We start from the raw sequence: 104200 nt of genomic DNA on the forward strand, positions 1-104200 counted from the left end.
GTACCCGCAGACGACCGAGCATCGCCCTCAGAGCCCCGAGGTGCCGGGAGGGCCGTGAATTTGCCGCAAGGGAGCCGTATCTCGGAAGTCTGCAGTTCTGGCTCAAAATGGATGTCAGTAGAGTGCTTTTTGCCAGAGCTCCCCTAGATATATCTATATCTATATCTGTATCTGAATCTATAGATATCTCTATATCTCTATCTCTCTCTCTTTCTCTCTGTCTTGTAGGGCTCCTGTTCCTCTAGGCTGCCAGCAACTCTGCTTGTTGTTTGCTCTGTGTTTCCATCTCAGCTTTGATGTGGTCACAAGAAGGGATGAATAAAGCTTCTATCATCTACGCCATTTTGCCCAGGTCTCCTCATCCTCTCTTGTAATCTTGGGCCCCAGATGGAGGATTTATGCAGCTGATTCAAAGGTACAGTATTTCAATTAGGAAACCCTGTTCTGGAAGCGAAGCCTCACATTCAGTTCATCTTAATGATGACAAGCAGCCCACCCAAACTCAAAAAAGGAACAGCAAAGACAAACACAGGAAAAGGGCAGAGATGCATAGGTAGTTTGTAGGAAGTTGGAGACAGAGAAAGCTGGAATGAGGAGTAGAGGGAAACTCAAAAGTTTGAGGTTAACTGCTGCATCACAGCCAGTGTGGGTGTGGGCTTCTGAGAAACCACTCACTATTATACACTGACTATATTTCCTGTTCCTAGCTCTTCAATTGCTAATCTAGTTAGATACTTGCTCCACTAGGAGATGGCCCAGGAGTCTATCAGAAGAGAAATGATTCTCTGGTTTATAGCATCAGGGACTTTTTTGGATCCTCAGCAGGAAACAGGCCTTCTTAATAGGGCATAGGCTTCAAGAAGAAGAGTATAGGTCATTCAGAAAGCAAAACTACAAGTACTGCCTTGATCTGTCTTCTGCTTACGACACCAGCCCCATCTCCACACATACACTGTTCCAAAAATCCTTGACTTTGAGAATTTCACACTCAATGCTATTTCTCATCTCTAAACCTTTGCTCGTGCTGCCCCTTCCCATTGCCTGGGATGTAATCTATCTCTTTTCAATTCTCCTTTCTTAATGCTTACTTGTCATCTAAGATTTATTTAGCGGTCATCTCCAGGATGCCTCCTGACTCCCAGGCTGGTCACGTTCCACTATCTGTGCTCCTATGATGCTCATTTCACACAATTATCACTCCTTTACCACATCCAATTATATAAGCTGTTTAGAGATCCATCTTTGTCTTTGGACTGTGTACTCTTGAGTTAGGGCTACTTCTTATTTAATTCAGTTTTTCTATAGTTTATTCTAGTGCCTGACACATAGTATTGGCTCAATAAACATTTATCGAATAAGCGAGGTTTAACTACTTGGGAGCTATGCAACCTTGACAAATAACTTACCCTACTGGTGTCTAAGATTACTTTATCTGCATAGTAAGTAATGATACCTCCTCCCTAAGGCTATTATGAGAACTAAATGAAATAATGCATATAAAAACATTTAGCATAGCACCTGGCTAGTAGAAAGTGACTGAAAATTTTTTTTAATATCCAAAATAGTATTCATGAAGTTATCTGTTCCAGCCTTCTGCCTTCATCATCATCAAAAAGCATTAAGCCAGTGTCCTCATTTGGCAGGATCTAAATATTATTTTAGATTAAGGGAAGAAGACAGTAATCCTGTGCACCCTTCTGGGGATGCATATTAGGTTGGGTTTCAATCCAGAGAACAACCCTCTCAAGGACAAGGTCTCCAGAGTGTATGCTGCCTGGGCCACACGTAAGTAGGTGAGCAGAGATTGCATATAAAGTCAGTGAAAACATTCTCCTTTTACCCAGACTCTCATGAAACAGTAAACACTGAAGATTTTCACCGTTCTCCAAATTAGGAAGGTAAAATGAAACAGAATCGATGGTCCCAGATTGATTATGTTTCAAAGATAGGATGTTACTTCTAGACTCTCACCCATCAATCCTTTTCACTTTACACCTTTAAGATAATATCCACTTGCCTTTGTAATTGGAAGTGGAAAAAGAGTGAATAGTCATAGCAGAGAGAAAGAAGTTAGGTTGGATAAACTGGCTGTTTTGTCACTGTAATGACTCAAGTAAAATAAAGTCAACATATCATATTAGCACCTTTTTCACCTTAAATCTGCCGTTGAAATAAGGGTGGAAGCTATAGTATGTCTTAACATATAGTACATCTTAACATCTAGTCTTCCCAAGTCTCATTTAGGACTAAAAGTTTGCCTTTTTTAAGGCAAACTAAAGGAAACTGTCCAAACCTAGAGCATAGAAGACCCATCCACAGAGGCAAGTCTTTGGACAACTTAATTCAGTCCAGTTCAACACATATTTACCGCCTACTTTGGGCCAGGCACTGTGTGAAGAGCTGGGCAGACAGATATCAATAAGGCATGGTACCTGCCCTAAAGGAGCTCCCAGGTTGAGCCCCCTCACCCTGCAATGATATCAAGGTCTATGAGTGGGTGTGCGGAGTGGGGATGACACATATGACATCTCCCCTCCTATGCCCACAGGAGATGCTACTAAGTGACCACACTCACTACGGCCCTGATATGGTCTCAGAATTGTTCTCAACATAGCACATCTGATTGACCACCTGGCCCAGAGCTGAATTTATCCCTGCAGAGTATGGGCTTTGCAAACAGGTAATTCTAAATTCAAACCACAGCTCCAGTGGTAAGAGATTTTCCCAGGACAATACAATATAAATTGTATTGTATTGTATATAAATTGTATAGTCCTGGGAAAATCTCTTACCACTTCTTGAGCTTCAGTTTCCTCATCTGTAAAATGGGACAATCCTTATGACACTACAAGGCTGGTACTATTACCATCCCCATTTTACAGATGGGAAAAAAGAGGCACAGATAGGGCAAGTAACACACCCAAGATCACAAAGTAGAAAGAGGGAGATCCAAAATTCAAAGCCAGAAAGTTTATTTTCAGAGCACATTCTGGTAGCTTACAAGCTACTCTGCCTCTTAGACAGGCTGGTCAAATGCTCTCTGGCAGCTAACAGGCACAAACTGCCAGACTCAGATGAGATATTTAATAGAGAGTTCATTAAGAGACATATGCCATTGGCTAAGACTTTAGCTCTGTCTAGAGACAGTTTACTTTTTCTTAAAATCAGAAAGGCTGTGGTAGAAAGACCTGCTGGATTTGTGAATATAAAGATTCACATTGTATTTAAACTATTTGATAAAGAGTCTGACTCTTGAAAGCAACTCATCTGATAACAGAAATATGAGAGTCAGAGATCATTTAACGTCCAAGCCCCTCTAATTAAAAAAAAAAGTCCCATGGGTTAACATCATTAAAGTCATTATCCTTTTCCGAGATGATTTCACTGATGGAGTCATGGGTTTAAAAGTAAAAAAGAAAAGAAGGCAAATCTTAATTTAGGACTGAGCCATAACAAGTGGGCTAATATTTGTAGAACTCTTAGAATAGTGCCTGGAACCTAGTAAGTAAATACTAGTTTCATAAGTGTTTCATTAATAGATAAAATATTGACACATGGGTATGGGAGGAGACCATACTTGGGTATCATTTGAGCTTCTTTTCATACTCTGAGGCCTTAGAAAAATCATTTCATTTTTGAACCTCAGTTTTCTTGCCTGTGAAACAAAAATCATATAATAACTAACTCAAGAGAGTTGTAAGTACCAGGTGAGACCACTGAGATATTTATGATGAAAATGTGTCATTTGTAAACTATAAAGCACTATACAAATGTCATTACTTTTATTCCTTATTCTGAATTCCTACAAGCGAAAGAATTTCCTGAGACAGAGAATCAAATTTCTGGTGCTGGTAGCATTATTTGCAGGATTATCTGCCCTTCTCTCCAGCCCCATTCTTCGTATAGCCCTTCCCCTAGCTGCTAGCCCAGCCAAGTAGGGAGTAGAGGAGAGCTGTGTCCCTGGCTCCCGGATTTGGAACACAGAGTGCCCTCTCTCCCTTTCTTACAAAATCGAGGGCGTACAGAGTTATTGGGAGTGAATAATCAGCGCATCTAGTGCACCAGGTTGGCAACATTCAGGATTAGATAGACTTTTGTGGACTGCCCTGAGAATCTGATGGCCCAAGGTAACCTCATTTGTGTGGGCCCTGGCACTGTGAGTTTTAAATGACTAGCTTTGTAAATACAGTTCAGAATCCACAGCCTATTCCAGAAGTGGGGACTGCTTGTACAGAATCAAATCGAACTGCTTGAAATATGGTGGGTAGTTGAGAAAAGAATACAAAGCCATGGCATTACTATAAACTGTGGGATATTATCCTATAGGGAATTTTTTTTTTTTTCATTTTCTTTTACTGTTTGGAAGAGAGCCACAGTTACCTATCGATTTGTCTCTAGGATTGAATCGAAGGGGAAAACCAAAGTGACTCATCACAAATATGTGAAAGACAAGACTCCATGGATGCTGTGTGCAGGAATTAGCTTCCGCAAAGGGCAAAAAGCATTATAAAGCCGCCAAAGAAAGATACAAGTGAAAGATAATAAGGAGAAAGTTTTTGTAAATCACATAGGTTCAAGAGCAAAGCAGAAGCCTGGGAGCTGATGTAAATATAGCTTTTAATCAACTTTCTAGTATGCCATCGGTAGTAGAAATCATATGAATTCCATCTAGAAATACTTAGATCAGGTTTCTTCACCTGAAATAATGCGAGACGGTAACTAATATTAGATGTTATTTCATTTTCATTCTCTATACCTCCAGCAGGTAGGTATTTATAACCCACCTTTATAGATTAGAGAATTGATTCTTAGGGATGATTTGTAGTTTGCCCAAGATCATGCAATTAAAAATGAAGGAGCTAGGATTGTTTGACTTTAGTTCACGGTTCTTCGACCATACCTTATCATCACTACTATGTAACTCTGTGAAAGAGCCACACTACTGAACTTACAAAAGGTATACAGGAAGAGAATCGGTCTGCAAAGAAAAATAATATTTGGTTCTCATACATTTGGTAGGAAAGTTCAGTTTGCCTCAGAATGATACCTTTAGCTATCTGACAACTGATGGATATTTCATCTGGTTGATGCTTGTCTTTCCAGTTCACTTATATATGTTATAATATATATATTTCTTTCTATGTATTATTATCGAAAAAAGAAACCTGTGGAGCTTATTTTCCAGTGGAGCTATAGGAGACTAATTGTAAGTGCACGATAATGTTGTACTAGAAGCATGGTGGGGAGCATTGAGAGGTCAGTGCTTTGGTTAGCATCGACATTTAGCATCAACATTTATTCCTAAGGCAAATCCATACCCATATGCAGATAAGGCATCCTAGGGGAATTCATTTTCACCATGTTTGGAGATTTTCATATTTCGAAATTGTTTTGGCAGCAGGTTTATACAGTAGAGACTGCCATCATGAAATGATCCTGATTTCCCAAAGACATAGGATATTCCAGCTAAAGTCCCCAAATGTGTTCCAAGTGTCACAGAAGATCTCGCAAAGCTGAGGACCACAAATAGGCTTTATTATTGTGAGCAGGGCCATCCTTAGAAGGATTTGAGCCTGAGCTTGTACATTTTTCATGGGGCTTCTCTTCCCCCAGCCCAACGTTTTTATATATGTGAAATGGTTTAAATGATGAAGTACAGTCTAACACAAACACCAGGAACTAATAGATATAAGTATGAGAAGAATTGTGCACTTGTTCATTCATTCGTTCACTCATTCATTCATTCAATGTTTAGCATCCAACAGGGTCTATGCTTTAGTGGGGAATCCCAGATGAACATACCTCTTGGTTATCAAGAACACACCTTCTAGTGGGGCAACCAAGGAGTGAACACACACAGCTTCAGGAGAGTGTACTAACCCCCATAGGAGTTGTTGGAACAGGTGGGCTTAACTTTTCTGAGAGTAGAGAGGGACAGTGATGCTCAAGTTTGGTTTTGGAGAAGGAGGAGGAAGGTACTGAAAGCAAGAGCAGATTAAATGTAAAGTCTTGTAGTTGTGAAAGAAACTGGTGGTTTCAGAGGATGGAGACAAGTCATATGTGGCTGTAAAGCAGAGTAAAGGCATGGGAGCTGAGGCTGCAGCGGAGAATAGGGACAGATAGTGAAGGCTGTTACATAGTTTGAAGAGCTTGGACTGTGATGGACAGACAAAAAGGAAAAAAAAACAACAAGAAATCATGAAGTTGAGAAGTGCCACAATCATATTTGCATTTCAGTACATTACTGAGAAAGCTGTGAAAAGGGTTGTAAAAGACAAGGACACAGGTGGAGGCTAATTAGAAGCTGATAGCAGTGACTTGACACAAAAATTAGATAATGCAGAAGCTATTCCAGGAACAACACATTATCCTACTAATGGATATTTAGGTTGTTTCTAATTTTCTTATTATAAGCCATGAACATGCTTGTATAGGTATTCAATACATTGCTTATGTAAAAGAATTACTTCTTAAAATAATCTTTAAAAAACTAGATGACCATCTTCTTGGCATGGCTAAATAGATTTTTCTAGGAGTTAAGGGATGTATAAGATGCTAAGGTAACTCTTTAAGATTACTTCAGTGCCTTTATCTAGGACTTCTAGCCTCTAGAACTATGAGAAATAAATGTTTGTTGTTTAAGCCACCAGTCTATGGTATTTTTGTTATAGCAGCCCAAAAGGACTAAGACAGCTCTCATGAATATGCTTGGGAAGGGGTGAACATGATGGAAATGTGATATGTTTTTCCCGCAAAGGCCTGGACCTAAAGAAGAAACTGGTGACAAAGGGAAGAAATCAGGCTGAGTAGGAAAGGATCTCAGAGCAATGCAGCACATGAAGCTGATGGCCTAGGTGACATCCGGGAGGTGCTGCCTCATCAAATGACCACCATCATTGTTAGTGTTGGTCCTTGAAGGTCATTTGCATATGAGACATGTGCCTTCCATTTTCCCCTTTCTGTGGCAATTCTTTTACGAGTGGTCTGTGAATCCTTGAACAACTGGTACTCTTTTAGTTCTTGACTCAGATTTGTTTGGGATCACACCTTCCTTAGGCTCTGTGCCAATCCCATCTCTGACAGATCGGTGTTAATCCTTTGCCTAAAGCCCTGCAGGGATCAAGGATTCCCAGAATCTTCCTCGTAGTCTCATCTCAGGGTCTCTCACACTTTCATAGTCAGGAGACACCCTTATGTCGCCCACCTAGGGCTGAGCTTGGCTTTTTTATTCGGATTTTAAAGCCAAGGATGAGGGCAGGAGGTCATTTATGATATTACAGTTACGACATCACAAGAGGATGGAACTTGAGACCAGCATAGATACTTTGGGGCACTGTACTAGAGCAGAACTGCCTGCAGAGCTTCATATTTAGCGGGCTGGTATGTGCAGATTTAGTAATGTCAAGTTTCGTTAACTAGCCACATAATAAAAACATTCTCTTAATTGAGAGAACAAAAGATTCCTAAGAAGTGTCTTAAAACCATAGTGGTGGATCCATTTTTTACTTCTCTTTTCCTCTCTTCTTAGGCTATACAAGTGATATAAAAACATGACACAGGCATAGAGGGGTAGATAGACTGGAACCTCCTTGACCTGCACCCAAGTAGCACTTAGATATAAAATCTCTTCCTTGTCATAGATGCTTAAACAAATGCCTTCTTTCTTGGCCCTCACTGCTAAAGGAACATAGCTGTAGAGACTGTAATACCCATCTGGTGCAGATCTCCTGCCAGATCTGCCTTAAAGCCAGTCTATGCCAACTCTAGCAATACTTCTGGGAAGGAGATTCCACAGGGGCTGAGGAAAACAGTTTCAAATGACTAACAGCCTATACTTAAAGAAAATAACATTTTTTCCAACTCACAGGAGAGGAAAATGGGAAAGGACATGGCATGCTCAAAGCAGATTCAGCCAAATAGATTTTGATCCACTGTACTCTATTCTTAAGTTTGGATCAGGGACAAGTTACTCTAACGCCCTCCCTTCTTGTATCCCTTTTTCTCTCTCCTTGATGGAAAAGAGCTTAGTCCACTTGACTATGTTTCACTTGTATGTTTCTCAGATCTCCAAATAGACTGGGAAATTTAGGACAGCAGAGATCACACTGTTTCAGCTCAGCCACTAACTTGTTGGGTGATTCTTTAAAATTAAGACTGTTAGACCATAGGATAAGGAGATGGTATAGTCACAGCATTTCAGCCAAATCTCTTAGAACATCTTTTCAAATTAGGTGGAGAAATACAAGCTGGTTGAGAATGGAGACAATGCGCCCACCGAAGAGTTCTGATCGATTGGATCCATGTGAATCCAGAAGGTAGACCCTATCCAGGCTATATCCTAGTCAAAATTTTGCCCATGACTTGGATGAGTACAGGTAACCTGATGAATCTGCAGCCAACATGAAGCCAGAGGAGACAGTGAATGGAGAGGATGTCACAATCAGAATCAAGAGAGCTCATCGGGCTGGAGCAATGGGGAGAATCTGGCCAGTACACCAGTACTAGGTGGAGAAATGGGCTTTACATAACACACATATAAAGGACTTAAGGCTAGGTTAATGTACAAGGGCAGAGAGATATGCCAAGATGTCTGAAGACTGTATTATAAAAGCATAATGTTAAGAGTAAGAGAGGAGATTGACTTGATCCATTTTATAGTAGTCTGGCCACCTCTACACGTTTGCTTCTTCCTATTCTAGGCCCTATAAGATAACGAACATAAAGGTTTGTACAGGACAGTAAAGATAATTGAAATTATGTCTTGAAAGGAATTGAGTATTTTACCTAGAACTGAAGATTTTTACCTGTCTTGAAACAGCTGGAGCTGCAGATGTAGAATGAAGTTGGGCCATTGGGCAGGAACGTTTCACAGGGAAGGCATCCCTCAGAGTCTGATAGAACAGGTGATCCTTAAGGACCCTTCCAGTTCAGAGAGCACGTGACCGTGTCCCTCTGACATGTCGCAGGACCCCTCTGTGTCTTATTTCCTAATTTATAAAATGATTTTTAAGCGGAACTCTAATCTTCAAGCTTTTTTCTGCTCTGACAGACTGTTTCTGGATCTCTTTGAATTTTTCCACAAGGTTCAATACAGATGGGCACTACTACACACTTGTTTCCCAGGCTTCCTAGTCCCATTAAACAAGAGGAATGGGGAAAAATGTGTGCAGCTCTAGGAGAGGTTGTATGAGGGTAGAGAACCTGCTGTTGAGGTTGAATTCTGTCCCTCCAAAATTCATATGTCAAAGTCCTAACCCCTAGTACCTCAGAATGTAACTGTATTTGAATATAGGATCTTTAAAAAAGTAATTAAATTAAAACAGGTCATATGGGTGAGCATATTCCAATATGAATGGTGTCCTTATAGAAGGAGGAGATTGGGACATAGACAGGTTCATGAAGACACAGGGAGAAGATGGCCACCTGCAAACCACAGAGAGAGGCCTCAGAAGAAACCAACCCTGCCGACACTTTGATCTTAAATTTCTAAATCTCCAGAATTGCAAGAAAATAAATTTCCGTTGTTTAAGCCACCTAGCCTGTGGCACTTTGCTATGGTAGCCCTAGCAAACCAACACACTTGCTATTTTCACTTCTCCTTTGCTGCCACATATGGCTGGGAGAAGAGGAACGAGAAGGTTTTGTTTACGCAAAACTCTTACCAAAAGTGTCTAAGTACAAGGACACCACTAAGATTTATTCTTAGATTTCATCAGTCCTGCTCATGAACGTGAGACTTTTTCTCTGGTTGCAGATTCTTGCAATTAGAACGGACTCCAGACCAGAGATTCCAAAGTGGTGACCTGTGGGTTGAATCTGGTCACAAACATGTTTTGTTTTGGTCTCTACATATCAAATTTTTTTTTTTTTAATGGTGAACATTTAAAACTTGAGGAGCTAAACATTAAACATTAAAGCCCATGTTTCTGACTTTTCTTAGCATATCAGAAGATTTGGCTTCACTGGGCCTTCGTGGCAACAGTCTGTTGGAGTGATGCAGTGATCCTCTCTTTAGATGGGGCAGGTATTCTCTTATTATAGTTCCCACTTGGCCTAATGCATTCCTTTTCCTGACCCTGTTGAGTATTCCCGCCTGTGACCTTTGTCAACTAAAAAGGCCAAATATCTGTTACTCTCCACCCTGCGAGGGTCATCACAGAATTCCTCCTCAATAGCAAGATATATACAACAAAAGCGTGACATTTTCTTTGCTAGCAAAGTCTATATCACGTTTGGCTCTTTGGAGCTTGATTAAAAAGCTGAACACAAAACTGGGAGCATGCTGCCATGAGAAAGGATTATAGAAGCATAGTAAGTCCAGGCTTAAGGAAGACTGAAGACAGACAATCAGAGAACTAGCTGACCTTGGTCTCTGGCAGCCTAACCAGACATTCTAAATAATTAGTAGCTTGGCTTCCCAACAGTATTGCATTTCCAATGGATACCTTAAATTAAAAAAGAACAATGAGGAAATTGTTGTCACAAGCTTTCCAGGACTGAAAGTACATAGTCACATCTTGCATAGCTGAATGGGGACACTCTCTATCTGTTATACTGCTTTGGGATGAATTGATACTATTGGACTGTGGTGTGCACGAAATGCCTTTATCTGTTCTCTTCCTAGAACATATAAGAAATTGTTTTATCATCTGATCAGTTAAATTCTAAACATTTGGAATGGTTCAGAAGAGCTAAAATAGGTTTCATTGCAGGTGAAAGAGCTGTAAACAACTATAACTGTTATAAAAAGAACAGCTTATGACAAAGCCAAAATGGCCTCAAAAGATGGAAGGAGCAAAATGTCCCATTATATCATGTCCATTGTATTGAGCAACCTTTCGCAAGGTTGTATGGTTGCCCAATACTACTTTTAAAACTATGTAAGTAGGAGGAGGAAAAGAAAAGAACAACTAGGAGAGATTTCACATACCTCTTTATGATCAAACAACTCAGGAAACTGAGAAATGCAAACAGGATAAAGACATCACTTGACTCTTACAGTCATCAAGGGAAGAAGACTTCCTTACTGGAAGTTTCTGTGCCTATCTTATGGCTTGCAAGACCTGGCAGCAGAGGTCTTTCTACTTGAAATCCAACAATGTGAGTGGGAAAATAAGTCTTCTTAAGAACCTAATTTAGGGCAGGGAAGTACTGAGATTGAGGTAGAAGCTAGGTCTCGAAATAATGTCATTCTGCATTATACAACCTAAATCTCATCATGCAATTAATTCCTTCGCTTAGAATCATTCAATGGCACCCTCTGTGCTTAGAAAAAAATCTGAATTTCTTGGCTTGGCATTTGATCCTTGACTACATTTATAGACTCATCTTCTGCTATAGTCTGGTTGAAAGATGGCCACCACAGCCTTCTTTAAGTTCCTCTTATATCTCTTCTCTCTTAACTTTAGATACATTCTTCCCTCTACCCAGATCATGGCCTTACTCTGCCTTCAACTCATCTTTTCAATTATCAGCTTCAATATCACTTTTCTTCAAGAAGGGCTTCTCTGATTGCTACATTAGGTAAACAATCACCCAGTCACCCACCTACTCATTTCTCTGCAGGCTTCATACTACGTGTATCTTGATAGTTCTCACATTTATTTTAAATTTCTTGTCTAATATCTGGCTTCCTGTCTCTATGTGGAGACTTTGAGGGCAGAGACTGTGTTTTGTTTATGGTTCTATCTTTTGCAACTAGCAGAGTGCCTGGCATATAATCCATGTGCAATAAGTGTCTGTTCAATTAATGACTACGGTAAAGGTTTTCAGAGAAGAAATAAGAAATAACATCCATGGGCTTGAAAATCTGAGACCATTTATCTCCTTTTCCTTAGGCTGATATTGTTTCAGTTCAAGAAGGGGGTCTTTCTTTGTCCTAAACTCCTCTAGAAAAGGAGAAACCATAACACTCTGGATAGTTCATATTTGGGCTCCATATAGGCAACCTTTAGATAAATCTGACTTAAGTCCATTCTACTGTATGATCTTACCTCTTTCTTAGTGACTATGCATGTTTATTATCATTGTCAATAAATTTATTATAGGAAGTTAGTTCCCACATCATTAATCACTCGACCTTACCTCTTTGTTCCCTGCCCTAACAGACTTAGCCATCTTTCAGCTTTCACCTGGACAAAAGTGGCTTGTTTTAATTTAGACATTCTATTCTATGAGTTTAGCATTTAGAAAAATAAAGGTGAGGAGGGAGGAGTTCCTATCTGAGAGACATAATTCCTGTTCTTGTGTTATCAAGGATTGACATGAAAGACTTCATGTAAATGCAATCATAGCCCCCACGGAAGTCTTAAGTATAGAACACATAACAGTTATCCAGCATCCTGGGGACAAAGACTAAAAGGAGAGCTTAAAGCAAAACCATCAAATAGGCAATCCACCATCCATGTAGCCAACTCACTCCCAATTCTCTGTTTCTATGAGTCTGTCTTCAACGGCTGGTACCCTTGGGTCCCTTCCTGTTGCACATTTTCTCCTACTTCACCATCCCAAGTCTCCTCTCACAGATGGAAAAAGAGTGAACTAAATCCATTTGTACCAGGCTAGAGCAACAAGGGGATGGTTAGGACCCCCACAACCCTATAATACCAGGCAGAAAAGCATTTCTCCAGGAGCCAGTGCTGGATTACCCAATAAGTATTTCAGTAAAGCACCATTTCTCCTAAATATTTCAAGTTTGATACATCACATTTCAAAACAGTCTTTCATGGGAGAAATCCCAACCTTGTTGGGCATTTTTTTGTTTGTTTCACAGGTTGGTATTATCATTAAATTTTTTTGGAATTATATATAAGAAACACCATCTTTCAAAGCTTAGGGCCCCGGAGGTGTAACTTCTTCCTCCCAGGGGTTTTATGGGCACATCCAACACCTCTGTCCTAAACCACTACCCAGGGGAGTTATTCTCATGAGAGGAATTCCAAGCCTGCAGACAAAGGAGGAGGCTGGGGAGTGAAATGATGCTAAAACTTGCAAAACAATGAGAATATGATCTAGATGGGTTTCCTCATAAGAATGTACTTGCTTTCTAACGGTATTCCAATCTATAAACTTGGTGGACACTATTCCTGGGAGATGTTCTGTGTAAAAGGAGTTCTGTGGTTAAATTATTTTGAGAAATAGTGTACCTTCTATCTCTGTTATGAAGATTTATGATGAACATTAACATATTAAATCCTCCAAGGACTTCTGCAATAAAAGAACCAGTGTAACTTAAAAAGAAAATCAGTATTTTATGAATGTATCTAATCACAGCAAGAAAATTTTAAATCAAATATCATCTATTAATATCCTGAAATGTTGTATAGAGCACATTGAAAAATGTTAACCTCGTATTTGATTTATTTATTTATTTTTGGTTATGGAATGCAAGTTTTTCAAAAGAGGTATTGGCACATGTCCTGTTAAGTAAATCGGTGTTCTCCTGTCAACTGACTTATTTGATGAGAACAGTAAATTTGCACTCTGACCCCCAGAATTCACATATGATTTCATGTGATTGTGATTCCATAATAAAGCATTAGTAACTGGTTTGCTTTCTCTCCTTTCCCATAGTATTCAACACTTGATGATGGAAAGGTCATATGACTCCAGTTGAGTGCATTTTTATGGGCTTCTGTCAGTAAAACACGACCTGCACTAGCCCAATGAGTCTAAAAATGAACGAGATGAACCCATCACATTGAAGGAACATGTGTTTTCATTTTATAATACAGTTTTTCCCCCCTGAGGATTATTTACTTTTAATAGAGAACAAAATTGCTTCAGTAATACATTAATTTTCTGGAGTATAAAGTACATTTTACTCTAGTAACAACATATATCCATCACTTTGCCCTTCATTAGTGAAAGAGTGCTTGATGAGCACAAAAGACCACTACATTGTAAATTTAATACAGTTTTAAGAGATAATTTTAGTGTCTACAGGGTATTTAAACAAAAATACTTTTACATTAAATAGGAATTCAAGAGGTGCTGGGAGAAGCAAAGAATGGGAGAAAAAAATATTTTATCTAAATCTGAGCACAGCAGCTACTCCATTCTCATTTCCTCAACCTCCCTCCTCTCAAATCAAAGCTCTGAGTGTGTCTATTTCTTTTACTCCCACAACAAGCCTTAAGTTTGACTGGGGAGTGTTTCTAGTCAAAGGCTATCTCTGTGGGAATCCTTTAGCAGAATCACCCTATTGGAGTGGGAAGTTGCTGAAGAATTTTTGCTGAAGCTGGAGGCGGGTAGGAGGGGGCTCCTGGTTAATTGAAACTCATTTCACCACAGTGGTAGTAACATCTGTTGTGAATGTGAACATTTTATCTTCTCAGACTTTTTCTTCCTTTTTTTAAAAAAATAGAAATTGTGGATCCACAGCCTTATTCTCACAGTGGCTCTCATGGGATCAATGCTGCTCCCCACTCCCCTGCTCTCCTTTATCTTTGCCTCAGTTTCTCTGTGGCCTGTCCCCCTCTTCATTCTAGCTGCCATAGCTGCAGACTCATAAAGCAGGTCACTTGTGCTTCAGGGAAATAAATCACTCTTCCTTCTCCCATATATCAGACTTAGAAAGAAAAAATAAAAACAGCCAGCATTTATTTAGTGGTGACTAGATGCTAAACACTTTCTATATTTTCCTATTTTAGCCTATGTCCATTTTACAGATGAGAAAACTAAGTCTCACCAAGTTAAGTCACTTTCCAAGATCACATATACTAAGTAGCAGAGATCCGAAGGTCAAAGCCAAAGTTTATATTCTTAATCACTTTAGTAAATTCATTCACTCATTCAGCAAATATCAGGCAATGTTCAAGTACTAGGGATGCAGGAATGGGAAAAAAAAGAATTGACACTTTCCTCATGCTGTTTACATTCTATTAAGGAGACAGAAAATGCACAACAAAGCATATATTTTGTGCTTAAAGAAAACGAAAACAGGGTAAAGGGATCAAGAGTAATGGGGAAGGGCTTGCTGCTATTACAGAGTCAGGGAAGCCCTCTGTGAGGGGATGATGCCGAAGCAGAGATTACCCTATGCAATTGCATTTTCATTCTGACACCCACAGGCTGGTGATTCCAGGTAATGTTCTTAGGACTCTACATATACATACGCAGACTGGTCTCTTTTAATTGAGATAGCTTTGGAAAACTCCATTTCATTTGGAAGACAAAGCTGGCATTCTCCCACAGAAATATGTTGGATATCTTCAGTAATATACTGGTGGTGTGTCTTCAGAGCTATCCAGGGGAAGGGTGGCCTCATCAAATACAGCCCCTCATTTTAGTTGGCAAGTAATAACAATAGTCAACAGGTGCTGAGCACTTATCATGCCATGTGTCAGACATGGGTCTATATGCTTTACATTTCATTTAGTGCTGATGGCCACTCAAAGAGGCAGATTGCCTTACTCAGCTCTAGCTGCCATAACAAATACCATAGATTGGGTTGCTTAAACAACAGAAATTTATTTTCTCCTAGTTCTAGAGGCTAGAAGTCCAAGATCAAAGTGCCAGCATGGTTGATTTCTGGCGACAATTCTCTTCCTGGCTTATAGATGGCCTCCCTGTGTCCTCTCATGACAGCATGGGGGCAGGGGGTGGGGTGGGTGGGTGAAGTGGACGGAGAGATCTTGATTTCTGGCATTTCTGTATAGGGCACTAATCCCATCATGGGGGACCTAGCCTTATGACCTCATGTAAACCTAATTATTTCCCAAAGGCCCCATCTTCAAATACCATCACAATGGGGATTAGGCTTCAAGTAGAAATTTTAGGGGGGACACAATTCAATCCATATCAAAGATGTTATTATTTACTCCCATTTTACAGGTGAAGAAAGAGTTATAAAGAGTTTATGTAACTTGCTCAAAGTCACATGCAGTGGAATCAGTATGCAAATGTCGTCAGTCTGACATCAGAATTCATGTTCTTGATCACAATGCTATGCAGCTTCTTTCCATGTGGAAGGATGCACTGATCCATCATCCAGATGGACTGCTGGGGAATATATCTTAAACTGTTAACAAAGACAAGCGTATTCTTCTTTGAAGGCTTTCCAAAAAGTGTGCTTTTTAATTTTTTTTTGTTCAAATCGTATACTCTCTTCTCTCCTTAGATATTGAACAAAATAGTCAGACTCAGATCCTACTGTACGACAACAAAAAGGTTTTGTTTTTAAAAAACAAAAAACAAAATAAACATGTGTGCAACCAACACCCCTGGCTCTGATTCCATGAGTGTCATGGAACCTTCTGGAAATAATTTAGCTTATCTTGTGGAGTGTCTTGCACAGATATGCTGACACTCAAACTCGAGTACCCTGGGCTGTATTTTTCATTATTAATTAACACCTGTCTTTTCAGTTGCTACATCAATCTCTTGTGTGTTTGGTTAGCATGAGCCAGTCCCCAAGTCTCATCACCACTGGGAACAATGACAAAATACTTTCTGAGTCTCTAAAACTGAAGCCTTTTCCAGACTCCATGCTGTCCCTTGTCCTTGGGTCGGCATGTTCCTCCTTTACACCTGCCATTGATCCAATGAAGGCATCCACTCACAAGTCTTTTTTTGCTTGATTGGAGTTTGAATGATCATGGATTAGGGTGGTTTACTTCTATAGCTGGCTGACCTCCTTGATTACATAGAGATCCTCATCTCACCTATAGCTGGCTGACCTCCTTGATTACATAGAGATCCTCATCTCACCCAGTATTGGATTATATATATATATATATATATATATATATATATAAAAATGTCTAAATCCTACATCCTCTACATTTCACAGTAGGCTATTACAACAACCTCCATCCCATTTTTTCTTGGACAGAGTTGGGAAGTTCCATAAATAATGAAAGATCTTTGGAGGTTTCTGAGTTTCAAAGAAGTTACTACCCCCTTACAATTTCAATCTGTTTACTTCTCTCTATCCTCACTGCCGACATCCTAGTACAAGGCGTTATCACTTCTCACCTCATTTCCTGTAATAGCCCCTAACTAGTCTCCCTGCTTCCTCTTTTTCTCTCACTAAAATCAATTCTCTATGTGGCAGCTAGAGAACTTAATTTTTAAGAAATATCTTTATTTTAATGTAATTCATCTACCATACATTCACCTATTTAAAGTTTTCACAAGAGTAGGTTTTAGTATATTCACAAGATTGTGCAACCATCACCACTAATTTTAAAACATTTTTATTACCCCTCAAAAAGCTCCATATCCATTTACTAGTCATTTCTCATTTCTCCTTTCTCTTAGCCCCTGGCAACCATGAATCTACTTTCCTCCTCTTGTCTAGCGTATTTACCTTTTTATTAATGTTATCAGAGCTCTTTATATATTCTGGGTCTATGCCCCTTATTTGAATATACGGTTTGCAAATATTTTTCTCCCATTCTATGAGTTGGGTTTCACTTTTTTTTATGGTATTGTCTGGAGCACAAAATTTTTTAATTTTCATGAAGCCCAATCTATTTTTTTCTTTTGTCACTTATACTTTGATGTCGTATCTAAGAAAGCTTTGCCTAACCCCATGTCATGGAGATTTACCCTATGTTATTCTTTTAAGAGTTTTGTAGTTTTGGCTCTTATATTTATGTCTTTGATCCACTTTGATTTTTGTATACAGTGTCAAGTAGGGGTCTAATTTCATTCTTTTGCATGTGGAGAACCAGTTATCTCAGCACCATTTGTTGAAAAGACTAGAAAGACATTTTAAAATCATAGATTGGATCACAACTCTCCTCTGACTAAAACTTTCAGTGATTTCCTATTACATTTATAATACAATGCAAATTTCTCTGCTTGTTGCTTCCCTCTCATTTCACACCACTCTCCCTTGTTCCCCATGCTCCAGGTTCCCAAGTCTCTCATTTCCCAAAATAAGTACAGCTTGCTTTTCTCTTAGTTTTCTCATCTTTCTTCATGTCTCACTTTAAATGTCATCTCATAGATGACTTTGTGAATGTTCTTCTAAAGTAGGTTCTCCATCCCATTTACTTTTTTATACAATACCCTTTTATTTTCTTCATAGCCTTAGTTATCCATGTATTTGTATTTATTTTGCTATTTTATTTTTTGTAATACTTTTTTGCATCTACTATTCTGTTTTGCATATGGTAAGCATTCAATTCACAAGTCATGTTGTTAGAAACGAGAATTTAAAATTAGAAGGGACTTTAGAAATCACCTAGTCAACCACTCTTATTTTACAGATGGAAAAACCGAGATCTAAAGAGAGTGAAAGATTTGACTGGCGTCAGAGAGTTCTTAGCTTTCATTTGGAGAGCTCTAGTTTCCACACTAGTTTCTTTTTCATTTATAACACTTATTTGTCATATTTCAGTGTCATGCACTACTTCAAAATTACTAAACTGAAGGTGTTTTTTTGTGTGATCTCTTATAGAAATAACGTTTTTCTAAGCTTTCTTCCTAAAATGCCTGGAATAGGCCCTCAAATGGAAGGACAAGACCTGGTTAGAAAGGCTAAAAGTCGCATTCCACAAGAGCACTACCTCCAACTGCTCCTTTGTTTCTCCCTCCTCGGCGGTCCCACCTCCCCCTTCCTCCTTCTGCCGCACCCTCACTCTTCCTTTGGTCCTGGTCTGCCACCCAGCACCGCTACCCCTGGAGGCTCCGCCCGCTTCAGGGCTGCGTGCCCTGCTCCAAGATGGCGTCAGGCGCTTCTGCTCTAGGGGAAGTGAGCTCACGGTACTCCGGAAGGGAAGGTGGGGAGCGAGCAGGCGGTGGGTGACCCTCCGCGGGGCTGTGGGTGGTGCCGCGGCTGCAGCTGTGCTGTTCACATTAAGGGCTGGAGAGCGGGCGAAGGACTCGCCTGCCCCTGGGAACCCAGTCGAGGGCCCAAGGCCAGGGGCATTGCGCCCGGAGCCGCTTGCCTCTGGCGGAAGTTCGGCCCTGGAAGCCGGCGTCCCGCCCCCGGCGGCCTCCTTCCCCGACCCTCCTCCCAGGCTGCGCGCGGGGCGGCCCCAGCTCTGTCTCGGGGGCTGCGACGGGAACCGCCAAGCGGGCTGGACCGGACCCTCCCTCTGAGGACTCGCTGGAGAATAGGGAGCGCGGCGGGTCGGTCCGTCAGCCCAGAGGTCAGGCCACTGGTCCGCGTCTGTGGTCCTCTGTCCTTCGCGCCGCTCTCTTGGCGAGAGTCCACGACCTCCCTACACTGTTTGTGCTTCTCCTTTGAGTATGCCACCAAACCCTCTGGCAGGGTGATTTTCTTCCTTGCTTTAGCCGGGAAGGAGATTTCTGTTCATAGGCTCTCTGTTCCCATCGCTACCCCTGCCCTCTTGAAAGTTTTCCTTCAGTAGGAATGCTTGTATTCCTCCCCTGGACGATTTGATGGTTCCCACTCCAGCCGCCGTCAGATGTAGCTAGTGGGATAACCTTTAGATCAAATCTTTAAAATTATCACCTGTATAGCTACAAAGTTGTTCTCTTCGCCCGAGAAGGTCAAATGGACTTCGGAGTTAAGATGCAGGGGGGCGAACCAGTGTCAACCATGAAAGTCTCAGAGAGCGAAGGAAAGCTGGAGGGCCTGGCTACAGCAGTGACCCCGAACAAGAACAGCAGCAGCAGCTGTGGAGGTGGATTCAGCAGCAGTAGCAGCAGCAGTAGCCGCGGTGGCAGTGCAAAAACCTGGCAGTACAGGTATGGTCCTTTCTCCAAGGTGATTTCCGGAGGTGGGGGTGAGTATGCTGGAGTCTGCATTCCTGCAGCTGTTGAAAGGTAAAGTTTATCCACTGACTTTGAGAAGCAACCAGATTTCATTTGGACCTAGGATCACATCTTTCATTAGCAAAATTTAATTAATTTTTTCGTCCACTCAACAGGTATTTATTGAGGGGCTGTTGAATGTATCCTTGAACTTCCTCTGCAAATCTGGAGTTACTCCTTCCTCTGATTTAATTCTGTACTCACTTCTGTTTTTACTTGTGTTGTAATTTGTTTACAAAACTGTCTCCTCTGCTCGACTGTGAGGGCAGGGACTGTTTAACTGAGCTCTCTCTGGAGACTAGCAAATACTAGGTGCTCATTTGGTATTTACCCAGTGATTGAATGAAATAATGGAATCGGAAAAGATTCTTGCCCTTCTGGTGTTTGTGACTTAAAATTTTGGAGAGATGTACATAAATTATTTGAATACAAAGGCAGAGGTACAGTTACTGGTGCCTTTAATACTCTAAACCATTGAGTCTGGAGGGTTTCAGTTTGAGTTGATTAAGCCACTAACAAGCTCTCCGGACTGATGAGAAATTCTACATTTGTCAATTTTTATTAATACAAATGAAGAATTTAAGGAACAGGAAGAGTCCTAGAGAAGCATCAGTAGTTTCGTTTTGTTTTTTGGTTTGTAACGTATAGAGGGATATATCCTTCCAGAATCTTAAGAATGAATGAAATTAGAATATCCTGTGTGGTATTGGAACTCAAGGGATGCATTCCTAAATTTTGGCTGACTGCCTGTATGCCTAACTCTAGTCCTTTTTAGCCCATTTGCTACTTGTAATTGTGAAATTTGTGTGAAACTTGAGAGGGATTAAAACCAAGATTTTGTGAAGATATACATTTATCATAGATAATATTCACATGTGTGAAATATGATTAACATAAATGAAGACTAAGTTATAACTTTTTATTGGTAAATGATTGTGGAGCAAGAAAGTATATTTAGTTACTGTGAGATGTCTAGGCCCACTTTTGGAATCAGCATGATGCTTTCTTTGTGTGGTTTAATATTAACCATATAAAATTATCAATTATTTGGCAGTGATATTTTGATATGACTAAAGGAAGTAAGATAAAGTTATACTTCCTGTAGACAGGTCAATTTTCTGACATCTTCAACTCTTTGAAACCCAGTCTCAATTGAATTAAAAACTAAAACAAGTTTCTTAGAAGCACTGGGAAAGTCATCATAAAGCCACGCATTTTACGCCTGTATTTTCATTCAGAACTCTATTATCCCTTAAATTTAAGGTGTTATTTAATGGTGTTATAATTTTCAAACTAGAATCTATCGGAAGCACAAATGAAAATGATTATAGTGAAATGTAACAGGCAACTGACAATGTAGGACAGTCAAAGATTTGAAAAACTGACATGCAGACTCAGCTCTATTACTTCCTGCTACAATAATCATGGTCACAGTGACCTTAAGTCATTCAAGAAAGCACACTGTTTAAGAAGGCAGAGAACTAACTGGTACAGTGGTGAACAATTTCAAAGAAAAAAGCTAAAATTTAAAATAAAGATGCTTAAGTGTGTGGAAAATTCAATTATGTGGAATTCTTCCCCAAAGATGCAGATAAATAAGACATGACTGCCTTACATACTGATATATATTTTTATTTTCTTGAGGCTTGTCTAAGGCTGCCCTTCAAACTAGCCCTCCATCTAATTTATCCTTTTGTCCTGTAGGACATTGATTAAGCACTTTTCTCCATTGTCCTGTGTTGCTCCCTCTTCCCTGGCTTCTCCTCCATAGGCTCTATACTTTAAAGTCTTTAGACTTTAAAAACAACAACAATAATAAAAACCAACCTAACTTTTTTGTCTTAAAAGCAGTTTATACTCACTGCCTCCATTTTCGTAACCTCCATATATTATCCCCATGACAGTTGGTTCTGTTCCCACCAAAGAAATGGGTGAAAAACAATGTTTTTAGATTCTTATTCCAACTGATCTCTCAGTAAGTGTATCTGTTAAAATTCTTTCCTTGACTTTTTGATATTACCTTCTCTTGGTTTCTCCTTTATTCCTCTCACTGTTCCTTTCTCAATTTCTTTGGTTGGCTCTTTTCCTTTAAAAGTTGGTATGATACATACATCATCTCCTATGCTACATGCTTTTTGTTTATTTCATTTTCTTTCATGATCTCAGCTCTTTTTGGAACTCAGGAGCCATATATCCAACTGCTTCCTGTAATTTGCTACTATCTCATTTTTAAAATGGAAATTTCAGGTTATCTTATGGAGTGGTTGAAATTTAGTAAAGATTCTGTGGTTTGGCTTTGCAGACTTAGAAATTTAATTAGTATGTTTTCAAGCTTCATAAATGTTGTAGTATGTATCATTATGTCATTCCTTTTCATGGCTGAATAACAAACATCCCGTTATATGAATATGCCACATTTTGCTTATCCATTCATCAGTCGATGGATATTGGAGATGTTTTCATTTTGTGTTTTTTGAAAAATTTTCTGTGAACATTGTGTTCAAGTTTTGTGTAGATATGTTTTCATTTCTCTTGGGTATATTGTAGATCCTTGAATAATGTCATTTTGTTATAATGTTGATGAGATACTTTAGGAACTTTTGTGTATATCAGTTAGCCTATGGTAAAATTGGTTTCGTCATACTTTGTTTGGCTTAAAGTTGCAGCATCTGTGGATAGTGTTAAAAGTGGACAAACTATGTACCTAGGAGTGGAATTGCTGAGTCATATGATAACTCTTTAACTTTCATAAGGCTACAGGCATCTTGAAGCTCAACTAGGAAGGAGCCACTTCCTGGCTCACTCATGTGGTTCTTGGCACAATTCAGTTCTTTTTTCCTGTTGGCCAGAGACCTCATTTCTCATGAACTGACTGCTGGTGGCCTCCTTTGATTCCTGGCCACATGGGCCCACTCCACAGAGCATCTTATTACTTGACAGTTTGATTCATCAGAGCAAGAGAGTGAGATGGCAAGAGAATGCTAGCAAGACAGAAGTCACAGTCTTTTGTAACCTAAGCAAGGAGGTAAAGTCACGTCACTTTTCACTATTCAGAAGAAGTGATGAGATTTAGCCCATAGAAGGGCGTGAATACCAACAGATGGAGATCATTGGGAACCATGCAAGAAGGTGCCTATTACAGATGTTAATATAAATGTACTCTAGGTTGTCATCTACTATGGAAGTAGATTTGACAGGTAGGAAATTGGAAATTTGTTTCTAAAGCTGAGAGTTTGGGACTGAATTTGACTATTGGGGAATAAGAGTTGCTACTAGGAGATCAGTTACAGTGACCTAGACATGTTAGTAGGCCGGAAAAGAAGGAAATGGTTAAAGGAAAGGTGATATGACCAGGTAGAGAGTGGTAGTGAGGGAAGGAGGTACAGCTGACCTCAGTCATCGAAATTTGAAACTTTGGAAAGTCTACAGGAGAAACAGATTTTGGGAGTCAAAGGATGCATTTGGTTTTGTGTGTATTGAGCTTAAATTGCCAGAACAGTTAAGTGGCATATGCACCTGGACCTTAGAGATATAGGGCATCAGAATGTTTTCACTTCTGTTATCACATTTAAGCCTCACAACAGTTTTGGGCATTATTATCACCTTTTTACAGTTGAAGAAAATGAAAGTCAAAATGAGTTGGCCAAAGTTGCATAGTAAGTAGAACTTTTATTCTTAGGTAGTTATTTGCATAGAGGTATTAAAAATAGATATGCTCTGTAAAGGAACGAACAATTATTGATAAACAATTAGTTAAGGACATGGTGGTTTCATTACTTACTAGAGTTCTAACTCATGCAGCAAATATTTTTGAACCTCTGCTGTATGTGAAGTTCTGTTCATTAATTCCAAATCATCATCGTATACACTCAGAATAATAAAAGTAGAGATCCTGAGGTTTATTTTCGGTGGATCATGAAAAAGAATCAGAAAAGGGAAGAACCTCAGCTGCATTTGCTAAATATATCATGAAGACTTTTTTTAAAACCAAAGCTGAGAAGTGAATTTACTAGAGTAGCCTTAAATTTTCTTCTTTTCAGAATAATTGATATGTGATGTGTTCTTTGCTAAGCACTTAAGAGGAAAATGCATTTCTTAATTCTGGATCCTTCCTTCCTTTTTCATAGTAAATGTTCAAAGTTTATAAAATGTGCATGTTTCCATTATTTTTATATTCTGCATGTCACCTTTCAGAAAAATTTCATAAAATCTGCCACTTGTTTATCATGTGGTCAGAAGAGAGCTACCCAGAGGAACTGAAAAGCAAATTGGGGTATATGGTGGGCCAGCTTTTTCTTATTTTGGGCTCTGTGCCTGCTAACCATCATTAACAAACGGGCAGATCTCTTTTCCTCATTAGCAAATAGTTCTGTTTCAGTAAATGGGTAGAAGAACAAAAACGTATAGTATAGAAATATTTTTTTTTATGTCAGACCATGTCTTTTACTCTGAATACTCTGTTACAAGGAAAAGTATCTATTTACAAATGGGAAGAGGAGATCTGCCTCACTTCTTTTGAGGTCGATTTGAAAAAAATCATAAATATTTGCTTTTTTTCTCTGTAGGGGTTAAAGGAAAGTTGAATATATTTTTCTGTACCCTAGTTTTTGTTTTCCTTACCTGGAATCTGCTTTAGATGCTAGTAAAAACAAGGGGAAGACAACTTGTAGACATGTAACTGAATACTACAAAATGTTGTCCAAAAATCTATTGAGATTTATTTTATACCAAGCCTTGAGGAACAAAATTTGATGTGTTATGGTATACTCTGATTTCTTAATTTTCTTATTTTTCTTTACGGTTCTAAATACAGTCCATTTGAGTTCATATTTTCCATAGAAGTTATACTGTGTCTAAACTATGCCAACAAGGTAGTGTTAGAATATGCAAATTAGTCTTATTAGTTCTTTTCAAATAAATCACATAATTTAGGTCCCAGAGGGAATTGTCCATCAAACAGACTGTGGGAAATTATGTTTTTATAAACTTTTGTTTTTGCTTTTGAAAATAGTGGAAATTATTCTTGATGTAAATCATACTACCTTGAAGAGGGGGAACATTTTTTTTCTCTTTGTTTAAGAGAACATCTTTCCTAGGTAAGAATCTTCTCCTGTATTGATTTTGCTTAATAGACTGATTTGTGTCCAGACTTACTCAAGTTTAACTTAAAACTAAATTGCCTGATTAAATAGTCATATTATTGTTTTGGCATTACCATCTGGGTTTTAGAACAATTAATAGAGCATTTAGTTTGCTGGTGAAAGAGGGGATTTTCTATTTCGTTAATTAGGTGTTGGAACAAAGCATGATTCCCCACTTGGCGTCTCCCCGTACTTGGGTTTTGGCTGCCTTTGTAGTTTACTTCCATTGCTGTTCTGTAGGCTGGCTGGAGAGGATCAACTGAAGCCATAGTTGCTACTGGCTGCAGCTGGAAAACCTAGTCAGAGAGATAGAAGGTAGAGAAAAAGAAGGAACAAGAGGGAAAACAGGGAAAGAAAAAGGACATAGTGGAGAGAGAGTCAGAGATGAGGGAGAGAAGAAACAGAAGGGACAGAAGGGACTGAATGAGAATGCATTCTGCAAATCCTGCAGACACAAATTTGGGTAGAAACTCAACTGTGTTGTGAGGGGAAAAGAAAGAGACAGGAGTTTATAAAGACTGAAAAAGAGGGCTTTCAAAGGGATTACATAAATTACTTTGAAAGTTGTGATTGGTGTTGGCAAGCACTGTGAACTTACAGTATTCGATACATGATTAATTGCTTACATCTATTGCTAGGTTAAAATTTTATTTTAATATTAAAATAATATTTTAATATTTTTAAATAGAGATTTCAGTGATACAGAGCCAGTTCCAGGAACTAAATCAGTATATAGCCATTTGATTTAGCCCAGTTTAAGTTCAGCTTCCTAGAGGTCTCCTGACTATTTTAGATTGTTCTCTTGACGATATCAACTCCATTTTATGGTTTTTTTTTCACATTTCCCCATTTTGATCAAGATCTTTCCTTAGAAAGCAGCAGTGATCAACCATTATGAAATATCATTGATCTGTCTTTGAAAAAAGCAACATTGATCCCTCATTGCCAGGAAGGTTCATTTCTGGTATGTTCAGTCCCACATAGGAGGAAAAGTAGTCTCCTATGTGGGACTGAACATACCAGAAATGAGCCTTCCTGGCAAAAGTAGAGCTTATGGCCATATTTGAGCAACAAAGAGTCTTGTTGGAAGCAGGACTAAGTCACATATTCCTCAGATCTAAAGTTCCTTTGTAGAGGTGGTCTGAGTCAGATTTATTCTCTGTAACATTTCTAGGTATTGGGCTACCATTTCTTTACAGTAAATCAGGTCTCCTTTCAGCAGTGCAGGTTCATACATTCCTTGATTCCTTAATCTCATGGGTCTGCCAGTAATGATTTCAAAAGGAAACAGGCTGTTTGCCAAAGGGAGTAAATTTAGGTTGAGCAATACCAAGAGAAGAGCCTTCAGCCAAGGCAGATTAAAAGACTCTACAAGTTTAACCAATTGAATTTTGATTACTCCATTTATTGGTTCTACAAGACCAGAGGACTGGGGATGATAAACACAGTGAAATGTTATCAAGTAAGCCAGATCTTACAAATAGATTGTATAATTTGTCCTGTGAAATGAGTTTCCCAGTCATTTCCTGGTCACTATGGAGTTCTGTGTGGCTCTTCTGAAGGAGTATTTTACTTACTGCTTTGGCTGTGGCTCTAAGGCATGGGAATGCTTCCACCCAGTGAAAAAACACACAAATCATTACAAACACGTTTGTATCCTTGAGAAAGGGGCAACCAACTAAAGTCCATTTGCCAGACCTCAAAGGGTTCTAAAGGAAAGGGAAAACCCCATAGAGGTATGAATAGACTTTCAAGGGTTGTGCTTTGGCATTAATGGTATACCAAGGAAGCTATCTTTGGCGATGGCTTCCAGTAGTATTGTTTTCCCCATAAAACCATTTTGTCATTGTTGTAGTGAGTTAAGTCATGGACATATTATAATATGTGATGTTGTATGCAATCAAGTATGAGCGGTCGGTCATTTTTTTAGAGCTACCCATAAGTTGCTTTTAGAGTCAGATATACAGTCTGGTTCTGTTTCTTTTTTGTTGAACAGCTAAATGCTGTGCTCCCATAATGTTATCTTTTAAATCTCCAATTACTTAGGTGGTAGCTTAGGTGCTTCCATTAGGACAGAGATCCCCAACCTTTTTGGCACCAGTGACTGGTGCTCCTATGAGAATCTAATGCCCAGTGATCTGAGGTGGAGCTGAGGCGGTGATGCCAGTGCCAGGGGGCAGCTGCAGATACAGATGAAGCTTTGCCTTCTCGCCTGCTTCCTACCAGACCACAGACCGATTCCTAACAGACCACAGACCAGTAGCGTTCTGCAGCCCGGGGGTTGGGAACCCCTGCATTAGGAGCTGAGGCTGTTTTAATGCTGTTAACTTAGCAGCAGCAGCAGCCAAATAATTACCTCTACTTTTCTCAGTGTTTGCCATTGAATGTCCAGGGATTTTATGATTGCTAAAGATTTAGGTAACAATAACCTCTAAGAGTTCTAAAACATAACTGTTTTTTATCTTTTGTCCGGAAGAAGTCAAGAATTCTGTTTCCAGAGCGTACCAAAGTCATGGGTAACACTAGAGGCATACCTGCTGTCCGTATAAACGTTAGCTGTTTTATCTTTGGCCAGTCTGCAAGCTCAAATTAATGCATAGTGCTCTGTTGAGCAGAAGTTGCCTGAAGCATTGCACTGGCTTCAGTGGTTTTATTTAGAGAGACAATTGCATAGCCTGCTTGATAGTAGCCCATTTCATCTTGTAGGTAAGAACCATAAGTAAACCTAAGAAATTCAGCATTTTCAAGAGATGTTTCCTGTAAATCAATTCAAGAAGTTAGTAGTCAGTCTGTTAATGTCTGGCAGTCATGGGTTTTATTAGAGGGCAGAGGGAGGAGAGTAGCAGGGTTCAGAGTATTACAGCAAGCAATAGTCATATTAGATGAAGACAGTAAAAGAATTTCAGAGGTCAGTCTGCTAGCAGAGGGGTGCTAAGTATGATGAGAGTTAAGCCTTCCTCTGAATGAAGTGCATAAACGGTCAGTAGAAAGCCCATTATTATCTTTTCTACATGTTGAAGTAAATTGGCAGTGGCCACAAAGGCTCTCATGTAGGGTTTCTGTGTCATCATTGGGTCAAGACACCTAAGGCATTTCCCTTTCTTTCGTGGAGGAAAAGGAAAAAGGGCAGTTGATAATCGGGATGTCCTTTTCTTGTAAGCATATGGATCAGCTAATGGAGGTCAGAACCCTGGTTCATGTTTGGATAGTGAGCAGAAATTCTGTAGCAGACCCATGGGGTCCTCTTTGGGATTAGAGAAATCTTTAGTAATGGCATAGAGCTCACTTTTTAGTCCATGGGGTGTCATCCTGGGCCAGGCATATCCAATGGTTTAACTTTTTTTCTTTTTTTTGAAATACAGCTTCATTATGATTCTAAATGAAAAGGAATGGGAATGACAGTAACAAACAAGATTTCACCACTGAATATTGTGATGTGACTGTAGCCGTCTTATATTTGAAATTCAAACAGCTGCATTCCAAAACAGCTATGCAGGTCCAAAAAAAAAAAATGAAGGTTTTTTTTGTTTTGTTTTGTTTTGTTTTAGGCCAGGCAACTCTTGGTTGACCTCACAGATTGCAAGGGCCTTGTCAGCTTACAATCCCTTATTTATTTTTTTATGCCTACAGCACCTGGTCTTCCTAGGTGGTCTCCCATCCAAGTACTAACCAGGCCTGACCCTGCTTAGCTTCCAAGATCAGTAGGGATTGGGCTTGTTCAGGGTGACGTGGCTGTAGATGAAGGTATTTTTTTAACTGCCACATTCACTCTGAAGCCCATTCATCTCTTTCACCATTCCGAAGAGTAAGCATGTGTTCTACTTAGCTATATAATAAAGTGACACGCTGTACCACTGACATCACAGGACGGTTGCTTATAAAACTAGACTTCTGACGCTGAGCTACAGCTTCACTTTCTCACGGGTCGTCATTCCCATCTGAGAGAGTGGTTGTCCGAGCAACCTCTAGATCATGCTCATATTGTGCTGCCAGAGGTAGATCCATGACAACCTCTGATGGGGCAAAAGCAGGCATAGCAACAAATTGCAAGTTAGGGTCTCCAGTTAGTTTTCTAGCGAGCCAGAAAGTTACTTTTGGCAGAAATGTCATAGTACTGAAGATTCTTATTTCAGTGGAAGACAATTGATTTTGTTTTAACTTTTCTATCCTTAATATCCATTTTGTTGCCACACAACACGATGAGGATGTTTTCACATATTTGTACCAGATTTCTATGCCAGTTAGGCACATCCTTGTAAGTAACTCTTGAAGTTACACCAAATATTATAATGACACACTGGGGTTATATATAATAGCCATCTCTCAGTCCACCAAATTTCTCCTGACCATCTGTATCCATACATTGAACTTAATAGGGTCTTTTCTTGGTATGAAACACAAGGGGATGGACCTCAACACCCAGGATTAGTTACATACTTTTCAAATGTAGTTTTTCCAGTCCCATCATCATTAATGAATACAAGTTTAAACTGAATTTGGAGTTCTCCTTGGGTAGCCATTCTGATGTTGCTTCCAGAAGCATCTCCAGCCCAGCTGACTGAGCTAGAAAGATGGCAGAAATGCAATTCAAATGCCTGGTGACACAGCCACCTGGCTGAGGCAGGGTGAGGCAGTGGCGCCCCCACCCCCTGCCATGGTTTAACTTTAAATGAGGCAGTAATAGGGGGATCTAATAGAGCATCAGGATCATTGTTATTAAAATGGAATTCAGCAAATGAAGGACACAGGTGGGGAGGACAAGCTAGCAGCAAAGGGGCAAAAGGTGCAGATGCTGAGATGACAGAAGAACATTTAGAAGTTTCCTCAAGTTTAGTAAGCCCCTGAAGCAACTCAATTTGCTTTGGTTAACTTAGAATTTGTATTTTGGAGAGAAGGAATTTTTGAATCACTTAGATGTTTGGAGGCTCAAAATGCCAATTAAAATGATTCCCGTTCAGGTTGCTTAGTTTTTATAGTCTTTTTACATTTGGTTGCATACATAAGCTATAGATTGAGAATTTCAAAAGAGCCCCAGGTCTGCCAGTTTAATTGTAAATCATTTTCGGTAATTATAGTTCAGTGAGATAGAAAGTTGCAGGACGAGGGCCTAGAATTTTTGCGCACAAATCAAGCAGTAGTTGCAGAAGGTGGTTGTTCAGCAACCATTCCCTAAGATAATGAACTTCGTATTTTTCAAAAGAGTAATTACTTACTGTTCAGACTATTTAAGTCCTGTAGACAAATGCTGACAACAGAGGAAAACCATGTAGAGCATGAACCTTAACCAAGGCCGGAGGTTCTGGTCCAGGAGGACTTAGACCACAATGATTGGGGACCACTGGGGAGACGATAGAGTGCAATGAACTCTTGTAGGTACTGTACTTAAAATCTGCGGGAGTGCTATAGGAGGAGGCAAGTCATTTTGGATCCCACTTCTCTGACACCATGTAATGTTAGTCAGTTTTGGCCAAAAACTGCAAGGCAAACAAAAGCTTTATTTGGAGATCTTTTTTAGGAATTGCAATCCTGGAGACACAGATTTGGGTAGAAACCTCAGCTGTGTTCTGAGGGGGCAAAGAAAGGGACAGAGCTTATTAAAGCAAAAAAAGGGAGGCTACCAAAGGGATTACATAAATTGATTTGAAAGAGTTGTCGCTGATGCTGGCAAGCAGACTTACACTATACTATATATGATTAATTGCTAATATCTTTTGCTAGGTGACACATTTAGTTTTTAATAGAGAGTTCCGTAATGCAGAGCCAGTTCTAAGAACTGTATTAGGATGTAACCATTTGGTTTAGCCCAGTTCAAAAGTTCAGTTTTACATAGAATGGGATGAGTTAGCTCACCTTCCCAGAGGCCTCCCATTGCTCTCTTGACAATATCAACTCCATTTTGCTGTTTTTCTTTCACAGCTCTTACAGAAAAAAATGAAATATTACTCTGAGTATATTATGGAACTAAGTATGGTTTAAAGCCAAGAGTGGTACCCACAAAAATAAAATGAGAGAATAGACACACTATACTGATAGGGCAGGTGGCAGAGGGATTTTTATTGCCCTGCTGTTTTCTTGGTCTGTGCTGTCCTGGTCTAATTGAAAAGGCTACTGTGAAGACCTCTGGAAGTATTGGGGGAATGGGATGCATAAGTAAATACTACTATGGGAACAAGAAATCAGATTAGAAATTTTTTTTCTCTAAAAATGTTTAATGTGTAATGGTGCTCTTATTTGTAAACTTTTTTTGAAATAACAATTTTTTATTGAGAAAAATCTTTAGAATTTTGAGTGCTGATGTACACACATTATAGATTGAAAGGGTCATCTGCCACATGAGAAAACTAAGGCCCAGAGAGATTAAGTAATTCGGCCAAGGTCACTCATGGTGTTTGTCCATGGAAGAGTCAGAACTGGATCCTCTGCCCCTTTTAGGTGCTCATTCCACAGTCTAATGCTATCTCACACTTAACTCTAGAAACTTAATTTTGAACATAAAGGGTATTGAAAAACCTACTAGTAATGTCTGAAAGTCCTGGCTATAGGTAAGAGCTGCACCCTATTTTTGTTGGCAAACCATGCTGCCATAGGCTGGCGTGAGGAAACAGGCCATTTTTTTTTTTTGCACTGGATTGTAGGAGATAAATCTGTGAAGCCTCTTTGGAGAGCAGGTCGGCAGTATCTATGAAAACTAAAAATGCGTATGCCTTTTATCTAGCAGTTGTACTTTTAGCAGATGTACACAAAGATATGTACAACTCAGTCTGTCACAGCAGCATTATTTGTAATAATAAAAGCCTAGAAACAAATGTTCATTAGGGGGACTGGTTAAATATATAATAATACTGCCATACAAGGGATTACTATGTACATGTTAAGAATGAGTTAGATCCCTATGTGTCAAAGTGAAACTATCCCTAAGAAAACTGAAAAAGGCAAGGTACAGAACAGTGTTTGTAATTACAACCACTTTATATGTTTAAAATATAAAAGCACGTGTGTATGCTACTAGGTACATAGAATATCTCTGAGGAGATGCATAAGAAGTTGAGGGAAGTCTTTGTTTCTGAAGAAGGAACTGGTTGACTGGAAGACAGTTGGATAAGAGACTTCTCACTGTAATATGCATGTAATACTTATTGTGAGACAAGCCTTCTTGGGTCTCTCAGGTTTCCGCATGTCTTGTGAGCAGAGGTACCAACTGCCCCTTGTTCCATACTTTTTCAAAAATGTTTGTATAGCAAATAGTCTTGGAAGATAAGAGATGATTTTCTCCCTCCTGAGCAAACTTCAGGTTTATTTACTGTCCAGTATAATAAAGATAATGTCTCCTTGACTGAGAGGTCAGGCTGGCTTACTGTCCGTTAAAAGATTTGGGTTCTCTACGCTTGAGATTCCTCATCTGCACCACAACCACTCCATATATAAGGCATTTTCTGCCCTCTTGATGATGCACCATGTGTTTGGGGTTGATAATCTGCCTACTGATGTGACTACTGAAGTCTTTTGTCTCTGATTCAGGAGTCTCATGCCTGAAAGTTTGGCAGTCTAACACGTTAGCTTAAAACTAGGATGACATCTCAGACCCTTCATAGTTCTTGACAAAATACCTACTGGAAAAAAAATATATAGTAATTATTTTTTAAAATAAAACAAGTGGAAGTCTCAGGACTTCTAAGGTCCCCTCATTCTGACTTGAAAATGTCAAGCTAACAAGGTAAGACAGATCTAGAAAATTGATCTAGAAAATGAGCCCTTCGCCTGCAGAGGAATTGACTTTGTGGAGTGGGAGAGAACCAATATTTGTTGAACATTTATCATCTTGAAATATACTTCAGATATTAGGGTTGAAATATGTTCTCCTTTTTTCTTTTAGTCTGCAAGATAGATGTTCTTACTCCCATTTACAGATGAGGAAACTTAGGACCAGATGTGTTACTTGCCTAAGGAATGTCACATTGGGATTCAGACCTGTATCTGTCTGGTATTAAGCCCATGCTCTTTCCATTATGATAAACAGCTTCCTAAATTTCTGGAGGTTAATTAGAGGTGACTTTCTTCTTTACCATGTAGAAATTTCTTCTGTCCTGTCTTCATTGAAGCTCTGTTGTCTAATGGCCAGTTATCAGATATCCTAAAGTTAGTTGTCTATAATAATCAGATTATGTATAGGATTTTTTTTTTTTGTAAAGGCAATCATTTTATAGCTGTGCTTATAAAATTTTCTTTGTGAAATGTCTCTAACTGCATACCTTCAGTGGATGTAGTTTGTGATTTAAAGCAGCCCATGGCTGATACAACTTTTTTTTCCCCCTTCAAACTTTTCATAAACAATCATGTTTTAGATATGACATGGGCAGACAGTCATTAACAGTATAAAGCGACTTTCAAATTCCCTTCCTCAGTGGACTACAAAATAAGAAAGCCACTATAAAACCCAATGAATTCTTCATTTGATTTTCTGAACAGGAAAAGTTTAGAGTGAGGGTTGACATTTCACATTTAGCATGATGTTTAACCACTTTTTACAAGCCGACCTTGACTTTCAGGAAATGAAATGGAAATGGCAGAATTACCAATCTAAAGATCTACAGTATAAAAAAGGAACCGCTGCTCTTTTGAGAGATGCCATCTCAGTGGTGACACTGGAAAGTCCAGATTGCTGCCTATCGGTACCCAGTTTTGGAGGGTAAGGTGCCAACAGGTCTCTGGATTAAAGGAGTCAAGTCTATGCTGAAGGCAAAGACAGAGTGGCTGATGTTTGTCAAAATCAAGGGATCTTCCTGGCAACCAAGAAGAAGTCTCTCAAAACTATAAGGGAAAGGTGTTTTTCTCCCTATGTCAATCCAGCCTTGGAGACATTCTTTTAGTGACATAGGCCTTTCCCCAAAAAACAGTAATGAAGTGTTTTGTGTGGTAACACAGTAGCTTTAATAAAAGAAGTAAAACAAAATCCTACATTTTTATAAAACTTGATGAAAAATAATATTTTAGACTGTATAGTCACCAGAAGTACACAGTTATCAAAAATACATACTTCATTTGGCATCTCCAGCACATTCAGCTTTCTGTGCCAGGTCTTGGCATTTCTGTTTTGGCATTTCTGTTTTGGCATTTCTGTTTTGGCATCTGCCTTGGCATTTCTGTTTTCTACAGGATTATTCCCATCCTTGCCAGCACCAGCTTTCCCCCTTTTTTCTTTGGGTACCTTCTCTCTCTCTCTCTGTTTTTCACAGGGGCCTTTTTAGATTTGGACTCTGTCCTTAGAGGAGCAGGGTTAGCAGATAACCTTGCAGATCTTCTCTGTGGTTCATCCTTCAACTTGATTTTATCTCCTTTAGCATCCCCCTTAGACTTTATCTTGGGCATGATGGTGATGGCAATGGAGAGTAGGCATTGGACGTGAGAATGCACCTGCATGTGGGCTTTGGTCAGTCCAGGGGTGGTTCTTGCCTCTTCACACAGCTCCTGATATAACTTTCTTAGGAGTTTTCTGTATTATCTTCAAAATTTGTGAGGATTTTTATATTCTGGTTGGTAATATATCTGTTATTGGGTTTTCCAGAGGTCAATAAATAATATTCCGGTAAGAGATAGGACATAGGGATCAGACAGGATGCTATCAAATTGTCAGGGTTTTTTTTTTATTGTGGTAAAATGTACATATCATAAAATTTACCATTTTTAAGTGTACAATTCAGTGGCATTCACATTGTTGTGTGACTGTCACCACTATTCATCTCCAGAATTTTTCATCTCCCAATCTAAAACTCTACCCATTAATAATAACTCCCCATCTCCCCTCATTCCCTAGCCCCTGGCAACCACCATTCTACCTTCCATCTCTGATTTTGACAACCCTAAGTACGTTATATAAATGGGATCATACAGTGTTTGTCATTTTGTGTCTGGCTTATTTCACTTAGCGTAATGTCCTCAAGGTTCATCCATGTTGTAGCATGCGTCAGAATTCCCTTCTATTTTAAGACTGAATAATATTCCATCATATATGTATACCACATTTTATTTATCCATTCATCGGTTGATGGATATTTGGGCTGTTTCCATCTTTTGGCTATCCTGATTAATACTGCTGTGAACATTGGTTTACAAATAACTGTTCAAGTCCTTGCTTTCATTTTTTTGTGTATTATCCAGAAGTGGAATTGCTGGATTGTATAGTAATTTTACAGTTAACTTTTTGCGGAACCACCATACTGTTTTCGACAGCAGCTGCACCATTTTATATTCCCACTAGCAATGCATAAGAGTTCCAGTTTCTCCACATCCTTGCCAACATTTGTTACTTTTTGGTTTTTGTTTGTTTGTTTTGGCTGTGGTTTAATAATAGCCACCCTAATGGGAATGAGGAATTCATTTTATTACTGGAAAAGCTCACTGAAGAAAGTAGCTTTAACAAGGGTGAAGTAGGTTTGCTAATCTTTCGCCTTAGAATTGAGCACACTTGTCCACCAAATCACGGGCAGCTTGGAATACTCAGTCTTATCACTGTCAGAGTAGGTAAAACTGTCTTCTCTGTGTAGGCAGGCAGATCCAAGTAAAAGAGCTCAGAGTGGGCTGAGCCATTCGTGCCCAGCTGGGGAAGGATTGGGGGAAAGATGGAGAGGGGAGGACAGAAGCTCTCTAGAATTCTCCACGTGGAAATGTGTGAGGGGGAGCAGGTTTCTTAACATTTATGTGATTAAAAATGCTTTAATGTCTTATCAAATGAATTTGTTCTAGAAAAATAGTCTAATTTTAGCCTGTTCTCCTGCCACCCAGACCAGTTTGGGTATATGTAAATTAATTTGAGAAGCAATGCTCATATAGTCATATTGAAAAGTTTTAAAAAATTTAATCTATCTATATTAATAGGTATAAATAGCTTTGTGCCTGGACTGTCTCACCTAGTCAAAATAATTGAACATTTTTAAAATGTTTTGACTCTAAAAATAATATGATATTAAAAGTGATAATGTGAAACAGTAAGGGGAGCAAAGTAAAACCATCTGTAGTTCTTCCATCTAGTTTTAACCACAGTTACTATTTTGTGTATTTTTTGTTCTGTGCTTATATTTTGTGCACTATATAAAATTTTGTAACCTGCAGTTTTAATGATCTTAATAAGCACTTCCCCATGTTGTTAGAAACTCATAAACATTTTAACTGATGAATACCATTCCATGATACTTCTTAGTTATTTTCCTAATGTCATTTATTTAGCTTGTGTTTCTTCCTTTCTTCCACATTTATTTCTTTTTTCCTCCATTTTTAATTTTTAAAATTTTTTTAAATTTTTTTACTATTGTAAATAGTGCTAAGGTTGCCTGTTATCTTTGTCTACATTTATAATTACTTGTCTTAGCCCAGATACCTAGAAGTGAAATTCTTGGGCCAAAGAGTGTTAACATTTTTAAGGCTCTAAGCAGGAGAAGGATCTTTCCCTTGACCTTATACTTTTTGGTATAGATTAAGACACAGTTGGAATTAGAATTTCTTTTATCTTTTATTTGAATACATAGACTGTGAATTGAATGGTTTCTTTGTAGGCTACTCAGCATTGTCTTGTTGTTTTATAGAAAAAATCTGCTTCTATCTTCCCAGGTATTCTATTGAACACCTGTTATACTCCAGGCCATACATTAGGTACTGCAAGAAATACTAGGATACTAAATACTAAGAAGCTATCACTGCTATGTGGAATATCTTTTTACAGCAGGAGGTACAAGTGTTGTAGTCACTGCCATCTGTTGTTAGTTGCTTTTTCTTCAGCTAAGCAGGCTGCTTCCTCCCTTTCTCGTGCTATTTATGAGAATAAATAAACCAAAACTAAGCCTTTTTGGAGGACAGTTTTTGCTCAGTAGAAAGTAGGAATTTTGATGGAGTTTGACTAGCACCTCCTTTATACTGGCCACAGCTTGCATGAATTCCTGCCTGCAGCTAAATGCTGTAAGATGTCCACGACTATTTCTTCTACCTGCCACTCTGGAACCTACCTCACCCCCATTTCCAGGTGTCTTTTTCCTGATGAGTCTTGAGCCTTTCTCTTTACTATCTCTTTTCCATTGGGCACTTAGAATTACCCTGCCTTAAGCCTTTATTCCCTTACCCATTCCTATTTCAGTGTCTTTTCAGTTACTGCCAGCTGGCTCTGCCTTCATCATCCCATCATTCCATTCCTTACTTGTTAAGTCTAATAGAAACTTTTCAATCTTTATCAGACTTCATTCTCAGTAGCACTGAACATTCATGACCATAAACTTGAAATTCTCCTGGTTTTCTTTCTACTATTCAGCTACTTCTTATTTCCTCTTTGTACTGTTTTTGCCTTTAAAATTTCTCCTTAGGATTCTCTGTTAAACTGTCCCATCTTTTGTCATTTTATAATACTTCCTGGGTGATTTTATTTACTTTCATGGCTTCAAGTACCAATTACATGCCAATGTACTGGTCACTGCCAAATCTGTGTGTCCAACCCAAATCATGCTACCTTATTGGGTATTTCCCTGTGTGTGTCCCACAAGTCCCTTAAATTCAAAATGTTAAATTGGAACAAATCCAAAACTTCCTCTATGATCTCAATTCCACTGAGGCATTAGTATCTACACAGTTGTTCCTGCTAGAAGTCTGGGTGTTGCCCTGTCCCTTTTATCTCATCCTTACTCTAACTTTTGTTCTCTTCCTCACTTCACATCTCATAATCAAGTCCAATAATTTCAACTGCAGTCACTTTTGAATCCTGTCTTTGTTTAGTGAATCCTGTGTCTTTAATTAAATTATTTTTTTCATTTGTATGACAGCTAAAAACATAGTCCCAGTGTGCTTCTTCTCCAGTAAGAGACCTTCTTGTTGTCTTTTTTCTTCAAGGAGATATATTTCTCTTATATTAGATTATGGATTGGGGGTTGACAGGAATTAACTTTTTTTTAATTTACCCATCCTTTTCAGTGGATTTTCAGAGGGTTTTGCATTTAGAAGGTACTGAGTAAATGCATTGAAGTGAAAAGGATTTGAAATTGTTAAAAAATAGGGTAAAGATGTGTACGTGCGTGCGTGCGTGCATACGTGAGTGAGTGTGTGTGTGTGTGTGTGTGATGGAATACTACATATCCATAAAAAAGAATGAAATCTTGCCATTTGTGACAACATGGGTAGACCTAGAGGGTATAATGCTAAGTGAAATAAGTGAGCAGGAGAAAGACAAGTACTATATGATTTCACTCATGTGTGAAATCTAAAAAACAAACAAAACAAAAATAAACTCATAGATATAGAGAACAGATTGGTGGTTACCAGAAGGGAACAGGATTGGGGGTGGGTGAAAGGGGTCAGTTGTATGGTGATTAATGGTAACTAGACTTTTGGGGGTAATCACTTCGTAGTGTATACAGACTAAAATTATAATGTGATGTACCTGAGACTTATAAAAAAAAGCTTAATTTTAAAAGTTACATGTCTTCCTTAAGTCTGATAACGAAGGGTTTATTAATAAATGTTTTATAGTAATGAAGATTTAGGATTTGAAGCAACCATTACTAAGATATGTAGGAAAAGAGCCTCATATTAATAATAATAATGCCATTTGGCATAGTTCAGTTAATCAACTATTTTTATAGATCATCAGCTTCTAGAGCTAATCCCAATTAATTTTTAACAAGTTTAAAAGATCAGAATATACCCCATTTGTTAAGTGGTAGTGTTGCTCAAGTATTGAAGAAAAAAACTTTCTTATAGCCTATTTTTCAGTGTATTAATCTCTTGGATAATCATCTCTACTTCATAGAACACAAAATTGGAATATAATATAATCAGATATGGGGTGTGTTTCCACTTTAACAACTAGATTTTATTTGTATTAACAGGTATATTAAAAATCTATAAAAATCCACACATTTTAAATGGAAGCAAAGCATGAGGGTTAAAGGTGTTAGTGATAACTCAATTATAAGGAGGTAGAGAGAAGAAAGGAAGAGTGAACAAGATATTCATCCACAAAAACCTTTATGCTGGAGCTGTTTCCTTGGGGAGCAGTTCCAGTAATCTGTCTTGGAAAGATTCTGACCATCAGCCTCCGGACTCCCTGGTTTAGAAAGGAACGGGCTAGTGATTAATGGAAAGAGGAGAGGAAGATGCCTCACCTTTATCCTCCGATTCGAAAGAGACGTCTTTATTTTCTGTTTTGGAGGGAGAGGCTGCTAAAGTGTTTGCTTTTCTGCATGGTTATTCTTTAAGGCCATTTGGTAGTAGTAGGCGTCAGTTTCTGCGTTTGGGCAGTTTTTGTTTACTAGTGTGCAGCCAGCATTCCTGCATTGGTCTTTTTTAAAAGCTGGAAAGTGGTGATCTTTGCAGAAACAGTGGAAGTGAAGGAAGAATTTCGTTAAATTTTGATTTCCCTGGTTATGATCTGTAGATTTAGAAATCTCTGGGTCTGCCTTTACCTGCTAAAGTGTTTGATTTTTAGTAATAAAAATTCTTAGAAAATTTTTAAACTGTCGCTTGCATGATCAATGTTAAGGGACTTCAGTAAAAACAACTTAGATTGGTATGTTAGAAATTATTTTTCATTGCAATGTCATACAAATTACATTTTTTTCCATTATCAAGTGGTGTACACTGTTTAATTATAAAAGAAAAACTTTAATAACACCCTTTAAATGAACGTGTTATTTTGTGACAGAATGTAGATTATGATCTATTTATATAAATCAGCATTAAAAAAAAAATCAAAGCTTTAAAAAAAAAAAAAAACCTTTATGCTGGCCACCAGATGGCACAGTTGTTCCACATAACCGGTTGCACTGACTATAGTAGAAGGGGAAGGATGAGAGAGGGACAGTGCAACCAGCTGTTCCAAGAAATAGAATGTTCTTAAGTTGGTTCTTTGTAACCTGAGTTATTTGTTTTACATAGTAAAAACAGGCCAGCAGTTTTATAATTGCATATTCGAATTTCTAGTTCTTTTGAAACTGGCTTTATGCAACTATCAAATAAACCATGTCAGCATCCCTCTTATAATTTTTGTGAGAAAGTTAACTGTTTTTAGATATAAGCATCAACAAAATACTAATAACATTAAAAGATTGAACATAAAACATTACTGTGAAATATGAAGGTATACTTTGATTTTATTTACTGAATGATGCTACTGAAATTGTACTCTTAAAAAATTCATTGATAGCTATTGAATAATGGATGTTAGTAACTTAGATATGACCAAAATAAGGAATTCCTTTAGAAATATGAGAGACTGAACAAAGGTAAAGGAGATGAGGCATTATTCTCGCTTCACAATGAAAATTTTATTTTTCTCAGTTGTAAATAGTATACTTTAAGGATTTAAGAAACATTCTTCCCACAGTTCACATATGCATTTGAAGACTATATATAATCCTAGAACCAGAGAAATTAAACTATAATTGAGTTGTAATGTTTTTATTACACACTAATGTAATGAGGCTTGGTGTAGAGATTTAGGGGAAAACTGAAAATAGTGAATTATGGAATATCTTAGCATTTTGAGGAAATATTTAATTTGGGTTATATGATACCTTAGACCCTTTGTGGATTGATATAGAGCATAAACAAATAAATAAGCAAATATTCAGGTTCTGGAGCTACAGGACAGAATTGACAAAGCATACATTTTTTAAAAATTGTGATATAATTGACATATAACAATATTAGTTTTAGTTATACAACATAAGGATTTGATATTTGTATATATTGCAAAATGATCACTATGATAAGCCTAGTCAACATCTATCACCACATATTTTTTTCTTGTGATGAGAACTTTTAAGATCTACTCTCAGCAACTTTCAAATATATAATACATTATTGTTAACTATAGTCACCATGCTGTATATTACGTCCTAGGACTTATTTATTTTATAACTGGAAATTTGTATATTGTGACCACTTTCACCCCCCACCCTCAATACTTCTGGCCTTTGACAACCACCACCAATCTCATCTCTGTATCTGTGAGTTGTGTTTGTTTTGGTTTGGTTTGTTTTTAAGATTCCACATATAAGTGAAGGAGTAAGTTTTGGGAACAAGAACAGTTTGGAGAATCTGGGCTGTGTGTTAAATATTTGAAACATAGTAGGAGAAACTCTTTGGGAAATCACATTTGGGCAGAGTAAAGAACTGTTAAGCCTGAAGTCTGTGGAAGATGTGGGAGCCAGACAACAAAAGTATCTCTCTGCTTTTTCAGTACCAGTGGAACTGGAAGAAGTAGCTTTGCTGTGACCTGGAAGTAGAGGGACTCTAGCAAAAACCCAAGGGGCTGGATTTTTTCTAGAGAAAAATCCTTTTCTTTAGATATGGGCTTTTCTTTAGATATGGGCTTTAGAAAATGTTGAAATGAGAATTCAACTGGTGTTGTCAGTTTTACCTGACAGAATAGATATATAATTATCAGAACTTCAGGTTGGCATTTTAGAAGTTGACAGTCTTTGTCTTTTTGAGATTAATGACTTTATGAAACCAAAAGGACTTCAGCAGTTTCACTTATTAATAAAGAGTGTTGCTTGCTAGCCTTAGAATGGAAGAAAAATATAGAAAAAAAACCATACTCATGGGATCAATTCTTTATTTTTAGCTTTGATCTTTATTTTCAAGCACTTTGAAGAAATGAGATCAGAAAGGCACCCAACATTGAGTTTATTCCTGAGGCATCCCTCTACTTGCTCTTCCATAAGAGCTGTTAGAATTTTAACAGTCCGTTTGGTTATTTTGTTTGCTTGAGAGAGTATCTGTAACTTAAGCCCTTTTCATTTATCAATCTAAATCTTTTTTGGACTTTGCTCTATTGGTTGTGTCAGCTCTCCCTTGCTTTTGCCTTTGATGTCCATGTTTTAAAGGTTGCCGATTGCCTGACGTGTTCAATTTCCTGGATGCTGGTTACCTGAAATTTTACCAAATATGCTTTGTGATCCTGGAATAGTAGAGAAAATAAATGTTTAATATTTATTGCATTTCATAGTCTAAAGTTAAAACTTTAGTAGAGTAGATGAGTTTAAAGGAATTTTTAATGTAATTTACAAATTAAAACAAAATGAATCCCATATATCAAAAAAGTATGTCAGTGTAGATCTAGCTTTAATATTTTTTCATAAGCATAAGGAAGCTTAAAATATTAGAAAAGAAATATCAGCGAGAGATATCATTTTCTATGAACCACTGTAATAGAACGTACCTATGATAATGAAAGAAAAAGGGCAAGAAGTGAAAAAACTCAATTGTAGTAAAGTTTATAATGATAACAGATCCGAAATAAAATCACTTCCAGTGGTGAGAGCTTGTTCCCTGGTATAGATTGTCAGTTTGGCTCCAATTAACGCATATAAATTTTTTTTAAAAAGAACTTTTTAATGGCGAGATTTGTAGTAAGCACTTTGCCTTGTGCCTGTCTAGGGAGGGGGAGTGGGAGTGGGAGTGAGGTGTCACAGTCTCATCAAAAACAGAATCTTCATTTTGGGAGCCCAAGGAATCAGAGACAGAACAAATTGGCCTCTTATGTGTCCTACCAAAATGAGGAGGCACTATTTGATATAGAGACCTTTTTAAGTTTATTCCAGGACCACGAAACTAAATTTTATTTCTTTAGCACTAAATTGTTATAAAATGTTTTTATTTATAATTATATTTACAGTATATTTGTTTTATATTTATGTAATTTTATATTTACATAATGATTTTATATTTGAAATATAATTTATAGGGTATTCCACTTGTTTTGAAGAAATCTGATAAAATAAAGTCTCATGTATATGAAATTTGAGGGATTAAATACCTTTATTTGTTAACCTATAAATTGTACTTCTGAAGAAGATATGAGGCATTTGTAGAATATATGTGTCTACAGCTACAGTTATTTTTAAAACAGTTAACTTCCTGATATTTCTTGGAAATTTCACTGACTTTGGTGCTTTCTGATCTTTTTGAAACAGTGATCACATGGAAAATGTATATGGCTACTTAATGAAGTACACCAACCTAGTCACTGGCTGGCAATACAGGTAAGTTTGATTATTCTGTGTCACATCACTCTCCTAAGAGACAGAAGTGGGAATGATAATTTTATATTCTGATATTACTTCAGTATAAACATGGCTGAGAAACCTATTAGGAAAAAATTTAACATATTTTCTAGAAGTCTGATGACTTTCTTCTCTTTTTTAGGTGGTGGGAGGAGTTGACATCTTTCTAAATGGCAGCCTCCAAATGCCTCAGAAGTTACTGTTATCTTAGGATTAGAATCACTTGTTTATCCGATTTGGGCTTATTGAAATACTTGCAGTGGTTAGGCTCTTAGGTTTGGTGGCAGCAAGTAGATTTGTTTCAGGTGCCTGCTCTGTATGGGATTCTCAAAACTTCTGGGTTTAAATAACCAGCTCAAGGTCACACATGGCAGTCAGTAAGAAACAAAGCCAGCTCTCTTCAATATGTTGTAGAATTGGCAGTTGTGGAGCAGGGGCATTGAACTTTTACTTTTTTATTATGGTAAAATATACATAACGTAAAACTTACCATTTTAACTATTTATAAATATACACTTCAGTGGCGTTAAATACATTCACATTATTGTGCAACCATTACCACCGCCTATCTCCAGAACTCTTTGCATCTTCTCGAACTGAAACTCCTGTACCTATTAAATAACAACTCCCCATTTCATAACCCACCCCCAGTCCTTGGCAACCACTATTTTGTTTTCTGTGTCTATGACTTTGACTACTTTAGGTACCTCACATAAGTGGACTCATACAATATTTGTTCTTTTGTGACTAGTTTTTTTCACTTAGCATAATATTTTCAAGGTTCATCCATGTTGTAGCATGTGTCAGATGTTCCTTCCTTTTTAAGGCTCAATAATATTCCATTGTATGTACATACCACACTTTATTTACCCATTTATCTGTCAGTGGACATTTGGGTTGCTTTTGCCTTTTGACTATTGTGAATAATGCTGCTATGAATATTGCTGTACAAATATTTAAGTCCCAGTTTTCACTTTTTTTGCATATGTACTCAGAAGTGGAATTGCTGGATCATATGCTAATTCTAGTTTAACTTTTTGAGGAATCTCCATGCCATTTTCTGTACCCACTGTACCATTTTACATTTTCACTAGCAATGCACAAGAATTCCAATTTCTCCATATCCTTACCAACAATTTTTATTTCCTATTTTGGTTTTTTTATGATAGCCATCCTAATGAGTATGAAGTGGTATCTCATTATGGATTTTAAACTTTTTAAAAATGGTAATACTAGAATTTGAATCCAAATAGTTCTGACTCCAAAGTCTATGTTTACACATGAAATCATTTTGCTTCTAATTCATTTGTCACTTGGAAACTTCTGCTTTTGGTCAGAATTTGCTGAATTTGCCTTCTTACCTTAAACAACCTAGAAAATAGGATATACTATATAAAAGAACGATTTGTAGACATTTTGAAGAATAGTGGAAGCACTGATGAAAATATGATCGTTTAAAAGAGAAGGCAGTTTAGGCCATGTTTAGTTTGAAATAATATTAGGATATCCAAATAGGAGTGATATGCAGGAAGTTGGAGTTCATATGAAAGGTCAGAGCTGGATATGAAAAATTATAAGGGAATCATTCTTATTGAAGTGGAAAGGACAGCTCTCCAGGGTTCCCATCTTTTATTTTAAGAAGAAAGCTAAGTCAAGGGAGCCTTTTTATTTTGTATTTTTCCACCTCAGTTTTTTGGTAATATTTTAAAGGCTTACACATTCAAATGACATACAGAACATTAAATTTAAAAAATTGAATGTCACTTTGCTCTTAGCACTAGTCTTTGTTCTCTTTCTTAAAAGGAGACTAGGTTAAGTTTTTCCCCCAACATTCAACAACTTTCATTCATATATTATTATTGAATAGTATTGAGAAAGTCTTAGAAGTAGAATAGAGTGAGAAAGCTCCAAAACATACCAAAGCATGTAAAGTTTAGGCATTTCAGGTGACAACTCGAGAACATGGGAAGAATGCAGGTGTTTTTATCATCGTATGAGTGAGCCTATCAAAAAGATTCATTGGCCACTGGTTGCCTAGGGAGTTAGCTAGCAGATCAAAGTGAACATGATAGGATAAAGAGGGACATCGCTGCTGCCAGTGTAATTCCTCCAGTTGTGTTAGAGGCCACTTTTCATAGCTCCAGAGAGAGTGGGGATAATGACAACCTGTCCTGTTTGCTACTGAGAACACAACCTATTACCATCTTGCCCCATCAGAGAGAGAACTCCACTTGTCAACTGTCGTAGACCCACTTTAGAAAAACTTCGACCTTCCATTTTCTGTCAACCTGACTGGATGTTTAGTGGTACCGCAGAGGTGTACTGGGACCTGAGCATGAAACATGTAGATTGATTGATCAAAGGGTAACAGAAAGGTTAAGACCATGTTAAAGGACCCTAGGCTTAGTGTTCATTTTCTTTGGCATGCCTTGCCACATTTGTCCACATGCTACAGGTGAAGCTTAAGTAACAAAAGCACGTACCTGTGTCATATTCAGTACAGTTTCCCTGCAATCCGTTTGTATTTTGACTAAGGGCAACTTAGAGCAACTTAGAACTTGACTTAGAGCAGCTCGGAGAAATCTAGCATGGGCATACTCTATAAATAACTACTTGCTCTAGAATGTAGTGCCCTAGGAAAGTATACCTCAGCAAGATCCTCTCCTGAGCCCACCTTTTTATACTTTCAGCTCTAATTCCTGAAGGTGAGATCACTTCCCATTTGGCTTAGAAGTCTGTACTCACTGAACATTAAAGCCCTTGAATGGCCAGAACAAAACACATGGTTACCTTTTTTCCTAAAATCTTCACAAAAGTTGATTTTTGTCATTATAAGATTTCTTCGAAGTCAGAGTATTTTTTTTTTTATTAAAGTTGTATTTCATGGTACTTTAGTTGTGGGCTATTCCAAAGTTTAGTCATTTCCCCAAACTGGCAGTCTTTATTATTTTGAAATTGCAAAAAAATGAGCAATTATTTAATTGCCAATCTTAACAGCATTTTCTTTTAACAACTTAAGTAAATTTTCTGCATGTGAAGATTTGTAAAAATCTGTATCTTAGGTTTCTCTGTCACACTTAGCCTTTGTTTCTATGTTTTCTTAGCTTATTGGTTAGGCTAACTTGCTAAAAATGCCTTGATCAAGATTCTAGTACTCTTCTGGGCAAAATAGCTTTGTTAAATTTCCTACATAGATTGTCTTTTTATCCCCTTATAAAATATCTCTCCATAGAAGGGATGAAGGAAAAATATTTGGGTTAATTCATGTATAATAAAAGATAGCCCAAAGTGCTCTGTTATTGCTAGTGGGTCTATAGCATCATCTTAGAAAGATAATCAGTTATTGGCTTATTTTTTTATTGAGGTACAATTGACATATAACATTAGTTTCAGGTAGACAACATAACGATTTGCTATTTTATATACAGGCATACCTCATTTTATTGTGCTCTGCTTTATTGCACTTTTTATTGCAAATAATTCTGGTTGTTTTACAGATTGAAGATTTATGGCAGCTCTGTTCAGAGCAAATATATCAGTGCCATTTTTCCAACAGCATTGCTCACTTTTTGTCTCTGTCACATTTCTCAAAATTCTCATAATTCTTGCAGTATTCACACTTTGTCATTATCATATTTGGTATGATTATTAGTGATCAGTGATCTTTGATGGTTTTACTGTTGCAGTTGTTTTGGAGCACCACAAACAGCACCCATATAAGCTGGCGAAACTAATCTGTAAATGTTGTGTGTGTCCTGACTGCTCCACCAACTGGCCGTTCCCTCATTTCTTTCCCCCTCCTTGGGCCTCCCTATTCCATTCCTAATATTGAAATTATGCTAATTAATCTACAGCGGCCTCTAAATGTTCAATTGAAACGAAGAGTTGCATGTCTTTCACTTTAAATCAAAAGCTAGAAATGATTAAGTTTGGTGAGGAAGGTAGGTCAACAGCCAAGATAGGTTGAAAGCTATGCTTTGTGTGCCAGAGTTACCAAGTTGTGAATGCAAGGAAAAATTCTCGAAGGAAATTAAAAGTGCTCCTCTAAACACATGAATGATGAGAAAGCAAAACAGCCTTATTGCTGATATGGAGAAAGTTTTAGTGGTCTGGGTAGAAGAGCAAGCCAGCCACAACATTCTCTTAAGCCAAAGCCTAATCCAGAACAAGGTCCTAACTCTCTCCAATTCTATGAAGGCTGAGAGAGGTGAAGAAGCTGCAGAAGAAAAGTCTGAAGCTAGCAGAAGTTGGTTCATGAGGCTTAAAGAAAAAAGCTGTCTTCGTAACATCAAAATGAAAGGTGAAACAGCAAGTGCTAATGTAAAAGCTGCAGCAAGTTTTCCAGAAGATCTTGCTAAGATAATTAATGAAGGTGGCTACACTAAACAATTTTCAGTATAGACCAAACATCCTTCTATTGGAAGAAGATGCCATCTAGGACTTTCATAGCTAGAGAGGAGAAGTCAGTGCATGGCTTCAAACCTTCAAAGGACAGGCTGACTCTCTTGTTAGATACTAATAAAGCTGGTGACTTAAGTTGAAGCCAGTGCTCATTCACCATTCTGCAAATCCTAGGGCCCTTAAGAATCATGCTAAATCTACTCTGCCTGTGCCGAGATGACAGCACATCTGTTAACAACATGGTTTACCGAATATTTTAAGCCCACTCTTGAGACCTACTGCTCAGAAAAAAGATTCCTTTCAAAGTATTACTGCTCATTGACAAGGTACTTGGTCACTCAATAGCTCTAATGGAGATGTACAAGATAAATGTTTTCTTCACGCCTGCTAATACAACATCCATTCCGCAGTATGTAGATCAAGGAATAATTTCAACTTTCAATTCTTATTTCAGAAATACATTTTGCAAAGTTATAACTGCCGTAGATAGTGATCCCTTTGATGAGTCTGGGCAAAGTCAGTTGAATACCTTCTAGAAAGGATTCATCATTCTAGATACCATTAAGAATAATTGTGATTTGTGGGAAGAGATCAAAATGTCAACATTAATGAAAATTTGAAGAAGTTGATTACAACTCTCATGGATGACTTTGAGGGGTTCTAGTGGAAGAAGTAACTGCATGTGTGGTAGAAATAGCAAGAGAACTAGAATTAGAAGTGGAGCCTGAATATGTGGCTAAATTGCTCTACTCTTATGATAAAACTTCAACAGATGAGGAGTTGCTTCTTATGGACGAGCAAAGAAAGTGGTTTCTTGATTTGGAATCTACCCCTGGCCAAAGATGCTATGAAAATTATTAGAATGACAACAAAAGATTTAGAATATAACATAAACTTTGTTGATAAAGTAATGGCAAAGTTTGAGAGGATTGACTCCAATTTTGAAAGAAGTTCTACTGTGAGTAAAATGCTATCGCATCCTATAGAGAAATTGTGAAAGGAGGAGTCGACTCTTCATTGTCTTATTTTTAAAAATTGCCAAAAAAAAATATGTATATATATATAGAAATTGCACAGCTATCCTAGCCTTCAGCAACCATCACCCTTATCAGCCAGCAACCATTAACATCGAGGCAAAACTCTCCACCAGCAAAAAGAATATGACTCGCTGAGGCCTAAATGATGGTTAGTATTTTTTAGCAATAAAGTATTTTTTAATCAAGGTATGTACATTGTTTTTTTAGACATAATGCTATAGCACACTTCATAGACTACGGTATAGTGTAAACATAACTTTTATATGCACTGGGAAACCAAAAAAATTCATGTGACTTGCTTTATTGCGATATTTGTTTTATTGTGGTGGTCTGGAACTGAACTTGCAATATCTCTTGAGTTATGCTTGGTTTGGGAAATGATCACCACAGTAAGTCTAGTTAATGTCCATCACCATACATAGTTACAAAAATTTTTTTCTTTTGATGAGAACTTTTAAGATCTACTGTCTTGGCAACTTTCAAATATGCAATTCAGTATTAACTGTAGTTACCAACCTGTACAGTTATTGGCTCATTGCTATCATTGTACCAGTCCCTCCTCAGTATTGCTTTCTGTTTATCTAGGTGAGTGCTTCTCATGTTGTAAATTTGTGGTAATGCTTTTGGGATAATAAATATGCGTTCACAGCAAACTTGAGATTTCCAAACATATTGTACTCTAAATTTTCTTTGAATTGACTTTTTAAGAGAAGAGAGCAGTCATTTTTCTCTGCCTATTTGAAATAAATTGTACTTAATTTCCTAAAACAGTGAGAGGAAATTTCTTTCCTTCCTTTCTTTTTTTTTTGTTAGCTTTATTAAGATAAAATGCACATACCATCCCATCCAATATGCCCACTTAAATTGTGCAACTCAATGGTTTTTTAGTATATTGAAGAGTTTGCTTTCATGTCTTTGTCCATTCTGACTGCTATAACAAAATACCACAGACTGGGTAGCTTATAAACAACAAATTTATTTCTCACAGTTCTAGAGGTTGGAAGTCCAAGATCAGGGTGCCAGCATAGTCTGGTAAGGGCTCTCTTCCTATAGTAGACGTCTTGTATTTTCACATGGCAGAAAAGGGGCCAGGGATCTCTCTTGGGAGAGTTCTGCCCTCATGACCTCATCACTCCCCAAAGCCCTATCTCTTAATACCATTAACTGAAGGATTAACTTCATCATATCTTTTTGGAGGACACACTCAGACCATAGCAGATTTATATGTGCATTTTACTAAGGAGAGGTCATATATTCTAGGAATTTAAGCATCAGTGACCATCTTGCGTTAATTCAAATAATCCCTTCAAATCTTTGGGAAAATAAAGATAACCCTATTAAAAATGAGCAAAACTTGGTGGGCAGTTCACTGTAAGTAGAACAACAGGTGGTCAGTAAAACACATGAAAACATGTTTAACTCCTGTAGTAATTAATGATATGGAAATTTTAAAACTCAAGAATATTAAAACTAATTTATATTTTTAAATAAAAATACGTGAACATAATTTAAAAAAAACCAGAAGCATGCTAAAAGATGAACAAGAGAAACAATAGTCCTTTGCTTTTCCATCTCCCTTTTCAGGCACTTTTAACTACTTTGCTTCCTTCTCTTTGTTTTTTTTTTCTTTCCCTGAATAAAAGTCTGATTCCAGTCTCTCCCTGGTTGATATGGTTGATATGGTTGCCACATTACTTGAGATAGTTAATATCTTCTAGGACCTCGAACTGGATCAAATTGTCTAGTGTTATAGAACACACTACATGTAGAATGCCAAAATGCTTCAAACCCAAACATTAATTTTTAGAAATTGAAACTTTTAATATTTTTTAAAGAAAAGAGCTATTGCACTACTTAAATCAGAATCTGAATTAATATATTTCCTAAAATAGTTAATCTAGAACGAAATCAGAATATCAGATTTTTTTCCAAAGTGCATCAGTATTTCATCATTTAGTTTCACGTTTCTTAAGTTTCTTCATCTCCAGTTGCAGCTTTTTCATTTTTAAACAGGATAAGCGATCTTTAGTTGTGACCTATTTAATGATATACTCACAAAATCTTTCTACCCTGACATTATTCTCATTATTATTTCACTGATTAAATCTTAAATTAGATTCATTTCTTACGTGGCATTTAGTTAACCTCAGAGCTCCTGTTTTGATTTGTTTGCAGTGAATTTTAAATAAAAATTCTCACTATATATGTCCTTGGGAAATTTACCTTCCCTGTAATGAATTCTGGAGAGAAATATTGCTCTGAAAGGATACTATATCTTTGTTTCCTTTTTGTATTATCTGGCATGCCTCTTTCCTATTAAATGTCTCTCCTTCAGCTGGGGGTTTAATATCTTTTATTAAACTTATTCAATTTTTTATTAAACTTTACTGCTAGGAAATTCATTCTGGTGTTCCCAAGTACTTCTTGAAATACTTTTGAATTTTAATTTTTTAATGGCACAAACTCCAGAGTGTTTAAGTGATTGAACTTTGGTTGCTCTCGTTTGACTACAGGAAATGTTGAAAAATTGTTACCTTTTTAAAATTATTACAGGTTTTTTGTTTTAAACAATGAAGCTGGATTATTGGAATACTTTGTGAATGAACAATCTAGAAATCAAAAACCTAGAGGCACTTTGCAGCTTGCAGGAGCCGTAATATCACCCAGTGATGAAGACTCTCACACCTTCACTGTAAATGCTGCCAGTGGGGAACAGTATAAACTCAGAGGTATGATTGTGATATGAGAATTAATAGTGTGATGTCCTTTTTCCCTTGAGAAATCAGTGTACGTCCCTGCTTTCATTTGGGTTTTGGAAATTGAAACTACTGTCATTTGATGATGTAGACACAATATTCTAAATCTTGGAATTCCTTTAAGAATTTATGAAATCTGTTTTAATGAATAACTTTTTTTCTAGTGGGACAGTGAACAAGTCTAAGACTGATCCCTCCAAAATATTTGTGGAGATAAAACCCCGATTACTGAGAAATCTAAAAACATTGGCTTCTTTAAGTGATATTTTTTATGTCTGTCATGGATTTGTAGTTTACCCTTTTTCTTGATTTGATTTGCATATCCTCTGTGGTTTTCAAGAGCTAATATACATAATTGGAATTTATTAAAATGTTCATTAAAATAAAATATAACTTTTGTTTAGGTAAATTTAATTTGTGTAGACGTTTGTGTTTTTTTAATCTAATTAATACATATAATGTATAATGGTAATTTTAGCTGAGCATGCTGCTTAAGATCTGAAAGTATTAAGTACATGTTAAATGCTTAATAAAGGTTATTTTTTTACAAACATATTTTTATGAGAAACTTAAGACATGTCAAGTCTCATATCCCCATCTAGCTACACGTAATTAATTTGTCCTCCTTCTGAATTATCCACATCCAGCTACTGTGTTACCTAAAAAGGTTGATGTTTGGGCCTCTTTCCTACTTGTCTGCAGTCAGGGATATTTGCTCTAGGGAGAGTAAGACCAATCCCTGGTTTTCAATGATTTACTTTTCATGCCATAGACAATTGTATTCCAAAAATAAATATAAATGTGAATAACTTTTAGATTCTTTTTATCAGCCACTGATACTAAAGAGCGACAGCATTGGGTTAGCCGACTTCAGATATGTACACAACATCACACTGAAGCTATTGGAAAGGTATGTGGATTCATAAACTATATTAATGCACAAAAATGAAACAATTAAAATTTTTTTATGTTTTTAAATTGAGATACTATTTACATACCATAAAATTAACCCTTTTAAGTATAAAATTCTGAGATTTTTTAGTATATTCGCAGGATTGTGCAACCATTGCAACCATCTAATTCCAGAATATTTGCATCACTCTGCAAAAAAACCCATATCCATAAGCAGTCACTCCCTATTCTCCCCCTTCCAAGCCCCTGGCAAACACTAATATATTTTTTGTTTCTATGGATTTGTCTATTCTGGGCATTTCATATAAATGAAATCATGCAGTATGTGATTTTTTGTGTGTCTGATTTCTTGCACTTAGCGTAATGTTTTCAAGGTTCACCCATGTTGTTACATACATTTTATTCATTTTTATAGGTGAACAATATTCTATTGTATGGGTATGCCACATTTTGTTTATCTGTTCATCAGTTGATAGACATTTGGGTATCCATTTTGTGGCTATTCCGAATAATACTGCAGTGAATATTTGTGTTTAAGTTTCCATGTGAACACGTGGTTTCAGTTCTCTAGGGCAGGGGTTCTCAACCCCCAGGCCATGGACCGGTACAACCCCCAGGCCATGGACCGGTACCGTGGCTTTTTAGGAACCAGGCCGCAAAGCTGGAGGTGAGCGTTGGGCAAGTGAACAAAGCTTCATTTGTATTTGCAACTGTTCCCCATCTGTATCACTGCCTCAGCTCCACCTCAGATCTTCAGGCATGAGATTCTCCATAAGAGCACCAGTTTCTGGTGCCAAAAAGCCTCCAGGGTATATATTTAGGAGTGGAATTTCTGAGTCATATGGTAGTTCCCTGTTTAATTTTTTGAGGAACTGCTAAAAGTTTTCCAAAGCAGCTGAACCATTTTACATTCCCACCAGCAAGGCATAAAGGCTTCAGTTTTTCCACATCCTCAACAGTGCTTGTTATTGTCCCCTCCCCACTTTTTTTTTATGTTATAGCCATCCTAGTGGGGGTGAAATGGAATGTCACTGTGGTTTTGATTTTATTTCCCTAATGACTAATAATGTCGAGCATCTTTTCACGTGCTTAATGGTCGTTTGTATCTCTTCTTTGGAGTTTTATTTTTTAAGGTGAAAAGGACGGTCTCAATATTTGAAATCTAAGGTTAGAGACATCTAAAAACTAATACCTGGACAGCATAGTTAAAGGATTCCATGCTTAGGTGATAGTTTGACTTAAAATTTTTTTTTTCTTAGTGTTTTTCCCAATAAGTAAGTTTTTAAAAGTGGTTTGTGATTTAGGCCTCTTGCATAGTCTTCAGGAAACCCAACACAAAAGCTTTACCCGTACTGCAAGATTATAATCATTGGCAAAGATCAGAAAGCACTAGTTCATTTTGGAGTTACTTGCATGTTCCATTTAGAAAATTTATCATATTGAATATTTCTGAGTACAGTTTTTGCTTCAGTCATGGTGTTCAAATATCTGAAATTAGAAATTTCTTATCCTAAGATTTATAAAATGTGAAAAAATATTCTTGGCAGCACACCTGGAATTAAGTTTCTAAATAAATCACCAGTTTACTATGAGATGTCTGAAATGCGTAAACTTTGTGTCTTAAATTTTATCATTTTCAGAAACATTCTTGTAGTCACTTCCGAGGTTAATTTAATTTTTAAAACTGTTCATATGTAAGCTTCAAGTGTATGATAGGTTGAGAGTTAGCCTAAGTTATTTTAAAAAGAATGATTTTCTTTGTTTGTCTAATAGAATAATCCTCCTCTGAAATCACGGAGCTTCTCACTTGCATCTAGTGGTAATTCTCCTATTTCCCAGAGGAGACCAAGTCAAAATGCCATTTCTTTTTTTAATGTTGGACATTCCAAACTACAATCAGTGAACAAAAGAGCTCATTTACCTCCAGACCATCTTGTGGAAGTCAGAGAAGTAAGTATGAATTAAAGTCAAGTTAAAATGCACAAAATAATCTTACCTGCTTGGTTTTGTCACAAAAAAATTTTAAATTCTGTTTGCACTTTCGGGGCCCCTCAATGTTTTCCATCTAATGTGGTGATATAATTTTTTTTATTGGGCTAACATTGGTTAATACAATTATATAATTTTCAGGCATACATTATAATTTGACATCTATATATTTTATTGTGTAATTACCACCCAAAGTCCAGTTTCCTTCAGCTACCATATATTTGATTCCCTTTACCCATTTCACCCTCCCCTTACCCGACTATATTTGATCCCCTTTACCCGGTCTACCTCTGCTCTCCTGCCCCACCCCCTACCATCTGGTAACCACTAGTCCCTTGTCAATGTCCATGAGTCTGTTTGTTTGTCCTGTTCATTAGTTGCTTTTAGGTTTATGTCCCACATATAAGTGATATTAAGTGGTAAAAATTCCCTGATTATATATATGTAGTCCTAAGTTTCCTCAAGTCTGTCAACTACGTAATAGGTACACTCTCAGTTTTTACAAATCTGTATCTTTTATTTCTCAAATAAAACACAGGCTCCTTTGATATAAAATTTATGATTAAAGGGTTATTAAGCTTAGTAGAAAGACTATATGGCCAAGCAATTGACACTTCTTTAAAAAACTATGTATAAATTGCAATATACACAAAAATAAAATAGTTAAATTTTTGATGTTGCCTTATCTTACCATTTTCCTCTTTCTCTTTCATATTGAGAACCAAACAATCCCATTTAAGAAAGGATGAAGTTGTTAGGTTCCAAATATTCTAGGTTTTTGTTTGCTGTGTTAAATTTGATTGAGCTTCTAGAAAATTCTATAATGGCCTCACACAGATATGTGGTTGGAAATTAGAGGAATATTTTAGTAGCCTTTTAAGATTATTGTGGCTATTTTTCTTTGGTTCTGCATGATAACTTGACAGTGGTAGTTTCTTAAATGTTAGATATAGTATGGAATCTAATATAAATCAGTGAACTTATGTTCTGTTACATGAAAATTCATTGGTCTGTCTTGTACTTTGAATGGATCCTAACCTATGCATCATTTTCTAACACTGTGCATCAGTAATTTGGAAAACCTTAGTTCACAGAGTTATGAGGTCTTGCAAATGTTGATTTATTTTATTATATAATATCAAATTTCACTTTCATTAATATCCCCACTGATCTCATCAGAAAAGGCATTTAGTATTGGGAAGCTGTCAAACTTATAGTGACAGATATAGGTTTTCCAAATTTTTAAAGCTCAGATTTCATAATTGGTTAAAAAATACTGTCAGTTTTTCTTGAAGTGACAGGCTCATTTTGTTTAACTTTGAGAAACTGTCTCCCACAAACTCCTAAGTCTGAATATCTATAGTTTCTAGTAGTCGTTGTGTAAAGGAAAAACAGTCCTGTTGTTTCTCCTCTACTACAACACTCTACACTTCTGTACTCTGGTTACCAAATGTATGTAGGTTTTCCCCACACCGAGCAATTCTCTAATTCTCTGGGTATCCTACAATTTAATTCAATTCTGACACTATCTACCTGATAGTGTCTGATCCCACAAGACTGCCCCCACTTCAGATACCAGTTACAAGTCCAGGTTGTCACCTTTGCCTCTGATTAACCAGCAATAAATCTGAGGTTTCTACTACTCCTTCAGGTACAATCATTTGCTAGTACAACTCATAGAAATCAAGAAAACAGTTTACTGACGATGTTACCAGTGTATTATAAAAGAATGTAACTCAGGACAGCCAGCTGGAAGAGTTGCTTAGGGCAATATATGGGTAAGGGGCATGGAGCTTTCATGCCCTCTCCGGTCATACACCTTCCCAGTACCTCTGAGTATTCATCAACAAGAAGCTCTCTGAATCTCTTCCTTTAGGATTTTATGGAGACTTCATTACGTAGCCATGATTGAGTAAATCACTGGCCATTCGTGAGTAATTCAACCTCCAGCTCCTCTCTTAGACATGGGTGGGGCCTGAAACATCTCACTCTCTAATCAGGAGGTTGTAACGCAAGGATATAACTCAGAGTGAGTTTGAAAGGACCATTTCAATCAAAGTCCATGGGTAAGTCCAGCTATAGATTAAGTAACAGTTGGCAAAAGCATCTGACTATTGAGAATAGTCATATTGTGTTTGAACCTGAATTTATTACTAAAGCTTTATCTAATTAAAATGACCTATTTTAGTATTTGTTGTTTATTTTTAGTACAGTTTATGAAATCACTCCATTATTCAGTGCATGCTTTGTGCTGGTGCTATTCTGTGCCCTAGGAATCACTAAAATGACCAGGCTTGTAAGGGGGACAGACAAAATACAAGTGATAAAATACAAGTGATGATTCTCATCTGGTTTTCAGACAAACTATAGATGCTTCCTAAGTGACGTACTACAATCACCATAATTATCATAACTAGCTACAAAACACAGATTAAGAAGTTTTCAACTTTCCTAAAGTTTTCTCTTTCTTGAGGAATTGGTTTTATGGTGTTAGGAAGAGTTACTAAAATAGCTTCACAAATCAGTTTCTATTTCTTTGTAAATATATGATCAACTCATTTGTTTTCTTTGGAAAGAGCCATTACCAAAATTTAACATTTATGCTATAATTATATTTTAAAGTTAATTTTTTTCTAGCCAGAAATATCACTTTCTTAAGCCTCTTCACATCAGCACCAGCAGGTAGTTTTTCGAGGCCATCAGCATAAAGAGGCACTTTTTTTCCCTCTTAAATGTTAAGTCGCAGTAGCTCATTATTTATGTTGTGATATCCTACTTATGATTTTTTCTTTATAAACTTTTGTTGGCTTATAAGATAGAGAGTACATAAATTATAAGTGTACCTCATCTTGATGTCAATTTCCATGTAATTCCTGGATCAGAAATTAAATATATCCAGCACCTTAGAAGACCCTATCATGTCTCTTCATCACTATACCCTTCCCCACTATCTTGACATCTATCACCATAGAATTATTTTGACTATTTTTGAAATTTCTACTGGAATCATAGTATGTATTCCTTTGGTTATGGCTGCTTTTCAATGAACATTATTCGTTTGAGATTTACTTATGATGTTGAGTGTAGCAGTTTGTTTTCTTTGTTGTATAGTATTTATTGTGTGAATGTACCTTGATTTTATTTATCCATTCTAATGTTGATGGACATTTGAGTTGATGAACATGTGTATTCACATATCTTTTGTTACATATCTAAAAGTATATTTGTTCGATCTTGGATTATGTTTATTTAGCTCTGTAAAGTTAACTCTAGTAGATATTGTCAAACTGTTTTCCAAAGTGATTGTACTTATTCATAAAATTGGATTATTGGAGGTTAGTCTCAAAATTTATATACAAAAACATTTGCACACACACGAAGTATACATATTTCTGTATGTGTAAATGTGTGTATATAGTGTATACTTTCATACTGACACTTTTCATTTAAAAACTTTTTCTCTGGTAGGGGTGAATGTTTGATCCAATACTATGACAAATGTTTTCAGGGGCTATTTCATGTATGACACACTTGATTTGCTTGGTAGGATCATTTTACATCTCTTTCACTAGCCCTATGATGAACTGTGTTAAAAATTATCTGGAGCAGAGCCTCTGAAGGCCAAAAGAATCTCTCCACTGTAGAGTTTCCGTGTGAATTAAAATAGTGTCCAGAAGATGGGCAATCTGAGAACCTTCTCATAATTTGAAGTAATTCAGTTTTCATCTTTAAAAATTGGGTTGCTTATCATTGTTATTCCGTTGGCTCTGTTAGGAAAAGTTGATGGGCTCTGTCAACAAAAAGAACCTGAATTTGTGAAAATACTAGAAATAATTTTATTTGGGCCTATCTGAGGACTATAGCCTGAGAGCAGATCTTTAAGAAACCTTGAAACAGTGTTCTAACTTCTGGAAAAATAGGAGATGTAAATGAAAAGTACATCTGGTGCATCAGAAGTTTCAATTAGGGTGTGTACAGTTCATTGATTTAACAGCTTTACACCAAAGGGAAGGAATGTATAAGGAAGATAAGGTTGGGTCATCATGCCTCCTGGTTAGGGAGCCTGGTGATAGAGTCTGGAAATAATTAAACTGCTTTGAAACTCCTTGAGGTGAATTTTTAGCAGGATATTGAAAGAACAGGCACTGTTTTCTGAACTCATTGATCTTTAGTGTTAAAACTATATAGGTTGAATATATATATATATGTGACTATCTCCCATAGTTTGCCTAAGGAGGAATTTAGATAGGCCCATTATTCTCTCCTGGTTTTGATTTAGTCAAAGGAGCTTACTCACCCTTTCCTTTCCTCAGCTCCTAAGGAAAGCAGAGTGTATTAAACTCTTTTAACCTGAAAAGCTTGTATGTAGTACTTGCTCCAGAATCAGGCTAATGGGACCAGAAAGATTAGGAAAGTGGAAATAAGTAAACCGTTGGGTTCTTAATGTAGGTTCAAACTGAGCCTGACCAGAGGTGCTGAGAAGAAAGTAGTTGAGAGCCCACACTGGGAATTAATTTTACTTTAGAATGAAATATTTAATAGTACTCTTAAAGATAATCTGGAATGTTCTTTTGACAATGTATAAATTTATGCTGTTAATAAAAGGTTTATCAAGGTTTCTGAGCTTTGTTGCTTCCAAAAAAGAGTGCAGCCACTAAAGTTCACCATCTTTTACTCGGTTGTTAAGCACTGTTAAGTACTCATTAATTGAGACTAGCCAAACAAACTTAACACAGATTTCTGAGCCTAATATATCCTCCTAAAAGTGGCTCAAAAGCTGAGGTTGGTGGTTAAAATGGCAACTGTATATATATACAAAAATCATGAATGGTTACACACAGAATTGTTGTTTTCCTCAGATGATGTCTCATGCTGAAGGACAACAAAGAGACTTAATTAGACGAATAGAATGCCTTCCTGCTTCTGGCCATCTTAGTTCCTTGGACCAGGATCTCTTAATGCTCAAAGCTACTTCCATGGCAACTATGAACTGCTTAAATGACTGCTTTCATATTCTACAGTTGCAGCATGCATCACATCAGAAGGGCTCATTGCCTTCAGGTAAGTTATAGATTAAAGGTAGGACTTAATATTAAGAGCCAAAAACATGGAAAGGACTGCATTTGTTGTAATTCTAGCTCCCGAAAATCTTAATTAAAAACCAAACAAACAAATAGAAAACCAGCAAGCCTCTTTTAATGATCATACTAATGTTATAGAAATTCTTTTATTTTGCCCTTTTTTGAATCTAAAATAACTTGGGGTCTAATGTTTAATATCATTCAATATCTCTTTAGAGACCTCAAACTCAACAAAAACTGAACTCAAAACCCACAGCTCTGTATTTCTGTTAAAGTTGGTGACATCACTATTCGTTGACTTGACCGAAGTAGAAATGTTGGGATCATTTCTTGAGTTTTGGTTCAGTTCACTGAACTTCTGCATTGAGTTATTGAGATAAAAGTTTATCAGTCACCTTTCAGTTTGAAAAATGAGATATACATCTAGTATTTGAGAGCACCTGTTTGTTGAAATTAATTTACTGGGGAAAGGATGTTATTGCAGTGGGAGAACCAAAAAAATGAGTTTTTCTATTAAATGAGATTAAACTCATCACATTGGGTTTTTTATTGAGATATAATTGACATATAACATTGTGTAAGCTTAAAGTATACAAGTGTTGATTTGATACATATATTACAGCATATATGACCCATATATATATATATTATTACCACTGAAACATTACCTAACACCTCAGTCATGTCACATAATTATCATTTCTTTTTTATGATGAGGACATTCAGGATCTCCTCTCTTAGCAGCTTTGAAGTATAGGTGACTATAACTACTATTCTGTGCACTAAATCTCCAGAACTTACTCATCTTCTAGTTGCAAGTTTGCACCCGTTAACATCTCTCCAATTCCCTTACTCCCCTCACATTGTGTTAATAGTATTAACTTAGTTTTTCACAGTAATTCATTCTCTTTTTTTTCAAGTAATTGTTGTTATTACTTTTTAAAATTTTTTATTTTATTATTAGTTTTAAGTATACAGTACATTGGTTAGACATTGATATAGTTTATAAAATGATCCTGTTATTGCTCCTTCCTCTGGCTCTCCACCTAGCCATTAAATTAACGCTAACTGCATTCCCTATGCCGTGCTCCCTGTCCCTGTGTCCATCTATCAACTACTAATTTGTACTTCTTTAACCCTTCACCCCTTTCTCTTAGCCACCTCTGGCCATGATCAGATTGTCTTCTATATTTGCGAGTCTGTTTTTGATTAGTTCGTTCTCTTTGTTCAAGTGAAGTCATATGATATTTATTTTTCTCGGTCTGACTTATTTCACTCAGCATAATAACCTATAGGTCCATCTATGTTGTTGCAAATGATAGGATTTCATTTTTTTAATGGCTGAGTAATATTTCATTGTATAAATGAACCATAACTCCTTTATCCAGTCATCTTTTGATGGGCATTTAGGTTGCTTTCATATCTTGGCTATTGTAAATTGTGCTGCTGTGAACATAGGGGTGCATAGATCCTTACGAATTATTGTTTTGGTTTTCTTTGGATAAATACCCAGAAGTGTAATTGCTGGGTCAAAGGTATATCCATTTTTAATTTTTGGAGAAACCTCCAGACTGTTTTCCACAGTGGCTGTACCAATTTGCAATCCCACCAACAGTGTATGAGGGTTCCCTTTTCTCCATCTCCTTGCCAACACTTGTTGTTCTTTGATTTATTGATGATAGCCATTCTGACAGGTGTGAGGTGATATCTCATTGTGGTTTTAATTTGCGTTTCTCTGATGATTAGTGACCTCGAGCATCTTTTCATATGTATTGGCCATCTGTATTTCCATTTCGGAGAAATATCTGTTTAGGTCTTCTGCCCATTTTTTAATAGGATTGTTTGTTTTTTTGTTGTTGAGTTGTATGAGTTCTTTATATAGTTTGGATATTAACCTCATCACATGTATCATAAGTGAATATCTTCTACCAGTTAGTTGGTTGTCTTTTTGTTTTATTGATGGTTTTCTTTGCTATACAAAAACTTTTAGTTTGATGTAGTCCCATTTGTTTATTTTTTTGTTTACCTTGCCCAAGGAGATATGTCCAAAAATAGCAATACCGGAGAGATTACTACTTATATTTTCTTCTAGAGTTTTTATGGTTTGGGGTCTTACATTTAAGTCTTTAATCCATTTTGAGTCTATTATATAGTATAAGAAGGTGGTCCGATTTCTTTCTTTCTTTTCTTTTCTTTTTTTTCTTTTTGCTTGTATCCCCAATTTTCCAAGCACCATTTATCAAAGACTGTCTTTACCCCATTATATAGTCTTGCCTCCTTTGTCATATATTAAGTGAGCATATAGGCATGGATTTATTTCTGGGCTCTCTGTTCTGCTCCATTGATCAATGAATCTGTTTTTATGACAGTACCATGCTGTTTTGACTATTGTACTCAATCTCTTAAACAATTTCCTCTCTTTACTTGTGAAAGAAAGATATTTTAGAGAGATATTGAGACTCTGCTCAGGAAAACGTTTACCATAATCAGATCTTGATATGGATATAGTATGTATCTCATCCTCACATGTGCTTAAATTCAATATTTCAAGTTAACAAACTTTTTAATGTCAATTGTAGGTATAGGTCAGGGTAATATTACAGAAGCTAATAAATTAAGTATGTTCCCCTTAAGGAACTCATAGTCCAGTTGAGGAGAATATGTAAATACTTAACTATAATATGTAAAATGCCACTTAAATGGGAACAAAGTACTGTAGGAGCATATATGTATGAACTAATTCTTCTGATAGAAAAAGGTCTGGGAAAGGCACAGAAAAACTATGAAAACCAGTTAATTAGCTTGGGGGGGGTAGGTAGGGGAGAAGTTATTCCAAAGAGATAGTGTAGCCAAAATTATGAGTTGTAGACATGGATTTCTGCTTTGGAGGAATTCTAAGAAGTCCAATATAAATTTTCTCCTATTGTAGAGAAACACACACTTATAAAAAACTTAGGAACAACCATACAATTGAAAGAAACAAAAATATATTGTTCTATCAACCAGAAACTTTCACAATTAATATATTAGTACACTCCCCACCAGTTTTTTCTATATTTTCTTACTTTTTGTTTGTTTTACCCCATTGTTATTAGAAAATATGTTTGTAGCTTATACTTTTCACTTAATATCAATAATATTTTCCAATGTGTGATATGCTTTTGGTAAACATAATTTTTATTGACTGCATTATAGTCCTTTGAGGGGATAATTTTTATTGACTGCAGTATAGTCCTTTGAGGGGATAGATAGGCTTTGATTTACATAACTATTCCCCTGTGTTTAACATTGGATGAGTTACCCTGAGCTATGAAATTTGGGTTAATTCTAGTTTGGTAAGAGTTATTTTGTCTGTAAAATCAAACTATTTGTTTCCAGTTTATGCTACTTAATTTTTAAAAAGTATATTAAGTAGCACAGTGCTAGCTACTAGATGCTCAATAAATACTTGATTAATTAAATACTATATAATTTTAAAAATTCTTAGAAGTTTTGTTTGTATAGTTTAAATTAATACAAAGTTATTTTTAAATAATTGCTTTATGGTTAATGAAGTATGTACAGACTTTAAAATTAAAATGTGAAACATCGTAAACTTTACAGAGTGTTCGAAGTAAAAGTTCTCCTACATCACTTTTTTTGGAGCACAGATTTGTGGTTTTTTGAGGTAACTAATTAACTGACATTGGTATTTCTCACCTTAAATTGCCATATTTCCCAAATTAGATCTGTAGAAATTTATCCTCAAGTCATTCGAGAATGAAAATATAACTGAAAAGAAAAATTAAATTACCTTTCCACTCAAATTTTGAGATGACATAAAAAAAATGAAATCTAAATTCAAATTAGTGTTTATTAAGTCTCATAAAGTCTTAATGTGTGTTATCCGAAGACTGAAGTGATCTTGATTTAGAGGGATCCTGAGACCAAATGATTGGTTTGATAAAGACCTTTGTTTTGTTGAGTGACCTCTTAAAACGTATCTCATAAATTTAGTGTTTTATGCATTTTATTTTTAGAAGTAAAGAAATCTAGATGTCGATATTAAAAATAAACATTTTAAGGTAGGAGCAAAGTGTTTCCATTTCTTTGGAATTTTGAAACAGCCCCCAGGAACTTATCCAGGGCATTCCCCCGATGGTGAATTTCTTAGTACCAAGTGAGACTGAACTGAATAGTAAGGCAAGATGCTCTGGTAGCCTGGTAACTTTGTAATTTATTTCTCTACAGAAGACTGGGGTTTTCTTGTAGACTGAGTAAATTCCATTCTTAAAAAAATTTCTCCTTAATAGACTGAATCTCCCTTATTGTAGCACTCTATCACCAAGCTTCTGTGAAACCTAGATCAGCCTCTGAAATCAAATGGAACGTTTTCCATTATTGATTAGGCATAGAATCCACTTTGTTAAACTAGTTGAGGGTAATAAGAGACATTTGAGTCATTAATTGAGAAGATGACAGGTCTCTAAATGTGACTACTGTCTTTCACTGGGTCAGCTATTACTTATTCAGTAGAAGAGCCTTTCAGTTTAAAGGTATAAGAGACTTTTTCATATGATTGAAAAAAAAGAATGGACATGTATTTGCAATTCTTAAATTAGATCAAGGGAGTTATATTGCTTGATTAGAAAGTTGTTGCTGAGAGTAAGGTTCGACCCAAATTGAAGCAAATTTTACTTCAGGATCCTCCTGTAATTTTGACTCCCTAAAGCCCAATTTCATACTTTTTTGATCTCTAGAGAGACAAGGTTCATGTGGAAAGGACAGCAAATCAACAGTTAGAGTGGGAATATACTTTATGATTCACAGATTTGCCCTAGAAGTAAGTTCAGTCCCATTCAGGGTTGATTCTTTTATACAATGGTATCTGATTTCAAGTTCTAAGTTGCTCTTTTGTAAACACCCAATCATGATGCTCATGCTAATGAGATACACATGGCTGTCTTGCAGAGTCTCTTAACAGGTTGAATTGCTTTTAGTCTGGTAGGCTCAAAACAAAATTGTTTAGTAAAACCCACATCTGCTGAACTTTCCAGATTATGAGCAAGTTTCAGCGAAAGTTTTCTCTTACTTCATCAGGAACGACAATCGAATGGTTAGAACCAAAGATACCTTTATCCAACCACTATAAAGATGGAGCTGACCAGTCTTTTGCAACTGAGCAGAGTAAGCCAGTGGCAGTCCCAGAAGAGCAGTGTGTTGCAGAATCTGGACTGTTAGCAAGGGTAAGGTAATGTGAAAATATGGTTTTGGCATAAAAATTAGGAATCACTGAAAAGAGTCAGTTCTCTTTTCATTGTCAGCATATGCAAGTCAACCGAACACCAGAGCAGCATTCTTGTAGACTCTTAACTGCATTGACTTTGGAAGCGGTCTGTTGTATACTTGTACATGTTGTGTTTTCTAGGTTAAATTATGTGCTCTTTTTAGTTCGGGCTTAATTTTACTTGATAAAAATGTATTTAAAAATTAAAATTTGCATGTTTTTTTTCTAGAAAATAGCTTATCTAATATAAGATTATTTGCATATTTACCTCTTACATTTTTTAATTTAACATTTACTAGATTACATTTACACATTTAAAAGTTCACTATTAAGTCTTTTCGATTGTACTTTACCAAATGAAATTTTAAAAGTGTTATTCTACTTAAAATAGCACACAGTCTTAGGGTTTAATGTTTTTATAAAGTATTATTTATTCTGCGTTTCTCAGAAGCTAAAGACTGTTATTCTATTCATAGTTTCACTACTGTAGCAAATCATCTTGGATTTTTGCCTTTTGAATTCACATCTGTTATTTTTATGGTTATCATAATTATATAACTAGTTTTATTTTAAGCTCCTTTTACTTGATACTTCTCATAGGCACTTTTCTATGTTATTCTGGCCTATATAATTAATATTTTAAAGGTTTAAATAGGCTATTGAATCTCCAGGTTGTTATTTTTTGTTGTTATAAGTAGCACTGTTTCATCTTGTTTACTGTGTTTTTTCTTCCCCTTTATTTGGATTATATCTTCAGGTTATATTCCCAAGTAGAATTAGTGAGTCAAGAGTAATACATAGTTTACAGTTATTTATAGTTTAGCGAATTATTTCTTAAATATGACACAGAGACTTCCAAAGCTGACAAAGACCTTAATGAGGCAGGTAATAGCAGCAGAGCGGGCAGGGGAGAAAGAAAAAAAAAAAGTATATAATGCTTTTTTTCTATAGATTTTTGACTAGCTCATTTGTGGAATCAATCAGTTAGTAAATATTTATTAAGCTATCTAGTATATGACAGGTCCAATATTAAGAATTAGAAGACAGAAAAATAGAAGACAGTTCTTTCACTGAAGAGACTTAGAATCACACACATACAATGAAACAATGAGATAATATGAAGCAGTATTTTTTTTTTCCATCTTGATTGGTATTGTTTAGAGACTGTTGGGATATGGGCATTTAAAAAAAGAGATATACTGAGTAGACTGGATAAGGAATGTTTTAGAGAGAAAGTGGAATTGGAATTGACCTTTGAAAGAAGATGAGATTTGAAGAGAAGAGGAATAGTGAGAGAATCTCAAAAGATGGGGGCATAACACAACCAGGAATACTGAAGCTTATATACTTATTGTGGAGATTGCTTGCCTAATAATTTTGAAGCCAGATCTTGTCATTTACCAATATGTGGATCAACTAACCACCCTTAGCTTCAATTTCCTCATCTGTAAAGCAGGGATATCTTATAGTATTGTTATAATATCTTATAATATTGTTATGAAGATAAAATGAATTGAATAGAGCACCTGGTTTATAAAAAATGATCACAGGGTTGTTGGATTTTACAATTTCCAGATGACTGTTCATATTGCATTCTATGTGGAATGATAATCCCTGGAGCACTGCTCCATAGTATACAGTGCAAACTGTGTCCCCAAGGAACATAAAAATCATGCAGAAGAATTTAGTCTTAATGGATAGGTAATAAGGTCATGAGCAAGGAGAGGGATGGGATATGTTTAAGAAGATTGGTGTATGACATGACTTGGAATTAAAGTGTAGATAGAAGGCTGTAGAAGTGGAAATGAAGACAAACGAATTGGTACTATGCATTTCAAATGAAAAATCAGTTGGAGTTGTGATAAACTGGATAAAGGGTTGGATCAAAGATGACTCCAAGTTTTTGAGCCTAAAAAAACTAGGTAAAATTGTCGTGCCATTTACAAAGCTAGGAAAATTAGAAAGAAAGTTTTTTTGAGAGGGTTTAGTATGGTTTATGACCATGTCGTTTTTATGTGAGAAGAGGATATATGATTGTATATAAAAAGGAATTGGAAATTCCATCTTCATATTTCTAAATGAGAATACAAAGCATGCTGGAGGTCAGGATAGAGGTATGTTAGATGAGGGACACAGCAGTAGGGAGGAGAGGATTACTGTGTTTTCAAATCCTTTGAAGCAGTGAGTCCACCAAGTATGCCACATAGTATAAGCAGAAAAAATAAGCGCATAAGTTGCAAGGCATTAGACTCCACTCAAGCATACCAGAATAGACCTTAATTTTAAAAAATTTTTCATATTTTTTTGTGAAATATGAATATCAATGCAAGCAGGACACATTTATTATAGTAGTGGAGATTTTTCTGTCAGGTGATGGAGGAAATAAACCCCAGTGAGGCTAGAGTGAAACTCATGCTTCCATTGTGCCCAAGTCAGAGATGCAACGCCGCCCCCACGAAAACATGGAAAGTGACATCTGCTAAGGTTCTATAGAATCTTGGGATTTGAAACTTATTTGTTATTCAAATAGAAATAAATAAGAAATTATGTTTCTCATAACCAGTTATTTGGAGCTGAGACCCTATTGAGATGAAAATAAACATTTTCATTTTTCCAATGGGTGGTTTTATTGATTGATTGATTAATTGATTAGTTGATTGAAGAGCTACGAGAGAACTTTTTGTAGCATTGACGAACTACAGTATTTTTATACTTGTACCTAGAATTACCTTTAATCCTAAGGTTTCTTCCTTGACAGCTCCAAGAATGAATGAATAAATATAGATTATAGTAAATTTGACATATACAGTCACTTTAAAAATTTACTTTTATAGTTTTAGCTTAAAAATAGGGCAAATATTTAAGTCTCAAAATATCTTGAACTTAAATTGTAGGTATGGTGGTGTGCCTGGGCAGATGGTCAAAGCCTGCAAAGCCAAAGATTTGGATAAAATATTTTTCACTCAAAAAGAAAAATTTTTTTTTCACTCTTTTTGAAAAAATATTTTTACAAAATACGTATGTTTTGTATGTGGTACATATGGCAAAACCACAATATATTCAATGTCAGCGATAATGGGTTCACTGAAGGAAATCTATGGAGGTTACATTTTCAGAAAGATTTTTGTTCATTCTCAGATTCATTTAGGTCCAGCATAAATGCCTTCAAGTCTCTTGTTTATACTTTTATTCTTAATGGATATAAATAAGCATTTATAACAATAGGCTTGTTTTGCATCAAGGAACCTGAAGAAGTAAATGCAGATGATGAGGTGGAGGATACTTATGACAACAAGGAGGATGACCTGGGAGCTGTGGAAGAGCAACGCAGTGTTATCCTGCATCTCTTGTCACAGCTCAAGCTGGGCATGGATTTAACAAGAGTAAGTAGTGGGATAAACTGTCTGTGTAGATCAGTGGGTCAGGACTATACCTGTAATCGTTAATATTGTCAGGGCTTTTTGTTTTTTATTTCTTTGTCTCTTGATTAGCATTTCTACTTTTAATAAATATATTTCTTATTTTCAAAAAAATGCCAACAGAAATTTGCATAGCAAATAAAGATCTATAGTCTTCTTGTTTCTGTACAGAATTAAAGGGGTCTATTGGTAGAACTGGAAGGATATAATCCCACAAAATCATGAAGGGCATTTATATTTCTACTTTACTCTTAATCTCCCATTTTAGATAGTACATTTTGAATATTATCTATAACAGAGGTCAGCAGATATTTTCTGTAAAGGGACAAAAAGTAAATATTTTCTGCTATATGAGCATAAGTCTCTGTTGGAACTATTCTACTCTGCCTTTGTAGTATGAAAGTAGCCATAGATAATATGTTAGATTAGACATGGCTGTGTTTCAGCAGAACTTTATTTACAAGAACAGGTGGCCAGATTTGGCCCAAAGGCCATAATTTGCAGACTGTCTGAATTAACTAGATGATGGGAATCCTTTCGTAATATGTGTGTATCAAATCAACACAATTTGTCAATTATACCTCAGAAAAACTGAGGAGGGGAAATGTGGTCTGAAGACCAGCAGCATCACTGTCACCTGAGAACTTGTTAGAAATGCAGAATCTCAGCCCACGATCCCAGATTTAGGGGATCAGAATCTGCATTTTAATAAGATCTCTGTGTGGCTTATATATACATTAAAGTTTGATTAGCACTGACCTATAGTTTTTAATTTTAAGCCAGTCTTCTCCGCTCCTAGTTTATCTAATGTCCCTTAATTTGTGTTTAATAATCAATCTATGACATTAATTTAAAAAGCCAATCAGGTTCAAAACCTGTATATGTTAAATATTTACTATTGTGAGATTATGTACTTTGAATTACTACTTACACTACTTTGCATTAGTATGAGATTTCAAAATTGAATTTAGGAAGTGTTTTTCACATTGAGGTTTTTGATGCCAGCGAAGGTGGTGAAAGTATAGTTTAAAAGGTTGTTTGATTCCAATGAATTATTCACCTGAAAATATAATTTAAATAGAAAGCATATTGCCTTTTGCATTCACTTGGAAGCATTCAGAATCAAAAACAATTTTTTCTTTACTCAGGCTTAGGAGGGTTTAAAATTGAGGAATTCTAGTTGCTAGATGAGATGCTGCCTGATTCATGCTTAATAAAGTCTCTTAGATCTTAAATAAATAAATAAATAAATAAATAAATAAATAAATAAATAAACAAACAAATGGATTGAATTAATAGCCTATTAAGAAGCAGATATTTTAGGAATTAATAAAGAAACCCATTAATTTTTCAACTTGGTACTAGAAATATTTCCATTTTAGTGGTTCAGAAAAGACAATTAGTTGTAAAATTCATTTAAATGAATAGTCATTTAAGGGACTTGTTTGGTTATTATGATATTGCTGTCTCTCAGTAGATTTAGCTTTATAAGGCGTAAGTAGTGTTTGGGGTTTATGAGGCATAAGAACATTTGAAAAGAATGTGCTATGATAGTAATGCAGATAGTAAAGCTCACACTTAGCATGAATAACTATATATAATATAGTTTCCCCACATTTGTGTGTTGTTAATTAAAAAGATATATACATTTTTTTTACATTTATACATAATCATTAACATTAATCAATCACAAGCTATGAACATTTGCATAACACTTAAAAGAATGGTGCTTTTTGAGCAATATTAAAGAACCTGATGATTAAACTGCAGTCACAGCCACCTCCTATGAATAATAACTCTGATACAAACAATATTCATTGAGCTCCTCTCATGTTCCAGACAGTAGATAGGTGTTAGGACTGTGGCAACAAAGAAGACAGCCATGTCCCCAGTCTGCTTGTTGTGAATAAGTAACATACATTTTCTCCACTGTTCATTTTGTTCCTTTTTAAATAATACTTTGAAGTTAGTATAATTAAACACTTTACAGAAAGTTTTGGAAAATAAAAGGAAAATACCTATGGTTCCATGGCCTTAATACAACTCTCACTTTCTGAAATTCCCTTCCAGTCTTTCCTCATGTAATTTTAGTTTATATCTAATTTTGTTATGTTTCCTTTTTTCAGTTAATGTCTTTGTGAAATGTATTATACACACAGAAGACTGAATAGAATGCATATAAACATTTCAAAGAACAGTAGTAAAACGAATACCCATGTACTCACAGCTCAGAATAAATTATAGAACATTGTCAGAATTTGTAAGAGCTCTGAGTGCCCGTCCTGGGTGTAGTTCCCTACTTTTTCATAGCTGCTACCACTTTCTTAACTTTTGTGTTAATCATCCTAGTTTTCTTTATAGTTTATTACCTACATATATACCCCACAGCAATGTTACTTAGTTTAGTAAAAAGTGAATAACTCACACAAGCTTAGCTATGTAAGGAAAGGGCTATATTGACATTCATAGAAGAAGATAAACAGTCTCTCTGGCTTCAACTTTTTATAAATTATCGAGAAAGGTTAGAAGAGCCCTTTCTGAAGAAATCAGGAAGCATAGTCGTGAACGAGTCCTGTGAAATATTCAGCTCACGGAGTTAGTATTTGATATGGGCAAGATGCTGGGCCTTTATCAGGAGTGTAGGCAGAGGGAGTGAGCTCAGTATTTTCTGCTTCTAAGCCAAATTGTGACCTGCCTCCAACTCTCACCGGTAAATTGAAGCCACAACACATTTGTGGGTGAAATGAGTGTCTTCAGCCAATCCAGATAGCAGTGACATATCTTGGTATAGGATTCTTTTTATTCATTGTCTCCAGGCATTTGGTGGGCCTTTGCAGTATGACAACTCATATTTTCCAATTCTCCGAAATCTTCTTGAATTATTTCATTGATGATTTTTTCTCTCTCTCTATATATATTTTTTCTATTCTCTCTCTGAAACACTTATTACATGGCTTTTGGACTTCCTGGTCCACTCTTTCTCTTTTCTCTCCATTTGGGAAGGCATTCATTCTTTAAACATGCTTTTAAATTTTTAAAAAATTTTATTTATATATAGTTGATAAAAGCATGCTTATCTTCAGATACTTTTTTTTCGTGACTTTGTTTTTATTGCCCATCTAGAACGATATGTTTTCAGAGAAATAGAATAGTGTCTACAGATAAACATATTGGATTAAAATTTCCCTCTTTGGTTGATTTTGTTGTTGTTGTTATTTTAGGTGGTGCTTCCTACATTTATCCTAGAGAAGCGTTCCTTGCTGGAAATGTATGCAGACTTTATGTCTCATCCAGACCTATTTATAGCCATCACTAATGGAGCCACAGCTGAGGACAGAATGATTCGTTTTGTTGAGTACTACCTTACCTCGTTTCATGAAGGCCGTAAGGGAGCCATTGCTAAGAAACCGTACAATCCTATCATTGGAGAAACATTTCACTGTTCCTGGAGAATGCCAAAAAGCGAGGTAGCATCCAGTGTTACCAGCAACTCTTCCACCCAGGCAATCACAAATCATGCTCTTCTATCAGAGGAGGCTTTGAGCCAGGTGGGATCAGACTGTTATACAGTCAGATTTGTTGCTGAGCAGGTTTCCCATCATCCTCCAGTCTCAGGATTTTATGCAGAATGTGCAGAGAGGAAGATGTGTGTAAATGCGCATGTCTGGACTAAGAGCAAATTCTTAGGCATGTCGATAGGTGTGACAATGGTTGGAGAAGGTAAGTAGAAAAATTGTTTTTCAATTAATATCAAACTATAATCTTAAATTTTGTGAAGCTAGATAAATATTAATTATAAATTTGAAATGTTGTCTATACTACTTTTTTCCCCTAATTCCTAGTATGTTCCAGAATGCTGGTGAGAGAGGGAGGCTTAGCTGTGAAAAAATAAAAATTCTCTTTTTACATGATTTTTTAATGATTGTAAATGTAAAATATTTTTATTGTAGAAAATTTGGAAAACTTAGAAAAGTATCAAGGAGAAAATAAAACCATCTCTAATCCCTCTATCCAGAGATGGATAGATTTAGCTAGTATTTTGTATTTTTTCTGTGTGTATATGTTCATACTTGTATTTTAGTTTTATGAAATTAGGAATAATTCTATGTAATTTTGTGTCCAACTTTTTCATTAAATATTTATTTTCCAGTGTCATTGATAATACTTTAAAATATGTTTTTTGTTATATTTTTTATAAATATATTCATATTTATAAGGAGATATTCATAGAATATTTAAAATACATTGCCAAACTTTAATTCTACTTTGGAAAAGATTATGAAAAAATAATTTAAGGAAATACAGTGTTTTTTTGGCCAAGAATACAAAAAAGTCAACAACAACAAAACTTCCACAGAAGTCATTGTGGAGTTAATGTAAATACAATGGCAGGGAAAAAAACTACCATTTTAATATTAAAGGAACATTCTTGTGCATAGAATAATTTGTTCTGAATGTAAATTTAACAGTATAAGCATGGGATAATTAACCCTATGACTAATATTTGAGTTTGTGTTATTGTAGCTCTAAAGAGAACATTTTATCCCCTTTTCAGTTTTCCCTATTTTTAACATCTGTTGTGATGAATCTTACCAATTTCCAAGTAATGTTTCAAACTAATCAAAACTTTTATAACATCAGAAAATATTTTATTAGTTTTAAAAGAGTTTGCCACCTTCAGTTATAAGCTTTTAACATTAGCCCTAAGCTCTTCATAAATCAATATATTTTATAGATGGAAAATGAAGTCTAGAGGTAATGGGACATGTCCAGGCTCATAAAGATTAAGGCATAGCCAGAAGGAGGCATAGACCCTCATTCTTTGACACACTCACCCCAAGGACAGTTAACCTTACAGCTCGTAGAACAGAAGGAATCTCGTAGTGGTAGTCTCTCTCCTGCTCAAGAAAGAAAATACCTCAAGAAATGAGGAAAAGCATTAATATCTTTTACCATGCTTTAATTGTGGAGAAGGTATATAATAGTTAATTTTTTATTAAGTCTTAATTGTATATTTATGGATTGCCTTTTAGAAATTAAATTACTGTTGGTACCATAAACAGAAAGAAAATAAACCAGGGAATGGGACTTAAGACAATTCATTTTGCTCCTATTAGCAGCCATGTTTTTTATCTAATAGTGGGAAATTCTCTTTAATTATTAAATAAATGAGATTTTAGAGTTCTTTGAACCTCAGTTATTTTAACTAGTCTATTATCACAAATATTCAAAACCGGTTGTGTATTTCTTCAGATCTTAAGTTCCATAATATATTCGACTAATGTTAAATATATTCTTAGAAATCAAAGATCATAAACCCATTTTATAAGATCATGTTTTTAGAAAATAATAATATACCTTTTCCAACTTAGAATTAATCAAGTTATTATTAACACTTGAAGTATACCCCAATATGTTATCTTTATGTCTTCTGACATTTCCCATTACATGTAAATATATTATAGCCAGAACCATGTTGCCAATAAAATGGCTCCATAATTCTTGATTTATTGTTGCCCTTACTGAGAACTGTTAAGGGCAATACAAAAAAAATAGTTGATATTGCTTTATGTAGACTACTTTAGAATCTGTTTGTTTATTTGCTTTTCCTAAAAATTAACTGTTAAAACATCATAACTCTTGCCCTTATTTGCGAATATTAAAAACAGAGTGCTTAATGAACATTCTTTAAGAGAGAGATACCATAATTATTCAGACCAGTAGTACAAATCCCATTCAGTATTTGTTTTGAATGTGAACTAGCTAATAAGCTTAGATTAGTAATGTAGCTAGCCGAAGTGTCTCCTTAGTGTCTCTTAAATATTTAGTATAGATCAACTATTCATTAATATATTTCCCTTTTTATGTTTTTTAAAACCTTTAATATAACACCACTCACTATGTAACAAGCCCTATTAGAATAATATTTGTTTGAAAACTACCTCCTCTACCACTTGTAGCTTTACTGTAAATATTTCAGAATTTTGCAAACAAAATTATTAAGATCATAATTTTATCATAAAATTACTTTTTAAAAATATACATAAAATAGAATGAAGAACACTTTTTTTTATCAGACCGTCTGAGATTAAGGTCTGTGACTATATAACATTAAACATTTAGTTATTCCCAAACTGCTGAAAAAGTTATTAGTACTAACTGATGATCAGATCTTAACACTGTAGAATATATCATGGCCTTAATCTCTGACTTAAGGTTTTATTTTATTCTTAAGAGTGTTAGAGGGGACTCTTGAACTGTTTTCACTATAACATTTCCTGATTCTATGAACCTCAAAGGGATAGTAAGGTCATAGTGATAGTAACCTTGGTTCACTTTTACTAGGAATTGTTATCAAATACAGCTGTAAATGAAGCCAATTTCATCCAAAGCTAAACGAAAATTAAGTGAAATTATGATGTTTATTTACTAGACAAGAGAAAACAATATAGATTTTTCATAGCTGTCTTTTAAAGATATTAACAGTCTTCATGTTTTCACATTCAGGTATCCTCAGTCTATTGGAACATGGAGAAGAGTACACATTTTCTCTACCTTGTGCTTATGCCCGGTCAATTTTAACTGTTCCTTGGGTAGAACTGGGTGGCAAAGTCAGTGTCAACTGTGTAAAAACTGGGTATTCAGCAAACATCACTTTTCACACTAAGCCATTTTATGGTGGCAAACTGCACCGGTAAGAACATTTTAATGATACCTGGCTCTTATTCTATCAGTCTAATATTTTATTATAGTGCCTATTCTTTCTCTGGTTTATGTGAAATGGGATTGGATTTTTATTCATGTCTATTTTTTGTTTAATTCATCTTTCAAGGCATTCTGGAAATCATGATGTGCTTTTATATTTTTATTTTTATTATTTTATTTTTTGATGGTGGAAGATGGTTGAAGTTTATTAGGTTGTAAGAAATTAAAGAGAAAATAGATTTCATTATACGAAAATTTCAGTTTCCCTGGTAGCTCTTATGTGCAGATCCCACACTCAGACATGCTGGTGTGCAGTTTGGGTGTTTTTTGTTGAGTTTTAGATGTTCAGCTTATTGTTGTTTCAAGGGGAAAGATCTGGGGATGTCTCTCACTCCGCCCTGTTTCTCCAAACTCCTCATCATATATGCTTTTAAAACACAGTGACATTTCTATCTACTCTTAAAAAATTTTCCTGGTTAACTAGCTAATGTGATGTTGAATAGAATTCATAACAAATGAATATGTAGCCTCTGGCCCAATTTCTGCCTTTAAAGGGAATCAGACTTGGATCCAGACCTCCATGGAGGCAGCTGTTGCTACAAGTTAGGGTGAAAAATACATCTAGTCATAAGAAATAGTTCAAGAAATACAATGATGGAAGCCAGTGTCTTTAGGCACCAATATTGAATCGTGGCTTTGTTCTAATTCCATCTAAGAAGTAGCCAGTTACTATACTCCTTTCATGGCTTGTTGGTCTCTTCAGCACTTGTACAGATCATCTACACTATATGAAGACATGGGATTCTCAATAGGTTACTGACTTTTTCCCTAAACTTTCGATGTCTATTCTGACTGTTCCTGAACTAGGGTTAGTGTTCTTTTTCTATAAAGTTTTTAATGAAGAATAACATATACAAAAGTATACAAGATGATTTAACTTTGTGAAAATTTGAGCACTTCGATTTAGACATGGAACATTACTGGCATCCCAGAAGCCTTCTTCATACCCTGTTATAGTCATACACACACACACACACACATACACATACACATAAACACACTCTTAGATTAACCACTTACATCCTTCTCATTTAAGGTAGCCACTATCCTGATTTCTAATACCGTAGATGAGTTTTGCTTGTTTTTGTAGTGTATATAAATGAAATAGTACACTATGTGCTCTTTATACCTGACTTATTTTGCTCAACATTATGTTTTTGAGATTCATCCATGTAAACTTGCAGTTTATTCTCCTTACTGACTGTTTTCCATTCTACAACTATGCCACAATTCATTTATTCATTCTAATATTGATGAGCATCTTGGCAGTTTCCAATTTTTTGGCTATTATAAATAGTGCTGCTAGATCATTGCTTGGTAAATGTATGTAGGAATTTCTTGTGTAGATAGTTAGGAGTAGAATTGCTGGGTTGTAGCATACGAAGTTGAACTTTATTAGAAACTGCCATACAGTTTTCTTAATTGATTATACCAAAATACACCCCCTCATTCAATTATATATTTTACTTCTCCACTCAATGACTAGTACTTGGCAATCTTAGAAGTGGAAATAAAGATTTATTGGCTCTCAGGCGTTGAATGGGCCTTTAAAAATATGGATTTCAAAACATCAAAGCAGAGAATTAAAAAAACAAAACAGGTCACCCAAACAGACCAATAGACATTGTCAGAATAGTCACCTTTTACCCTTAGAGATGATATTAGTATGGTTCACACTTTGTTTTTATGTGCTTCTACTTCATAGTCATGATAGGATTCAAACCTTAAAATTAGAAGAGACTTTAGAAGTCACTACACCAACATTTACTAGATACATAAATCCCTTTGCAGCATGCCTGATAACTGATTGTTCAACATGTACAGTAACATTATTATTAGCACAGAACTCAGTGGATGAGGCAACCCACTCCATTTTCAGACTTCCTTTATTTATATGAAGTTAGAGCTGAAATCTACATCTCTGTAACATTCTTGCATTGGTGAAACCACTTTTCAAAGTATATAATTGAGTAAAATGCTTTGGGGATAACAACTATAGTGATAAATTTTCCAAATCCAGTACTTTTTATTGTCAATATTGATGTACTTCTAGTGGCTTTTTTTTTTTTTTCCTCTTAAGTATTATTTTCTGGAAAAAAGACATGGAGCAATTTTAGTTTTCTTTTTCTTTTTCTTTTTTTGGCAAACTCTCTCTGGTCCCTGAAACTTAATTCTGAGAGTACATGTGGGTGTGTATTGGGGAGGTGTTATTTGAAATCCTATAGGACTTATTATCTATAAAAACATTTAAAAGAAAAAGAACATGTTTATATACAAACTTATTTTTTTGTTTTGTTTTATTTCACCCAATTTTGCTGTAAGCTTTTGACTGGTACTGATTTGGACCTTCCATTGTATCTGTACAGTGTTGTGTGTGAAGTAAGTGATTTGTAAATATTTGCATATTTTTCTTGGGAAGTACGGTAAATATGAGTTTTCTTCTTAGAGTCTATTCCACCCTATCAAATTGTAACTATTTCCAATGATCCTTTGACCTACACTGGTTAATTTCTTAGATATGAACCCTTATATTTGATTTTTTGGAGCTTCATACAAATAATATCTCTTTTGTCCTCTAGTATAACCGTTCAGAGATTTGAAAATAGCTGTTGTGGACTTTCTGTGTTTAATAAACTGAGAGTTCCACCTACAGGCTTTTCTCTCTAGGGCGAGATCTTTAATGTTATAAGGTGTCTAATGAATAGTTACTGAAGACTTTCCTTCATTCATTATATTCAAAACGTTGTTCACCAGTATGAATTCTCATGCTTTGCCAATGTGGCTCAGTGAGTAAAGGGTTTCCCGTATTCATTTTATTTAATTTGTGTCTTCTGTATGAATTCTCTGGTATTCATCAAGAGACTTTCTCCTGTTAAAGACTTCTCCGCATTTATTATGTGTATAGGATTCTCCCCAATACAAATTGTCACGTGAAGCCTTGACCACATTCATTACATTTTTAGGGTTTCTCTACTTCATAAATTTTCCTGTTTTAGCCTCAAAGCTAAAATTTTGTTCGAATATTCTCTCACATTGATTAGACATGTCAAATCAATAAGAATTCTCTGGTGAATAAAAGAAAGAGCTCTGGCCAAAATCTTGTCCACAATTACTACATTTAGAGGGTTTTTCTCCAGCGTGAATTCTCTGTGTTATCTGAGTTGAGTACTGACTAAAGGGGTGTGTGAATTCTTTCATGTTGTTTAAGAAGTGAATGATTATGGAGAGTTGCCTCACAATGTTTGGCATCATATGATTTTCTTCGATATGTTTTTTTCTCTTGTGCCATTTAAGGTATATATGATTAATAATGTTTTTCTTCATTGTGAGTTCTCCCATGTCTCTGAGTAAATAATGACTATAGGATTTTTCAAAATCACTATTTGTCATAAGGTTTCTCGTCTCTGTAAACTTTCTTGGGTTGGTTAAGGGATAAAATCCTTTTTAAGAATATCTCATATTCCATCCATGTGGGTTATCATATTTTAAGCTAATGTTGAGCCATGAGTGGAAACTTTCCTATATTTGTTACAATTCAGTGTTTGTTTCCAATATTAAATCTCTGCTACTGAGAGGGAAATACGAGGCCTGTATTTGTAAATATGAATTCTCTGATACTCTTGTTAAAATCTTAATCCACATTTAGTGCACATAGTGTTACCTCTCGCATGTTCAGAATTTTCTTCTAACAGCTTAACAATATAGCTATCCTGGTTAAATTTTGAGTCTTAATTATGTTTTAAACACTAGATATATGAATTACATTTATGCAAGTTTCTCTCGATAAAAACTCAGATTAGTTTTGAACTCAGTTTTTTCCACAAATGCAACATATCCAAGACTTAACCTGAACCAGCTTTATCTTGCCTTGTATTATAATAATAAATACAAATTATAATAATTTATTGTATTGCAAGGACTACCTTAATGTGTAGAATAAGAATTCATCTCCTAAATCTCACCGTTGCTGTGACATTTAGATAATTCCTGGCCACAGATATCCTGCGTAGACATTTTCTCCTGGTTTTTAGGTCCCTCTTCAGTACTTACACTTGTGCCTTGGAGATATCTTGTTTTTTCTCTTCATAGCTCTTCTTGCTCCAACAGGGAAGTCATATTTTTTTTCAGAGCTGATGCTTCGCTGAGGCTAGATTACTCACATTCTCCAGTGTCACCGCTCTTTTTAAGTTTCTGTAATGCTCAGCAATGCTCAGTCTTCCTGATGAAGTCCATAACCACATTCTTGGGCTTCCTGTGTCTACATTGTTAAGAACTCAGCTGTCCGCTTTCTCATTCTGTAGTCCCTGCTGGGGCAGGCAGAGCAATAAGCAAGCAAAGTGGAGATGTACTTATAGATCCATCCATGGCGGGATCTATAACGGCATCTTTGGAGGGTGGATCTGAGGCCAAGGGATTAGGATGCAGTTTGCCCAGTAGGAGAGAAGGTGTCCAATTCTATAGTGCTTTTTTATTCCCTGCATAGCTTTCATAGCCCTTCTATTCAAAAATTGTTTCATCTATTTAACTACTTTATGTCCACTGTTTTCTTGAGACAGAATCTATTTGAAGAGTTTTAGGGACTTCAAAAGAATAGGGCTGGTTCAGGCTTCTTTTAATAATAAACTTAACATTCCCATCATATTATCTGTAGCGACTTCTTTGTTGACAAATTTGATCTGCATTCTGAAGGCAGTGGGGAGCCAATTAAGCTTTTAAGCATGGAAGTGATATATTTTATTTATTTTTATCTTTTACAATAATTTTAAACCCACAGAAAAGATGTAAAAACATTAGATTTATCAAAATTTCTCTCTCTCTCTGCACAAACACTTTGTTATTGTTTTACTATTACTTATTATTTACCGTTATCATTCCTGAAACATTTGAGAGTTAAAGACATTATGATACTTGACCCAAAAGTATTTTAGCCTGAATTTCCTAAGAACAGGAAATTCTCTTACATAATCACAGAACAGTTGTTAAATTCGGGAAACTTAGCATTGACATAATAATACTGTTATCTAATGTACAATCCATATTAAAATTTTTGTCAATTGTCCAAATAATTGACATTGTTTTTACTGCTGACCCAGGATCATACGTTACATTTTATTATGTCTCTTTAGTCTTTAATCTGCAATATTGCCTCAGCCTTTCTTAAGATGTTGACATTTTTGAAGAATACAGATCAATTTTATAGAATGCTCATCAATTTGGGTTTGTTTGGTTTTTTGAATCAGGTTTGCCTTATACATTTTTGACAGGAATATAATTTAAGCAGTGTTGTACCCGGAAGTGATATATTTTAAATCAATTTTGAAAAAGGTCAAATGGTGGCAGGTGAAGATTGTGTTGGGGAACAGGGAGGTGGTGAGAGAAGATTAGAAGTTAGGAGACCAGTTAGAGATTCAGACTTGACAGACTTCAAGAAATAGCTGATTGGGTAACTAAGATAACTTTGGATGATGTCCTGATTATCTACTGCTAATAATAAATAAACCTCTCTAAAGTGTAGTGCTTAAAACAGCAATTTGTATCATCTGTTATAATTCTGTGGATTACTCAGGCTCTGCTGAATGATTCTTACCTGGCATCTTTCACGTGGTTGTAGTTGGATTATGGTTGGGTCTTCAGTCATTTAAGAGCTCGACTCAGGTGGATACCCAAGATAGCCCCTCACTTGAGAGGCAGTAGATTTGGCTGTTGACCAGGAGCTCATCTGGGGCTCTCAGCAGGAGGTCTACATATAGCTTTCTCACACGTCTAGAGCTTCTCTCATCTTGGCAGCTAAGTTCTTAAGAGGGAGCATCCAAAAGCAATCATTCCAAAAACTTTACTGAGTTTTGATACCTGGTTTTCATATTTTGACATTTTTAAGATTCCTAATAATTTCATATAGACATCCTCATTTTTATTAGTGACCAGTCATTATATTTACTATCTTATTTCCTTGAATTTCTTATTTAAATTAGCTTCTTTTCTCCCTTCATATTCTTACCTATCTACAAGGCCACAGTCATGGGCTCTTCTTGTTACTTAGAAGTATAACACTTTTCCTTAACATAGTCTCTCTCTCTATCTCTTTTACATTCACATACATTCTTTCTTTAACTCTTGAGGGATGTCTTTGGCTGACCCCAAAGTTTCCTCATTATTTCCATTCCGATCTCCCTTAGGACCAATGGTTTCACTTACTTTCTCATTTAAAAGATTCGTGTTTGAAACAGAGTTTCCTATTTTGGCATCTTTTCTTCTTTGATTTTACAGAATATTATAACTAAAGCCTTCTTTCATGCCTTTATTAATGGCCATGCCTCCCTTCTCAGACATAGCCTAGTTTTTTTTTACTGCTGTCTGCAATCAGAACAGACACATTATCTGCCGTCTGCATTTGATATAAATATATTATCTTCCACTTGTCTTTCCTTACTCCCTCATTTTCCACAACTATCTCTGTTGCAGCCAAGCAAGCTTACTTAACTATTCTTCATGCTCTTGTCTACCTCCTCATCCCATTTTCCGCACTCATGTAAGATGATAATTTTATATAAATACTGATATGATGTCATTATGTTTACTATTTTCTAAGTGACATACTTTTCTGCGTACTGGAGAAGGAAAAAGACTGTCTCTGCCTTTAAGAAACTTTTAGTCTAATATTAGAATCCAGGACCCTAACCTTGAAAAGAATATGTAAGGCTTTTAGGAAAAACTCATAGATAATAGACAGTTAAAAATAAAATCTGTTATTATAATGACCATAATGATGGAAAAGGACAATAATACTGTGAAGTTGGGATTAGATAATTACTTTATCTGAAAATAACATTTAATTCTAACTTCTCTTAGAGTAAAAAAAAGAAACATGATGCTCAACATACTTCTCATATTCTGATAAAGGAAGCCTATCACTTTTTCAAGAGAGATGAACTATTTCCCTGGTATTAAATTCTAAAGGGATTTGTTGCAGGTATCCTTATATAGTGGCATCGAGTAACAGAATAGTGTCTTCTTTAGTTCTGCATAAAATAAATTACCTCTCAGGTGAGTACTTCTTATATATACATCAATGAAACCCAAATCTAAAGTCTTAACTTATAGTCAGTAAAAGCTTTCTATATGAAGCCAGATTAACGTAGTTAGTGGTTTTGTATTCAAATAGCTATAGAGACAGGGTCTAGACAATCTAAAAAGCCAACTTAAGGTCAAGTTTTTAGAAAATGAGAGAGCAAATACCTTATCAATTATCAATTATCTTCACTTTAAATATAAGTAGGATGACAACTTAAGATTTAGCTCTTTGGCAAGTGTCTTAAGGGCAACATATTCTATGTCATTGGTTGATACCATATCTAGATCTATATACTTTAGATATTTAGATATTCATTTACTTATTATCTATGATTGCTTTCATGCTACAGTGACAGGGTTAAGTAGTTGTGACAGAGACATTCTGGCCCACGAATCCTAAGATATTTACCTTTGGTCCTTCACAAAAAAAGTTTGCCAACCCTGCATTAGACTGTTATGAAGAACTATTTTAAGCAAAATGAGACGAGGCCCTTCTTCTTTCTTGTGCTCCTTTTGCAAGTTTCTCTAGTATACGTGATTCTTGTTCCCTGCCTCGGTTCTTATGCTGCTCTTGCTGTGTAGATACACTAAGCAGCAAGGACCCTCTGTAACCCAGTATGCATGAATAGGGATCTAGGGCTTGTTATTTGTCAAGTGGAAAGGCTTATGAAGGAGATAATGTTAACTTAAAAGATTGTGATGTGGCAGTAAAAAAGAGAGATCAAGTGAGGAACGGATTATTGTTCCTCGGTTCTCAGAATACAGTTCTGGGTATGTGTGGATAGAGAAAGGAAGAGATAAGTGTTCAGTGTGTCATCTCTTCATATCCTGTTTGGTTAGAAATAAATTTTCAAGGAAGGGAGCAATTTTGGCAAGTGGGATCAGAGAGGAAACATAGATATCACAAGAAACATTCAGTCAGGCAAAAGCCCTTAGCAGTGAACTTATTTAAGTTCAGATGCTTTGAAGTATAACCCAGAGTTCCCACCCTTGCTGTAATCAAGGGGACTTGTAGTCCTGGTGTTCTTTGGGTCCGCTGAGCTACAATTATCCCTAATTTTTTATTCTAAATGTTTGGTTTGCTCCTAGATTCCAAACCTTTATACACCTTAATCTTTAAGATCTGGTTCATAGATCCTTTGTTTATTGGCTGCTATGCCTCTGCCTTGAACTCTGAGTTTGTACACTGTTGACATTTCCTGATTAAAAACTACGGACTCACTGAATTCAACTATGTCCTTTCGACGTCCAGGCCCTTGGCTTATACCTGAAAAATGTTTCTTAGGGTCCCTGAGCTGTTGCCTGTGGGCTTTGGTCCTCTGGATTCCCTTGTGAATCCAGATAAACCATAATCTCTGGCACACTGATTAGACCCTAACTTTTACCCACTACTTTCTGAGTTCTGAATGTCTGTCTAATTTAACCCTGTTGTTATTTGTGTCCTTCAGTGACTATAAAATGCTTCATTAAAAATAATTAGACCTGTTCCTGTTCCAGCATTCATTTGAGCTGCATCCTGTCTGTTAATAAACCAGTCAGATAACTCTTCATTAAATTTTCAACAACAGTCGTGTTTGAGTTCTCTCTGAATTCTGTGTTGATAACATTTTTTGTGTACCAGTGCTCTTTTAATTTTACCGTTTTGTCAAGAGTTAAAAATTTTTTGAAGTATCTTTTCTATTTTTTTTTTACCTCTTACTGATTTGTCTGGTTTCTATATTTAATTTAAAATTAAGCTTAATTTAAAATGCGAATTTATATAGAATTGATATAGCCAGAACTTCAAATACAAGGACTCCGAACTTTTAAATAGATAAGACTAGTTTGTTTAAAAAGTTAGATTGTGATATTATAACATTTTTCAACTATGATAAAAAATAAATGTTACTGTTTTTTGTGTTTCTATTTAGTTTTAATGTTATAATAGTTTTGTTTGCAGCACGCATTTTAAAGATCACATTTCATAATCATTTATGGTAATTAAGTCTCTACTTTGATTCCCAGTGTTCTTTTTAAAGATTAAAGTTGATATTTGAAAAAATTATCTAGGAAGCTAACCTAGATTTACCAAAAGTCTGACTTTGGCACTGGCAAATTGAAATGAGCTGTATAACTAATATAAACAATTCACAAAGTACTTTCTTGGGTTTCAGAATCTTAATTAGCCCAATATCGCTTATTAGAACATATCTTATTTTCTACTTGCTTCTAGGGTTACAGGTGAAGTAAAGCACAACCTCAACACTGTGGCATGCAGAGTCCAAGGGGAATGGAATAGTGTTCTTGAGTTCACTTACAGCAATGGAGAGACAAAGAATGTGGACTTGACTAAACTGGCAGTGACGAAAAAAAGAGTAAGACCTCTGGAGAAGCAGGATCCATTTGAATCCAGGTATGTCATCCATGCATCCATCTAGGAAAGAGTCAGGAACTCTGGATCTTAATCTAATCTTTTTCACTAACTTGCAACCTTTGGCAAATCACTTAACCAATTTGTATTAGCTTTCTCACCTGGAAATTGAAAAGGTTTGGTCTGATCTGATGCTTTTAACACTCCCTTACCAACTATGACATTATATGACACACAGTCACATTTTAGCAAAAATCAAACTTTTATAAACTGGGCAAAAATATTAACATTTAATAAAGGATTATATCCTTATCATAGAAACTCTTACACATTAACATTATTTGCCCAATAGAAAAATGGGCAAAAGACATAAAGAGGTAGTTCACAAAAATAGGAAAAAAAATGCCCATTAAGAAAATGAAAAAAATGTTCAGAGTAATTAGAATTCAAAGAAATAAGAATAAGACAAATTAGTTTTAAAAATCATACCTCTTTGGGGAAAAAGTACGAGCAAATAGTCATTTTCATATTGTTGATTAGAAGATAAACTGGAACAACCTTCCTAGAAGGTATTTTGGCAATATATGTCATAGGCCTTTGAAAGTGAAGTGGATCTATATGTGTTAATTAAGTTACAGTCTCCAAAATGCGGTCACAGTGGTTGCTTCTGGAAAGGTATATAGGGGTCTGGGATTGGAAAGAGACTTACTTTTCCAGACTGCCCTTTTGAACTGTTGAAATTTTTTATCATGTGGAAGTATTACTGTATCAGTTTTTAAAAAGATAAAGGAAATACAAGGGATTATTAAATATCTTGATCACTTAAATGGAACCAGTTTATAAATAGATGAGTAAAGAGATTAAATGCCCATTAGCCAAAGACTCAAGTTGGATCAAAGATTAAACAATAGTGATTAAAAAATTTTCTTTTTTAGGGATTCATCCTGAAGGAGAGGTTCTCTGAGATCCTAGATCTTTTCAGGGGATGTACAATTTCAAAACTTTTTTGTAATATTGCTGAGCTGTTATTTGCCATTTTCACTGTCGATACTTGCTTTGGTGGTACAAAAGCAATGGTGGGTAGCACTGTTGGGCCTTAGCACGTATCAAGACAGTGACACCAAGTTGTATAAGTAGTTATTGTATTCTTCACTGCCATGTGCTTGCAATTTTTAAAATGCTAGTTTCTTTTTAAATGTCTTAAAAAAAAAAGTTTTTGAATATTCTGCATGACAAATTGGGAGTAGGCATAAAGCACTTGTGCTAGATACTGAAGTACAGTAGTTATCTGAAGGAAAAGCATTTGTGCAGTTTTTTGAGTTAGAAGCAAATTACTCTTTTCATAAAATACCATTTTTACTTAAAAGAATGATTGACAAACTATAGCTGTTCTAATTTAAATACTAGATTTTTCTTATAAACGATTGACATGAAAATGGCATTTCAAGGAAAACAATTAATATTTTTTGCTAATAATAAAATTTAAATGAAAATAACTCAAGTGTCCATTGACAGATAAATACATATAAAGAAGTTATGGTGTACACATGCACGCATGCATGTGGGAATATTATTCAGCCATAAAGAAGAGTAAAATCATGCTACAATAGGGATGGGCTTTTCAGGCATTATGCTAAGTGAAGTAAGTCAGACAAAGACAAATTCTGGATGATCTCATTTATATGTGGAATCTAGAACAAAATAAACAAAAAAAAATCAAACTGATAGATACAGAAAACAGGTTGGTGATCCTGGAAGCAGGCTTTAGGGGGTGGGCGAAATGGGTGAAGTGAGTCAAAAAGTACAAACTTTCAGTTATGAAATAAGTCATGGGGATGTAACGTACAGTGTGGTGACTATAGTTAATAATACTGTATTGCATATTTGAAAGTGCTAACAGTAGATCTTAAAAGTCCTCCTGTCCAGAACAAAATTTTTTGCATCTATGTATGATGATTGACGTTAACTAGACTTATTGTGATCATTTTACAGTAAATACAGATATTGAATCATTATGTTGTACATGTGAAACCAATATAGCATTATATGTCAATTATACCTCAATTGAAAAATTTTCATATAAGAAAAAGAACCTCATAGAAAAATAGGTCAGATTTGTGGTAACCAGAGGCAGGGGTTGGGAGTGAGAGAATTGGGTGGAGGAGGTCATAGGTTTAAACTTCCAGTTATGTGATAAATAAGTCCTGGGGATGTGATGTAATCCATGATGACTGTAGTTAACACTTATACGGTATATTTTGAAAGTTGTTAAGAGAATAGATCCTGAAAGTTCTTATCACAAGGGAAAAAAATTTTTTTTGTATCTATATGAAATGGAAGTTAATTAAACTTATTATGGTAATCGCAATGTAAGTCAAGTCACTGTGCCATACGCTTTAAACTTACACAGTGCTGTATGTCAATAGAACTGCAAAAAAAATTGAGCTTCAAGGCAAATCAAAATTTTGTATCTTGTATCTGCCACAGTGAGCTCGAAAACTTCCCAAGCTGAGTTTTCTGATGAAATTGGTGGCGATATTAAAAAGTGTGCTTTTTAAATATTACATAATAAAATGTCAAAATCTGTAAGATCATGTTTCAAATGATCAATGCATGATATTGCAGAATTATGCATGGATGAAAATTCTATTCAAGATGCAAATTAGACCAGTAGATTTCCATGTAGCAGAGTGTGAAAAATTCATTGACATTTTTCAGTTTCCACATTGCATCTAAATTTCAAAAACTACCACTTACTGAGTTTTGATACTGTATCAAAGAATTGAATTATTTGAAAATCTATTAAAATATTCTTCCCTTTTCCAACTATATATTGTGTGAGGCCATATTTTCTTTATGTATTTTAACTAAATATGTCACAACAGATTAAATGTAGAAGCAGATAATAAGAATCTGGCTATTATTAAACAAGGTAGTTAAGAGACACCAAATTATCATAAAAATTTATTAAGAAATTTTTATGTCTGTGTTCATAGGAATATCCATCTATTGTTTTCTTTGGGGAAAGTCTTTAACTACAAACAACTTCAATATCTTTAGTACTTAGGGCTGTTGAGGTTATCTATTTTTTCTTGAGTGAACTTTGGTAGTTTGTGTCTTTCAAAGAACTGGTCTGTTTCATAAAATTGCCAAATTTCTTAGCGTATAGTTCATAATATTCCCTTATACTGTGTGTAGGATTTGTGGTGATGTCACCACACTCTTTCCTTATATTGGTAATAACTTCTTTTCCTGATTGATGTGATTAAATGTTTATTAATTTTACTCAAAGAACTAGTTTCATTGATTTTTTTGTCTATACTTCTGTTCTTTCTCATTGATTTCTGTTCTTATTGTTTTAATTTTCTTTGTTCTGCTTACTTTGTGCATCATTTGCTGTTCTTTTTTCTGCTTTCTTAAAAATGAAAATTTAGGTCAAGGATCAGCAAACTTCTTTTGTAAAAAGCCAGAGAGTAAATATCTTAGGCTTGATGGACCGGATAGCCTGTACCACAACTACTCAACTCTGCCATTGTAGTACAAAAGTAGTGATTGATGTTGCTATATTAAAATAAAAATTTATTAACAAAATGGGCAGTGGACCATAGTTTGACTCCCGGTTTAGGTTGTTAATTTTTTTTCTTTCTTAATATAAACGTTTAATGCTGTGTATTTTCCTTTAAGTCTGCCTTATCTTTGTCCTGCAACTTTTGAACTTTTGATATTTATTTTTTAATTTCCCTTGTGATTTTTTTTGACTCATGAAGTTATTTAGTAATGTGTTGTTTAATTTCCAAATATTTGGAGATTTTCCAGCTATCTGCCCATTATTCATTTCTTATTTAATTTCATTTGATCAAAGAATGTATTTTGTATGGTTTCAGTCCTTTAAATTTATTGAAATTTGTTTTGTGGCCTTGGTAAATTATGTCTTGGTAAATGTTTCATGTGCACTTGACAAGAATGTATATCCTGTTGATGTTTGGTGAGAGTAATTCTATAAATGTCAATTAGGTCAAGTGGGTTGATAGTATTTTTCTAGTCCTCTATATCTTTGCTGATTTTCTGAGTACCTGTTCTATCAGCAGAGATCAGTTATTGAAATCAGTTACTGAAATTACTAATTATAATTGAATATTTCTCTTTGTAGTTCTAAAAGTTTTTACTTTTATGTTATTTGAGGTTCGGTTATAAGGGGCATACATGTTTAGGATTGTATATCTTCATGCATTGATCCTTGATTATTACGAAATGATCTTCTTTATCCCTGGTCATAGTTCTTGCTTTGAATTTTATTTTGATATCAAATTGCCACTTAAAAAATAACTTTATTGAGATATATTTTACTTATCATAAAATTCACCTGTTTCCTGAGTGGTGCAGTCATCACCATAAATCAGTTTTAGAATCTTTTCATCTTCCCATAAGATCCCTCATGCTCATTTACAGTTAATCCCCAATCCTACCCCCAGTCTCAGAGAAACTGCATGCTGTCTCTATAAATGGACCTTCTCTGGATATTTCAGATAAATGGGATTATACAAAATGGGATCTCCTGTGCCTAGCATTTTTCACTTAGCATGTTGTTGAAGTTCATCCATGATATATAGCATGCATCAGTAGGTCATTCCATTTTATTGCTGTACAATGTTATATATTTTCCTCTAAGTTTCATATAATTCCATTGTATAATACCACGTTGTGTCTTCCATTTACCAGTTGATGGACATTTCCAATTTTGAACTAAGATGATTAATAGTGCTATGAATATCCTCATGCATATCTTTGTGTGGACATGTTTTCATTTGGGTAAATACTAGGAGTGAAATTGCTGGTTTGTGTGGTAGTTTTATATCTAACTTTTCAAAAAAACTGCTGAACTATTTTCCAAAATGGCTGCACCATTTTACATTTCCTAACAGCAATTTATGAGGGTTCCAATTCTCCACATTCTCATCAACATCTGTTACTGTCTTATTTAATATACCTATCTAGTTGGTTTAAAATAGTATCTCATTGTGATTTTAATTTTTATTTCCCTAATGACTATTGATATTGAGCATGTTTTCATGTGCTAGTCATTTGTTTATCTTCTCTGGTGAGATGTGTGCTTATATCTTTTCACCCATTTTTATAAATTGAATTGTTTATCTTATTGTGTTATAGAGTTCTTTGTAAATTCTGGATATAAATCCTTTATCGGATATGTGTTTCTCAAATATTTTCTCTTAGTCTATTGCTCGTCTTTTAATTTTTTAATTTTTTTTTTTTCAGTAAAGTTTTTAATTTTGATGAGGTGACATAGCAATGATTTCTTTTATGGATTATGGTTTTGGTGTTGCATCTAAGAAATCTTTGCATAACCCAAAATCCCAAAGATTTTCTCTTGTATCTTCTTGTAAAAGTTTTATTGTGAGGTAAGGGTCTAAGGTCGACTTTTTGCGTATGGATATCCAGTTGCCCCAATACCACTTGTTGAACAGACTATAGACTACTTTCCCCAAAGAACTGTCTTGACAGTTTTCTTTTGCTTGGAGTTTGTTGAGCTTCTCTCCTCCCTATGCTGTACTTGTAAACTCTCTCTAGCCCAGTGAGTTGGAGTTCTTTCTCTACTCTCAGGGTTCGCTGTCCTGTGCTGCCTTTTGCTCAATATCTGAAAATCATTGTTTCATTACTTTTGATCTCGTTTCCTAGTTGATTAAAGGAAGGAGGGTAAATCTGGTGCCTGTTATTTCATCATGTCCAGCAGCAGAAGTGGTTTCTATTGTATTTCAGCTTAAAAATATTTTGTTAATATCTTTTAAAATCTTTTAAAAATCTTTTTGTTTAGTATTTCTTAAGTTTCTTAAAAATAAAAATCTTAGTTTTATAAATTGAAAATATAAATTATTTTTAATTGAAAAAGAAGTAGAAGCAGTAGCATCTTGGACATTAACATGCAATATAGCGTCAGTGTTCTTGTAACTAACTCTGGCATGAAATTACAGATCTGATTTAGGAAATGTAATTTTTAAAAATGACTGTTAATTTTGAGAGTATCAGTTTTATTTATCTTTTTTTGAAGAATGTTTGTAAAAATGTGTGGTTTTCCTGTTTCAGGCGATTGTGGAAAAATGTGACAGACGCTCTGAGGGAATCTGAAATTGATAAGGCCACAGAGCATAAACGTACCCTAGAAGAACGCCAGAGGACTGAAGAAAGGCATCGTACTGAAACAGGCACACCCTGGAAAACCAAATATTTTATTAAAGAGGTATGTCCTACCTGCCTTCAGACCAAAACTCATTATCTACTTAGAACTTCAGCGTACTAGGTTTTCTTAAATTGTTACCACTTATGCATCTCCCTTTCTGAAAATACTCTAGCTTAATCCTGAGCTTTTTAATGAACTTTTCATAATTTGTCAATAGTTAACCAGCAATTCAAATGAAATAGATTTAGGGATTTAATTGGCCACAAATGAAAATGCTAACAAAATCTTGTATCATAATAATAGACTATGCAATTTACAATTTTATTGCCTTTTGTACCACACTGAAATTCTGTTTGCTTCCAGAAACCGCATTTTAAGGGAGACATGAGAAACTTAACTGGCTACACAAAGGATAGTGAAGTGACTAGCATCTTTGCAACATTTAAGGAAAAAAGAATGAAATAGGGGTGTTTAGCCTGAAAAACAGAAAACGGGCCATTCATTATAACTTTCTTAAGGCTTATCACTTAGAACTTTTTAAATCAGTTCTAATAGCAAACTTGAGCTAAGCCCTAACTACCAAAAAGTACATTTTGAGTTTAACATAAGAAGGCATTGTATAACAATAAAAAACATCCAGTAAAACAGAGTACATCTTATAGTGATGTGTTTCCCATCGCTAGACCTATATAAAAGACTGTGGCTTATTTAGAAGAGTTTAATGCACTGGTTTTCAGTTGCACTAAATGATTTCTGAAGTTTTCTAAATTAAAGATTTTTGTTTTTTTGTTTTTTGTTTTATTACTTTCTGGTAGAACTCAGAAAGGTAAATAATGAACCATATCTGATAGCAAGAAGAGATTTGTCGATTGCCAAGTGTTAGGAAACCTTTTGAATTTTATTATTGGTCCATCAGGATAGACTCTGGAAAAAGTAATTTGAATGCGATTTTTGCAGAGTTATTATTCTTAAAAAACCCAAAATTTATTATAGTAATTTTATTACTTTCCTTTTTCTAATCTTTGGGTATCTGATACAAATTACCAACTGTTTTCATGGATAGACATAAGGAAAACTGCTTTATATCTCTGCATTTTTGTGCAAAAAAATACACCTTTTTAATTACTATTGATAACCTTAGATTTTTTTCATTTCAAGCTCATTAAGAAAGCAGATATACCAGAAGTAGATTCCAGAGGGGAAAATTTCTAAGGGAGGACTTCTGTAAATCATTAAAAATAAACAATGTAGGCTTAAAAGAAGGGAGCTATAATGAGGAAAAGGTGCAACCAATGGGATTTTAAAAGAGAGGCACCCTGATTCTTGCTACTAACATGACTTGTAAACTTGCTACTTCTCATTTATTTTTTATTTGACATATTATTAAGAGCCTGTCACTTAATTTTTTATCACACTTTGCAATACTGGATGGACAAAGTCCAAAAGTGATGGCAAGATATGGTGATTGTCTAATAAAATAGTGAATTTCTTTCAACTGAGGTGATCTTAAGTAACTACCTGACTGAAGGGTCGATTGGAAATGCTGACTCAGATTTGGGCCCCTTTGGGTGGTAAAATATAAGTAGGGCTTCCAAATGTTGTGCCATGGCACAGGGGTATAGCAGATGGGTTAGATGTGTGTCATATATTAATTCCTCAAGCCCATGGAGCAACCAAGTTGCATCCTGTGTGCGACTGGATCATGATGTATGCCATCACGTCTAAGAGGCTCCGTGGAGTACAAGTGAGGCTGATGAGGATGGCAGCTAGTTGTAGCTGGTTGGTACCACAAAGTTCATAACAAATTTGGAGCTATTGCCATTATCTACGGCTCTTTGCTAAGAAGAATATGTTATTGAAAAGTCGATTTTGTCTCCACTGTGGTCCTAAACAGAGTGCTTAGTAGATGTTCATAAATATTGCTAGGGGTAACAAGGGCTCTTCTACTTGTTTTGTATTTTCATTATTGCTCTCAGACTGATTACAGACCAGTTAGGAGTTGATCTTAGATGGAGGAGTAGAGTCAGTTGGTATAAAAAGAGGAGGATAGAGCAGCCTGAAAAGGTATAGATGAATTTAAAGTGTTTCTAGTATCATTTAATTATATCCACCTTTTTCTGATTATTTCTCACTGACATTTAACATATTAGGTCTTCCATTTCTTTACTTTTGTTATTATACATGTCCACCAGGATCTATTGGTTATATCCTCTTACGTGAATGTTTAACATTTCTTAAGTTGTATATATATGCAGCAGGAAGATTTGTATAGTATAGTAAACCATATTGGAGTCAGATGTGCTGTTTGAGCCCCAGCTCTTACCTTGGGTAGTTTATTTACCACTTCTAACTAATTGCAGTTCCTCATCTGTGAAGTGTGGGTAAGTATATGGAAAGTGCTCTGAAAAGAGTCTGCTCCTTTTTCTCTGAAGTTGAGCAACTCATTTCACTTCTCAGAGCCTCAGTTTCTTCATCTGTGAAATAAGGCGGATGATCAGGTAGCATGTCTTAACTTCTAAAACTAGCATTCTGTAATGTGGTTAGATAAGAATATCTTTTTCTTTTTTTATTATTTATTATGGTGACATTGGTTAACAAAATCCAATAAGTTTCAGGTGTACAATTCAACAGTAAGGCATATATATACATTGCATTGTATGTTCACCACCCATAGTTATATTTCTTTCTGTCACCACATATATGACCCCTTTAACCCCATCTGCCTCCTCCCTATTCTCCTCCCTCCCTACCCTCTGGTAACTATTAGTCTGTTGTCCATGTCCATGAGTCTCTGCTTGAAAAACTTCTGCTTTTAAATGTGAGAATAGAATTCCATTTCAATGAAAGCGTTGCTTCTAGTTTTGGTCACTGATTCTGAAAACATTAGAGGAATAGTTCTTTAATTTTTCTTCTACTTGTTTCAGGGAGATGGCTGGGTTTATCACAAACCCCTTTGGAAAATAATTCCAACAACACAACCAGCAGAGTGACACACACTATCTAAGACTCGACCAAATGAAATTCTTCTCTGTTTACCCTAAACCCTCCCAGAATGGAGTCATTGCACTGAATGACCTGCTTCCTGACTACAGACTACAGACTAGCTAAACACGAATGTACCTATTAGGGCACTATAGAACTGCAGCAAGACCAAAGTGTCCAAGAAGCACTATGGACCTCTCACCAACCTGTTCATGTGATGTGAGCAATATCATCTTAAAACCTTTGACCTGACTTGTCAGATGATTAGTCTTTTATCCAGTTCTGTCTCCTAAAGCTAAATTTGAATCCCCTATTTTTGCATGGGGGTCAACAGATATGAACACAACAGTGAGAACTCACTGATTTTGATTATAGTGAAAAGTGAAGTCTCTTTCAGAGTCTGTGCTTTGCTTTCTCTCAGTAACTGAAGTATTCACTACTCTTATAAACAAACCAAGAGAAGGAGGAAGATGACGCAGAAGTGGATTCAGCCATTGTGCCTGAAATCAGTGTTAAAAAAAAAAAATCAGCCAGGTTGCAGTAACAAGGCATTCTGTTCCTTCAGAGAGACTGTGTGCCTGTGTCTGAGGATCTTATCCATTTTCCACCTCTGTTGGAACTCTCTTTTAAAAAATATATTTATAAATTGATTCGAATTATAACCATGAAGAATTTTTTTCTTCTGAACATTTTAATATACTTGAAAACAGCATTGACTTGAAAAATTTCAGAACATTTTTCAGTACCTAGTTTTATTAAATATTACACTTGAGAGACAGTTTTTTAAATGTGTTCATGTCAATATGAGATTTTGGCCTTTCTCAAGAACTGAGGCATTAAAGAACATAGCAAATATTAAATAAAACTGTTACTTTTTTCCTTATCTTTTTTCACTTGTAGGTTAATATCCAGTATTATGTATTATCCCTCTGGATGAGTATGCTTATCTTACCTCTGTTCACTCAAAATTTAAAACAACTATTCATATTTGTCAGTAATTCAGAAGTTATGTATACGACTGGGGACATGTATAGTATGGTTTTATTTTCTTTCCAAGGAAACTCAAATGCTGAAGAAAGAGTATGAAATAAAAAGGTATCAGGAAGTTGTATTCAGGTACAAATCTTTTTTTAAATAAGTATTTTATTGAGGTTAAAGAATTTCTGGCAACTCAAAGAATAGTGCTAATTATGGTTTTCATCATTCATTTGAGTATTTATTGAGCACCTACTTATGGCGCTCAAATTTGTTACTATAAGTACCTTAATTTTCCAAGAGTGGTGCCTTATTCTGTTTCTTCTGATGTGGTCTTCCAATCAGTGTGTATAACATATACCTGTTATTCATCAGCCATTGTAGGTGGCTGTATTGATTGCATCATCATAAGAAATTTAAGCTTTGTGCTCTGATAAATTCGTCGAAGGGGTTCATAGGACGAAAACAGCAAAACAATAATTTTTTTCAACAAATTGTAAATTGTAAGAAAACAATTGGTTTATGTATAACCATTTTAATGATTTTCTTGTTCATTTTTGCTGTGAAATGCACTGAAAAAATTTCAAAGTGAGTTATAGTTCATGTGTTGGAAGATTGAAAAATAATAAAACTAGAGAACATGATGCCTTTGTCTGTTTTATGAATGGAGAGAAATAGAAAGTTTATATTTTAATAGAGTTACTGCCCTGTTCATTTAAGAGGCATTGATATTCTTTAAATCCTTATCTTCAGGAATCTCTTAAAGAATAAATAAGAGTTTAAAAATTCTTATGAAGAATAATACATTTATGAGTAATTGCAATCTCCCCAGGTTATTGGATTGAACTCTTTGACAGGCGTGAAATACTACTTGAGGGTAATTGTTTTACTTTGTCCCTCTCTTCTTGACATCCCACCGCTCTCCCACAAGCAGAACCCAGAGAGCAAGGAAGAAGAATATCTGCATCCAGAAGCTGCAGCTTATCTACCTGACAGAAGCCAGAGGCCTTTTCTATTAATTTGTTTGTTTGTTTAACCTACACCTTGTTAATATTTGGCCGGGGAGGGGGGGGTGGTTGTGAAGAGTCTTTGTAGCAATTGCTGCAAATGTGTATCTGTTTGTTTGGGGCCAAAGTTTTAAATGTACACTTTCCTTCTGGCTAAGAATTGTGTGTTAAGAAGTTCAAGACGAGAAGTGACAAAAAGAATATTCTGGCCGTGTATCTGGTGCCATGTTCATGACACCACCCTATACTTTCTGTCAAACATTTATATTTAAGCCCCATAATTATGTTCCAATTACTTGCATTTTGAATAGATAGTTTTTAAGCCCTGAAAGGTAAATTTTAGATTGTGTATTGGGTGAGATATGGCATCCATACATTGATTTTCTGAACTCTACAAGTTGTGACCATCACTTCTAATGCCTACTTGTCACCAAAATAATAAGAAAAAGAATAAAAGTATTGAATCTCTCATTCCATAATTCTAGCACGTATACCCTATTCTCATTATAAATATCTGGTACTTGATGAAGCAGCTTCTACAGATGAAATCTTAAAGGATTTATTAATTAGATAAGACTGGTAAAAATATTACCTTGAGATGAAGGCTAACTAACATCTATTCAACGTGTTCCCCCAGAGAAAGGCAAATTAGTATGACTACTCCTGAATCTATACTTTGGGGGGATTCTTTTTAGCTACTACAGTGACTGGAAGCTGAGTGGTGATTCACTAGAGATGGTAGGAAAGAGAAGAGAAGATGATCCTACCAGATGAGAATTAAAAAAACACAAAAAACTCAGACATGAAAAATGAAAATTCTAATAAAATATATATTCTCATGTCATAAAATCCCTACGTGGTCCAAAAACCAATCTGCCCAAGAAATTCTTACATATTGCAAAATGTTTTCACTTGATGTTCACAACAGCCCTGTGAGATTAAAAAGTCAGGGATGGCTGTTGAAACTTTACAGGTGAAGAAATTGCTCAGAAAGTTTAGTGCTTACTTTGAGTCACTTAGCTAGACTTGCATTCATTCAACAAATATCTGTTAAGCATTCTTTGGGGCTAGATGGTGCATTGGACTCTGATGTGGCAAATACTATGCCTATCCTTACACACTTAGGTGAGGGAAAAAACCTAAATTCCTGAGAGTGGGATATTAACAAGGCCTCAAGGCTATTGGTCTTTCCAAACCCTAGAAAGGCATGATGGTACCTGGATACTGTGGAGGCAGAGTTGAGCAATAAGTTGAAATCAAGGGGTTTTGATCAAAGTCTGTGTAAGAAGCCCTAAACAATGCAGCCAGGTGACTGATGCTTGTGCCACTCTACAAGAGACTGGAGAGATTGCCAGAGAGTTTCCCAATTCAGAAGCAAATAAATCGATGAACTTAGGTAGCAAATTAAAGTCTACATACTTAAAACTAAGACCTTCCAGTCCCCTCCCCTATGCCATACCCCAAATATTGGCAGTCAGTCTTATTCCCTCGGACGAGATTAAAAGTTTTTCGGGGGGACAATAACTCCAGAAAAAAGCCCTGCAGATATCTTTGGAGGTTCCAGCAACAAAAATGTCTCAGCTGACAACCCTGTTAATTACAGTAAAGCCAAGGCAGCTGCTCCCTCTAACATAACCAACCCTCTAGCCTCCCACCAACACACCGTATAGACAATACATTACATCTCATTTTAGTAGCTAAGGATCAGAAGACATTTGGGTAAAGTTTCCAACACATAAAAAGATCAAAACAGGAAAAAAAAAAATTTGAAGAAGCAGATAATTTGGGAAATGGGGGAAATAACCAGAAAAACCTTTGGGCAGATGAGATGATCTTATTTCTATGAAACATGAACAAAATGTATTTTACTAATGTACTATTTAGAGAACAAGAGCAGGTCTTGGAAATTAAAAGCGTGATAGTTCAAATGAAACATTCAATAGAAGTTCTAGAAGATAAGAGCTCTCAATAAGACGAAAAGGACAAAAGATGGACAATAGGAAAGAAATACAAAAATTAGAGGAGCAATCCAGGCTGCCTAAGAGTTTTATCCAAGAGAAAACCAATGAAAGAGACGATATTTAAAAATATGAATATGTACATAAGAAAATTTCCCAAAACTGAATGATGTGAATGTGATTGAAAATACCATGAGTACACTGCACAACATAGAAAAAATAGAATCCCAAATCAAAGCACGTCATTGTGAAATTTTATAACCCTAAAGATAGAAGATTCTAAAATCGTAATGGTATCAGCCTTCTCAATAACATCAGTGAAAGCTAAACGCAAAAGAGCAGCACGTCCAATTTTGCCTGGAATTTTATCCCCTGCCAAAGGGTAACGGATATGCAAAATTAAAATTTTATCCCAGCATTTTTTGGAAGCTATTAACATACATGCTCCAGCAAAACATAAGAGGAGGGAGGAAAGCAGGAATTGGAAAAGATAAGGGGTCAAGAAAAACAGGATCCAACAGAAGAAAGAATCAGAGAGGTTTCTGCTCAACAATGTCTAGACAAATGGTCTCCCATGAACTAGTTTCTCCCACAGCTATGTTTTCTGTGGACAGCCCTGACTTTAGAAAGTTTTTTGAACCCCAATCTGTCTCACTATAACTGATATCATTGGTCTCAATTCTAATGAAGTTTATATAACATAAGAATGTTTCTTCTTTGACATTGCAATACTTCATATCTTTAAATATAAGTTCTCCCAATTTTAATATTCTGAGGTTATTCAGCTGTTCTTCATATGGCGAGGTTTCATCTTGTGATCAATTTTCCGAAAATACACCATGTATCAATGTTATGTGGACTACTTGGAAAAGGCCAGAATATTGCAAACGGAATCTTGTTTTAGACTCATTATGTGTTCCTTTTTTAATAGCTTTGTTAATGTGTAATGGACTTAAACTACACATTGTTAAGTATACAATTTTATAAGTTTCAACATATATCTACACTCATGAAACATCGCAATCATGATAATGAAAATATTTATCATTCTCGAGAGTTTGCTCTTGCCCCTTTGTAATCTCTCCCGCCTTTCCCTCTCTCCACTCCTGTTTCATTTCCAGGGAACCTCTTGTATTGGTGTACTGAGGCTGCTATAACAATTACCACAAGCTCAGTGACTTAAAACAACAGAAATTTATTCTCTCACAGTTCTGGAAGCCAGAAGTCTGAAATAAAGATGTCAGCAGGGCCACAATCTTTAGAAGATCAAGAAGAGAATTCATTCTTTTCTGTATCCAGCTTCTAGTATCTTTTTGGCATTCTTTGACTGTGGCCAATTACTCCAATCTCTGCTTCTGTGGTCGCAGTGCCTCCTCCTCTTCTGTGGGCCTTTTCTTCTTTCTGTTTTGAATCTCTGCCTTCCTTTTACAAAGACACTTGACATTAGATTTAAGGCCCACCTAGATAATCCAGGATGATCTCCTCATCTCAAGATCCTTAATTATATCTGCAAAGACCCTTTTCTCAAGTAAAGTACCATTCACAGGTTCTAGGAATTGGGATGTGGACTTATCTTTTTGGAAGCTACCATTCAATCCACTCTACCACCATTCTATATCATAGATCAGTTTACATTTTGTAGAATTTTATATAAATGGAATCAAACAGTATGGTCTATCTTGGAGGCGATCTGGCTTATTTCACTCAACAATTATTTTTGCTATTTATTTATATTGTTTTATCAGTAGTTCATTCCTTTTTATTGCTGAATATCAATCCATTGTTTGGATGATACCACAATTTGTTTATCCATTCACTGGTTGATGGACATTTGGGTTATTTTCAGTTTTGGGCTCTTACAAATTAAGCTGATAGGAACATTCTTTTCCAAGTCTTTGGCCATATGCTTTCATTTATCTTGGGTAAATACCTCGGAGTGGAATGGTAAGTGTATATTTTTAGCTTTTTAAGAAACTACGGGTTTTCTGAAATGCTTACGCCATTGTACATTCCCATTAGCAGCGCATGAGAGTTCTAGGTGCTTCACATCGTTGGCAGCGCTTGGTATGGACAGTCTTCTTAATTTTTGCTATTCTAATAGGTGTGTCATGGTAGCATGTTATAGTGTTAATTTGTATACCCCTAATGATTAGTGATGTAGAACATCTATCTTTTTGTGTGCATGTATGCCATCTGTATATCTTCGGTGAAATGTCTGTTCAAATCTTTTGCCTATATTTTAATTTGCTTGTTTTCTTACTGAAGTTTGAGATTTCTTTATATATTATGGGTACAAGCCTTTCGCATTTGGTTTGTAAATAATTTCTCCAGTCTGTGGCTTCTCTTTTCATTCTTTTAACAGTGTCTTTTGAATAGCAGATGTTCTTAATTTTGAAGAAGTCCAATTTATCAAAATTTTTTTTTATGGATCATGCTTTTGCTGTCATATCTAAGATCTTTCCTAACCCAAGGTCACAAATATTTTTCTCCTATATTTTATCTTAGAAGTTTTATAGTTTTAGCTCCCACATTTAGGTATATAATCCATTTTGAGTTATTTTATTGAATGTGCTACAAATTATGTATTGAAGTTTTTTTGGTTTTGGGGCTTTTTGCATATAGATACCCAATTATTTTTGGCACTATTTGTTTTTTAAAAAACCAAACTACCTTTTGTCTATTGAATTGCCTTTACCGCTTTGTCTAAAAATCAAGTGATCATAAATGTACAGGTCTACTATGGACTCTATTGTTACAATGATCTATTCGTCTGTCTTATGGCAACACTACACTGTCTTGATTACTGTAGCTTCATAATAAATTTTAAAGTCAGATAGTGTAAGTCTTCCAGCTTTGTTCTTCTTTTTTCAAGGTTGTTTTGGCTATCTAGATCCTTTCGTTTCCACATAAATTTTAGGACAAGCTTGTCAATTTTGACAAAGCCTCCTGGGATTTTATTGTGATTTCATTGAAGCCATAAATCATTTTGGGGAGAAGGACATCTTACCAATATTGAGTCTTCTCAGCCATTAACACAGTATATCTCTTCATTTATTTCAGTCTTGTTTAATTTCAGCAATATTTTGTAGTTCGTAATATACATATTTACACATTTTATATCAGATTTATATCTGTGTTTCATATTTTTGATGTTATAAATGACATTCTTAAACATTTTCAGTTTCATATTGTTTGTTGCTAATATGTACAAAAAGTACAATTTATTTTTGTTTATTGATCTTGTATCTTTTGTGTCCTGCAGCCTTGCTCAACTCATTTATTAACTCTGGAAGTTCTGTAAATTCCTTATGATTTTCCATATAGATGTTGTCATCTGTGAATAAATAATATTAATCTTCCTTTCCAATCTGAATACCTTATTTCTTTTTATTGCTTTATTCAATTGGTTAGAACCTTCAGTACAAAATGAAATAGAAGCAGAGAGAGCAGATATCCTCACCTTGTTCCTGATCTTAGCACAAAACAATGTTTTGCCATTAAGTAGCTGTAGTTTTATCATAGAAGCTCTTTATCAGTTTCAGGAAGTTCCCTTCAATTCCTACTTTGCTGGGAGTTTTTAAGCAGGAATTGTTGGATGGTTATTGTTGCCTAAATATGCACTCCCTAATTTGGAAGCCATTGGGTCAATTGTTTATTTAGCATATAATCAATTAGAAATCTCTAGGTCTTAATAACTCCCATGGCTAAAGCACAAAGCTGTTATAAAAGAGTGGGGTGAGCATAATTTGAAACCTGAAGTCCCCTTCTTATTTACTGGTTTCGCCATTTACTATCTGTGAAACTGAAGTCATCTAACCCAGCTCTAAGACTCACTTTCCTTATATTTAAATTGGTAATAACAGAGTAATGCTAACAGCCATGACTGGCACGTGTCAGAACCCGAAAGAGTACCTTCTTAACTGCTCCTTAAATGCCTCGCTTGCCTAACCCTGGTTTTGACCCTGCATTATGACGTTGAGTTACATGGTGTTCTGGAATTCTTAGTGTTATCCAGCATTGTCCTTCTCTAAACTTAGCTCTCACTCTGAGAGAGCTGGATTTTTCTGAAATATGACAGTGAAAAAAATTCTAGATGTATAATTTCAAATTCCTTGAACTTGAATTGAGATTTTTTAGCTCTATCCATAATACTTATGGGATCTTGAGCAAACTATTTAACTTTTCTGAACCCTACTTTTTCAAACTGTAATATGAATAATAATACTTGTCTTACCTGCCTTGTAAAGTGTTTTGAGGTTCAACAAAGTGATGGATGGAAAAACTGCAAATCATCACTCAAATATATGTTATTAGCATGGCCAATTATGAGTGGGTAGATCACTGTTGAAAGCTTGATTTCCTGGAAAACCCAGACATGCTAAAGAAATGACACAAAGATGTTCCAAGTCTGCAAATTTATTGCACCCTTTCCTTCCCTTGGTACATCATTGGTGAATCACTCAGGCAAGCACAAACATATTCAAAAGACAAAAATATACAATTAGGTGGCTCTTTACAAGGCCAAAGAGTGCAACTCAGAGTGAGCAACTTTCACTTGACTTTGAAATGAATTTGATTTTATTCAAATTCCCTTTAATTGATGTATAATATATTAGCAATAAAATGTACTTAAGCGGACAATTCAGTGAGTTTTGACAATTTTAAGTATTCATGTAACATCCATATCAAATCAAGATATTAAACCTTTCCCTTAACCCAGAAAGTTCTCTCAGGTCCCTTTGTAGTCAAATCTCCCACCCACCTAGAGGCATCCATTCTTAGTTCTATCATAGGATACTAGTTTTGCTTGTTCTGGACTTCATAAAATGGAATAATACAGAAAGTACTCTTTGAAAAATGGCTTTTATATTTTTGTTATATTAAGATCTTTTGTTATATTAAGCATAACTCAGAGCTAAGGTATCTGTGTTCCCTTGGATATTTAAAAGCAGAGGCCACTTAAGATTTTATATTTGCATTAATAATTGTTATAACACTTAATTTCCAACTGTCCTTCTGTTTTTCAGAAACACGCTCACTGCAGTTAAAGAATGAGCACTTAAGTAGGGAGTCAGAAACCTTAGGTTTGGTCTTTACTCCACAACCTTGGGCAAGCTCTTGGCTATAAGTTCTGGCTAACAAGGACATTTTAGCTTTTTATCATTTTAATCAGATTCACTGTTAAAATTAGATATATTTCTTGTAAACATTTGAAACTTTAAATTTTCTTCTTAGGTGAGCTTGGAGGGAAGCTATACTTATTTCCTTTAGACCTGTTCTGCTGAGCTCTAGATATTAGTCTGCATTGTATGTAGCTTCTTTTACACTGTGCAGCCCAGATACTAGGCTGAAACATTTTTGAAAACAAATGACTTCATTTCTGGAAAAATTGTACAGTGGTTGACTCAAGGGTGGGAAAACAAAGGACTCAAGTTTAGAAATTGAAGGCCAACTTACTTTTTATTGTATACCTGTTCATACCACTTAATTTCTATGCCACGTACATGTATTAATTTTTCAAACATTTTAAGTGAACTTAAAAAGTGGAGGTGAATTGAAATTATACAGCTGAATATGGGTTTTGTGGCCCAAACAAGAGACTTGTCCTGTATAACTTAGTTAATATTATTTGCTAAACTTTATTTTTTAAAGACTGCAGCAAAGCGTGTTTTTATTTCCAGCAAATATTATAATGTCTTGCTGGTGTTTCTCCTAATGCTTTACAGGTTGAATTTCCTTTTAAAAATTTTATTTATTTAGTTAGTTAGTTAGTTAGTTAGTTAGTTAGTTAGTTAGTTAGTTTCAGGTATACAGTACATTGATTAGACATCTATATAGTTCATAAAACGATCCCCTAATAGCACAATCTCTCCCCAAACCTCCACCTAGCCAATGTATTAATGCTAACTACATTCCCTATGCCATGCTCACCATCCCCGTGACCACCCATCAGCTACTAATTTGCACTTCTTTAGCCCTTTACACCATTATCCCAGCCCCCCAAATCTCCCTTCCCTCTGTCCAACACCAAACTGTCCACTATATTTGTGAGTCTGTTTTTGATTAGTTTGTTCTTTTTATTCCCTAGGTTCCGCATATAAGTGAAATCATACAGTGTTTATCTTTCTCTGTCTGACTTAAATACCTTCTAGGTCCATCAAAGCAATATCTTTTTCCATCCCCTTCCTTTTCATATGTAGGGGTCTTGTTATCTTATCCTTTCAACTACTCTGTCTTTTGGTGGGAGCACTTAATTTTTTTCCATTTAAGGTACTTATTGATAGGTATGTAGTTGTTACCATTCTTTATTTCTGTTTTTGATACATGTTTTTTCTTTTTAAAGAAGTCCCTCCAACATTTCCTGTAATACTGGCTTGGTGGCGATAAATTCCTTTAGCTTATTTATGTCTGGGAAGCTCTTTATCTGTCCAACTCTAAATGATAGCTTTGCTGGATAAATTATTCTTCGTTGTATATCCTGGGCCTTCATCCTGTCCAATATTTTTAGCCAAGCCCTTCTGTCCTGCATAGTTTCTTTTGAGAAATCAGCTGCCAGTCTTACGGGTATTCCCTTATAAGTAACTATCAGTTTTTCTCTTGCTGCTTTTAATAGTCTTTCTTCGTATTTAACCTTTGGCATTTTAATTATGATGTGTCTTGATGTAAGCTTTTTTGGATCCTTGATTCTTGGAATTCTCTGAGCTTCCTGGGGTTTTATGTCCATTTCCTTCACCAGGTTAGGGTAGTTTTCCATCATTATTTCTTCAAACAGTTGTTCAATATCTTGATTTTCTTCTGTTATGCCGATGAAACGAATATTTGGAGCCTTAATAGTGTCTTGTATCCTCTTTAAATTATTTTTATAGTCTTGGCATCTTTTTCCTTGCCATTCCGATTGAGTGTCCTGATTGGCTTTCCTGTCCTCTAGATAGGGCATTTAATCCTCTTCTTTATTCACTTTGTTTATTCCTTTGTTTATTCCATTTAACATACTTCTCATCTCAGATACTGTGTTCTTCATTTCAGACTGGTTCCCTTTTATAAGTTCTATTTCCATTGTTGTTTTTTATCTCTTTTTTGAAATTCTTACTGAATTTAGCTACACTTTCCAAAAGTTCATTGAGC

The 104200-nt window shown here is 35.7% G+C and overlaps 1 protein-coding gene and 2 pseudogenes across 1 annotated transcript; 1 reads left to right on the forward strand and 2 right to left on the reverse strand.

Annotated features, from left to right (window-relative positions):
• The first annotated feature begins 18739 nt into the window (after window positions 1-18739).
• OSBPL11 (oxysterol binding protein like 11) lies at window positions 18740-94751 on the forward strand. Its single transcript, XM_011363295.2, has 13 exons — window positions 18740-19665; window positions 42824-42892; window positions 50905-51080; window positions 51938-52017; window positions 53793-53969; window positions 58868-59069; window positions 64169-64314; window positions 67598-67738; window positions 70996-71494; window positions 74282-74468; window positions 83823-84002; window positions 90060-90213; window positions 93078-94751. Exons 1-13 carry the CDS (start codon window positions 19472-19474, stop codon window positions 93141-93143), a joined length of 2271 nt encoding a protein of 756 aa, XP_011361597.1. The 5' UTR covers window positions 18740-19471; the 3' UTR covers window positions 93144-94751.
• LOC111741986 lies at window positions 28494-28612 on the reverse strand (annotated as a pseudogene).
• On the reverse strand, window positions 28791-31471 carry LOC105294205 (annotated as a pseudogene).
• Window positions 94752-104200: the final 9449 nt, after the last annotated feature.

The sequence above is a fragment of the Pteropus vampyrus genome, unplaced genomic scaffold (assembly GCF_000151845.1).
Source record: "Pteropus vampyrus isolate Shadow unplaced genomic scaffold, Pvam_2.0 Scaffold84, whole genome shotgun sequence".
Classification (NCBI taxonomy): domain Eukaryota; kingdom Metazoa; phylum Chordata; class Mammalia; order Chiroptera; family Pteropodidae; genus Pteropus; species Pteropus vampyrus.

Bases quoted from the DNA above. Each gene is read 5' to 3' on its own strand.
- OSBPL11 (XM_011363295.2), top strand. From the start codon at position 19,472: ATGGACTTCGGAGTTAAGATGCAGGGGGGCGAACCAGTGTCAACCATG. The intron at 67,739-70,995 runs GTAAGTAGTGGG...TTGTTATTTTAG, and splicing joins TGGGCATGGATTTAACAAGA to GTGGTGCTTCCTACATTTAT. The intron at 71,495-74,281 runs GTAAGTAGAAAA...TTTCACATTCAG, and splicing joins TGTGACAATGGTTGGAGAAG to GTATCCTCAGTCTATTGGAA.